Source organism: Dendrobates tinctorius, unplaced genomic scaffold (assembly GCF_039654945.1).
Source record: "Dendrobates tinctorius isolate UK_male_01 unplaced genomic scaffold, ASM3965494v1 ptg000070l, whole genome shotgun sequence".
NCBI lineage: Eukaryota > Metazoa > Chordata > Amphibia > Anura > Dendrobatidae > Dendrobates > Dendrobates tinctorius.
In genome coordinates, this window is record NW_027361738.1 from 15,028,955 (window position 1) to 15,173,133 (window position 144,179).

General features: G+C 45.7%; 1 protein-coding gene and 1 long non-coding RNA gene across 2 annotated transcripts; both read left to right on the forward strand.

The window, feature by feature from the left end:
- The first annotated feature begins 14,982 nt into the window (after nt 1–14,982).
- NUP42 (nucleoporin 42) lies at nt 14,983–66,341 on the forward strand. Its single transcript, XM_073581412.1, has 7 exons — nt 14,983–15,206; nt 43,823–44,039; nt 44,972–45,066; nt 45,203–45,279; nt 54,495–54,581; nt 60,778–60,859; nt 65,481–66,341. The coding sequence occupies exons 1-7, from the start codon at nt 15,089–15,091 to the stop codon at nt 66,131–66,133; spliced, it is 1,329 nt and encodes a 442-aa protein (XP_073437513.1). The 5' UTR covers nt 14,983–15,088; the 3' UTR covers nt 66,134–66,341.
- Nucleotides 66,342–80,066: 13,725 nt separating this feature from the next.
- Nucleotides 80,067–80,702, forward strand: LOC141095908 (uncharacterized). The gene is made up of 2 exons (XR_012233493.1): nt 80,067–80,316; nt 80,456–80,702. It is a non-coding gene; the product is annotated as an uncharacterized lncRNA (long non-coding RNA).
- Nucleotides 80,703–144,179: the final 63,477 nt, after the last annotated feature.

Here is a 144,179-nt window from a genome sequence, read left to right on the forward strand (position 1 = left end):
AAAACGTGTCTGAGCCATGACCATTCGGAACACTGGAGTGTTATATAAAATATCAACACTCCAATATTGCCAAAGTTCTGGCTTCTTCAGGAACCCCATGTGAAGGACCAGGCGACAAAACTGCATCGTTTTAACTGCGTCTACAGGAGACTAGTTAGAAAGTGATGAACCGGAGTTTTGTGCCAAAAATTGAGAAGCATATAAATTAATTTGGCCCACCATGAGGTTAACCAAATCCTCAGAGAAAAAGACTGAAAAAGTCTAGTTCTGTAAGGCCGGTTGTGTCTAACTTGATTCCTGATTCTGCCACAAAATCAGGAATCGGTGGCTAGTAATTTTTGGGAGGGGTCCGTAATGGGGTGCGCTGGTTCATCTTCTGGAACGGTGGGTGCTGCTTCCTCTGTTCTGGAATGCCTGTGTGGCCGTTCAACAGGACCTGAGGAGGGAGACGAGGAAGAGGAATCTGAGAAATAAAGAAATGTGGATCCTCTCCTTCGCTATCAGTGTCGGAGGCAAGGAAAGCATATGCCTCGTCCACTGAGTAGCGTTGTTGGGACGGGCGGGACGGCATTTTAGGAATACGGTGATTGTGTCAACACTTTATTTTTAACTGTGTGGGGGGGGGATTAGTGCTTGATGCAAACTTTGTCTAAAAAAATAAAAGCTGGGAGAAAAAAAACTTCTGTGAAAAGAAAAGTGTAAAACAGCAGGCACGTGCTCTAATGAGTGAACTGTGTCACTTATCAAAGTTCGGCGGCTGCTGGATGTGCGCATGTGGGTGGCGCAAGGGGGAGTGAGAAAAAAATGGAAAACAGCAGGCATGAGCTCTGATGGGTGAGCTGCGTCATTTATAAAAGCTCAGCGGCTGCTGGATGTGTGCACGGGGTGGCGCAAGGAGGGGTGAGATAAAAACGGAAAACAGCAGACACGAGCTCTGATGAGTGAATTGTGTCACCTATCAAAGGTCAGCGGCTGCTGGATGTGCACACGGGGGTGGCGCAAAGGCGGGTGAAAAAGAAAAACTGAAAATAGCAGGCACAAGCTCTGATGAGTGAACTGCATCACTTAAAGTTCAGCAGATGCTGGATGTGTGCATGGGGTGGCGCAAAAGTAGAGTAAAAAAATGGAAAACAGCAAGCACGAGTGTTTATCGGTGAACTGCATCATCAATCAACGCTTGGCGACTGCTAAATGTGCGCACGGATGCGCAAAGGGGGGTAAAATGAGGATGAAGGGGGAAGAGAGGGATTGGGGTGGATGAAGAGAGATCGGGCAGGGATCACAAGACACTTACAGTTGTAGTCTCTCTTCTTCTGTCTTCTCTGTTCTTTGCTCACAGCTCCGATCCAAGGCAGGGCACACCGCGGTAACACCGTGGTTGTGCCCTACGATTGGCGCAATCGATGTGATCAGCGATCGTGCCAATCCGGGCCCTTTCTGGCCATGTCTGGCGTTGCAAGGCACCAGCCTAGGATCGGTGCTCGATCCTAGGCTGGGACATCATTGTTTCAGCCAATCTGATTGTCTGAAACAATGAGAAACGCTGCGATTGGCTGTTCAGAATTACCATGAGGTAAGATGGCGCCGTCATTTTAATGTGATCACCACGACATCAGTCGTGGTGGTCGCATTAAAGATATGACGTAATATTCCAGCCAATGGTCTAAGTGTGTCAGGGCATGTGGACGGAATATTACATCCACTGTCAGAAAGCTGTTAAAGGGGGCTTGTCAGTTTATTCACGCTGACCAAACCACGTACCGCAAAGAATCAGAGACCGGCTCCTTCATTCTAAATCTTTTTTTTACTCTGAAGTATTACTTTTGTTTTAGATAAACAAATTGAAAGCATGGCCGAGGTGACTAGTCCCAGAGACGTCCATGTCAGATTTTCACCAGCTGCTCATCTAGACTGACAGATTCCTCCCAATATACCCATATAGGGAGAGAAGTGTCATAGCTCAGTGGGAGAGGAGAAACTAGTGGTGACGCACCTCCTGGACTAGTCACCTCGCTCCCGCTTTCAGTGTGTTTTTCTTTTACCCTGAAATGCTGCGTAGTTTTAAACAGATGTTTAAAAAGCAGGAGCATGGTGATGATAAAGCCGACAGGCACTGTGTGACTTCAGGAAAAGGAGCCGTCACTGTGGGAAGGTCTGTATATATTGGTTTAATTCTTCATTGGGCCCTGAATTAATTTACCCCTTAGTGAGCAGGCCATTTTTCTCAAATCTGAAGTGTCACTTTTTGTGGCAATAACTCTGGAATGTTTCAACATATCCCAGTGATTTTGAGATTGTTTTTGTGACACATTCTACTTTTATGTTAATGGTAAATTGAGGTTGATATACTGTATTTTGGATTTAATTTTAAAAATATCAGAAATTTGACAAATGTAAAAAAAAAATGTCACTGTTTAAACTTTTGACTATCCCTTTAATCCAGATTTTCATACCACAAAAAATAGTTAATAAATAACAATTACCTCATGTCTGCTTTACATCAGCACCATCTGTGAAACGTTCTTTTATTTTGTTAGGCTGTTGGAAAGTTTAAGAATGTAGCAGCAATTTTTCAATGAAATTTACAAAACTTTTTTTTTTGGTATTGATTCAGTTTTGAAGTGACATTGGGGGATCAATATATATATCATAGGCCCCCCAAAAGTGATACCAGTTTAAAAACAGATCCCCTGAACGTATTCAAAACTGCCTTCAGGTAGTTTATTAACCCTTCGGATGCTTTTCAGCAATTAATGCAAGTTGGCATGACAAATTGTATTTTTACCATCTAAATGTTGCTTATCTTTGAAGAGGTCACTATAACCGGCAGACTCGAAGGCCTTTATTTTATTATGACTTGCCATAGCAAACTTCAGGCCCACATAATCATGATATCAGGGTGCTGATGGATAGAGATGAGTGAATTTGTTCGGATTTAGTTCCGAATACGATCGGAATCAAATTTTGTTTTTGCATATTCTCGAAAGCTTGCAATTTACCATCTTTTAAGAGCCATTAAAAGGTATCAACCACTGAGGACTCTCAATTCTGAATATTTTTAAATGTCATATGGTCAGTGTAGACAGGGTGCCATCATGTGGACCTTTCTGGTATTGTATGGTTTACAGGAAAGGTTTTTATAAGCTAAATAAATATAATGGTGAAGAAAAATATAAATGTTAAATATATGGACAAATCAATCAGGATTGAATCTCACTTGAGATAAATATGTTATACAGATGCATCTCACAAAATTAGAATATTATCAAAAAGTTGACTTCAGTTCTTCGATGCAAAAAGTGAAACTCATTACATAGAGTCATTACACAGTGATCTATTTCAAGCTTCATTGAATAACATTGGTCCGAGAGCAATCCGATTTTTTTTTAATCAAATTGCACTTATCCGAGCTATATGCCATTGTGTGTGCGCAGCCTTTCAGAGAGAAGTGTGCCCCATTCTGCCAGCCAGTGCAGGTCCCAGCTGATGGACAGCGATCACCTTGGGTAGGTGAGAAAGGGGTCATCTGATGAAAACAAGTTCTCTGTTCATACAAGGAAGCATTACTATAAGATCCAGCTTCCCCTCATAGTGAGATTGTAGTATTCGGTATACCAGCGGTGGCTGATTTATTTTCCCGAGGGGCCACATGAGAGTTTGTGACTGTTGTGGAGGCCAAACCAATAGGCTGAAATTCTGCTCAATATTAATATAATTATTACTATGTTATATTATTTGTATCACTTAACACTGAGCAGAATTAATTCCGCTGACTCGATGCTACGTGTTACGATGGGGATTATTGTCACTAGTGTCCTTACTTGTAGCAGAGAATCAGCTCCAGATAATTCATTGCTTTTTATAAAATCTATAAATCATTTGCTCCTGTTATTCAGCCCTTCTGCCTTGAAAAGTTGCACACAGTAAGATGTCTCCACAGCCCTCCCGCAGAGTACAATGTCCCTACAACGTACGATGCTCTACAGCCCCAGCCACACACAGTATGATGCCCCCACACAGTACAATGCCACAACAAACTATGCACCTACAGCCCCTGCCACAAACAATATGATGCCCCCCACAATGTACGATGACCCCACAGCTCCCCAACATAATTTGATAGCCCCACGCAGTGTGATGGCCTCACAGTATGATGGAACTCACAGCATCCCCATACAGCCCCCCACACATACATAGCTCCCGTCTGGTGGGACAGTCCCGTTTTTGACTGCCTGTCCCGCTGTTCTGGGTGGGAGCTTATTTTTCCGGCACTGCACTGATAAGCCGCATGCCCACCCGTGCACCAACCCCATCCTCCCCCCCCCCCCCCCCCCCCCCCCCAGAGATCCACCGCAGCCCCTCAAAGCCTGCAATGACGTCTCTAGGCTGTTCTCTTCTGTGCGCACAGGACCTGCGATGAGGTCAAAGGAGGGGAGGAGTCGGGGTCACATGATCAGAAGCCTCAGCGTATGCAGGACTCTGCTGTGCTGGTCGTCATGGTGCTGGATGAGGGGAAGTTTATGTGTGGGGTAGGAGGGGTTTACAGGGTGGATGTAGCAGAGCCGCCCGTGTTCAAGGTGTATGCAGCGGAAATGTGTGTGTACGGAGTGGAGCCGTGTGTACGGGGTGTGCGGAGAGGAGCCGTGTGTGAATGGGTGTGCGGAGCCGTGTGTACACGAGCGGAGCCACGTGTGTATGAGGTGTATGGAGCGGAGCCGTGTGTGTGCACAAGGTGTACGGAGCGGAGCCGCGTGTGTACGAGGTGTACAGAGCAGAGCGGAGATGTGTGCGAGGTGTATGGAGCAAAGCCGCATGCCTACAAGGTTTACGGAGTGGAGCCATGTGTGAACAACGTGTACGGTGCAGAGCTGCATGTATACAAGATTTACGGAGTTGAGCCATGTGTGCGAGGTGTACGGAGCGGAACCAAGTGTACGAGGCATACAAAGCGGAACCGTGTGTGTATGAGGTGTGCGGAGCCGTGCATGTACAGGGTCTATGATGGGGAGCATTTATACCTCGCAACCGTCGCGGATCCAGCAGGACAGTCCCGATTTTGAGAGTCTGCCCCACTGTCCCGGCTGGAAGATTACGTTTTCATGGAGGCACTTCAGGGAATGCTTCAGATCCATCACCATGTCCTCCTCCGACAGCGCGATCGCCTTGGAATTAGTGATGCCGGCCATGTGAGCAGATCATGATATGTCTTGCACCGGGAGGCTCACGTGAGCATTACAATGGGAGCCGGGCTGCTATAGTATCTTTATAGAATCTTTCTTTCTCTGTTTCTTTCTCTCTCTAATCTTTTTTTCTCTCTCTGTTCTTTCTTTCTGCTCTCTCTCTCTGTTCTATGTTTCCCCTTTCTTTCACTCTCTAATCTTTCTTTCTTTCTGTAATTTCTTGCTGTTATTTCTGTGTTTTCTTTCCCCTTTTTCTTTATTTTTCTCTCTGTTCTTTATTTATTTCCCCTCTTTCTTTCTCTCTCCCTCTGTGTTCTTTCCCTTTTTCTCTGTAATTTTTTTCTGTCCACTCTCTCTGTTCTATTTCTCTCTCCCTCTGTTCTTTCCCCTTTCTTTTTTTCTCTCTGTTCTTTTTCTTTTCCCTCTGTTCGTTCTTTCTTATCTTTCTCTCTATCTCTGTTCTTTCCCCTCTCTTTCTCTGTTCTTTCCCCTCTCTTTCTGTTCTTTCTTTCCCCTCTTTCTCTCTCTCTGTTCGTTCTTTTTTCTCTTTCCCATCTTTCTTTCTATCTCTTTGTTCTTTCTTTCCCCTCTCTTTCTCTCTCTGTTCTTTTTTTCTGTCCACTTTTTCTGTTTCTTTCTCTGTTCTTTCTTTCCCCTCTTTCTTTCTCTCTCTCTCCAGAACACAGGGATGAGGGTTTTATCAGGCCATTTCAGGTCGGAAGCCAGTGTCCGGAAACGGAAGGCGTACTGGCTGACCGAGAGGGATCCCTGTGTTAATGCTAGTAACTGGAGAGAGGTGTCGTGAGTGACCCGTGGCCCCTAAAAGACCTGCTTTAGAGATGTTAGGAACTGAGCAGCGGTCCGAACCACAGGGTCACCACACTCCCACAGTGGCGTGGCCCACTCCAACTCCCTGCCCGACAGAAGGGAAACGATAACCCCCACCTTAGCCCGCTCTGTAGGGAATCGCGCGGCCAGTAACGCAAGCTGGAGAGCACTGGCTCACGAAACCCCTGCAGGAGGCGCCCTCTCCAGAAAATGTATCGGGCAACGGGAGGCGGGAAACTGTCGGCGCAGGCGTGGACACACGCGAGACAGCCTCTGCGACTGCCTGCACAGCAGCCTCAGTAACCTTCGCAGCTGAAGCGGAACTCTCGAGAGTCGTCAACCTGCCCTCCAGCTGCCGAATATACTGCAATAGCTGCTGCTGGTCCGCCGTTACTAGCCAGACCCTGGCGCTAGTATAATGTTAGGGACGGCAGAACGCACTAAATATAAAATAGCGTAAAGTGCGTTTGCCGCCCGGGGTCCACCGTGCAGAAGGTGTTAACACTGTTACTAGCTGATGGCGGACGTACAATATGGCGGTATAACGCACGCGGGTTGAACGTCACCCAGGTGCGCTGAGCGATCTGTTTTACTCACAGAGATGCCTTAAGTGCAAAACACAAAAGGGCTGAGCCTGTTAGCGTCACAGGTCTCAGAGGAGTGCACGCACGGTATATGGTCACAGGAGATGGGCCCTAGGCAGAGGGTCAGCGTCCGTCTAGACCTACCGTGCGTGCGGCGTCGCAACTGCGGACGCCAAAAGGAGCTGCAGACTGCAGCACAGCGACAGACACTGCCGCTAGTCGACAATGCCCAAGAGGGGGCGCACTGTCGGACGCTAGTACTGTGTAGATGCTTCTTGTGGCTATAGCTTGCCACTGACTCTAAACCTAAGTCCCTATACACACTCGTAATATCAGAGGGAGAGGATCTTAATGAGTCATTCGCAGGTTCATGCATCCATCATCATTCACACAGTAGCAACTAGAGACTATACTAGCGCATGGCCGAGCGGCCATGCTAACCTTTCATAGCCAGGACCTTCCGGAAGCTTCAAGATCCCTGAGGTGGACCAATCAGATCTGGAGAAGGACCTGGACATGTGGCTCCTGATCTCCAATGGGAGATTGTCTTGTGAGCATACTCAGTAGAGCTACGGAGGGACTTAGCCTCTGGAGTGATTTGCTGCTGAGCAGCCTGCATTGCCATTGCTGACCCAAAGGGGGCAGTAATAGCCAACCCCACAGAGCAAGTCTGGGAAGCCGGGATTGCTGAGCAATGTCCTCTGCGGTCGAAAGATAATGGGAGACCGCAGAATGTGAGGCTCTGGATTCCTGTTGAACCGCTGCAGGAACCCGACACCTAACAAGCTGACCCGCACAAAGCAGAGATAAACAAAACCAGATCAAATGCAAACAGAATAGCAAATGAACCACTTAGCAGAACATGCAGGGAAAGAGCAGGAGACATCAGACCTCAGGAGGCACAGGAAGAAAATCACCAGCAGGGATAGAGGGAGTCAGCTGTCTTAAATCCCAATCAGAAACCCCAGATCTCCAATCGTCTGCCTCGTCATCAGGTGGCAAGCCTCTGTCAATCAGATCAGCTCCACTACCTCTAGTAACCACCAGAGGGAGCCCAGAAAGAGAACTCTCAATCTGACCAACTCCACTATCTTCAGTAATCACCAGAGGGAAGCCAAAGAGAGAATTCACAACAGGGTTGCCTCCTCCACCATATATTGGGTCGCCAGTAGGGATATCTCCTCCATTGTATACAGTGGGTACGGAAAGTATTCCGACCCCTTTAAATTTTTCACTCTTTGTTTCATTGCAGCCATTTGGTAAATTCAAAAAAGTTCTTTTTTTTCTCATTAATGTACACTCTAATGTACACTGCACCCCATCTTGACTGAAAAAAACAAATGTAGAAATGTTTGCAAATTTATTAAAAAAGAAAAACTGAAATATGACATGGTCATAAGTATTCAGACCCTTTGCGCAGTATTGAGTAGAAGCACCCTTTTGAGCTAGTACAGCCATGACTCTTCTTGTGATTGATGCAACAAGTTTTTCCACTCCTGGATTCTTCCCACAGCCCCTCATCATCCCCCCCCCATTCCCCACACAGCCCCTCATCATCCCCCCCTCAAGCCCATTAAACCCATTCAAGTAACATCAACCCTTTCCAAAATGTATCCTCAGACCATTCACGCACGAGGCTGAAGTTGGTTTCTTATTCTGCAATTTTTTCTTTTCTGCTCTTTACAGGTTTAACAAAATATAAGCATCACAATAATAAAACACAATGCAGTGAGGTGCCCTGATGTTAATACACTATGGCCCCATAAGATGCTCCATAGTTTATGCCCCCATATGCTGCTCCATAGATTTTGCCCCTTATGATGCCGCTGCAAATAAAAAAATGACATACTCACCTCTTGTCGCTGGGGGCCCGGTGCCGGTGTCCTGAGCTGGCGGGGACAGGTGCCGGTGTCACCGCTGGCTCAGGACCCCAGCGCTGGCAGTATTTACTGATCCCCGCTCCATGGCTGCGCATTGCTGTCCTCTCCTCCGCGTCCCCTGTCAGTGAAGTTCAGGCAGAGGGCGCGGCGCACACTTACTACGTCACCGCGCCCTCTGACCTGAACATCAGGGACAGAGGATGCAGAGAGGATAGCGCAGCGATGGAGCGGGGACAGGTGAATATAACATATACTCACCCCCTCCTGGCGTGGTCTCTGCAGCCCCGCTTCTCCCAGTCTCAGGCTCCTTCCTTCAGCGGTCACGTGGTACCGCTCATTAAAGTCATAAATATGCGCATATTCATGACTTTAATGAGCGGTAACACGAGACCGCTGAAGGAACTTGAGCTTGAGACCGGGAGCAGGGGGGCTGCAGAGACCGCGCCAGGAGGGGCAAAGTATGACATGACACCCCCGCCGACCCCCTGGTACATGACCTGCGTATAAGCCGAGAGGGGGGGGGGTTTGTGACTTTCATCCCAAAAAAGATCTGAAAATCTCGTCTTATACGCGAGTATATACGGTAACTTCTGTTTTTAAGGTCCAAATGGGTTCTAGGCATCAGAATTGGCATCAAAGTGGTCAAACAGCCGATTTTCACAGATTTGAATAAGTAGCTGATGTTTTAAAGGGTTTGATGCAGGGTATCACTATCTGTGTATTCCTAGTGTGAGATCAGTGGTCCAAAGTCATTTAACACCTTAAAAAGTTGATGCCCAGAACCCATTTGGGCTAGGCTGGAGCGATCTGGGTTTGATGTGTGGCTCCCTGTTCTATATGTCTGCAGTGTGAGATCAATGGGCTAAAGTAATTTAAGGCGTCTTTCACACATCAGTTTTTTTGCCATCAGTCGCAATCAGTCAAATTTTTTTAAAAAAATGGATCCGACGACTGATGCCGCCAGATCCGTTTTTTCTCATAGACTTGTATTAGCGACGGATTCTGACTGATGGTGGCACGTTTCATCCGTCGTTCGCCGGATACGTCGGAAATTGTCCGGAGGCGACGGATAAAGTAACGTTTTTTGTCTCCGTTGATAAGTCAGAGACAGATCCAGCGCCATCTGTCATTTGCTAGAATGGAAGCCTATGGGTGCTGGATCCGTCGCTGTCAAATGACGGAATCCAGCGACAGATTCCGGTTTTTTAACTGAGTATGCCCCAACATCATTACCCCAAATGTATATAAATCTGTCAGGATCCTTCGCATCAGTTTTTCACAATCTGTGACGGCTCTGTCGAGCTGACGGATTGTGACTGCCATAAAAAAACTGAAGTTTGAAAGTAGCCTCCCTTTCTTCGGTGCTCACGTTGATGCCCATGTTTGTGCCAGTTTTATAGTTTTCGTAGCTGTTTTTAAGTGTATTCACATCAGGGCTCCTCGCTGCATTGTGTTTTATTATTAAGATGCTAATTTTAAACCTGTAAGGCTGAGTTCACACGTGGCTTTTTTTCGCGTTTCCGCGGCAGTTTTAACCGCGCGATTTTGCCGCGAAAAATAAGCATCCCATGCATTCCTATGGGATTCCACAATGCTGCGGTTTTTACCGCGGCGGAATCGCTTTGCGGTAAAAAACGCAGCATGCTCATTATTTTGCGGAATCGCGGCGATCCCGCACCCATAGGAATGCATTGTTCCGCTTCCTTCCCGCATGTGGCTGTGCACACCATGCGGAAAGTAAGCAGAACAATTGCGGATGGTACCCACGGTCCGGAGGAGAGGAGACTGTCCTCTGGGCTTTGGGTGCCATATCCCTGTAAAAAATAGAATTATAAAATAAAAAATATTGTTATTCTCACCCTCCGACGTCCCGCGCAGTCTTCCCGCCTCTCTCCACGCTCCCGTTCCCAGTAATACTTTGCGAAAATGCCCGCGATGGCGTCCGATCTCGCGGGATCGCGAAGTCTCGCGGTCATTCGCGCGACGTCATCGTGAATTACCGCGAGACGTCGCGATCCCGCGAGAACTGACGTCATCGCGGGCATTTTCGCAAAGGATTACTGGGAACGGGTGCGCGGGACGTCGGAAGGTAAGAATAACAGTATTTTTTTTTTTTTTTTACATTCTATCTTTTACTACTGATGCTGCATAGGCGGCCTCAGTAGTAAAAAGTTGGTCACACTCGTCAAACACTGTTTGACGAGTGTGACCAACCTGTCAATCAGTTCTCCAAGCGATGCTCCAGATCGCCTGGAGAACGCTAGCATTTTGCAAGCTAAATACGATTGCAAAATGCTAGTTTTTCCGTGGGAAAATCGCGGGAATTTAAAATGCGATTTTCCCGCGGACTGGAATTCCGGAATTCTCGCGGTAATTTCCGCGAGAGTTCCGGTACGTGTGAACTTAGCCTAAAGAACAGAAAAGAAAAAATTGCAGAATAACAAACCAAATTCAGCCTCGTCACTCAAGCTGAGTCATGTGTCCTCATTCCCATTTGTACACATGTCTATGGTGCAGCCCCTCACTCAGCTCCATGGTGCTCTGCAGCCCCTCAGTCCTCTCCTCACTCAGCTCCATGGTGCACTGCAGCCCCTCAGTCCTCTCCTCACTCAGCTCCATGGTGCACTGCAGCCCCTCAGTCCTCTCCTCACAAGGCTCCATGGTGCACTGCAGCCCCTCAGTCCTCTCCTCACAAGGCTCCATGGTGCACTGCAGCCCCTCAGTCCTCTCCTCACAAGGCTTCATGGTGCACTGCAGCCCCTCAGTCCTCTCCTCACAAGGCTCCATGGTGCACTGCAGCCCCTCAGTCCTCTCCTCACTCAGCTCCATGGTGCACTGCAGCCCCTCAGTCCTCTCCTCACAAGGCTCCATGGTGCACTGCAGCCCCTCAGTCCTCTCCTCACAAGGCTCCATGGTGCACTGCAGCCCCTCAGTCCTCTCCTCACAAGGCTCCATGGTGCACTGCAGCCCCTCAGTCCTCTCCTCACTCAGCTCCATGGTGCACTGCAGCCCCTCAGTCCTCTCCTCACAAGGCTCCATGGTGCACTGCAGCCCCTCAGTCCTCTCCTCACTCAGCTCCATGGTGCACTGCAGCCCCTCAGTCCTCTCCTCACTCAGCTCCATGGTGCACTGCAGCCCCTCAGTCCTCTCCTCACAAGGCTCCATGGTGCACTGCAGCCCCTCAGTCCTCTCCTCACAAGGCTCCATGGTGCACTGCAGCCCCTCAGTCCTCTCCTCACAAGGCTCCATGGTGCACTGCAGCCCCTCAGTCCTCTCCTCACAAGGCTCCATGGTGCACTGCAGCCCCTCAGTCCTCTCCTCACAAGGCTCCATGGTGCACTGCAGCCCCTCAGTCCTCTCCTCACAAGGCTTCATGGTGCACTGCAGCCCCTCAGTCCTCTCCTCACAAGGCTCCATGGTGCACTGCAGCCCCTCAGTCCTCTCCTCACTCAGCTCCATGGTGCACTGCAGCCCCTCAGTCCTCTCCTCACAAGGCTCCATGGTGCACTGCAGCCCCTCAGTCCTCTCCTCACAAGGCTCCATGGTGCACTGCAGCCCCTCAGTCCTCTCCTCACTCAGCTCCATGGTGCACTGCAGCCCCTCAGTCCTCTCCTCACAAGGCTCCATGGTGCACTGCAGCCCCTCAGTCCTCTCCTCACAAGGCTTCATGGTGCACTGCAGCCCCTCAGTCCTCTCCTCACAAGGCTCCATGGTGCACTGCAGCCCCTCAGTCCTCTCCTCACAAGGCTCCATGGTGCACTGCAGCCCCTCAGTCCTCTCCTCACTCAGCTCCATGGTGCACTGCAGCCCCTCAGTCCTCTCCTCACAAGGCTCCATGGTGCACTGCAGCCCCTCAGTCCTCTCCTCACAAGGCTTCATGGTGCACTGCAGCCCCTCAGTCCTCTCCTCACAAGGCTCCATGGTGCACTGCAGCCCCTCAGTCCTCTCCTCACAAGGCTCCATGGTGCACTGCAGCCCCTCAGTCCTCTCCTCACAAGGCTCCATGGTGCACTGCAGCCCCTCAGTCCTCTCCTCACTCAGCTCCATGGTGCACTGCAGCCCCTCAGTCCTCTCCTCACAAGGCTCCATGGTGCACTGCAGCCCCTCAGTCCTCTCCTCACAAGGCTCCATGGTGCACTGCAGCCCCTCAGTCCTCTCCTCACAAGGCTCCATGGTGCACTGCAGCCCCTCAGTCCTCTCCTCACTCAGCTCCATGGTGCACTGCAGCCCCTCAGTCCTCTCCTCACAAGGCTCCATGGTGCACTGCAGCCCCTCAGTCCTCTCCTCACAAGGCTCCATGGTGCACTGCAGCCCCTCAGTCCTCTCCTCACTCAGCTCCATGGTGCACTGCAGCCCCTCAGTCCTCTCCTCACAAGGCTCCATGGTGCACTGCAGCCCCTCAGTCCTCTCCTCACAAGGCTCCATGGTGCACTGCAGCCCCTCAGTCCTCTCCTCACAAGGCTCCATGGTGCACTGCAGCCCCTCAGTCCTCTCCTCACTCAGCTCCATGGTGCACTGCAGCCCCTCAGTCCTCTCCTCACTCAGCTCCATGGTGCACTGCAGCCCCTCAGTCCTCTCCTCACTCAGCTCCATGGTGCACTGCAACCCCTCAGTCCTCTCCTCACAAGGCTCCATGGTGCACTGCAGCCCCTCAGTCCTCTCCTCACAAGGCTCCATGGTGCACTGCAGCCCCTCAGTCCTCTCCTCACAAGGCTTCATGGTGCACTGCAGCCCCTCAGTCCTCTCCTCACAAGGCTCCATGGTGCACTGCAGCCCCTCAGTCCTCTCCTCACTCAGCTCCATGGTGCACTGCAGCCCCTCAGTCCTCTCCTCACTCAGCTCCATGGTGCACTGCAGCCCCTCAGTCCTCTCCTCACAAGGCTCCATGGTGCACTGCAGCCCCTCAGTCCTCTCCTCACTCAGCTCCATGGTGCACTGCAGCCCCTCAGTCCTCTCCTCACAAGGCTCCATGGTGCACTGCAGCCCCTCAGTCCTCTCCTCACAAGGCTCCATGGTGCACTGCAGCCCCTCAGTCCTCTCCTCACAAGGCTCCATGGTGCACTGCAGCCCCTCAGTCCTCTCCTCACTCAGCTCCATGGTGCACTGCAGCCCCTCAGTCCTCTCCTCACAAGGCTCCATGGTGCACTGCAGCCCCTCAGTCCTCTCCTCACAAGGCTCCATGGTGCACTGCAGCCCCTCAGTCCTCTCCTCACAAGGCTCCATGGTGCACTGCAGCCCCTCAGTCCTCTCCTCACTCAGCTCCATGGTGCACTGCAGCCCCTCAGTCCTCTCCTCACAAGGCTCCATGGTGCACTGCAGCCCCTCAGTCCTCTCCTCACAAGGCTCCATGGTGCACTGCAGCCCCTCAGTCCTCTCCTCACTCAGCTCCATGGTGCACTGCAGCCCCTCAGTCCTCTCCTCACAAGGCTCCATGGTGCACTGCAGCCCCTCAGTCCTCTCCTCACAAGGCTCCATGGTGCACTGCAGCCCCTCAGTCCTCTCCTCACAAGGCTCCATGGTGCACTGCAGCCCCTCAGTCCTCTCCTCACTCAGCTCCATGGTGCACTGCAGCCCCTCAGTCCTCTCCTCACTCAGCTCCATGGTGCACTGCAGCCCCTCAGTCCTCTCCTCACTCAGCTCCATGGTGCACTGCAACCCCTCAGTCCTCTCCTCACAAGGCTCCATGGTGCACTGCAGCCCCTCAGTCCTCTCCTCACAAGGCTCCATGGTGCACTGCAGCCCCTCAGTCCTCTCCTCACAAGGCTTCATGGTGCACTGCAGCCCCTCAGTCCTCTCCTCACAAGGCTCCATGGTGCACTGCAGCCCCTCAGTCCTCTCCTCACTCAGCTCCATGGTGCACTGCAGCCCCTCAGTCCTCTCCTCACTCAGCTCCATGGTGCACTGCAGCCCCTCAGTCCTCTCCTCACAAGGCTCCATGGTGCACTGCAGCCCCTCAGTCCTCTCCTCACTCAGCTCCATGGTGCACTGCAGCCCCTCAGTCCTCTCCTCACAAGGCTCCATGGTGCACTGCAGCCCCTCAGTCCTCTCCTCACAAGGCTCCATGGTGCACTGCAGCCCCTCAGTCCTCTCCTCACAAGGCTCCATGGTGCACTGCAGCCCCTCAGTCCTCTCCTCACTCAGCTCCATGGTGCACTGCAGCCCCTCAGTCCTCTCCTCACAAGGCTCCATGGTGCACTGCAGCCCCTCAGTCCTCTCCTCACAAGGCTTCATGGTGCACTGCAGCCCCTCAGTCCTCTCCTCACAAGGCTCCATGGTGCACTGCAGCCCCTCAGTCCTCTCCTCACTCAGCTCCATGGTGCACTGCAGCCCCTCAGTCCTCTCCTCACAAGGCTCCATGGTGCACTGCAGCCCCTCAGTCCTCTCCTCACACAGCCCCATGGTGCACTGCAGCGCCTTAGTCCTCTCCTCACAAGTCTCCATGGTGAATTCACTCATTTCCCGCCTCTAGTCTCGTCTTCTCCTCCAGCACCTCAGCGCATGCGCAAGAATGCTTCCCGCTGTCAGGTCTTCAGAGTAAAGGAGGCCCTGCCCCTTCCAGTGACATCATTCTCTCAAAAAATCATCTCCGTTCTAGTCCCTACTCCCTTCCCTGAACATGGTGATCTGCAACTTCTTCCTGCAGGGCCGCTGCAGGTTTGGAGACAATTGTTGGAATGAGCATCCGAGAGAAGGACCACATGATGGACGTAACCGCTACAAAAGCCAGGCCTCCGGTATGGGCGTCACAGGCGAGCCGGAGCACACACCGGGGGAATACTGTGTGCAGACCACCGATACTGCGTGTGTGTCTCTGTCTCTGTGTGTGTCTCTATCTGTGTGTGTGTCTCTCTCAATCTGTGTCTCTTTCTGTGTCGCTCTCTGTGTGTGTCTCTCTGAGTGTCTGTGTGTGTCTCTCTCTCTCTCTGTGTGTCTGTGTGTGTGTGCCTCTCTCTGTGTGTGTCTCTCTCTCTCTGAGTGTCTGTGTGTGCCTCTCTCTGTGTGTGTCTCTCTCTCTCTCTGAGTGTGTGTGTGTGTCTCTCTGAGTGTCTGTGTGTGTGTCTCTCTCTCTCTGTGTCTGTGTGTGTGTGCCTCTCTCTGTGTGTGTCTCTCTCTCTCTGAGTGTCTGTGTGTGCCTCTCTCTGTGTGTGTCTCTCTCTCTCTGAGTGTCTGTGTGTGTCTCTGTGTCTGTGTGTGTCTCTCTCTCTCTGAGTGTCTGTGTGTGTCTCTGTGTCTGTGTGTGTGTCTCTCTCTCTGAGTGTCTGTGTGTGTCTCTCTGAGTGTCTGTGTGTGTGTTTCTCTCTCTGTGTGTCGTTCTGTGTCTCTCTCTCTCTGAGTGTCCTCTGTGTTTGTGTCTCAATTCAAATGAGCTTTATTGTCAGGACTAAGTACATGTTTGTATTGCCAAATAAATGGTAACAATAGGGGGATGGGGGGGAGGCTTGTAGAGGTCCAGGATATATCCGGCTCCTCTTAGAAGATAGGGGCATGACCAGGGTGGGGTATAGAGGGTCATGTCTCTCTCATGTACACAGGCCCACTTGTCGCCTGGTGACTGTGTAATATCTTTGTGCCCCTGTATGTCACAAGACATGAAGGGAGTGTAACACGACTATGTAACACATGATCACCGCTGCATCCAGTATCACAGCTCAGTCCTGCTTATTGCACTAATGCTGCAGTCACACTATAATATAACATGGCCAAGTGATATGCCATAACACAGCACTCAGCCCAGTGTTACACTATGGGGCAGCTCATATCTGCCGTTATTTTCTTTTACCGATTCAGCATGAGAGAACAATCCCAGCATGCTGCGATTGGCAGGGAGACTCGGCTCACTCACACCAATACAAGTCTGTGGATGCGAGTGAAACATCAGACTGCAGTGCGATATATGCAGAGACAGGCAATGGAGGAGATGAAGAAGTTACTTTCTCCGTCTCCTCCTCACCTGTGCTGCGATTCTCTCGTATATCAGAGCACTGTCACTCGGATCACACGCGTGCAGCAGAGCTGGAGCCCACTGTCATTACCATCTCACATCTGATGCTCTCAGATCAGATACCAAGAAAAGTTACACACAGAGCGTGGTCTCGTAAATAATGGAGAGGATGCTGCGCTCTGCATAGTGATGTGGCCTCTTCATATAGCTGATGGGAAGGGAGGCACATGTGAAAATGACTTGGGTATACTAATAGATCACAGACTGAATATGAGTCAACTGTGTGATGCAGCAGCAAAAAAGGCAAATGCAATTCTATGATGTATAAACAGAAGCATACAGTCTAGATCACGTGAAGTCATTATTGCCCTCTACTCCACTTTGGTCAGACCTCATCTGGAATATTGTGTCTAGTTTTGGGCACCACATTTTAAAAAAGACATCAACAAACTGGAGCAAGTTCAGAAAAGAGCGACCAGAATGGTGACCGGTCTGCAAACCCTGTCTTATGAGGAAAGGTTTCAGAATTTGGGAATGTTTAGCTTGCAGAAGAGAAGACTGAGAGGAGACTTAATAGCTGTCTACAAATATCTAAAGGGCTGTCACATTGTAGAAGGATCATCTTTATTCTCATTTGCACAAGGAAAGACTAGAAGCAATGGGATGAAACTGAATGGGAGGAGACACAGATTAGATATTAGAAAAAACTTTTTGACAGAGTGATCATTGAGTGGAACAGGCTGCCACGAGAGGTGGTGAGTTCTCCTTCAATAGAAGTCTTCAAACAGAGGCTGGACAGACATCTGTCTGGAATGATTTAGCGAATCCTGCTTTGAGCAGGGGGTTGGACCAGATGGCCCAGGAGGTCACTTCCAACTCTACGATTCTATGAGGCAAAGAGCCAGATACCCACCTAATATTGATGACCTATAGCTATAAGGTTGTGACTATAACGTTTATTTCTCTGATCACTTGTAATGCACGCGTACTGCAATGTGTTAGCGCTGTCAGTTTTGGGCTACGTTCTTGCAAAGCGCTTTTGACGAGTCTTTGACGCTGCAGTATTTCTGCACCTGTTATTTAAATTTGTTACTTGCGGTTTGTGTGTGTGTTTTTTGTGCATTTGTGTGTGTTGTTAAAATGTTTTTATTATGTTTTTGATGCTGCATTTTCCCTTGTTTTATTCCTTCAATAGTAGCTGTGAAGTTTAAAATCTAACTTTTATTATTGATGATGATAATAATAAAACTTATGATCCAAAACTGCAGGACACAAAAATCGTATACATGGTACTTGATTCCAACAGATCACCATTTGATATTTATAAGACGTACTACATTAATTTGAGTTGCTTCTCATAAGTACAGTCCACCATGGGCAAGCCAGGAAGAGCTGTCTGCTTTATACCATAGCACCAGCCTGAATGCACTTGGCTATATAGCATTAACCCCATAAACCGTAGGTCATTATGTGTTGTACGCCTGTACTAAGCCGTGGCGGCTTAGTATTTATAGCACAGACCGTGAACCATAGAGTACCTTAACCCCTTAATGACCATAGCTTTTTTCGTTTCTCACTCCCCTTCTTTCCAGACCCATAACTTTTTTTATTTTTCCGTCAATATGGCCATGTGAAGGCTTTTTTTTTTTTTTTTTTGCGGGACAAGTTGTCCTTTTGAACGACACCATTGGTTTTACCATGTCATGTACTCAAAAACGGGAAAAAAAATTGCAAGTCAGGTGAAATTGCAGAGAAAAAAAAAAAGTGCAATCCCACACTTGTTTTTTGTTTGGCTTTTCTTGCTAGATTCACTAAGGCTGGGTTCACATTTCGTTAGGCAGTCCGTTAAATGGACTGCGTTACACCGCGGTGTAACGCAGTCCATTAACGCTGCCATTGCCCTCCATTGTCAGGCGCATCGTGACACGCGTTCGCGATGTGCCATCATTCAGTGACGGAGCCTCGGACGCGGGCTGCAGCATCTGAGGCTCCGTCACCGCTAGCACAGATAAAGCATCTGCGCTAGCGGTACAGCATTAACGTGACCGTCAACGCTATGCGTTGAACGGTCTGCATAACTCAGTGTGAACCTGGCCTAAATGCTAAAACTGACCTGCCATTATGATTCTCCAGGTCATTATAGGTTCACAGACTCCAAACATGTCTAAGTTCTCTTTTATCTAAGTGGTGAAAAAAAAATTCCAAAGTTTGCTTAAAAAAAAAAAAAGTGCATATTTTCCGAGACCCGTAGCGTCTCTATTTTTCTTGATCTGGGGTCAGGTGGGGGCTTATTTTTTGCGGGCCGAGGTGCAATTTTTAATGATACCACTTTTGTGCAGATACGTTCTTTTGATCGCCCAGTATTGCATTTCAATGCAATGTCGCGGTGACCAAATAAACGTAATTCTGGCGTTTTTATTTTTTTTTCTCACTACGCCATTTAGTGATCGGGTTAAAACTTATTTTGAATTTACAGGGCGATTCTGAACCCAGCGATACCAAATATGTGTAGGTTTGTTTTTTTTTTGTTTTTTTTCCCCAAGTTTTATTTGGATTGGGGGCGAAAGGGGGGGTGTTTTTAAACTTTTAGTTTAAAAAAAAAATAAATTAACCCCTTCCCGACCAATGACACCTACGTTGGTGTCATGAAAACCTGTGCCATTATGACCAGTGACGCCAACGTAGGTGCCATGGTATAAATCACCCTCCTGCGAGTCTAGTGACCGGGGTCTCTGAAAGGTCACACGACCCGCAAATATAGGAAGAGTGATAGTAATATTTCATCAATGAAATTTGCTGAAATATTACAATCCAGCCATGGCCGATGCTGAAATAGCATCGGGCATGGCTGGAGACACCGATCCAACCCCCCGCCACCGACTGACTGCGCTGATCGGCCGCTGCCGTCATCATCTGCTTCCCCCCGCAGTCCGATCACCTCCCCCTGGTACCCTCCAAGTCTCGCTGTGGCTCCCGGTGTCTCGCCGTCCCAGATCATGGGCGCCGCCATCTTCCAAAATGGCAGGCGCATGCGCAGTGCGCCCGTCGAATCTGCCAGATTCCATTCATTCATTTTGATCACTGTGATGGGATCCGCTAACGATTGGAGCTAATTTTCCATTCAAAAAGTCAAATGGCGCTCCTTCCCTTCTGAGCCCTGCCGTGCGCCCAAATAGTGGTTCCCCACCACATATGGGTACAAGCGTACTCAGGACAAACTGGACAACAACTTTTGGGGTCCAATTTCTCCTGTTACCCTTGGGGAAAATAATAAATAGCGGGATAAAAAAATCATTTTTGAGGAAAAAAATGATTTTTTTTTTTTATTTTCATGGCTCTGCGTTTATAAACTTCTGTGAAGCACTTGGGGGTTCAAAGTGCTCACTACACATCTAGATAAGCTCCTTGGGGGTCTAGTTTCTAAAATGGGGTCACTTGTGGGGGGTTTCTCCTGTTTAGGCACATCAGGGGCTCTGAAAACGCAACATGACGCCAGCAGAACATTCCATCAAAGTCTGCATTCCAAAATGGCACGCCTTCCCTTCCGAGCTTTCCCATGCGCCCAAACAGTGGTTCCCACCCACATATGGGCTTTCTGTGTACTCAAAACAAATTGCACAACAACTTTTGTGGTCCAATTTCTCTGTTAGCCTTGTGAAAATAAAAAATAGCGGGCTAAACATTTTTGAGGAAAAAAATTTTTTTCACTGCTCTGTGTTATAAACCTCTGTGAAGCACTTGGGGGTTCAAAGTTCCTTAAGGGGTCCAGTTTCCAAAATAGTGTCCCTTGTGGGTTTTTTTTCACTGTTTAGGCACACAGGGGTTCTCCAAACATGACATGGTGTCCGCTAACGATTGGAGCTAATTTTCCATTCAAAAAGTCAAATGGCGCTCCTTCCCTTGCGGGCCCTGCCGTTCGCCCAAACAGTGGTTTATGACCACATATGAGGTATCCGTGCACTCAGGAGAAATTGCCCAACAAATGTTAGTATCCATTTTATCCTGTTGCCCATGTAAAAATGAAAAAACTGAGGCTAAAAGAAAATTTTTGTGAAAAAAAAAAAGTACTTTTTTTTTTTTTTTTTTTTTTAACGGATCAATTTGTGAAGCACCTGGGGGTTCAAAGTGCTCACTATGCATCTAGATAAGTTCCTTGGGGGGTCTAGTTTCCAAAATGGTGTCACTTGTGGGGGAGCGCCAATGTTTAGGCACACAGGGGCTCTCCAAACGCGACATGGCAACCGCTAAATATTCCAGCATATTTTCCATTCAAAAAGTCAAATGGCGCTCCTTCCCTTCCTTGCCCTGCTATGCACCCAAACAGTGGTTTATGACCACATATGAGGTATCAGTGTACTCAGGAGAAATTGCCCAACAAACTTTAGGATCCATTTTATCCTGTTGCCCATGTGAAAATGAAAAAAATTGATGCTAAAAGAAAATTTTTGTTGGAAAAATTAAAATGTACATTTTTTCCTTCCACGTTGCTTTAGTTCCTGTGAAGCACCTGAAGGGTTAATAATCTTCTTGAATGTAGTTTTGAGTAGCTTGAGGGGTGCAGTTTTTATAATTGTCACTTTTGGGTATTTTCTGCCATAGACCCCTCAGAGTAACTTCAAATGTGAGGTGGTCCCTAGAAAAAATGGTTTTGTAAATTTAGTTGTAAAAGTGAGAAATCGCTGGTCAACTTTTAACCCTTATTACTGCCTAACCAAAAAAAAATGTTGTTTCCAAAATTGTGCTGATGTAAAGAAGACATGTGGGAAATGTTATTTAGTAACTATTTTGTGTCACATAACTCTGGTTTAACACAATAAAAATTCAAATTTGAAAATTGCAAAATAATCGCCAAATTTCCTTTTTTTTTCTTTCACAAATAAACCCAAAAATTATCGACTTAAATTTACCACTAACATGAAGCCCAATATGTCACGAAAAAAACAATCTCAGAATCGCTAGGATCCGTTGAAGCGTTCCTGAGTTATTACCTCATAAAGGGACAGTGGTCAGAATTGCTAAAAATGGCCAGGTCATTAAGGCCAAAATAGACTTGGTCATGAAGGGGTTAATTTTTTTTTTTTTTTTTTTTTTTTTTTTTTTTTTTTTTTTACTTTTGACATGCCTCAAAAGCCTGCTACATATAGGCGATGCTCAGATTACCTATATGTAGCAGATTTACTGCATTGCTACAAGCGCCGACCACCGGGTGGCGCTAATAGCAATATGTCGGCAACAACCATAGAGGTCTCTATAAGACCTCTGGTTGTCACGGCAACACGTCGCTGACCCCCGATCATGTGATGGGGGGTCGGCGATGTGCTCATTTCCGGCCGGATGCCGGAAGTGCTAGTTAAATGCCCGCTGTCAGCGTTTGACAGCAGGATTTAACTAGTTAATAGGCGCAGACGGATCGCGATTCCACCCGCGCCTATTGCGGGCACATGTTAGCTGTTTATTACAGCTGACATGTCGCTACTTTGAGGTGGCCTCACCGCCGGAGCCCACCTCAAAGCAGGGGACTCCGACCGCTGATGTACTATCCCGTCAGCAGTCGGAAAGGGGTTAAAGCAAAGAGCTCCATATACATGTTATCACAATGATTAATGTAAACAGACATCCAACTCTATCATAATGTGATTGTGTGCAGCCTGGAGGTAACGAGACATGAACAATTCGGGCATTGCCCACCCAGTGACCCTACAATACACTAAACACAGATGACCATATTACTGGTCCCGCAGTGTGTCAGGTGTATTAGTGTCACCACTAGTGTCATTAGTGGTTAGCCACCGGTGTATCTTTTTTGTTTATGGTATCTCGTATGTGTTCCCGCACCCTCCTCGTTTTGTCTACATCGCCCATCGTGGACTGTACTTATGAGTGGCAACTCAGATTAATGTAACATGGCTTATAATCACCTTGATACAAATATCAATTGGCGATCTGTTGGAATCAAGTACCGTATATACGATTTTTTTGTGTCCGTTTGTCCTGCACTTCACACTTTTGGATCATAAGTTTTATTATCAATATTGAAAGTTATATTTTAAGCTTCACAGCTATTATTGATATATTCCCTGTTGAATTTACATACTTTGCTATGTGCATTGTTTGCCTTGTTGGTGTGTCATGTTTTAAATAAAGCTGATTTGTTCTTGATACTTTTTGATATTTGGCTTTGTCAGAACATTATTGACATACTTACCGTATTTTTTGGATTATAAGATGCACTTTTTTCCCCAATATTTTTTTGGGGGAATGGAGTGGCGTCTTATAATATAGATATACCTTACTGGCCGCAGTGGAGCAGGGTCCCAGGGTCGCTGCTGGAGGAGGTAAGAGTGGCACATTGCTGCAGGCTGGGATGAGGGGGTGTTCTGATGTGCGCCACTGCGGGTGAAAATGGCTGTGGTGTGAGGGGGCGCTCCGCCGGCATTTTGTGAACACCCGGAGCACCCGCATATCCATTACTGCGATGCCGTGGCCTTCAGGAAAATGGCTGCCGGGGACGGTACATGCTCAGATCGAGATCTGGGAGGTGGGATTTTTTTTTTCCTTCCCTATATACATATATTCATTATGCAAACTAGGGGGCAGGTCAGCGATGAAGCAGTGACCTGTCAGCAGTCTGCATTATGAATAGCTAACTCAAGCACCACATACATGAATTTATGGCGCAAGAATCTCATAAAAGGGAACCTGTCACCACCCCCACCCCCCCCAGGAGTTTTTAACTAAAAGAGCCACCTTGTGCAGCACTAATGCTGCATTCTGTCAAGGTGGCTGTTTTAGTTGGGGTCCCTTCCACCGCTGAAGGAATTGTTTTTATAGTTTGTCACTCATACCTCTAGTTTGTCCGGGGGGCATGTCTTTCCCCTGGACACAGACGCCTCTCGGCCATCAATCATTTCCTCCATTCTTCTGGGCGCTGCCTCCTCAGCGTTCAGTTATTTACCCGGCGCCTGCGCTGTAATCTTGTTTCTTGGGCATGCGCATTTAGCGCTGCCTGTCCACTGACATCACATGATGTCTTCCTTCTTGCGCCTGCGTGGACGCGCGGCCCGAGATCCCGCCCCGCAGTCTCTTCTGATTTATTCACACTGTGTATGTTTACAGTTCTGAGATGAGTGCAGGGCATCGGGCATTCCTTCCCAGTGCCTTTTTCCTCTGATCTGTAGAGAAGAAGTGTGACGTCCGTCAGTTGCGAGTCTGAGCCGCACGTAAAACTGCACCCGGAGAGACCCTTTACCCCTATACAGGGATCTGGAAATACAGTAGAGCCCAAGAGGTAGCTGCCTATGAGAGTAGCGGACCGGAGCAGGACGGTCACCAGGAAGGGACTAAAAACCGGGACCGAAAGCATAGTCAGGAGTCAAAAGTCAGAAACCGAGCGAGCAGCAGAGGTACAATATCGGCAGGCTGTAGCAGAGTCAAAATCCAGGCTAAGGTCAGAGTCAAAAGTAGCAATTAAACACTAGAACACTAGGGAAACCAAGACTATATCTGGCAGCCTGCAGGACAGGCTCCAAAGTATTTGAAGGATAAGGCTATCCCTCACAGCATGATGACCTCATCTGGACCGCCCCCAGAACCAGGCCAGATGGCGATGCACCAACCCCTTCACCTCTGACAGAAGAGCGAAGCCTGCACCCACCAGATGCCTGCGATCCTTCTCTGTCACCTCCATCACCCACAGGAGAAACACGGCGATGCCCCACGACAGAGGCAAGCGTCAAAGGAGTGGACCCACATAGGACAAGGCCCTCCTATCGCCTGCACCACCAGTCGAAGGAGTCCGGCGCTTCCCAGTGGCCGAGGCAGGAACAGCAGCCCCCGAGTCCTACGGTGACGTGACAGTCCGGCGCCTCCCAGTGGTCGAGGCAGGAACACCAGTCCCCGAGTCCGACGGGGACGTGACAGTCCGGCGGCTCCCAGTGGCCGAGACAGGAACACCAGCCCCCAAGTCCGACGGCGACGTGACAAGAAGCTTCACTATTCGGCAGGTACATAAAATGCAGCACCGCTTCATCTCAACTAAAAACCCAGATCCTTAGATCAGGAAAAGAACAGACATTTATAGGACATTTCATGACTTACCCAAATTATTATGAAAAAAATATTCAGCACTGTACCCAATTTATTATATATTTTCGTAGTCAGTTCATTTTATACCGACTTCAACTTCTTCAAAATTGACACCGATGTCACGGCCGTGGCGTCCGTGCAAAGCTGCTGATTGAATTCAGGCAGCGCTTGGTTGAGGACTATCAGACAAAATGTGTCATAACTGTTAACCCCAGGCAACACCAAGGGTGCACCAAAACCTCTCCATTTCTAACCCCTTAATGACCGTCAATACCTCTTTTAACTGACCTGAGATATAAGAGAATATCATCCTCCTACAGGTGACAATCCAGCAGCTGTCGGCTGTACACTATAGTAGACTACTTGCTGCATCAGCCACGATCAGTGTTGTCACCGTCCTTATCTGTTTAACCCCTTAGATGCTGCTGTCAATACGGACTATATCATATAAATGTTTAAAAGAGTGTGGCTTCTCCCTCTTTATCCCCATTGGCACGCTGAGATCATGATTGTGTGATCCTGATGTTTTCCATGGCAATTCATGAGTAAATATCGTCCTTAAGAGTCAGCCGGGTATTGCGGCCTGTTCAAAAGTCAGCGACATTTAGGTGGTAAAAATCAATCAACTCTATCATGCAATTTTATATGAAGTCCTGAAAAGCACCTGAAGGGTTAATAAACTACCTGACAGCAGTTTTCAGTATGTCAGGGAGTGCTGTTTTTAAAATGCTAGCGCTTTTGGGGTTTTTTCAACATATAGGACCCCCAAAGTCACTTCAAACCTGGATAGGTCCCTAAAGAAATAATTTTGTAAATTTCCATGAAAAAATTAAAAATTACTGCTACATGTTTCAACCTAAAATGCAAACAAAATAAAATAACATTTTACAAATGGTGCTGAAGTTATGCAGACATGTGGGAAATATTATTTATTAAGGTTTTGCTATGGTATGACTATCTGAATTAAAGGAATAATCATTCAAAGTTTGAAAATTGCTAATTTTTTTACATTTTTGTCAAATTTCTGATATTTTTATAAATAAACACAAAAATAGCGCACATAGGGTGTATCGTCTAATTAAAACCGCAGTAGTACGCCCAATTAGTTGGACTCACCTGCTAAAGTCACAACAAACTGGGAATCACTCAAGAATATCCGGTCGTCGCTGGTATCCCGCTAGTAATGAGGAAATCAAAAAAAGTAAAAAGAGGCGGGCTTTCCAAAAACCGTGCTGACCAGAAACACACCTTCCGTGGTAGATGTAGTAAAAAACTACTTTATTTAGCCTACGCATTTCGTGGCTTAACCCCTTAACGACCGCCGATACGCCTTTTAACGGCGGTAATTAAGGGTACTTAAACCACAGCGTCGTTAATTCACGGCGCTGTGATTTAAGTGAATAGCGCCTCCCAGTGTCGGATTTTCTCCGGGGTCTCGGCTGCCAGGGGTAGCCGAGACCCCAGAGAACATGAATCGGTCGGTTTTTACCGACCCCCGCTTTTGCGATCGCCGTTATTAACCCTATAACGGCGACCGCAAAAAAAAAAAAGCCGTGATTTTACATTTAATTTCTCTTTCCTCTGATGTGATCGCACATCAGAGGATAGAGAAATAGGGTCCCCGATCCCCCCGGTCCCCTCCCGGTACCTCTCCCTTGTCCTCCGTCCCCTCCCGGTGGTCCCGCGCCCGCCGGCGTCATCCGATGGGCGCCGCCATCTTGAAAATGGCGGGCGCATGCGCAGTGCGCCCGCCGGGAATCTGCTGGCTCCGGCTGGCAGATTCCATTCATTATTTTGATCACTATGATAATCCATCATAGTGATCAAAATAATAAAAATAGTACATAACCCCCCCGTTTATCACCCCCTTATATAGGCACACATAATGAAATAAAAAAAATATTTTTTTTTTCAGTTTTCCATAAGGGTTAGGGTTAGGCTAGGGTTAGGCTAGGGTTAGGGTTAGGCTAGGGTTAGGCTAGGGTTAGGCTAGGGTTAGGCTAGGGTAGGGTTAGGCTAGAGTTAGGCTAGGGTTAGGGTTAGGCTAGGGTTAGGGTTAGGCTAGGGTTAGGCTAGGGTTAGGTTAGGGCTAGGGTTAGGGTTGGGCTAGGGTTAAAGGCTAGGGTTAGGTTAGGGCTAGGGTTAGGGTTGGGCTAGGGTTAAGGGTTAGGGTTGGGCTAGGGTTAAGGGTTAGGGTTGGGCTAGGGTTAAGGGTTAGGGTTGGGCTAGGGTTAAGGGTTAGGGTTGGGCTAGGGTTAGGGCGAACTAGGGTTAGGATTAGGGATTAGGGTTGGGATTAGGGTTGGGATTAGGGTTAGGGGTGTGTTGGGGTTAGGGTTGGAGCAAGAATTGAGGGGTTTCCACTATATACCAACTTTGGGGGTCTAAAAATTGGGGTCTAAAAAATCACTTTTGTGGAAATAAAAAAGACTTTATTTTCACGGCTCTGCGTTTATAAACTTCTGTGACGCGCTTGGGGGTTCAAAGTGCTCACCACACATCTAGATAAGTTCCTTGGGGGTCTAATTTCCAAAATGGGGTCACTTGTGGGGGGTTTCCACTGTTTAGGCCCATCAGGGGCTCTGCAAACCAACATGATGCCCGCAGACCATTCCATCAAAGTCTGCATTCCAAAATGGCACTCCTTCCCTTCCGAGCTCTCCCATGCGCCCAAACAGTGGTTCCCCCCCACATATGGGGTATCGGCGTACTCAGGACAAATCGCACAACTACTGTGGGGGTATGATTTCTCCTGTTACCCTTGTACAAATAAAAATTTGGGGGCGAAAAGATCATTTTTGTGGAAAAAAAATGGATTTCTTATTTTCACGGCTCTACGTTATAAACTTCTGTGAAGCATTTGAAGGTTCAAAGTGCTCACCACACATCTAGATAAGTTCCTTAATGGGTCTAGTTTCCACAATGGGGTCACTTGTTGGAGTTTTCCACTGTTTAGGCACATTAAGGGCTCTCCGAGCGCAACATGGCGTCCGATCTCAATTCCAGCCAATTCTGCGTTGAAAAAGTCAAACGGTGCTCCATCCCTTGCGAGCTCTGCCGTGTGCTGAAAAAGGGGTTTACCCCCACATATGGGGTATCGGCATATTCAGGAGAAATTGTACAACAAATTTTGTGGTTGATTTTCTCTTTTAACACTTGTGAAAATAAAAAAAATTGGTTCTGAAGTAATTTTTTTCCCAAAAAAAGTTAAATGTTAATTTTTTCCATCCACATTGCTTTTGTTCCTGTGAAGCACTTAAAGGATTAATAAACTTCTTGAATGTGGTTTTGAGCACCTTGAGGGGTCTAGTTTTTAGAATGGTGCCACTTTTGGGTATTTTCTGTCATGTACACCCCTCAAAATGACTTTAAATATGATGTGGTCCCTAAAAAAAAATGGCTTTGTAAATTTTGTTGTAAAAATGAGAAATCGCTGGTCAACTTTTAACCCTTATAACTTCCTAACAAAAAAAATTTTGCATCCAAAATTGTGCTGATGTAAAGTAGACATGTGGGAAATGTTATTTATTAAGAAATGTATGTGACACATCTCTCTGATTTAAGGGCATAAAAATTTAAAGTTTTAAAATTGCAAAATTTTAAATTTTTTTGCCATATTTCTGTTTTTTTCATAAATAAACACAAGACTTATCGAAGAAATTTTACCACTAACATGAAGTACAATATGTCACAAAAAAACAATCTCAGAATCAGCAGGATCCATTAATGTGTTCCAGAGTTATAACCTCATAAAGGGACAGTGGTCAGAATTGTAAAAATTGGCCTGGTCATTAAGCTGCAAACTGGCTCTGTCGCTAAGGGGTTAAACCAGCCACTTCATCAGGGCTACAAGAATAATCACAAATTCCAGATATAAATACAAACACAAATCATTAACATACACCTTCCTTAACCCCTTAACGACCGCCGATACGGCTTTTAACGGTGGTAATTAAGGGTACTTAAACCACAGCGCCGTTAATTCACGGCGCTGTGGAGAAAGTACATAGCACCCCCCCAGTGTCGGATTTTCTCCGGGGTCTCGGCTGCCAGGGGTAGCCGAGACCCCAGAGAACATGAATCTGGCGTTTTTTACCGACCCCGTTTTTGCAATCGCCATTATTAACCCTATAACGGAGACCGCAAAAAAAAAAGGCCGCTATTATGCATTAAATTTCTCTTTCCTCTGATGTGATCGCACATCTTGAAAATGGCGGGCGCATGCGCAGTGCGCCCGCCGGGAATCTGCCGGCTCCGGCTGGCAGATTCCATTCATTATTTTGATCACTATGATAAACGATAGTACATAACCCCCCCCACCGTTTATCACCCCCTTTTATAGTCAAACATAATGAAATAAAGAAAATATTTTTTTTCGGTTAGGGTTGGGATAGGGTTAGGGTTGGGCCAGGGTTAGGGTTGGGCCAGTGTTAGGGTTGGGCCAGTGTTAGGGTTGGGCCAGGGTTAGGGTTGGGCTAGGGTTGGGCTAGGGTTAGGGTTGGGCTAGGGTTAGGGTTGGGCTAGGGTTAGGGTTGGGCTAGGGTTAGGGTTGGGCTAGGGTTAGAATCAGGGTTAGGGTTGGGATTAGGGTTAGGGGTGTGTTGGGGTTAGGATTGGAGCAAGAATTGAGGGGTTTTCACTATTTACCAACTTTGGGGGTCTAAAAATTGGGGTCTAAAAAATAACTTTTGTGGAAATAAAAAAGACTTTGTATTTTCACGGCTCTGCGTTTATAAACTTCTGTGAAGCGCTTGGGGGTTCAAAGTGCTCACCACACATCTAGATAAGTTCCTTGGGGGTCTAATTTCCAAAATGGGGTCACTTGTGGGGGGTTTCCACTGTTTAGGCCCATCAGGGGCTCTGCAAACCAACATGATGCCCACAGACCATTCCATCAAAGTCTGCATTCCAAAATGGCACTCCTTCCCTTCCGAGCTCTCCCATGCGCCCAAACAGTGGTTCCCCCCCACATATGGGGTATCGGCGTACTCAGGACAAATCGCACAACTACTGTGGGGGTATGATTTCTCCTGTTACCCTTGTACAAATAAAAATTTGGGGGCGAAAAGATCATTTTTGTGGAAAAAAAAATGGATTTCTTATTTTCACGGCTCTACGTTATAAACTTCTGTGAAGCATTTGAAGGTTCAAAGTGCTCACCACACATCTAGATAAGTTCCTTAATGGGTCTAGTTTCCACAATGGGGTCACTTGTTGGAGTTTTCCACTGTTTAGGCACATTAAGGGCTCTCCGAGCGCAACATGGCGTCCGATCTCAATTCCAGCCAATTCTGCGTTGGAAAAGTCAAACGGCGCTCCATCCCTTGCGAGCTCTGCCGCGTGCTGAAAAAGTGGTTTACCCCCACATTTGGGGTATCGGCGTATTCAGGAGAATTTGTACAACAAATTTTGTGGTTGATTTTCTCTTTTAACACTTGTGAAAAAAAAAAATTGGTTCTGAAGTCAATTTTTTGCAAAAAAAAGTTAAATGTTAATTTTTTCCTTCCACATTGCTTTAGTTCCTGTGAACCACTTAAAGGGTTAATAAACTTCTTGAATGTGGTTTTGAGCACCTTGAGGGGTCTAGTTTTTAGAATGGTGCTACTTTTTGTAAATTTTGTGTTAAAAATGAGAAATCGCTGGTCAACTTTTAACCCTTATAACTTCCTAACAAAAAAAAACTTTGCTTCCAAAATTGTGCTGATGTAAAGTAGACATGTGGGAAATGTTATTTATTAAGAAATTTGTGTGACACATCTCTCTGATTTAAGGGCATAAAAAATTAAAGTTTTAAAATTGCAAATTTTTGCCATATTTCCGTTTTTTCATAAATAAACACAAGACTTATCGAAGAAATTTTACCACTAACATGAAGTACAATATGTCACGAAAAAACGATCTCAGAATCAGTGGGATCCATTAAAGCGTTCCAGAGTTATAACCTCATAAAGGGACAGTGGTCAGAATTGTAAAAATTGGCCCGGTCATTAAGCTGCAAACTGGCTCTGTCGCTAAGGGGTTAAACATCATTTCTTCATATGCGTTTTTAATGATTTAGGGGCGTTTTCACAAGAAATGATGTTTAACCCCTTAGCAACAGAGCCAGGGGTTATATATATATATATATATATCACTACTTAAAACATGTTGTTATACTCTAAAATCCAATAAGCATTCACATCAAAATCATCACGATATAATATACCAAAAAATAAAATATATAAAATGTAGAAGCTTCTGAATTTGAAGCGGCAAATTTAGACAGGCTCAAAAGTATAATTCACATGCATTAAACCACTATACCACATGAAAATACAGAAATGTTTCAGAGTCAATATCCCATAAGATCCCTACTGATAAATTACTACATCAATCAAAAACTTTTTTATAAAATATCACAAATTCTATAATTCCTCAAAATATATCTAAAAAAGGTCACTAATATCATTTAAACCCATCGGTTGCAGTGTATTTAATTTATAAATCCAATAAGTTTCCTTTCTTTTCAAATTATTTATTCTAATTAGAGTATGTTCAGATACATGATCTATAGGAAGTACCGTAAAAGATACTGAACCTTGATGGTTAACTGTGCAATGACGAGACAAACCATGCTTCATATACCCCCTCCGAATATTAAATCAATGGGAATTAATCCTCTTATGTAAAGGTTGAGAAGTCCTACCTACATATTGTTTCCCACATTTACATTGAATCAAATAGATGACAAAACTAGTCTAAAGGCCCCGTCTCACTAAGCGATCTCGGTAGCGAGATCGCTGCTGAGTCACAAGTTTTGTGACGTAACAGCGATCTCACCAGCGAGATTGCTGTGTGTGACAGCGATCAGCGAGCGGCCCCCCTGCCGGTATCACTGATCGCTGGAAGAAACCTCTGGACATTTCTTTGGTCGCTGGTCTCCCGCTGGCCAGCACGCATCGCTGTGTGTGACAGCGGGAGACCAGGTCAGGTGTAAAAAATAATAAAAAAAATAAAAAATATAGTTATTCTCACCTTCAGACGTCGCGTTCAGCCATCCTGCCTCTCTCCACGTTCCGGTCCCAGTGATCCTTTGCACGAATGACTGCGAGACTTTGTTATCCCTCGAGACCGTGACATCTCGCGGTCATTCGTGCAAAGGATCACTGGGACCGGAGCGTGGAGAGAGGCAGGATGGCTGAACAGGACGTCGGAAGGTGAGAATAACTATATTTTTTATTTTGATTCTATTTTTTACAGCGATGGCCAGCGATGCCGGGCGCTCGGCATCGCTGTGCTGATCGCTGGTGAAGCTGTCTGTGTGACAGCTCACCAGCGATCACATAGCGACTTACTAGCGATCCTGACACCTGGATATCGGTGTCGGGATCGCTGGTAAGTCGCTTAGTGTGATGGGGCCTATACAAGTCATCCTATATCTAATCTTGAATTCCCCACTGGGATAACTGGAGGACTGAAATTTATCAGTGGAATTGATTATAGATCTACAACAATAACAGCCTTTCCTTTTGCATTGAAAGGCACCTCTTTTTTCATACAATACACTACTATTACCTGAAGTCTCCCTTGGGGAGATAACACTAGGGGCTAGAATATTCTTAATAGTTGGGGCCCTCCTAAAAATCACCCCCGGCTTCTGATCTACTATCTTACTTAGAACTGGATCATTTAATATAATTTTCCAATGTTTTTCCAATATATTACAAATCTGATAATTTTGTACAAAAAAAGTGGTGATAAAATTCACATTATAATCATCCACATTATTCTGTCCCTTACAAGAATTAATCAAGTCTTTTTGAGTCAGATTTTTGACTGACTTATATGCTCTTTTTATCAGTCTAGACGGATAATTTCTTTCACGAAATCGATTTTGTAAGACCTTGCTCCCCTCTTCAAAGGTTATATCCGAGAAACAATTTTTCCTAATCCTGGAATATTGGTTAAGAGAAATGTTTCCTAATCCAAGGTCTATAATGACCACTCTCATAATGAACATAGCCATTGGCATCAACTTTACACTACGTCTATCAATCTGTGGAATTAATTCTATAACCCAACAATTACTAATCACACCATCCAAAAATTTATAAACATCATTTCCTTCATTATTATAAATGACAATGATGTCATCTATAAAACGTTTATACAACACTATTTTAGCCCTAAAATCACTGTGGAGGATATGCCAGGACTCGAAAACAGCCATAAACAAATTTGCATAAGTAGGTGCTGCCCTCAAGCCCATGGCAGTCCCCCGCTTCTGATGGTATTTCCAAAACGGAAATAATTATTCTGTAATATAAAAGCCATACTCCTAACCAAAACATTTTTTTTTTAGTTGTAGATAGTCAACTCCCTATTAACATACATTTCAAAGCAAGACAGACCAATACTGTGTTCAATATTAGAATATAGCCCTGTAACATCCATAGTAATCTATAATAATAAATGCGCTAAGCAGCTTCCGTCCGGTTGTAACGCAGCTTCTGTCCGGTTGTAACTTGGTGACGTCACATCCAGACAGAAGCTGCCTTAGGCGGTAGCACTGTGCCTCTTCTGCCCCCCGCACACTCCCCGACACCATATACCTTCCTAACACACACCTTCCTCACCATGCCAGCCGTCACCACGCACCTCTTGCCATGTTAACCCTCAACACACACTCCTCCTCAACACACACTCCTCTCACCTTCTCCACTCACGTCCCCCTTTCACTCCACATACGACCCTTTCTCTCACTCTCACTCCCGTCTCTCATACTCACGCCGTCATCGCCGCTGCGCCACGATCGCCGTCGGCATCGGCACGATCCCCGACATCATCTTCCGCTGGCGCCATCCTGGATCCCGGCGTCGTCCACGCTGGCGACATGTTCTTGCGGCAACGCCATCTTGGATCGGCGAAATCTCGCGAGACTACGCCTACGCCATCTTGAGGATCATGGGATTTCGCCGATCCAAGATGGCGTCGCCGCAAGAACATGTCGCCGGCGTGGACGACGTCGGGATCCAAGATGGCGTCGGCGAAATCTCGCGAGGTGTGCTGCTCACAGTGCCGCACAACACATGGTCAATGCTACATCACTATCCTCCCGATGCAATAGCATCGGGCCTTAATCTAGTGAACACATATTCATCTTTCCACTCAATATCTTGAAGAACTTGTATAAGATGAGTAGAATCTCTAAGATAACTCCCCAACCCTTTTACAGAGTTATTCATAAAAGAATCAACATAGGCAGCCAAATTAGAAGTTAATGCATTAATCCCTGCAATAATAGGATGCCCGGGGGGGGTTAGTAAATTCTTATGTAATTTTGGGAGATGGTAGTATATGGCCATAGAAGGATTCTTTATATCAAGATAATCTTTGTCATTGTTATTTAAAATCCCAGCTTTATCAGCATATCTAATCAATTCCCTATAATTCTTAACTGCATTACCATACTCAACTATACTAGAGATGGCATATATGTTACCATCCGACAAGATTCGATTGGCTTCTATTAAATACACATTTAAATCCTGTATGACAACACCACCCCCCTTATCAGCAGATCTAATCACTATATTGGGATCATTTCTCAATGATATCTCAATGATATTACGAACATTGGTGTGAGGCGTACTTTCGAACAGGGTGTTGTGAGAATTGGTAATATTTTTAATTCTTCTAAGCATATCCTCACAGAGGGAGAAATTTTGATTCTTAACAAGGGATTATCTTTTTGCCCTGAGAACACTTCTAGAGATATCGATTTATTTATGGATTTACAACATTTTGTAAGAAAATTAACTCTTTAGCGTCATTACTATGGATGTTACAGGGCTATATTCTAATATTGAACACAGTATTGGTCTGTCTTGCTTTGAAATGTATGTTAATAGGGAGTTGACTTTATCTACAACTCAAAAAAAAATTTTGGTTAGGAGTATGGCTTTTATATTACATAATAATAATTTCCATTTTGGAAATACCATATACCATCAGAAGCGGGGGACTGCCATGGGCTTGAGGGCAGCACCTACTTATGCAAATTTGTTTATGGCTGTCTTCGACAGGGCTGTGGAGTCGGTAAGCCAAACCTGCAACTCCGACTCCTCAATTTCCCCTACACCGACTCCAACTCCGACTCCGACTCCCACATATATTGCTTATATTTAAGTGAAAAATTTATTGTAGTACAATGTGAACATCAGACATTTAATCATTTCTATGATCCAATAATCCAGATATTTAGAACATAATATCTATTTATTGGAATACTACTTTAGAACACAAAAACCTGTAATAAATTTTAAATATGTAGTACACTTTATAATATCGATTACATACACACAGTATAGACCAAAAGTTTGGACACACGTTCTCATTCAAAGAGTTTTCTTTATTTTCATGACTATGAAAATTGTAGATTCACTCTGAAGGCATCAAAACAATGAATTAACACATGTGGAATTATATAATTAATAAAAAAAATGTGAAACAACTGAAAATAGGTCTTGTATTCTAGGTTCTTCAAAGTAGCCACCTTTTGCTTTGATTACAGCTTTGCACACTCTTGTCATTCTCTTGATGAGCTTCAAGAGGTAGTCACTGGAAATGGTCTTCCAACAGTCTTGAAGGAGTTCCCAGAGATGCTTAGCACTTGTTGGCCTTTTGCCTTCACTCTGCGGTCCAGCTCACCCCAAACCATCTCGACTGGGTTCAGGTCTGGTGACTGTGGAGGCCAGGTCATCTGGCGTAGCACCCCATCACTCTCCTTCTTGGTCAGATAGCCCTTACACAGCCTGGAGGTGTGTTTGAGGTCATTGTCCTGTTGAAAAATAAATGATGGTCCAACTAAACACAAACTGGATGGAATAGCATGCTGCTGCAAGATGCTGTGGTAGCCATGCTGGTCCAGTATGCCTTCAATTTTGAATAAATCCCTAACAGTGTCACCAGCAAAGCACACCCACTCCATCACACCTCCTCCATGCTTCACGGTGGGAGCTAGGCATGTAGAGTCCATCCGTTCACCTTTTCTTCGTCGCACAAAGACACGGTGGTTGGAACCAAAGATCTCAAATTTGGACTCATCAGACCAAAGCACAGATTTCCACTGGTCTAATGTCCATTCCTTGTGTTTAGCCCAAACAAGTCTCTTCTGCTTGTTGCCTGTCCTTAGCAGTGTTTTCATAGCAGCTATTTTACCATGAAGGCCTGCTGCACAAAGTCTCCCCTTAACAGTTGTTGTAGAGATGTGTCTGCTACTAGAACTCTGTGTGGCATTGACCTGGTCTCTAATCTCAGCTGCTGTTAACCTGCAATTTCTGAGGCTGGTGACTCGGATGAACTTATCCTCCACAGCAGAGGTGACTCTTGGTCTTCATTTCCTGGGGCGGTCCTCATGTGAGCCAGTTTCTTTGTAGCGCTTGATGTTTTTTGCCACTGCACTTGGGGACACTTTCAAAGTTTTCCCAATATTTCGGACTGACTGACCTTCATTTCTTAAAGTAATGATGGCCACTCGTTTTTCTTTACTTAGCTGCTTTTTTCTTGCCATAATACAAATTCTAACAGTATTCAGTAGGACTATCAGCTGTGTATCCACCAGACTTCTGCACAACACAACTGATGGTCCCAACCCCATTTATAAGGCAAGAAATCCCACTTATTAAACCTGACAGGGCACACCTGTGAAATGAAAACCATTTCCGGTGACTACCTCTTGAAGCTCATCAAGAGAATGCCAAGAGTGTGCAAAGCAGAAATCAAAGCAATAGGTGGCTACTTTGAAGAACCTAGAATATAAGACATGCAGTATTTTCAGCTGTTTCACACTTTTTTGTTTTTATATAATTCCACATGTGTTAATTCATAGTTTTGATGCCTCCAGAGTGAATCTACAATTTTCATAGTCATGAAAATAAAGAAAACACTTTGATTGAGAAGGTGTGTCCAAACTTCTGGTCTGTACTGTGTGTATGTATGTGTGTGTGTGTGTGTGTGTATATATATATATTAATGTATGCACACACACACTATGACTTATCTCGGCTAAGATAAAGCCTAGATCCTCAGGCTACATTCACACTATGGACGAAACCAGGATCAAACCTGGGGGGGGGGGGGCAGAACCTAATACTGTTCCGCAGAATTTCACACACCACACCTCAGCTGCTGCAGAACCTCATACTTTACACCCCTACACTTGAAAATAAAGCCTGCACCTTAAGAAGATGTGGTGAATGCAGTCTATTTATTCCAACTATCAATTGATGTTGATGTGTTACTGAAGACGAGCGATGCCTGTCCTGGGCGTCCTTTTGGGCAGCTATGAGGTGTACCTGACTGTTGCTAAAAAAAAAGGAGTGTTAGTCTGTGTGCTATCCGGCTTTCATTCTTTTTGGTACAGATATGATATGGATAGACAGATATGGATAAATGGATATATAGATAGAGCAGATTTCTAATCTGCTTTTGCTGTTGAAAACATTATCTATGAGCTCAAAAACCTTTCAGGTGATGCGGTTTTTTAAAAAGCTGATCTGCTTTTGCAACTGAAAAACGTATCCTCAAAAAACGCTGTGTGTGAATGTAGCCTTAGATCAGGAATAGAGCAGTCATTTATAGGACAGTTCATAACTTTCCCAAATTCCTATGAAAAAATATTCAGCACATTCTGCATTGAACTACTGTACCCAATTTATTATATATTTTAGGAGTCGGAGCCCTGGTTCGAGTCCTGGCATATCCTCCATAGTGATTTTAGGGCTAAAATAGTGTTGTATAAACGTTTTATAGATGACATCATTGTCATTTATAATAATGAAGGAAATGATGTTTATAAATTTTTGGATGGTGTGATTAGTAATTGTTGGGGTATAGAATTAATTCCACAGATTGATAGACGTAGTGTAATTTTTCTGGATTTACAGTTGTGGCCTAAAGTATTGACACCCCTGCAATTCTGTCAGATAATACTCAGTTTCTTCCTGAAAATGACTGCGCAAACAAATTCTTTGGTATTATTATCTTCATTTAATTTCTTAAATGAAAAAACACAAAAAGAATTGTCCTAAAGCCAAATTGGATATAATTCCACACCAAACATAAAGAGGGTGGACAAAAGTATTGGCACTGTTCAAAAAATCATGTGATGCTTCTCTAAGTTGTGTAATTAACAGCACCTGTAACTTACCTGTGGCACCTAACAGGTGTTGGCAATAACTAAATCACACTTGCAGCCAGTTGACATGGATTAAAGTTGACTCAACCTCTGTCCTGTGTCCTTGTGTGTACCACATTGAGCATGGAGAAAAGAAAGAAGACCAAAGAACTGTCTGAGGACTTGAGAAACCAAATTGTGAGGAAGCATGAGCAATCTCAAGGCTACAAGTCCATCTCCAAAGACCTGAATGTTCCTGTGTCTACCGTGCGCAGTGTCATCAAGAAGTTTAAAGCCCATGGCACTGTGGCTAACCTCCCTAGGTGTGGACGGAAAAGAAAAATTGACAAGAGATTTCAACGCAAGATTGTGCGGATGTTGGATAAAGAACCTCGACTAACATCCAAACAAGTTCAAGCTGCCCTGCAGTCCGAGGGTACAACAGTGTCAACCCGTACTATCCGTTGGCGTCTGAATGAAAAGGGACTGTATGGTAGGAGACCCAGGAAGACCCCACTTCTTACCCCGAGACATAAAAAAGCCAGGCTGGAGTTTGCCAAAACTTACCTGAAAAAGCCTAAAATGTTTTGGAAGAATGTTCTCTGCCCAAAAAGCTCTACTTTTGTCTCATCTGACCAAAGGCATCAACATAGAGTTTACAGGAGAAAAAAAGAGGCATTCAAAGAAAAGAACACTGTCCCTACAGTCAAACAGGAAGTTCCCTGATGTTTTTGGGTTGCTTTGCTGCCTCTGGCACTAGACTGCTTGACCGTGTGCATGGCATTATGAAGTCAGAAGACTACCAACAAATTTTGCAGCATAATGTAGGGTCCAGTGTGAGAAAGCTGGGTCTTCCTCAGAGGTCATGGGTCTTCCAGCAGGACAATGACCCAAAACACACTTCAAAAAGCACTAGAAAATGGTTTGAGAGAAAGCACTGGCATCTTCTAAGGTGGCCAGCAATGAGTCCAGACCTGAATCCCATAGAACACCTGTGGAGAGATCTAAAAATGGCAGTTTGGAGAAGGCACCCTTCAAATATCAGGGACCTGGAGCAGTTTGCCAAAGAAGAATGGTCTAAAATTCCAGCAGAGCATTGTAAGAAACTCATTGATGGTTACCGGAAGCGGTTGGTCGCAGTTATTTTGGCTAAAGGTTGTGCAACCAAGTATTAGGCTGAGGGTGCCAATACGTTTGTCTGGCCCATTTTTGGAGTTTTGTGTGAAATGATCAATGTTTTGCTTTTTGCTTCATTCTCTTTTGTGGTTTTTTTTCATTTAAGACAAATTAAATGAAGATAATAATACCAAAGTATTTGTGTTTGCAATCATTTTCAGGAAGAAACTGAGTATTATCTGACAGAATTGCAGGGGTGTCAATACTTTTGGCCATAACTGTAATTATATAGATGATTCTGGGAGGATTCTTACCAGTAATCATTTTAAGAAGGTTGATGCTAATGGCTATGTTCATTATGAGAGTGGTCATTATAGACCTTGGCTTAGAAACATTCCTCTTAACCAATATTCCAGGATTAGGAAAAATTGTTCCTCGGATATAACTTTTGAAGAGGGGAGCAAGGTCTTACAAAATCTATTTCGGGAAAGAAATTATCCGTCTAGACTGATAAAAAGAGCATATACCGTATTTTTCGCTTTGTAACACGCACTTTTTTCCTCCAAATTTGGGGGGAAAATAGGGGTGCGTCTTACATTGCAAATGTACCTTTTATTGTGCCACCGTGCTGGGTCCCTCGGGTGCTGCCGCCGCGCTGTGTCCACCGGTGCCTGCCGCCGCCACCGGGCTCCGTTCCCGTGCTGTGTCGGGGGGCTCTGCCGTTCCATCCATGCCTGTGCGGTGGATTGCTTCCTGGAAAATGGCCGCCGCGCAGGCGCAAATGGAGATCTCAGCATTGAAATCTCGGGAGATGAGATTTCAGCGCTGAAATCTCATCTCCCGAGATTACAGTGCCGAGACCTCCATCTGTGCTTGTGCGGCGGCCATTTTCCAGGAAGCAATCCACCGCACAGGCATGGATGGAACGGCAGAGCCCCCCACGCAGCACGGGACAGAGCCCGGCGGCGGCAGGCATCGGGGGACCCAGCGCGGTGGCAGCACCCGGGGGACCCAGCGTGGGGGCGACAGCACCCCGGGGACAGAGTGGGCGACAGTACCAGGGGACAGAGCGGTAAGCAATAAGATGCCTGGATTATAAGAAGCACCACCATTTTATTAAAAAAAATGGTTTTTCCTATTTTTCTCCTCAAAATTTGGGGTGCGTGTTATAATCCGGAGCGTCTTATAAAGCGAAAAATACGGTAAGTCAGTCAAAAACCTGACTCAAAAAGACTTTATTCTGTCCCTTACAAGAATTAATTATGTGGATGATTATAATGTGAATTTTGTCACCACTTTTTTTGTACAAAATTTATCAGATTCGTAATATATTGGAAAAACATTGGAAAATTATATTAAATGATCCAGTCCTAAGTAAGATAGTAGATCAGAAGCCGGGGGTGATTTTTAGGAGGGCCCCCACTATTAAGAATATTCTAGCCCCTAGTGTTATCTTCCCAAGGGAGACTTCAGGTAATAGTAGTGTATTGTATGAAAAAAGAGGTGCCTTTCAATGTAAAAGGAAAGGCTGTTATTGTTGTAGATCTATAATCAATTCCACTGATAAATTTCAGTCCTCCAGTTATCCCAGTGGGGAATTCAAGATTAGATATAGGATGACTTGTATGACTAGTTTTGTCATCTATTTGATTCAATGTAAATGTGGGAAACAATACATAGGTAGGACTTCTCAACCTTTACATAAGAGGATTAATTCCCATTGATTTAATATTCGGAGGGGGTATATGAAGCATGGTTTGTCTCGTCATTGCACAGTTAACCATCAAGGTTCAGTATCTTTTACGGTACTTCCTATAGATCATGTATCTGAACATACTCTAATTAGAATAAATAATTTGAAAAGAAAGGAAACTTATTGGATTTATAAATTAAATACACTGCAACCGATGGGTTTAAATGATATTAGTGACCTTTTTTAGATATATTTTGAGGAATTATAGAATTTGTGATATTTTATATAAAAGTTTTTGATTGATGTAAGGATCTTATGGGATATTGACTCTGAAACATTTCTGTATTTTCATGTGGTATAGTGGTTTAATGCATGTGAATTATACTTTTGAGCCTGTCTAAATTTGCCGGTTCAAATTCAGAAGCTTCTACATTTTATATATTTTAATTTTTGACATAATTTTTGGTATATTATATCGTGATGATTTTGATGTGAATGTTTATTGGATTTTTGAGTGTAACAACATGTTTTAAGTAGTGTGTGTGTGTGTGTGTGTGTGTGTGTGTGTGTGTGTGTGTGTGTGTGTGTGTTTTTAATGACTTATGGGCGTTTTCACAGGAAATGATGTTTAAGGAAGGTGTATGTTAATGATTTGTGTTTGTATTTATATCTGGAATTTGATTATTCTTGATGCCCTGATGAAGTGGCTGGTTTAAGCCACGAAACGCGTAAGCTAAATAAGGCTGTGTGCACACGCTCCGGATTTTGCTGCGGTTCCGCAGCGGTTTTGGCCGCTGCGGACCCGCAGCAGTTTTTGCTGCGGTGTACAGTACCATGATTCCCTATGGGAATCAAAAACCGCAGTGCAGACGGTGCGGAATTTTCCGCGCGGATTATCTGCGGTTTTCAATCCGCAGAAAGAATTGACATGTCAATTCTTTCTGCGGATTCTCCTGCGGTTTGCCATCTCCTCTATTGAGGAGATGAAAAACCGCAGGGCAAAACCGCAGAGCAATCCGCAGGTAAAACCGCAGGTCTTTTGACCTGCGGTTTCACCTGCGGATTTTACAAAATCCGCGCGGATGAATCCGCACCTAATCCGCAGCGTGTGCACACAGCCTAAAGTAGTTTATTACTACATCTACCACGGAAGGTGTGTTTCTGGTCAGCGCAGTTTTTGGAAAGCCCGCCTCTTTTTACTTTTTTGTATTTCCTATAAATAAACACAAAACATATGAACCTAAATTTACCATGAAAGGGGCCAAACAAAATAAGTTGTTTTTTTTTTTTTTAATTTTTTTTATTCCAACTAAACCACTATAACTTGTACTCCATGTATGATTCATATAGAAGCCAAGGCCCTTACACAACTGTCTCAGGGGTTTACGGTAGTTAGCTTTTAGGTGTAAAGGGCCTGTCACACTAAGCGATATCGCTAGCAATATCGCTATAACATCACTGTTTTTTGTGACGTTATCGCGATATTGCTAGGGATATCGCTATGTCTGATACTTACTTCCGACCGCTCCCCCGCTGGTTATCGCTGATCGCGCGAGAACGTCCTGGACCGTTTCTCGTCATCAGCTTCCTACTGTGGAGACGAGCGTCGCGTGGACGCGGGCGGGAGGATGTCAGGATCGCCTCATCTGACAGGTAAGTAGCGACCCCCGACCCCTGCTATGTCGCTGGTGAGATTTGCCTGTGTGGCAGCTCACAAGCGACCACTTAGCGATGTACCAGCGATCCTGACTGGGTCATATCGCTGGTCGGGATCGCTGGTGCATCGCTAAGTGTGACAGTACCTTTACAGACTCCCTGTTAGGTTGAGATCCACTAGGATGTCGTTCATATTCAGGCTTCAGTGTTAGTGCCAAGCTCATGTCCTTCTTTCTTTTGACTTTTGGCACTGTGACAGATCCTCTAAATGATGAATTTATAGCTAGCGACATTTTTGTTTTTTAAATGTAGGCTTTTCTAAATGGGATAAAGGGCGTACTGGGGTGATCAGCTGCTGCTCCTGCGGGGAGAGATCTGGTCAGACCATTTCCCTGCAGTGTCATCATTTTTCCGCAATTCCTTTAAGGCTAAGTTCACACGTTGCGGAACTCCCGCAGAAGTTACCTCAAGAATTCCGGAATTCCATTCCTCGGGAAAATCGCTTTTTAAATTCCCACGATTTTGCAGCGGAAAAACTAGCGATTTGCAAGCATAACTAGCTTGCAGAATGCTAGCGTTTTCCAAGCGATCTGTAGCATCACTTGGAGAACTGATTGACAGGTTGGTCACACTCGTCAAACATAGTGTTTGACGAATGTGACCAACTTTTTACTATTGAGGCCGCCTATGCAGCATCAGTAGTAAAAAGTTCTAATGTTAAAAATAATAAAAAAATAAAAATCGTCATATTGTCACCTTCCGACGTCCCGCGCAGCGTCCCCAGGCCGCCGCGATGCTCCGACAGGTCCCGTTCCCAGTGATGCGTTGCAGCAATGACCTTTGATGAGGTTGCGGTCTCGCGAGACCGCTACAGCATCGTGAGACGCGATGTCAGCAAAGGTCATAGCAATGCATTACTGGGAACGGGAGCTGCCGCGTGTATCGCTGAAGCCTGGGGGCGCTGCGCGGGACGTCGGAATGTGAGAATAACCTGAATATTTATTATTTTTTTTTTTATAATTATTTTAATTCTATTTTTTACAGGGATATGGTGCCCAGAGGGCAGTCTCCTGTCCTCCGGGCCGTGGGTACCCATCCGTAAATGTTCTGCTTACTTTTCGCATGGTGGGCACAGCCACATGCGGAAAGTAAGCTGAACAATGCATTCCTATGTGGGCGGAATCACCGCGATTCCGCAAATTAATGAGCATGCTGCGGATTTTTCCACGATGCGATTCCGCCACGGGAAAATCCGCAGCATTAGTAGAGCATTGCCGAATCCCATAGGATTGCATGGGATGCTGTTTTTTACTCTTTTTTGTGGTAAAAACCGCCGCGAAAACGCGAAAAAACCTGAACGTGTGAATGCAGCCTAAATGTCAGTGGACAACACTTAGAATTAGCAAGCTTGGGTCGCTAAAACGCCGTTGTAAACATCTGGTGCAGCTGCAGCTCCTTCCTCGGGGGCCCTCAAGTGTTTTGGGATTAGGGGTCCGACGGCTGCAATCTCCAGAGCTTTCCCATAGACTTCAATAAAGTCCAGTAGAGGTGGGATCCACCACTATTAGCCATTTGCAGAGTGTCATCTATTTCCCATAGTTAGAGTTGATATTGATGATCATTGCTTGTACTACTGTTTTCCGTCATGGAGACCTAACATTAGAATCATGAATTTGCCTTTAAGCTGCGTCTTCTTCATCAGGTCAGCGATATGAACAGCCTTCTACGTTTTACAAAAATTTAACATGGACTAACAGGGACAATGACAGAGGTTCCTTTGGGTCTGGATCTGGCGATAATAGAAACAGAAGCTCGAAATCAAATGACTCTTCAGGATTCTACACGCCACAAAACAGGTTCAGCGCCCTGGCTAACCAGGATCATGGCAGAGACGGCGGCCAAGACGAAGATAGCCCACTGTAAGTAGGTCGTGCGTTTCTTTTTAGGGGACCTGTGTGACTACAGTTTTTAATCAACTGGTGCCAATCTACACAGTGGTGTGTGCATGGTCAGACAAAAAAAAATAAATATTGGAAAGAAGGCTGACATCTGTATTTCTGCTGCATGTTTCCTTTTGGCACGGCCGCTAATCCATACGCTAATTAGCCCCAGTTAACAGATTATTCCAAAACCTCAACAAGTTGCTGAGAGTCTGACCAATGGTATCCCCAGTGATCGGAGTTTGGGGCTTTGGAACCTCGAATTCCCCTGTCCTGAATGGATTCTATTACATCAGCTCCATTCATTGTCTGTGGGTCTGCCGGGAAAAGCAGAGTGCTGTATTTGGCTGTGCCATAGACAATGAGGAGAGTGGATGCTGCCCATATGTAAATCTGTATCGTTCAAGACGGGGCTGCAGAGCTTTGATTGCTGGGATGCAAGCGGTCAGACTCCGAGCAATCCGCAAGTTATTCCCTGTATTATAGCATCTTATTCTCTAGAATGCAAGAATCTCTGGTGTCACCGGCGAATAGAATTCAAGGACTTCTCTACTTGGATTAAGGACACTACTAATACATTAGATTAGCGGTGGCCATCCTAACCTTTTATGGGTGCCATTTATGTGGCTCCTGACGCCACCAAGGGACCACACATCACATTTGGGCAGGGTCAATAGGTTGGCCAAGACAAACAGCTTGCAGGAATGAGAAAGATGCCACAGTGCCTCCATGACAGGAGAGCAAGGAGTGGCTCTTTAAGTTCAGGCAGATCACTCGGCATGCCCTATCTGCACTGGTCGGGTACATTAGGGCTGCAGTTGGACATAGCTGCACACCATGAATGCTTATGACTTTCTGAACATATACCTATTGACAAGAACGTTTGGGTTTTTTTTCTAATTTATGTCTAGAGCGGATATTATACATGACATGAAGACGTGGGAAGTGTCTGGGCAATGGCCGCTCTCTGTGTATTGTGTCCTGAAGGAGCAGCAGCATTTATCAGGTACTCATTATACGTTACTAGTACACTTTTGCATTGAGAATTTTTTTTTTTTTCCTTTGTGGGTGTTTATGAAATGGCCTGCCTGATTATCCAAGTGGCCAAATGTTAATTAATTTTCTTATTTATTTTCCCACAGGTTTCACTGACCTCTCTCCTGAAGAGTTACGCTTGGAGTGTTACACATCTCACAAAGAAGGCAATTTTCAAAACTATGTAATCAATTTTGGTGTTTTTTTTCATTGTCACTATGTACAGTTGTCCCTGCCAAAGGACCCCCATTTACACCGTCTTGATACTCGTATGAAGACCAACCAGAGACTGGGCTTCATAGGAGACTGTGATTTTTAATATTAACTGCTGTAATTAACCTTTAAAGGCAAGGTGCCATCAAAAAAATATATATATTTTTCAGCAATTGAAAAAATGTGAGGAAACAATATCATCCTTTCTTTATAATTTAGTGAAATATGAAAAATAATTAAAAAAAAGTTTGGTATTTCCACTTTTAAACACTAGAGGGAGCAGCTACTGAAATTTGACACTAAAACCTAATGTACAACTAGCTCATATTATGACTGTAGTAAATATGGGCTTAATCTGCTCACTTGTGTGATGTCACTCATCCCCTCTCCCCTTCTGGGTGTTTGCTAAGGGATAAGAGAAGATAAGATTTAGGAGCACAGTGAGCAGCCATTTTGTTGGTGACTGCAAAGTTATACTGACAAGTAGACAGTCACCAAGGATGGCAGGCAGCAACGATTCTGTTAGTTGGTGCTGCTTACTGTATCATAAACTGGAAAATACACTTGTATTCACATACACGCTCACACACAGGAAAATGCACATGCACGCTCACACACAGGAAAATGCTAATGCACGCTCAAACACACATGCATGCTCACACGCAGGTTAATACTCATGCATGCTGCTCCTGTCATCGCATGCACTGAGCAGTGTGCAATGACAACTGAAAATAAAGCCCACAGCATACGCTGCAGGCTACAACAAAATGGCCGCAATCTCCTCCCACAGCTGCGACCTGGACAGCCAAGGAGTCATGTCCATGTCACAGCTAAGAGACAAGAGGAGCGGCCTCAATGCAAGAGATGCAGTCAGTGTCCGACTGCAGTCTCGCATGCCCATGGCTGCCATAAGTGAGGTGTGCAAGTGTCGTGCCCAGACACTTACTCCCCCACTAATGAAAATGGAGCTCCCCCAGTGGCAAAAGTAAAAGTTAATAAATAAAAAAACTATTAAAGTAGTTCATTTAATTTTGTATTAAAAATACTTGATTATATAATCCTATAATTATTAATACAAAAATTAAAATCACTGCACCTTTACTTTAGTCAGCTCAAGGGATGGGGCTCGAAAGCTTCAGCAGGGTCCAGGCATTGGATAAGAGTGACGGCTGATCTGAGTTTGGTTATTCATGGTGCAGACTGTCTTCTGATGCTTTGGAGTTCAGTCCCTTCAGATGACAAGCCCTGTGATATGCTTTCTAATGATCATAAGCGCTTGCCAGCTGAAGGAACGTCACTCCAAAGCATCGGCAGGATCCAGGCAGAGTAGGAGAATGAAGCCTGGTCTGAGCATGCATGCTCAGATTGTTGTCACTCATAGATAGCCACGCACCCAACAATGACGTGTGCTGCTCGGTTTGTCAGATTCCGGTCCCCAGATCAGGAGTGGCAGTGGCTACATCACAACGGAGGACTATTACCCAAACAGTGATGAGCATACAGAAGCAGGGCAGGTAATAGAAGTATATAAGAAAACTGATTATTAGGAAGATTTAGGACATATGAAAGGGGGTTAAATCGGTAATGGAAACCCTCTTTAATGGAGTTTATCATTTATGTATGGCCACTACTTTCTTCGGTCTACTTTAAGACTCCTGTTTTTCAGTGTTGCAGGACGACATAAATGTGTTCATATCCCCTTTAAAGGACAACATACTGTCTTTGTTCAGCAACTGCTAGAGAGCATAGATGCTTACAGAAATTAAAAGGACTCTGTCAGCACAGAATGGCTGTTGAAACAAGGCACTACTGCTTGGTGCATCATGGCGGAGGCGATCATTTAAAGCAGTGTTTCTCAACTCCAGGCCTCAAGACCCACCAACAGGTCAAGTTTTCAGGATTTCCTTAGTATTGCACAGGTGATAATTTCATCACCTGCTCAAGCATTAACAGCATCACCTGTGCAATACCAAGGAAATCCTGAAAACATGACCTGTTGGTGGGTCTTGAGGACTGGAGTTGAGAAACACTGATTTAAAGGGAATCTGTCACCATGAAAATGCAGTCTAATCTGCAGGCACCATGTTATAGAATAGAGGGAGCTGAGAAGATTTTTAGAAAAGATTCTGTATAACCTGTGGTTTAATCATGTTACGCCTCTGCTCTATGGGACTTTTAGTCCAGTGGGCGGTCCTATCAGTGACTGACAGCTTTCTTTTGCATAAGTGTGCATATATTGATGACTGTCAGTCGCTGATAGGACCGCCCAATTGTCACGCCGCTCCCACCTGGGGGCGGGAACCCGGGTTCGTCGTCACCACTTCCGGTGCCGCAGCCGCTCCGAGGGTCCCGTCGGGTGCGCACACGCACCTCTCGCTCCTAGCTCCGTGGTTGTGCTATGTTCTAGTGCGCATGCACGCTCTGCCCAGCTCTGTCTTTGGTCTTGTCCTCTCTATGGTACTGGAGGACTTGACCCAGAAGTTCTAGGACTCAGGTGCTATATCAGGCTACCTCTTCCTATGGGAGGTGCCTGATTATTGTTGTACTTCCTGGCTTGGTCTGCCGTGTCCCTGCCTGGCTGTGCGCTGTATTTGGGTCCTCTGCCTTGTACTCTATTGTATAAAAGTCAGTGATAAGCGGTCATAGAGGAGTGCTTAGGAAGCAACCCAGGGGCAGACAAAAATGTCAGGTCTCCACCGCAGCTCCAGTCGAAAACCTCCAATGGAGGATAGGAGCAATGAGAAAATGGAAATGGTCTTAGGAGCGCAGGAAAGAGACTCAGACAAGAGATGGGGTTAAACCACAACGCGTTTCGACGGAGGATCAGTCTTCATCAGCTGGAAGTTCCACCTGATGAAGACGGATCCTCCGTCGAAACGCGTTGTGGTTTAACCCCATCTCTTGTCTGAGTCTCTTTCCTGCGCTCCTAAGACCGTTTCCATTTTCTTATTGTACTCTGTTGTGGCTCTTGGCACACGCTCTGAACCTGCACACTGCCTTGTACTCTGCTGTGCCTCCTGGCACACTCTCTGAACCTGCACTCTGCCTTGTACTCTGTTGTGCCTCCTGGCACACGCTCTGATCCAGCACTCTGCCTTGCATTCCATTGTGCCTCCGGGCACACGCTCTGATCCTGCATTCTGCCTGGTACTCTGTTGTGCCTCCTGGCACCAGCTCTATCCTGTACTCTGTTCCACTCCTCTGTTGTGCCTCCTGGCACACCTGCTGTCTAGCTCTGTATTCTGGCGTGCTCCTTTGCACGCATCCTGCTTTGCTCGCACCCGGGCGTGCTAGTCAGTGCGCACCATACGTACTCCCGTATACACACCTTGTGTTCTCCAGTACACTACGTGCCTCCATACACTCGTGTCTCCTGTGAGCCGGCCGCCTGGTGCCAGCAGTCGTGGTACCTTACCCCCTGGGGCTTGCCCCTGACACTCCCTGTATAGGAGGTGGTCCTCACTAGGTCAGCTCGCCCTGGGAGGGTTGGTGCCACGACCCAGGGGGTCCACTCCAGGAGTCGTCACAGTATAATCAGGCCATGGACTCCGCTGGTACCGCGGCTCCCGTCCAAAAGGAGCTGGTGTTCCTGCGGGAAAACCAGACTAGGGTTGTCATTTCTCAAATCTATGGAGTCCCGTTTGTCGGCCATTCAGTCCTCTAATCAAACTAGGATTATGGCCTTTTTGAAATCTATGGAGTCCCGTTTGTCGGCCATTCAGTCCTCTGACCCTGGTAATGCTTCCCAGTTGGCCAGCCTCCAGCAAGAACTCGCGCAGCAACGCGACACCCAGGCCCATATCCTCAACTATATGGCGTCGGTAGATAATCGGCTCCTCGCCATACAATCCGTTTCTGCACAGTCCTCGGCCCCGCACCCGCTGCTGCGCTTTTGCAAGCCACCCCGATATAGTGGTGACCCTAAGTTTTGTCGTAGATTTTTGAACCAATGCCGGTTACATTTTGAGCTTTTCCCGCAGCACTATACCACCGAGCGCGCTAAGATAGCCTTTATTGTTTCCCACTTAGAGGGGGAGGCGTTGGCATGGGTGAATCCCCTCTGGGAGCGTAATGATCCACTCGTCTCTCATCTTTCCACCTTTTTGGACACCTTTCGCAAGGTGTTCGACGAGCTAGGTTGTCTGGCTTCCGCCACCGAGTCCCTCTTTAACCTCCACCAGAGTGCTCTATCGGTAGGACAATATGCCATCCGGTTTCGCACCTTGTCCTCCGAACTCAGTTGGAACAATGAGGCCCTTGTGGGGGCCTTCTGGCGTGGTCTGTCCGGTCGGATTAAAGACGAACTGGCGAGCCAGGATACCCCTACCTCTTTGGAGGAGTTGATCTCTCTTGCCACACGCATTGACCTGCATTTTCAAGAGCGTACCCATGAGGCAGCCAGAGAGTGAGGTTATCCTCGTCTCCCTCTCTCTACTTGCATTCCTCACCGCTCACGACCCGTGCCTTCTTCTGCGGTCTCCGCCTCTGAGCCCATGTAGGTGGACCGTTTCAAGATGGTCGAGCAGCGCCGCAATTAGAGGCTCACACAAGGACTCTGTCTTTACTGTGGGAGTCCTTCTCATCTTCTTCGCTCCTGTTTCAAGAAGCCGGGAAACTTCTCCGCCTAGGAGTGGTAGGAGAGGCCTCCCTGGGTGTACGTGACTCCTCTCCCCCCTTGATCGTGTCTGTTCTGTTGCATGTGGACTCTAAGCGCTATTCTGAAGAGGCTTTCTTAGATTCAGGAGCGAATCTAACTTTATTAGGCTCGAGGCGGTTAAATACCGGATTCCTGTCAGATCCCTGGAGACTCCTCGGGTAATTGCTGCGGTCGATGGTAAACTCTTGCAGGAGACCGTTACCCATATCACCGAGGAGATTGAGATGTGGATTGGAGCTCTGCATCGGGAGAAGATTTCCTTTCATGTCTTGTCGACTATGTCCCACGGACTGCTTCTTGGTCTTCCCTGGTTACGGACTCATGAGCCAACCCTGGACTGGCGGTCGGGTGACATACTCCGCTGGGGGCCATCTTGTCAGGAGAGGTGCTTGTCGTCCGTCCATCCCATGAACTTTACCTGTCCGTCCTCGGCACCTGCAGGTCTGCCGTCGGCTTATTGGTCTTTCACGGATGTCTTTGACAAAAAGGAGGCTGAGACTCTGCCTCCTCATCGTCCATACGACTGCCCGATTGACCTCGTTCCTGGCGGTACCCCACCCAGGGGCAGAACTTACCCGCTTTCGCCTGCTGAAACCCAAGCTATGTCAGATTATATCCAAGAGACTCTTGCCAGGGGTTTCATCCGCAAGTCCTCTTCACCCGCAGGAGCAGGATTCTTTTTTGTTAAAAAGGACTGCTCCCTCCATCCCTGCATAGACTATCGAGGGCTGAACGATATCACTGTCAAGAATAAGTACCCACTACCACTGATCCCGGAGCTCTTCGACCGACTAAGAGGAGCACAAATTTTTACCAAGTTGGATCTTCGTGGGGCCTACAACTTAGTCCGCATTCGCTCCGGTAACGAGTGGAAGACCGCCTTTAACACCCGAGACGGTCACTATGAGTACTTGGTCATGCCCTTCGGCCTTTGCAACGCCCCAGCGGTATTCCAAGAGTTCGTGAATGACGTCTTCCGGGATTTGCTGTACTCCTGCGTGGTAGTCTACTTGGACGATATTCTCGTGTTTTCCTCTGATCTGTCTGCTCACAGAAAAAACGTGCGCAAGGTCCATTCCTGGGGTACATTATTTCAGACTCTGGTCTACGAATGGATCCGGCGAAAGTGTCTGCCGTTCTCGATTGGCCACGGCCCCATGGAGTGAAGGCAATCCAACGTTTCCTCGGCTTTGCGAACTACTATCGGAAGTTCGTCCCCCATCTTTCCTCGTTGGTTCGCCCTATCTCTTCCCTAATCCGCAAAGGGGCTAACCCGAATGCTTGGTCCCCAGAGGCAGAAGAAGCTTTCCAGGCCTTGAAACGAGCCTTTGCCTCGGTTCCAGCGCTTCATCGTCCTGTGTTTAATAGACCTTTCACCCTCGAGGTGGACGCATCTTCTGCCGGGGTCGGCGTAGTCCTTCTGCAGAGGTCATCTTCCGGACACCTAGTCACCTGTGGCTTGTTTTCTAAAAATTTTTCCCCGTCTGAGCGAAACTACTCCATCGGCGACAAAGAGCTGTTGGCCATTAAATTGGCTCTGTAAGAATGGAGATACTTACTGGAAGTTCAAGATATATATGGACCATAAGATCCTGGCGTACATCCAGTCTGCGCAGAGACTCAACCCTCGGCAAGCTAGCTGGTCCCTGTTCTTTGCCCGCTTTGACTTTGAGCTTAATTTTCGGCCCGGCGATGAAAACGTTAAAGCGGATGTGTTGTCTAGGTCTTTCCAGTCGACTGAGGCTGAAGAAGAGCCTTCCCGTATCATCGACTCCTCTAAGGTGCTTACCGTGGCTCCTATCAGGTTGACCACGTTACCTCTGGGAGGTACCTTTGTGGCTGAGAACAAAAGGAGACGAGTGTTGAACTGGGGACATTCGTCCAAGATTGCCGGCCACGTTGGTGTCAAGAAGACTCTTTTCTTGATTTCCCGTTACTATTGGTGGCCATCCCTTTCCCAGGATGTCAAAGACTTTGTGGCTTCTTGTCCTTCCTGCGCTCAGAACAAAGTACCCAGACAGCCACCCTTCTGTCTTCTGCTTCCACTTCCTGTACCTTCGGTTCCATGGCAGCACATAGCCATGGATTTTATTACCGATTTGCCTCGCTCCTCCGGTTGCACCGTGGTTCTGGTGTTGTAGACCGATTCTCGAAAATGGCTCATTTCTTTCCTCTTCCTGGCCTACCCTCGGCTCCTTTTAATTGGCGAAGATCTTCATTTCCCACGTCTTCAGAATCCACGGTTTCCCGCTGCACATTGTATCTGACAGAGGGGTTCAATTCACGTCCCGGTTTTGGAGAGCTCTTTGTGGACTCATGAAGGTGACACTAGACTTCTCTTCCGCTTATCACCCCCAAACCAATGGGCAGGTGGAACGCACAAACCAGATCCTTACATCCTATCTCCGGCACTTTACTAATGCTCATCAAAACGACTGGGTCGGTCTACTTCCTTGGGCCAAATTTGCCTACAATAACCACTCCAGTGAATAGTCCACCAAGTCTCTCTTCATCATCGTGTACGGACAGCATCCCAGTGTGCCTCTTCCGGTACTTCCTGTCTCGGGGGTACCTGCGGCCGACTATCCATGGAGTTTTCCAGGGTATGGCAGGAGACCAAAACCGCTCTCGAGAAAGCCCGTGACAGGATGAAACAACACGCTGACAAAGGGCGCCTGGACGTTCCCCCATATCTTCCTGGTGACAAGGTCTGGCTTTCCTCCGGATTCATTCGCCTTAAGGTACCATCTTACAAACTGGGTCCCCGTTACATTGGTCCTTTTGAGGTTATCAGGCGTATTAATGATGTTTCGTACAAACTGAAATTACTCCCTTCGCTCCGTATTCCCAATTCCTTCCATGTGTCACTCCTCAAACCTGTGGTACTGAACCGGTTCCATCCTTCTACTGGCCACACACCCCAGCCTGTTGGCTTGGGGGATGAGTTTGAGGTAAACGACATTCTGGCCATGAAGAAGGTAAGAGGGGAAAACTTTTCTTAATTGATTGGAAGGGTTTTGGCCCTGAAGAAAGGTCATGGGAACCCAGAGAGAATATCCATGCTCCTCTGATTTTGGCTAAGTTTCTTTCCAGCCTTAGAAAGAGGGGGCGTAAAGGGGGGGTACTGTCACGCCGCTCCCACTTGGGGGCGGGACCCCGGGTTCGTCGTCACCACTTCCGGTGCCGCGGCCGCTCCGAGGGTCCCGTCGGGTGCACACGCGCACCTCTCGCTCCTAGCTCCGTGGTTGTGCTATGTTCCAGTGCGCACACACGCTCTGCCCAGCTCTGTCTTTGGTCTTGTCCTCTCTATGATACTAGAGGACTTGACCCGGAAGTTCTAGGACTCAGGTGCTATATCAGGCTACCTCTTCCTATGGGAGGTGCCTGATTATTGTTTTACTTCCTGGCTTGGTCTGCCGTGTCCCTGCCTGGCTGTGCGCTGTATTCGGGTCCTCTACCTTGTACTCTATTGTGCCTCTTGGCACACACTCTGAAACTGCACTCCGCCTTGTACTGTTGTGCCTCCTGGCACACGCTCTGATCCAGCACTCTGTCTTGCGTTGTATTCCGTTGTGCCTCCGGGCACATGTTCTGATCCTGCACTCTGCCTGGTACTCTGTAGTGCCTCCTGGCACCCGCTCTATCCTGTACTCTGTTCCAGTCCTCTGTTGTGCCTCTTGGCACACCTGCTGTCTAGCTCTGTATTCTGGTGTGCTCCTTAGCACGCATCCTGCTTTGCTCGCACCCGGGCGTGCTAGTCAGTGCGCACCATACGTACTCCCGTATACACACCTTGTGTTCTCCAGTACACTACATGCCTCCGTACACTCATGTCTCCTGTGAGACGGCCGCCTGGTGCCAGCAGTCGTGGTACCTTACCCCCTGGGGCTTTCCCCTGACACTCCCTGTATAGGGGGTGGTCCTGACAAGGTCAGCTCGCCCTGGGAGGTTTGGTGCCACGACCCAGAGGGTCCACTCCAGGAATCGTCATACCAATGGACCAAAAATCTCAGAGAGCAGAGTATTAAGTGATTAAACCACAGGTTATACTGAATCTTTTCTCACTAAATGTAATATTAATCTTCTCAGCTCCCCCCTGCTAAATAACACGGTGCCTGCAGATTAAACTGCATTTTCTTGGTGACAGGTTCCCTTTAAATACTCCTTCCCACCTGCTTCTTTTCCCTCAGTCGTCACCTCCTCCTTCTTTGATTAACAGCTCTGGCTTCAGAGAGCCAGAGAAGAGAGGGGGTAGGTGGGAAGGTGTATATAAATGATCGGCCGTGCCGTGAGGCACCAAGCGGCACTTCTTGGTTTGAAGTCATTCTTCCTTTAAAGAAAGGGCATAAGGAGGTGTCAGACACACCAATACTAGTGATCATTTTGATCTTTGCAGGATGAGGGCAGTGCACCATAACAGGACAACTTACAAATATTAGCGATACGCTGTTTTTTCGACATGTAAGGCTAATAATAAAATGCTCTTTTATGTTTTAAACCTAATTGTTGTCTTTGCCTCTGCCTGTCAGGTGAGTTCGGCACAGCAGCTTGTTAATCAGTGGAAACAAAGGGTACATGAAATTAAGAACTGGAATCCATCTTCTATCTCTGCACTGGTAAAGTAACATCTTATTCTTATTAGGTAGTGTTGTAAAGGCTAAAGGGACTTTTGAGACTTAAAATATGTATATAATCAGGATATGGATGAGGGGACAGTGCCAAGATATTCACAGGACAATTCAATAAGTCTGGCCGGGAGCATGTTGTTCGCCAAACAGCATCGTCCCCCAATTAACTATGATTACACGTGTTACACGAAGAAAAGAAGTATATCCTATTTCATAGCACAAAACTGGAGCACTGACTTCAAAGTGTATAGCAAAAATGTATTAATTTTATTAGTAAAAAAAAATGATGAAATATACAAAAAATTGCAGGCAATGAAAAAGACAGAAAAGACAGAATCCCCAGGATTAACAGGCAAGAGTTATACCGAACTAATAGTAATGCAATGTACCATATAGCAAGGCAGACATCAATTGAACAGTACTAATAGTAATGCAGAATAGTTCATTTACATAGACTTTTCATAAGATGAAAGAGATGGGAGATGTCGAACACACGTTTGAGAAAGCGAACACATGTCGGGGCTCTCCTCGGGATTCAGCACAAGGCACTTTATATTGTGTCAGCGCTTTATTTCACACGTTCATGTATTTTGTCTATAGCAAAGATACTACGCTGCTAGGCATAGATAATCTGGGTATAATGAACTATTCTGCATTACTATTCGTCTCATTCAATTGCAACATCTGTCTTGCTCTCTCTGTATGGCACATTACATTACTATTAGTTCTGTATATGTATTACCTCTGAATCCTGGGGATTCTGTATCGTCTTTTGTCCACCTCTTCTTTATATCTAAAAATTTATACCGTTTTTTTGTTACATACTTTGAAGCCAGTGCTCCACTTTTGTGTTGAAAAGTAAGCTATGCTAAGATTATCACCAACATAAACTCCCGATTTAATTAAAAAACAGAGAACTTAGAGTTTTTAATGCTAAGAATATAAATATTTATTAAACATGATTAAAACATAAATCAGAGCATAAATACTAAGAGAACACAGTATAGCACAAAATAGCATAAAAATTATAAATCTTACAAAATAATGTGTACACAAATATAGATTATAAAGTGCATGAGTGCTTATAACAGAAGTACCAATTAAAGAGTTAATCCATATGTGATACAATCGTTTCCACCATGCAGAAAAAACACCAGGCTGTATGCCTATTTAAAAGCTGGAATGGTATTCCAATGCTCATGTTTTTTTTGTTTTTTGTTTTAAATCAGATAAATTTTTATTAATGATAACAATTATAACATATATGACATCAAGCAATTGTTCACATATAATCATATGTTTTTATGAACAAAACTCCCCCCCCCCCCCCCCCCCCTCCTTTTTTTCCCCCCTATCCCACCCCCTCCGAGACCCCTTCAGTGTCTTCCTCATTTCTGTTCCGGTACTCTTTCCCACATCCATATATAATTGTTTATTATGAACATCATCTATATCATAATACATCCTCCCCACAAATCTAACTCCATTCTATCCATGGCTGCCATATCTTTTGAAATACATCGTGTTTATTTCTCTTAGTATAAATACTTTTTTCCGATGAAATTGTATGCTCCGCCTGCGTAAGAAAGACTCGTCTAGTCGGAGGCTCTTCTCTGATCCAGAATCGAGCAATCAACTTCCTTGCTATGAACAACAGTCTAGCAATCGCCAGTTTGACCATAGATACCGCTACAAATTCTTCCACATAACCTAATATACAGACCAAAGGGTCAATGGGGATTACACACCTATATATCAATTCAATCCGATTCAATACAACTGTCCAGTAGGTAGACAATCTAGGGCAATGCCACAGCATGTGCAGCATGTCTGCCCGTTCCTGCGAACATCGTGAACACTCGGAATCGGACCTCAAACCCATCTTGAACAGTCTATCTGGAGTTCTGTAAGCTCTATGAATTACGTATAGCTGAGACACCCTCCCAGGTTCGCTCATAGAGATCTTAGGCACATATTCTAAAATAGATTCCCATCTATCGTCATTTATCTCTCCCAATTCAGCTTCCCATTTCACTCCAGACTTGATGGGATGTTTGACTAGAAAGGTGAATAATAAATCCCTATACACTTCTGAGATTGCCCCCCCTTGTCACGCTGTTCTCCAAAATGGAGGCCAGGGTGATATCAATCTGGATCTCAATAAGTTTTCTCCGACATTGCGACCGATACGCATGCTGAATTCTTTTATAATGATATAAATTTGAATGTGATAGCTGGAATTCTGATTGTAGCTCCACAAATGGCTTGTCTCCCCTGACCCATTAGCTGACCCATCCTTCTGATTCCTGCCTCTCTCCAGGGCCCAAATCCTTCCATTTGCTTGGATTCTTGCAAAAATATATATATCTACACAGGAGAGTATTTGGTAAGGCCCGTGACACCTCTTAATCTGTTTAACTTTTTCCCATACCTTATGAATTAGGAGAACAGTTGGAAACCGAGAGCCTAATTTTAAAAACTACCCCCCTTCCCAACTCTCTCCCAGAGGCCATTTTCCAAACACATATCTCAAACTACTGGGCGATTGTCCCTGTCCCGTCTCCACCCCCCCATCCTCCAATATGCTGGCATTGTCAAAATATACCCAGGGGTTAGGAAGCGCCAAACCTCCTTCCTCCTTTGGCCTCTGCAAAGTTTCTTGTTTAAACCGTGGGCTCCCCCCCCCCCCCCCCATTTTGGTTCTCCAAACAGCGATTTAATTTTGCGGAACCTACTCTGCGAGATCCAAATTGGAGAATTATGCAGTACATATAACAGCTGTGGCATCACAATAATTTTTAAAAGGTTCACCCTTCCAATAACCGAAAGATGTAATTTATTCCATGCCGAAATTTTGGAACGAATTTTTTGTAACAAAGGGCTTAGATTAAGTTCTTCAAACCTAGTCAAAGGAAGGGCGATTTGTATCCCCAAATATTTAAATCTCGAAACTACCTTCAATTTTGCTGACCTTTCCACCTCCTCCATATTCCTATCTACCTCATCAATGGGCATAATGCACAATTTGTCCCAGTTGATTTTGAGTCCGGAAAATTCCCTGAATTCCTCAATTAATGCCACCACGTTATCCAAATTCTCCTCTGAGTCCTCCAAAAATAACAAAATATCGTCGGCATACAAAGACACTTTCTCCTCCTTCACTCCATAGACAAATCCTTTTATCTCTTGTGCATCCCTTATTTTAGTGGCCAGGGGCTCCACGGCAAGGGCAAACGGCAACGGAGACAATGGGCATCCCTGCCTCGTACCCCTATGTAATGAGAAACTATCAGATAATGCATTATTTACTCTAATTTTTGCCATTGGAGAGGAGTATAGCAACCCCACCCAAGATATAAACTTAGGCCCGAACCCAAGGCAAAACAAAACCGACCACAAGTACTTCCATTCTACACAATCAAAGGCCTTATGGGCATCCGAAGACACTACTACTCTCTTTCCAGCATTTTCGGCTGGAATTTGCATATTTAATTATAGCCTCCTTAAATTGATTGCTATAGATTTATTGGGCATAAATCCAGATTGATCTGGGTGGATTACTTTATCAATCACGTGGGTCAGTCTGTTGGCCAAGGCCTTCGCCAAAATCTTTACATCTGCCGTAAAGAGTGAAATTGGTCTGTAGGACTCCGGATTCAATGGGTCCTTATCAGCTTTAGGAATGACCACCACAATGGCCTCTCTCATAGATGTAGGTAACATTCCCCTCTCCAACGACTCATTAAATACCTTCTCCAATTTAGTTATTGCTTCTTCATTAAAAATTTTATACACCTCTGCCGGAATGCCATCCGCCCTCGGGGCCTTACTACCCGCCATGTCCTCCAGTGCCACCCTCAACTCCTCCGCTGCAAGCGGCCTATCCATCCATTCTCTGTCTTCATCCCCTAGTCTAGGAAGCTTAGTCGCAATCATATACCTGTCCATCTCCTCTTGACCTTTATGTATCTTTGAGGAGTATAGCTCACTATAAAATTGTTTAAATACATCCAAAATTTGATCCCCCTGTGTAACCACATTACCTTCCTTAGTTTTAATTGCATACACATGTGAGGATTCCCGTTGTGCCGAAGCTATCACTGAGAGCAGGTGCCCCACTTTTTCACCCTCCGCATAGAATGCCTCGTTCTGAAATGCCCGCCGTCTCTCTGCCTTACGGATGTGAAGTTTATTAACTTCCGACTGGGCCACTCTCATGCGGGTCTGCGTAGCTTTAGTACACTGCGCACCCAATGCTTCCTCAGCCGCCCTTAATTCCTCCATCACTGCTTTGTCTAGATTTTGAGACCTAGTCTTATATCGAGGCACTTCTCTGAATAAAATCCCTCTCAAAAACGCCTTCATAGTATCCCAAACTATATGACCCTCTGCACTACCTTCGTTTGTCCTAAAGAATTCTCCCAGTTCCTCTCCTATCTTTCCCATATCCAGCAACCGTAACCAAAAGGGGTGAATTTTCCATCCCAAACCTGTCAACCTCCCCCGTTCTCCCAATTGTAGAGATACCACCAGTGGACAATGATCCGATATGACTCTGGGCAAATATTCCACTTCCTGTACCAAGTTATCCATCCCCTCATTTCCCAAAGCCACATCAATGCGAGACAAGGAACCATACATCGCCGAGTAGCACGAGTAAGTGTAATTCTCCATATTCTGAACTCTCCACAAGTCAATCCAACCAATTTCCCTCCCTTCCTCTCTGTTCCCTGTATGTTTACCCTTATCCCAATGATCATTTGCAATATTATTCACATCACCTATTACAAGCAACGGGACCCCAGTCCATTTCCCGGATAAGTCCAGAATTTCCTGTATCTTTTTTCCAGAAAATGGTGGAGGGATATACAAAGACACAATACATAATAATCTATTCAATATCCTACATACAATAAACACGTATTGCCCATCCTTGTCTATTATAGCCTCCACTTCTTCATATGGAGTAGAAGTGTGGATTAACACCGACACTCCCCTAGCGTAGGCTGAGTACGTCGAGTGATATGCCTTCCTCACCCACCTTTTTTGTAACATAGCTACTTTGTCTTTTACCAGATGTGTTTCTTGGAGGCAAATCACTGAGGGCCTCAGCTTCAGCAGATATTGTAAAATTGCAGCCCGTTTTTAGACGTTAGCGAGACCCCTAACGTTCCAGCTTAGAATTTTAATTCTACCCCCCATGATATGTTGCAATACCAAACATTTGACACGTTATAACTGAAATCTCAACTTTGCGCACTGCAGCATTAATCGCAGCCATCTCGCCCTTTAAATCATCCACACGACTGTTCAGAGCCGCAAGGGCTGACTTCTTGTAGATTACCACAGAAAATATATCTTTGAGCGTCGGCTCTGCTATATCTAATGTGTCCAGCTGTTCAAGCTGGCCAGCACGTGCAGCCACATCAGGAGATCTCTGTTCCTCCCCACCACTCTGTGGCTGGCCCCCTCCTTCCTGTTGTTTCCCAGGGACCTGCGTTGTGTCAGGTCTCTCACCTTCAGCCGCTGACCTCTCATTAGCAGCCTCCTCTGACCTCGCAAAGCGTTCCAGCCGAGCGATCACCTCCATCCTTCTTTGATATGCTGCGCTCGCCCTTGCCGCCTCCTCTGCAGCCTCGGCGCCATCTTGGGCCTGAGCGCTTCCCAACGCTGCTAGCTCCTTCTGTCTCCTGCGCGTCATCCTCGTGCGGGACTCCTCTCCACCAGACGGCCCTCCACTCACTGCTACTCCCCGGATCTCTGCACACTCCTTGGAGCGATTTCAGCGTTCGGCGGCGCCTCAGGTATCCTTAGTAAGGGAGATTGTGGCAGGAGAGCTCCACTGCACGTCTTCTCACATCATGCGCTAGGCCACGCCCTAATGCTCAGGTGTTTAATCCCCCGTGGTGCTCTGATTTATGTTTTAATCATGTTTAATAAATATTGATATTCTTAGCATTAAAAACTCTAAGTTCTCTCTTTTTTTAATTAAATCGGGAGTTTATGTTGGTGATATTGTATTTGAGTTGTGCTATCCGGTTGTTGGGAATTTGTGAACTTATGCTAAGATTGTGTAGATCTAGCAGTACTCGGCTCCTGCAGACTAAAAAGCGTTTGCTTAAAATATTGTCACCTTTTTCTGTTGATTTTTATTTACTTTTTTTTTTTTTTTTTTTTTTTAAAGCATAATCAGCTCACCAAGCCACCTGTTGTCACAGCACAACCAACATTTGGAGGTCTACAGCAGTCTGGTTTCGGCACCTCAAGTAAGCAATCAGAGTGGATGTGCAAATAGTCCGGCCGAGAGGCTTCACTTCATTTATACGTAGCAGAGCCTTGTTCCCTTCGTGTATTTTACAGTTTTGCAGAGTTTGTCACATAACACCACTGTTAATGATATTTGCAGTACACAAGGATAGGGTGCACAACTAAATCCGAGAAAATTAATATATCATTATAAAAGGGTGCAGCATAATGCAAGGAAGAAGCAATAATTCAAAAGAGAAAGACCAAAGCATATAAAATGCGCACACCTGGATATGAAAATACGACGTACAATTTTATTGACACCAAAAAGAGCAAAAACACTTAAAAACATTTAAAAATTAAGACGCAACGCCCCTGTAAACTAACAGTGGTATGACCGTCCACAGATACAAAATACATATATACCCCACAATAAGGAGTTATACATGATACCACAAAAATATATACAAATAACATGGCATGTAGGAGACACAAGGGTTAACAACAGAGCATAAAACAACGCCCGATGGTACGGATACGGATGTGCATAATATCAGTGTGTACAACAATGCATGATCAATAGTGGGCGTCCCCACATAAGATGATGTTACCCAAGCAAGACAAAACCTGAATACCCCAGTATGCATCAAATAAGGTGGCAAAGGATGAAGTGCATAATTTTAAGCACCAAAATTATTGTCCAAGTGTAGTAAATACATGCATATGTAGGGATAGTATGCCTACAAACACCTGCAAGAAAGAACGGGGTATTTAGGCACTTAAACAGAGAAGTCTCCATGGGATGGAAGGAACCTTGTGGAAATCCCTACCATAGTAATTATGCCAGTAGAAGGGTATCAAAAAAGCCAGGAGCATGTGGGAAGATATTTATCTAATTGAAAACTTTCAGAGCAGAAACCACCTGGGGGAAAAAAATGTCCTGTGCACATACCCTACCCTAATACTCGCCATCCTAATCCCTGCCAAATTCCAGGTTATCGTCAGTCTGTGTTCTGGTCTCCAGTGATGATGATTTGATATTGACGTGTGACCACAGCTGCCAATCAGTGTTGTGCGCCTCTGCCATAACATCTTCATATCAAAAGGGAGCAGGGAGTGCAGACGGGGCATCTGGGAAGCCGTAGGCATCAGAAAGCTATTACTCAGTTTGCCCGGTCCACAGGCAGCATGTATCTGACCGTGCCTGTATGATTTTATTTCAGCCATATGTGTTTTAACTTTTGAAATGCTGCAGAGTTTTAGAGAAAAACATAGTTTGAAAGCCCCCAGGGACTGAGCTACCCCAGGCTTCTCCCCTCTGTTGCCTTGGATTGACTGGTGTCTCCTTGCATGTGTGTATAGGGAAGGACCTGTTACTGACGGGCAGGGAGAAGCCACTGTGGACCCACCTGTCCTACGAGTCTTTTGTCCTGACGCCTTTTAAACTGTTTTTCTCTAATATGCTGCAGCATTTCAGAATTACGCTATATGCACACGTTTAGTAAATTGATGCGGAAATTTCTGCACCATTTCTACATCTCTTGGCAGGGAAAAAGCAGCTGCAAAAAACACATGTTTTTGCCCTGTGTTTTTTGACTGATTTGAGTGAGGTCAGTGGGGAAAAATGGCCAAAACGCACAGAGAATTGCAGATTATTTTATGCACCAAATCTGCAAGTCAAAAATGCTCAACGCGACACCTCAGGTTTCTCATTAACTTTGCTGGCATCAGGATTGCTTAAAGTTTTGCTAGCAAATCTGCATGGTAAAATGCACCAAATCTGCGACGTGTGCGCAAGCCCTTAAACATATATAGCTGAAATCAAATCCTAAACCTACTGTCTGATACATGCTGCCCGTGGATCTAGCAGTATGAATCAGCTGTCAGGTTCCCTTTAAATGAATACATTTAGTTTTGCTACAGTTTTGAAGTTATCCACATTTATTGTCCTGTCGTGTTAGTGTATGTTTGTACTACATGGCATGGTAAAGGCACAGTCTAATATGTGCATCCAGAGGGACAGAGCAGGAGTTTTGCCGGCCAGATTCTACAGTAGTGATGTGACTGGTCCTTCAGGCTGTGATTATATTGTGCAAGTCAGGTTACAATAGCTGGAGATAACAGGTCTCCTATCTCACAGGTTATGCAACCACCTCATAACATGAGGCCTTTTCCTTTGTGGTGCTGTGTGATGATTTGTGCCTGCTTGGCTTCTCTTAGGGTACTGTTACACTTAGCGATGCACCAGTGATCCCGACAACGATATGGATTGCTGGTGCATCGCTAAGTGGTCGCTAGTGAGCTGCCACACAGGCAGATCTCACCAGTGACATCGCAGGGGTCGGGGGTCGCTCCTTACCTGTCAGACGCGGCGATCCTGACGTCCTTCCGCCCGCGTCGCTCGTCGGCGCCACGGGAAGCCCAGCAGGTAGCGCCCGACAAGAAATGATCCAGGACGTTCTCGCGTGACCAGCGATGAGCAGCGGGGGAGCCGGTCGGAGTTAAGTATCAGACATAGAATCATAGAATCGTAGAGTTGGAAGGGACCTCCTGGGCCATCTGGTCCAACCCCCTGCTCAAAGCAGGATTCGCTAAATCATCCCAGTTAGATGTCTGTCCAGCCTCTGTTTGAAGACTTCCATTGAAGGAGAACTCACCACTTCTCGTGGCAGCCTGTTCCACAAAATCGGTGACGTTACAGCGATATTTCTAGCGATATCGCTATGTGTAACGGGGGCTTTAGGCTTTTTTGGCTTCCAATAAAGACACTAGAGCTCATGAAAATGGCTGAGCAAGTGCATTAACATGCAGTTACATCACAAGCGTTACTGCAGTAAATGATATCCATTTGTAGCTGGCGCCACTGGCATCAAGATATTAAGAGTATATCTTAAGGCCAATGCTCAAAGTACTGCATGGAAGCCAACTCTAAGTTGGCTCTACTTGCCTTTTTTCAGTGGTTACCTGACTGGCCTGTTGGAGACGGTGGCCGACAATGTGCTGTCTAAAAAGCAAAGAACCCCTGAAGACTGATGGCACAACTGATGGCCAGTTTGTTCCTGCAAATGGTGGGAGGTGCAGCAGGTGGACTTTGCACCATAGAACATTAGCATATCCCACCATTGTGCTGTCAATGCCCTCAGTGCAAGCAAAACCCCTTAGGTTTTGATTTAAAAAAAATAAATAAAAATGTATTATGCCAATCACAATGTCCCAGCAATACATATTACATTCTTTTACAAATCACTGTAAATCCATCCGTTTTTTAGACCCTGTCATAATCATAAATGTATTGTATCATGGTATAACCTTAAAATTTTATTGTAAACCAATTAACAAACAACCCCCCCCCCCCCAAGAAAAGAAACAAAGACCCCACTCCCCTTGTCTAGTACGTCGTCTTTTCCTATGTGTTTGTTTATGCAATATTCACTAATGCTTTCATTCTTCAGACTGTAAAATTCCTGTGCCCTTCTATATCCTACTCTAACATAAATGTATTAAATATCACATCTCCAGGAAGAGCCTCTGAAACAAACCATGTACATTTGATCCATTTTCTCCTTTGTTCCCCAAATTTCTGAACATCACCTCTCTTAATATATATCTTGTTCTCCATTAGAATGGTGTTATTCAAGTCTCTAATTATCTGTTCAATCCCAGGCGGACAGCATGAGAGCCATTGCCTGGCAATACACTTTTGTGTATGATACAAAATTTTACCTATTCCCAATTGAGTGGATGCATTAATACTACAATCCCTCAGATATCCCAGGATACACGTTTTTGGTTTCATGTCCAAATGTACATTAAACACCTCTCCGACCAATTTATCCACCATCCTCCCATAGCTTTCCGAGCTTGGGGCATGACCACAACATATGTAATAGGTCAGCTTCTTCCCTACTACATCTCGGGCATTAATCTTCACTTCTCCACTTCATTTTTTCATCATCTTTGGTGTCCTATAAGCCCTATGAATAAGGAACAACTGGGATCTTCTCTGCGTTGTGTTTATTGTTACCTGTAGCTTCCAATATGCCCTCCCACTCTTCAGAAGATAAAACAAAACCCCTTTAATGGTGACATAGAGATTAATAGGTACAAAAATCTCTGACCAACACAAAAGTGGCTCTGTGCATTAAAATGTTCAGTCTTTGTTCTAAGCCCCAGCTCACAGACCCCCTACCAGAATTTAACTTCTGGCACGTTACAGATTTTGACCAGAGTTGGTGCGAATTGATTTAAAGGACTTGGTCTGTTGGCCATGGTAATCTTTGGCCGCTGGACGGGAGCCCTGAGAACCGCCTCCTACCTCCCTGGCATCTGCGGCTCTCCTTTTGATTAGCCGTCCTAGTGTGATATAATTGTTGCACATGGATCATTGTGCCAGGCAAGCTCATCAAAGCAAGAGCCTTCAGGTAAGAGGTAGTTCTTGGGGCTCCCGTCTTGCAGCCAGAGATTACTGACATGGTCAATGGACCAAGGCCTTGCGAATCGATAATTTGGCAAATGTAAAAATGCCTGTCAGAAGCTCTTACTTCTATCATCCACGTTGCTAATTACATTTCACAACATTTTGGGTTGTTTGCTAGTTCTTAATATCTATATTGAAACTTAGTTTTATTTATTTTTTTCCAGGCACTTCAGCTGACAAGACTGTATCCGCAGTCACCTTCAGTTTTAAACCAGACTCCCAGTCTGCTGCTCCAAATGTCGGGGCCGGCTCTAGTTTTCCTAGTGCTCCAACATTTGGTAGTAAGCCTTCGGTGGGATTTGGTACAGCTGGAAGTGGATCCGCTTCTTCGTTTTCTTTCACTCCGACAACTTCTGGTGGATCCGCATCATCTTTCTCAGGCTTTAGTTCAGCTTCATCTGCTCCTATTGTTGCTGCACCTGGATTTGGTTCATCCGTGTCCTCTGGTTTTGGAGGAACTACAGTGACTAATAGCTTTGGAAGCAGTGCCAATGCAGGAGCAAGTTCTGGAGGCAACACTACTACTTCTGGCTTTGGAGGACTTTCAAGTTCAACAGGGACATCTGGCTTTGGGGCAGTGCCTACAGGAGCCAGCAGTGCTTTTACTCCAGGGACATCATTATTTGGACAAGTTGCCACAGTAAGCAATGCATCAAATATGGATGGGTCCCCTGCAATTAAGGCCTTGTGGTCCAGTGCACTGTATACACCTCGAAATGAGCTCTCACAAGAAGACCTCCTGCAGTTCGAGTCTAAGACATTTATATTGGGAAAAGTTCCTTTGGTGCCTCCACCAAAAGACCTCCTATATATATAAAGTAATTTAATATTTTTGTGATAAATTATATATACTTTTACATAGATTTCCAGGGAGTCTCCTGTCCTTTCAGTAATTGTGTCTATTAAACTTATATTGTTATGAAAGCCTTTTTATAAAAAATATATAACAACGTTGTATGTATGACAATAGCACTAATAGAAATATAATTTACATATTGATGAAGATGGGACCAGGAGCAACGATAGCTGTCGTAACCTCATTCAGACGTCGTTTTTTTTCCCACGTCCATGAAAAATGATCCCAGTTTCATCAGTGTTTTTTGTTCGGTTTCATCTTAATTTCATAAATTTTTCTCAGATGAGAAAAAGTTTCTCTTCCTTCCCCTATCTCATACATGCATACAGCCCCGTACATTATATAAAGTAAAAGGTCTGTGTGGGAAAAACCTGAATGGAACTTGTATGCAAAAATAGGAGGTCTGAATGAGCCCTAAAAGGGGTTTACACATTTTGTGGAGAAAAGACATTTTTTTTTTTTTATAGCACTACAGTACTCTGGCCCACAGGCTGTGTATGATACTTCAATATGACATGTTTGAGAAAAAAAATCAGAAATTTGGCAAAAATTTTGAACATTTCTCAATTTTAATTTTCTTTCTTTTTATGCCCTTAAATTAGAGTATTGCCACACAAAATAGTTAATAAATAACATTTCCCCTAGTTTACATCAGCACAATTTTGGAAACATTTTTTTTTTTTCTTAGGAAATTATAAGGGTTAAAATTTGACCAGCGATTTCTCATTTTTCCAGCAAAATTTACAAAACCATTTTTTTAGGGACCACCTCACATTTGAAGTGACTTGTATGATAGAAAATACCCAAAAGTGACACCATTCTAAAAACTGCACCCCTCAAGGTGCTCAAAACCACATTCAAGAAATGTATTAACCCTTCAGGTGCTTTACAGGAATTAATGGAAAGTGGAAGAAGAAATGAACATTTCACTTTTTTCACAAAAAGATTACTTTAGAACCAATTCTTTTCACAAGAGTAACAGGAGAAAATGGACCCCAAAATGTGTTTCTCCTGAGTACGTTAATATCCAATATGTGGAGGAAAACTACTGTTTGGGCATACGGCAGGGTTCGGAAGGGAAGGAGCGTCATTTGACTTTTTGAATGCAAATTTGCTGAAATTATTACGCGACACCATAGGTTAGGGACGGCAGAACACTCTAATAAATAAATAATAAGTGCGTTCGCCGCCCGGGGTCCACCGTGCAGTAGGTGTTACACCGCTGCTAGATAATGGCAGACGCACAATATGGCGGTATATCGCACACGGGTTGAACGTCACCCGGTGTGCATTGAGCGTACTCTGTTATCACCACAGAGACGCTTAGAACTTAAATGTAAATGCTGAGCCTGTTGACCTCACAGGTCTCAGCGGTGTGCACACAAGGTATACGGTCACAGGACTAGGCCCAAGACTCAGGGTCAATGTCCGTGTAGACCTACGGTGCGTGCGGTGTCGCTACCGCGAACGCCAAGTGCTACTGACTGCAGCGCGGCGACCGACCCAGCCGCCACACGACAATGCCCAAGAGGAGGCGCACTGTCGGACGCTAGTGCTGTAAGGTGTGAACTGTGGCCTGTAGCGTGCCACTGACTGGCGCTGACTATGACTAAGTCCCTATACACACACGTAATATCAGAGGGAGTGGATCTTAATGAGTCATTCGCAGACACATGCATTCATCATCATTCACACAGATGGCAATAAGAGTCTATACTAGCGCATGGCCGAGCAGCCATGCGGGCCTTTCATAGCCGTGCGCTTCCGGGACCTCCCAGATCTCTGAGATGGACCAATTAGATCAGGAGAAGGACCTGAGCATGTGACTCCCGTTCTCCACTGGGAGATAGTCTCGTGAGCATGCCCAGTAGCGTGGCGAGAGGACTTAGCCTCTGGAGGGGCTTGCTGCAGAGCAGGCTGCGCTACTATTGCTGGTCCAGAGGTGGCAGCAACAACCAGACCCAGAGAACTGGTCTGAGCAGGGCGTCTGGATCGCCAAGATTGCTGTGCAGGTCCCTGAGAGGTCGGAGGGGAATGGGAGACCGCTGGCTGCGTGGCTCTAGATTCCTGCGGTGCAGCTGCGGGAACCTGACGCCTAACACCATGTCTTGTTAGGAGATCCCTTGATGTGCCTAAACAGTGGAAACCTCCAACAAGTGACCCCATTTTGGAAATTAGACCCCCCAAGGAATGTATCTAAATGAGTGGTGAACTCCCCGGTGCTTCACACAAGTTTATAACGTAGAGCTATGAAAATGGAAATAAAAAAAACACCAAAAAATGTTATAACCCCAAGTTTTTTATTTTCATAAGGGCAACAGGAGAAAATGGATCCCTGCACGGCAGGGCTTAGAATGGAAGGAGTGACATTTTGGAACACAGACTTTAATGGAAGGTCTGTGGATGTCCCATTGTGTTGGAGAGCTCCTGATGTGCCTAAACAATGGAAACCACCCACCGTCCCTGGCTCTGAGTGCCCCGTGTTAGCTGTCATATCAGCTGTACACCCGGCGGCGATCCTCACCCACAGCATCCTGTGCACGGGTGATCGCTGTGACGTACAGGTGCATCTCACAAAATTAGAATATCATCAAAAAGTTAATTTATTTCAGTTCTTCAATACAAAAAGTGAAACTCGTATATAGTCATTACAGAGTGATCTATTTCAAGTGTTTATTTCTGTTAATGTTGATGATTATGGCTTACAGCCAATGAAAACCCAAAAGTCATTATCTCAGTAAATTAGAATACTTTATAACACCAGCTTGAAAAACCTTCATACACTGCGTGCAGAATTATTAGGCAAGTTGTATTTGAGAGGATTCTTTTTATTATTGAACAACAACTATGTTCTCAATCAACCCAAAAGACTCATAAATATCAAAGCTTTAATATTTTTGGAAGTTGGAGTGGGTTTTTTTTAGATTTGGCTATCTTACGAGGATATCTGTTTTTTTCAGGTAACTATTACTGTGTAGAATTATTAGGCAACTTAATAAAAACCAAATATATACCCATCTCACTTGTTTATTTTAACCAGGTAAACCAATATAACAACACAAAATTTAGAAATAAACATTTCTGACATTCAAAAACAAAAAAAAATCAGTGACCAATATAGCCACTTTTCTTTATGATGACACTCACCTTCCTTCCATCCATAGATTCTGTCAGTTGCTTGATCTGTTTACGATCAACATTGCGTGCCGCAGCCACCACCGCCTCCCTGACACTGTTCCGAGAGGCGTAATGTTTTCACTCCCTGTAGATCTCACATTTTATGATGGTCCACAGGTTCTCTATGGGGTTCAGATCAGGTGAAGAAGGGGGCCATGTCATTTTTTTTCTTCTTTTAGACCTTTACTGGCCAGCCACGCTGTGGAGTATTTGGATGCATGCGATGGAGCATTGTCCTGCATGAAAACCATGTTTTTCTTGAACGATACCGACTTCTTCCTGTACCACTGCTTGAAGAAGGTGTCTTCCAGAAACTGGCAGTAGGTCTGGGAGTTGAGCTTCACTCCATCCTCAACCCGAAAAGGTCCCACAAGTTCATCTTTGATGATACCAGTACCCCACCTCCACCTTGCTGGCGTCTGAGTCGGAGTGGAGCTCTCTGCCCTTTACTGATCCAGCCTCGGGCCCATCTATCTGGCCCATCAAGAGTCACTCTCATTTCATCAATCCATAAAACCTTGGAAAAATCAGTCTTAAGATATTTCTTGGCCCAGTCTTGACGTTTTATCTTATGTTTCTTGTTGAAAGGTGGTCATTATCCAGCCTTCCTTACCTTGGCCATGTCCCTGAGTGTGGCACACCTTGTGCTTTTTGATAATCCAGTAACGTTGCAGCTCTGAAATATGGCAAAACTGGTGGCAAATGGCATCTTGGCAGCTTCACGCTTGATTTTCCTCAATTCATGGGCAGTTATTTTGCACCTTTTTTTTATCAATACGCTTCTTGCGACCCTGTTGGCTATTTGCCATTAAACGCTTGATTGTTCGGTGATCGTGCTTCAAAAGTTTGGCAATTTCAAGACTGCTGCATCCATCTGCAAGACATCTCACATTTTTTGACTTTTCAGAGTCCGTCAAATCTTTCTTCTGACCCATTTTGCCAAAGGAAAGGAAGTTGCCTAATTATTAAGCACGCCTTATATAGGATGTTGATGTCATTAGACCACACCCCTCCTCATTACAGAGATGCAAATCACCTGATTTACATAATTGGCAGCTGGCTTTCAAGCCTATACAGCTTGTGCAGTAGGACAACATGTATGAAAAGGATGATGTGATCAAAATACTCATTTGTCTAATAATTCTGCACACAGTGTATATACTTCCTAACCAAGACGTATATATGCTGCAAGAGGTTAAATTGTTTCAGAAAACGAAGTATAGTATTTTCATATCTGTATGATGCACCCCAAATTTTGAGGAGGGAAATAGGAAAACATTTTTTATTTATAAAATGGGGATTAATCTTTTGGTCCACTCTTACTGTAGCTTACCGAGAGGGGGGGAATATGCTAGCAGCGGCAGGAGTGAGGTGATGCTGCAGACCCAGGGCTGGCTTCCAAGTTTGCATTCTGCGCATGCGCCACCAGAGGCAGCCATTTTCCTGAAGTCCACCATGGTGAAAAGAATGGGGAGTTTGACATTTTCTAACAGCCCATAGCCTGCCGCAGTCTTGCACCGGCCGAACACCCGCTCCTCCCAACCCGAGCCCACAGCATTGCCCTACTCCTGCCTACTCCACCACAGCCATCCCCCCCTCTGTAAGCTACATTCGGATTATAAGACGCACCCCCATTTTCCCTCCCAGAAAATTATTGCAGTTACACATGTTTTGTTATTCACATGTTTATTTCCTTTGTATGTATTGGAACAACTCAAAAAAGGAGAAAAAAAAGGCAAATTGGAAAAAATTTCACACTAAACCCCAAAAATGGAAAGGACAAAATTGTTGGCACATTGAACTTAATATTTAGTTGCACATCCTCTGGAATAAATAACTGCAATCAATAGCTTTCTATAACCATCAACAAGCTTCTAACACCTCTCAACTGGAAAAAAAAATTGTGACAATGGTTGGCATTGTGTTCTGTGTGAAAGGATGTCCAATTTGATTTTCTTCCTCTGTTTTTTGTGTTGTTCCAATGCACACAAAGGAAATAAACGTGTATAGTAGTGATGAGCGTGCATGCTTGGATGTGCTCGAGTAATATGTTTGAGTCTCCACGGCTGCATGATTCATGGCTGTTAGCCCTTTGCCTGTTAGACAGCCGCAACACTTGCGGGGATTGCCTAACGGCCATGAGTCATGCAGCCGCGGGGACTTGAACATACAACCCCTAGCAAAAATTATGGAATCACTGGCCTTGGAGGATGTTCATTCAGTTGTTTAATTTTGTAGAAAAAAAGCAGATCACAGACATGGCACAAAACTAAAGTTATTTCAAATGGCAACTTTCTGGCTTTAAGAAACACTAAAAGAAATCAAGAAGAAAAAATGTGGCAGTCAGTAATGGTTACTTTTTTAAACCAATCATAGGGAAAAAATTATGGAATCACTCAATCCTGAGGGGAAAAAATTATGGAATCACTGGCCTTGGAGGATGTTCATTCAGTTGTTTAATTTTGTAGAAAAAAAGCAGATCACAGACATGGCACAAAACTAAAGTTATTTCAAATGGCAACTTTCTGGCTTTAAGAAACACTAAAAGAAATCAAGAAGAAAAAATGTGGCAGTCAGTAATGGTTACTTTTTTAAACCAAGCATAGGGAAAAAATTATGGAATCACTCAATCCTGAGGGGAAAAAATTATGGAATCATGAAAAACAAACCAACAAAAAACACTCCAACACATCACTAGTATTTTGTTGCACCACCTCTGGCTTTTATAACAGCTTGCAGTCTCTGAGGCATGGACTTAATGAGTGTCAAACAGGACTCTTCATCAATCTGGCTCCAACTTTCTCTGATGGCTGTTGCCAGATCAGCTTTGCCGGTTGGAGCCTGGTCATGGACCATTTGCTTCAACTTCCACCAAAAATTTTCAATTGGATTGAGATCTGGACTATTTGCAGGCCATGACTTTGACCTATTGTGTCTTTTTTAAAGGAATGTTTTCACAGTTTTTGCTCTATGGCAGGATGCATTATCATCTTGAAAAATGATTTCATCATCCCCAAACATCCTTTCAATTGATGGGATAAGAAAAGTGTCCAAAATATCAACATAAACTTGTGCATTTATTGAAGATGTAATGACAGCCATCTCCCCAGTGCCTTTACCTGACATGCAGCCCCATATCATCAAAGACTGTGAAAATTTGCATGTTCTCTTCAGGCAGTCATCTTTATAAATCTCATTGGAACGGCACCAAACAAAAGTTCCAGCATCATCACCTTGCACAACATAGAAAAAGATTTTCCAGCGTCTCCAGGAGATAAAATAACAATTGCTTTATTGAAAATATAAAATCTTCTTACCATCAAGTAAAAACAACAAAAAGAAGCATATGGAGGGGAGCACTTTCCTACGCGTTTCACCCTGAAAGGGCTTAATCATGGAATGCGTAAAGGAGGTCTCCAAACAGATATTTAAGTGCAAAACATGTCAAGGAAACAGGTGATTCAATTAGGTGAAAAACACACCCATTACATTTAACATAGACAAAACCAAATTTGAAAAAAGTGTACAATGCATGGAAACCAACACATACGAAGGGTATAATAATAAACAGATCAAGGAAAAAAATAAAAAATGTTTTACAAAGAAATTTTTTTTACTTGATATATCACATATAAAGCAGTTAAAAAACCATATAGGTATTTAAAGGAAGCCATAATGTACTCTGATAGCGTTATAACAAGGATCTTATAATTTGCGAACAATTTGTACGTAGTATGTTATCAAATGGTGGGAATTGATTGCATTACAACAAACGGAAAGAAAGAGAAAAATACTACAGCAAAAAAAAACAAAAACACCATTGTTTCATTCATTTACAATTTTCTTTCAAAGATATATATGTACAAATATATACCCTGTGTTAACTACCCCTCGTATATTCAACTGTGAAAATGTCTAAGTTATTTACTGGAGAGGAAAAATGTGTTGGTTTCCATGCATTGTACACTTTTTTCAAATTTGGTTTTGTCTATGTTAAATGTAATGGGTGTGTTTTTCACCTAATTGAATCACCTGTTTCCTTGACATGTTTTGCACTTAAACATCTGTTTGGAGACCTCCTTTACGCATTCCATGATTAAGCCCTTTCAGGGTGAAACGCGTAGGAAAGCGCTCCCCTCCATATGCCTCTTTATGTTGTTTTTACTTGATGGTAAGAAGATTTTATATTTTCAATAAAGCAATTGTTATTTTATCTCCTGGAGACGCTGGAAAATCTTTTTCTATGTTGTGCATGCACTATACACCCGGGTCAGGGTGTTTCCGTGCGTCGGAGGTGTGATTAGGAGTGAAGAGGGGTGAGCAGAAAATTTCCTTTTGAGCATCATCACCTTGCCCAATGCGAATTTGCGATTCCCCACTTAATATGACTTTCATCCAGTCATCTACAGTCCACGATTGCTTTTCCTTAGCCCACTGTAACCTTGTTTTTTTTCTGTTTAGTTGTTCAGCTAAACAAAAGCCATCATTTTCTGTATGTAAATCCCATTTCCTTTAGGCAGTTTCACACAGTTCAGTCACAGACGTGGACTCCAGTTTCCTCCCATTCGTTTTGTTGTGCGTTTCCTGTTTTGGAGACATTTTGTTAGGCGTCGGGTTCCTGCATCTGCACAGCAGGAATCCCTGGCCTTGCCTTCTGCGGTCTCCTATTCCTCTCCAGCCGCAGAGGAGCCTGCTCAGCAAAGACGTCGTTCCCAGCGTCTTGCTCAGTCTACTTCTGTTGGCTTGGTTACTGCTGCCAAACAGGGTTCAGCTATGGTAACCTGCAATAGCCAACAGCGAGCAGCTCTTGGGACTTAGTCCTTCTTTCAGCCCACTGAGCATGCCCGTGGGAAGTTCTCTCATTGGAGGTCTGAGGTCACGTGTTCAGGTCCTATTGCTGCTCCCATTGGACCACTAGGAAGGTCCCGGAAGGACGCTGCTATGAAAGGTTTGCATGGCCGCTCGGCCATGCGCTAGTATAGACTCAAATACTTATGGAGTGTATGATGATGGATGCATGTATCTGGTGATTAACTCCTTATGAAACCCCTACCCTTGGCTGTGTCTGTTGTTAGGGTTTAGCGGTTAGAAACAGCGCCTGTCAGTGGCTAGTGTATACGCCACAGTGCATTCCAGCCTTCTGCACACTAGCGTCCGATGGTGTCGCCCACTGCAGGGCACTATCGAACTGCGGCAAGTGACAGCCACGCCTGTGCAATGCCTTGCGCAACCTGTGCGCTTATCTGGCCCAAACCTGGGCGATTAGTGGCGTCTGCCTGAGCAGCACTGTGCACACTTGCACGCGTTATCTACTATAGTAACTCTTTCTGGCACCGCAGTCGCGGCGCCGAGCGCTAACGGTCTAGAGGGACTCCAGTCCCGGGGTCTAAGGGACGAGTCCTGTGACCTTACGCTATGCGCTTCTTCAGCTAAGTCCTGTGCTGTTAACAGGCTCCGGCGTTTAAGCGGCTCTGTGAAGTAACAGAGTTCGCCCTTGTGCACACCGGGTCATTGGTTAACCCGCCGGTGTTCACTTAGTACTCCGCCATTACTAAGCAGCAGTTTTCAGTCTGTAGCAGTAGGAATCCCCGCCATGTACCCGGGCCGGAACCAAGGGGACTGTGACCAAGGTTCCTAGGGGGACTGATTCCGGGGGACATAATTAGGGGACAGAGTTCTAGAAAGGCTGGGGGTGAAGCCAGTATAAAAGGGGCTGAGGACGCCAGGAGCAGGAGAGAAGGAGCAAGGAAGCTAGAGGGCGCCAGAGAGCCAGAGCAAGGAGAGGACAGCAGCGACTGGAGAGACTGAAGGGAGACTCACCGCAGACAGAAGGGAGATGGCACCGAGTCGTCCAGTGGAGAGACACCGACCGCACTCCTAGCGGCTGCCACTGCTTCACTCCAGCCCGCGGCTGCGGCCTGTCCACTGCCGCCCGCGGCCGCTGCCGTTTCATTTCAGCCCGTGGGCCCCGCAGCTTGGCTCCAGCCCGTGGCTGCGGCCTGTTCGCCGCCACTCCCCGTCTCCAGATTGTGGCTGCGGTCTACACCATCTGGTCCCCAGGCAATGCTGTCCTGCCTCCGCCGGGAGGTGCAACGCAGAGGAACTCTTCAGGGGCCTGCTGTGCCCCCACTTCGCCTGGGCGTAGGAATACCCAAAGTCTCCGCCAGATCCTCGTCGGCTGGGCCCAGTGGTTGAAACGCCGAAGCAGCACCGACCATCACTCTGCCGGCCATCAGAGCGGATAAGTGACACGTTGTAGTTAATACTCAGGACCCGTAGTCGGCCATACTGCGGCCCTATAGTGACCGGTCTTTGCCGGGTTAGTCGTGTTTGTGTTACCAGTGTATTCTTGTTTTGATCCCTGCGAGGATAGCTGTTGTTAGCTTGTTCGGTTGCTCGAGATAGCCTTATAGGCATATATACATAATAGTTACATCTTAAGTTCATTCCGTCTCCCGGCTCGTCACTGCATCCCGCGTACCTGCGATGACTACATTTGCACGGTGGACCCCGGGTTGCCATCGCACTTCCTTATATTTTATATTTAGTGCGATCCACAACCCTAACACATATTGCTTTAAGTTTCCGGTCTTGACGCTTTGATGTCTTCCTTGGTCTACCAGTATGTTTGCCTTTAACAACCTTCCCATGTTGTTTGTATTTGGTCCAGATTTTAGACACAGCTGACTGAACAACCAACATCTTTTGCAACATTGCGTGATGATTTACCCTCTTTTAAGAGTTTGATCATCCTCTCCTTTGTTTCAATTGACATCTCTCATGTTGGAGCCATGATTCATGTCAGTCCACTTGGTGCAACACGTCTCCAAGGTGTGCTCTCTCCTTTTTAGATGCAGATGCAGACTAAGGAGCAGATCTAATTTGATGCAGGTGTTAGTTTTGGAAATGAAAATTTACAAAGTGATTCCATAATTTTTTTTCCTCAGAATTGAGTGATTCCATAATTTTTCCCCTATGCTTGGTTTAAAAAAGTAACCATTACTGACTACCACATTTTTTGTTCTTGATTTCTTTTAGTGTTTCTTAAAGCCAGAAAGTTGCCATTTGAAATGACTTTAGTTTTGTGCCATGTCTGTGACCTGCTTTTTTTCTGCAAAATTAAACAACTGAATGAACATCCTCCAAGGCCGGTGATTCCATAATTTTTGCCAGGGGTTGTATTACTTGAGCACGCCCAAGGTACTCTGATAACACCCGAGCATGCTCGCTCATCACTACTGTATAACAAAACGTGTAATTGCAGTAATTTTCTAGGGGAAATACTTCATTTTCTAAAAAAAATTTAAGGGTGCCAACACTTTTGGCCATTACTGCATATAATACAGCTTGCATATCCTCAGGCTCCCATTATTGCTCATATAAAAAAAGCCCCATAAATAGATAGCTCTGTAGTTTTCTGTGACCTATCAATTTATACAAAGGATAAAATCTACAGAAAACCCACAGTCAAATAAATCTATTTAGGGCCAGGCGGACTTTACTACTGCAGAAGAAAGATCTTGTGATTGGAGCATGCCACATGCTTTTTAATCCAGTTTGTTTTATATCATATGGGATTAGACTATTATAGCTACGCACAACTCAGAAGTACTAAAGTGTTTGCATAAGGGGTCGTTACATGTTTCAGCTACTTGGCTATCTATGATATGGTCTATTCTGCAAATCTCTAGACTATGGTTTATTAAATAGTTAATTTTCATGATGAACCGGCGTATGTCTGTAAGTTCAGTCATATGATAACACTGGCTGCCCTCTCTGTCATGTGCTTCTTAATATTATTGAGTTATCTGTAATTCCGCACAATATGCCTAGTTCTGAGCTGTGTGCGTGCCAGTTATCAAGTGGTGAATGCCTCTACACAAAGCAGGATCGCTCTGTATCCATCATCTTATGTAATACGGCCATGGCGAGGACATTCATGGATCTGTACTTCCAAGCACACAATATACTGTATATTCCAAAAAGAGAAACAAAAATTAAAATAAAAAAAAAACTTTGTCCAACAAAATCTGTCTCTTGTGTAAACGGGGAATCATTTTCCATTTTTTAATCTAATTTGTAATATCTGCTCACAAATTAATTGTGAGATTTCCATTTTTATGCAGGAGAAATAACGCTGGCCAATATTGTGGAGATTTCATTTGTTTAATTCAGGGAAATCTGACTTTTTAGGGGGTTGTATATTATTTTCAATCCATCAAATTCACAATTTTAGAACATTGTAGATCTAGATATCTTATCATTATGCAATCTCTTTATAGATCAGCAAATGGCTATTTAGCAGCTGTCTTCACAACCATGATGTTATTGCGGAAGTTCTTTATAGCCATAGCCCCGGCAGGAATAATTGAGAAAGTTTTCCTGAAAGTAGACTAAGGTTTTTCAGTTCCCTTTTTTCTAACTAAAGAAACCACGTGCAGAACCTATCTTGCAGCTGTCACACGATGTGGTTTCAGGATATACAGAGAAGTCCAACTAACAACATGCAAAAATTGGAGCCGAGTGCACAGAGCCTGTAAGTTGGCACGTAACGTCCCCACAGCTCTCCACCGCAGAGCCATAGGTACTGCCATAGGGCACCTCTTTCCAGCATTTTATTAGAGATGTGTAATGTTGGCCTACAAACAAAAAACACTCAACTTTGAGTTGAACAGTACACCATAAATCAGTCCATCACGTTAAGAGAGTGGTTAATTTGTCTTGAGGTTCAGGATGTTGACACCATGGGAGTCCTCAAGAAAGTGGCTGCACCTGAAGCAGTAAGACCAGTTCCTGGAGGCACCTCCATGTGCCTCAGTGGGGTACAAGTTATTCCTCCATCCAGTGACTGTTTTAGTCAGGAATGTAAACTTGGAATCTGAGAAATCAATCAGTAACGGCAGCAGCTAGATGATACTTTTCCTGGATCCTTCTACCTGCGAGTGGTGGCCACCTTGCAATTCAGGGCTCTCCTGAGGAACATAGCTAAGAAAGGGTCAAACCAATGATCTTACAAAGTCTCAAGGTCATCATTATGTCCCTTCCTCTTTAAGACTAATTCCCAGCCTGTTTTGTTAGCGTTGTTTCAAAATTCAACAAAACAAGTGATTAAATGGCACTTAAACTTTTTCACTTTTTTGCATTTCACTGTATTTCTGGGCCTAGTGGCAGATCAGCGTGGAAAGGGGTAGTGACAAGTTGCCATGATTCCTAGTAGACAATTTGTTCCTCAGCAGCAACAATTTCTGCAATGGAAGATTTTAGGAAAACATCAGTCTCTTCTACACTATTGCAGGTTCACCACTTGGTGCTTCCATATCGTCTTCTTTCTCTTTTCTTCTCCAAATGTTAAGCTCCAATTTTTGGGTCACAGACCTTCCCTTTCTTGTCGGGGTAAAGTGTTCCATATGCTGCTTCATGTGTAGAGCTATCGTCATGATGCCCAGCCCACCTCTCCGGTACCGTTGCCATGACACCTCTATGTTACAGAATGAATGTATTAACTTGTGGGCAGATACTAGCTTATGTCAGGGATGGAATAGCTTGTGGGAGGATACAAACTTACGGCAAGGGTGGACTGGCTTGTGGAGGGGTACTAACTGAAGGCAAGGGTGGGCTAGCTTTTGTGGGGACACCAGCTTACCGCAGGGGTTGGCTAATTCGTGGGGGAATACTAGCTTACTGCAGGTCCTCAGAATGTTGGGAACGGGCAGTCAGTCACCAATGTTAGATGGAGGTCCTGTGGCTGCCTGGGGGCCAACCATGGTTATACCCCTGCTAGATATAATGTGATAATGTGTGGGAGCAGAGAGGGCAGATGGGCCACAGCTAAGGGAATGTTATGTCGTGATTAAATCAGGTTCCTCTCTTATGTGGTGTAAAATGTTATTAGCTATTTCAATAAAAGGTGCCGGGATGTTTGTGGGGTTATTATAACAGGAATGTTATTTGGAGTTAGGGGTGAAGTAGAAGTAGCATGTGAACACCTTGTGGGCAGTGAGTCTAGGTGTCCCCCTCCCCCCTTTTTCCGAGGTATTTTCCCCTTGAAGTAATGGATTTTGTTTTCTGATGGATTCAATTCAGGTCCAATTGACAAAGAAATCTGTACAGTATACCTCCATATGGAATAATAGACAGAGGAACAGTACGGTCCCATAGTCTTCTATGGGTACTGTATTATGGCCATTACATTTACTTGTGGCCTTACCTTTATGACAGCTACTATGTTGTAGCATAAAGGAGGAAAAATTTGTCTCCATTCCGGTTAGATTTCATTTCTCAAGTCCCATACAACACTTTTAAGGGTTATTCCTATCTTCATGGATGTTGTCAGATACTGCTTTTACAAGTAAGCACTTTTGCAATACACGGCTTATTAAAATTTGCAGGCATTCTTGAGATATTAACACTTGTCTTTTGTTTAGTTTACAACTTGTTACCTAAGAAACCGACCACTGCTGCTGTTCAGTTGTAAACACTTTGCTGAAGCTGGCCAGGATTAGGAGACAACGGTGCGCTCCAGCGATCCTGACCAGCTTCCAAACAGTGCTTACAAGCTCAACAGAAAAGAGCTTTTAAGCACTGGGCTTGTTCTGCTGTCTAGTAGCGATGGCTAGTATAAAAGGCAATGATCCTTGGAGAAAAGCCCTTCTTTAGATAAGAAAAATAAATTTGTTCATATCTAAAGAAGGGCTGAAAACTTTATTAAGCAGAAAACTGTAAATCTATGAAAATAGGAATAACCATTTACTCTTTCCATTAGATCTAATTACTGGGAACAGACAGATGAGCTGCTATTTGGCCCAATTGCCAGGGAATTCACATATACTCTTGGGTAGGAAAAGATGAAGATCATTGTGGCTGATGGACACCAAAAGCAGAAGAAACATTTACTTTGCACTTTCCTTACAGATTCTAATATAACATCATTTAGCATCATGCAGCGAATAATCATATCAAGGAAAATAGTAAGTATTTGTGAAGTACAATACTCCCTTTGTTATTTCATAAGAGATAAAAAGGGGAAAATCCCATAATGGGAAAATTTAATCAAGACGGTGAACTTTACAGAAGAAATCAAGTCTTATTCAGCTTTTTTTTTTTAAGAACATGGCTGATGATTTTGGCATTGGGACAGTACCTGAGGGCCCATAACAGGACATGGACTACACCCTACTATTCTGCCAGATGTGGCATTTGTAGGTCTACTGCAACTCTGGGTGCTCTTTTACAGCTGACAACAACGTGTATTACTCCAGGCAGACGGTGTTACTAGCTGGATGAAGCTGCCATGGAGAGAATGTTTCTTTATTTTTTAATTACCGTATATTAAAAAGACACTGCAATTTTTATACATTGTTCTCACTGGCGCTTTCCTTCAACTCTTTCCTACATATGGATTTAAGTGTACGTCCTGTGGCTGTGATAACTTTTATTTTGTCTGTTAAACCCCTTAGATGCTGCTGACAATGTCAACTGTAGCATCTAGGTGGTTGAACAGGTGCAAACTAAGCCACTCCATATATAACTAGCAAAGTTTAACACAGTAGCCCTATAGCACTCAAACATGAAATATATGAAATAGGAATTGCATTACTGCTCTAGAAAATAGGTTCCAATTAAGATACTTAAGCACTTAAATTGGCCAAGTCATGTGTAACCAGCATCCAACCTCAAGGCGATCCTCTTTGCTCCACTCATCAGCCTGTGGCGGTTTTAACCCCCTAGTGACCTAGCCAATTTTGATTTAATGACCAGGCCAATTTTTACAATTCTGAACAGTGTCACTTTATGAGGTTATAGCTCTGGAACGCTTCAATGGATTCCACTGATTCTGAGATTGTTTGTTGTGACATATTGTACTTCATGATAGTGTTAAAATTTCTTCAACAAGACGTGCGTTTTTTTTATGGGGGGGGGAAACGGAAATTTGGCAAAAATGTTGAAAATTTTTCAATTTTCAAAATTGTAATTTTTGTGCCCGTAAATCAGAGAGTCATGTCACACAAAATAGTTAATACATAACATTTCCACATGTCTACTTTACATCAGCACAATATTGGAAACATAATTTTTTTGTTAGGAAGTTAAAAGGGTTAAAAGTTGACCAACGATTTCTCATTTTTGCAACAAAATTTACAAAACCATTTTTAGGGACCACATCACATTTGAAGTGACTTATATGACAGAAAATCCCCAAAAGTGACACCATTCTAAAAACTGCACCCCTCAAGGTGCTCAAAACCACATTCAAGAAGTTTATTTACCCTTCAGGTGCTTCACGAGAACTAAAGCAATGTGGAAGAAAAAAAACATTTAATTTTTTTTCACAAAAAATGTACTTTAGACCCAAACTTTTTTATTTTCACAAGAGTAACAGGAGAAAATGGACCACAACATTTGTTGTGCAATTTCTCCTGAGTATACCAATATCCCATATGAGGGGGAAATCCACTGTTTGGGCGCATGGAAGGGCTCAGAAGGGAAAAAGCACCACTTGACTTTTCAAACGCAAATTGGCTGGAATTGATGGCGGTCACCATGCCGCGTTTGGAGACCCCCTGATGTGCCTAAACAGCGGAAACCCCCCATTCTAACTTCAACCCTAAAACAGCCCTAAACCCAACCCTAACCCCAACACACCCTAACACTAATCACAACCCTAACTGCAACGTAACTCTAACCCCAACCTTAACCCTAACCCCAGATCTAACCCGAACAGGAAACAATGGAACAAGTTACAATTTTTTTTATTTTATTATTTTTTATCTAAGGAGGTGACAAAGGGGGTTTGTTTTAGTATTTTTTTTTATTTTGATCACTGTGATAGACCCTATCACAGTGATAAAAATGAACCAATGGGAAAAATCTCCTATTGTTGCCGGGTATCGGCCACCAGATCTCAGCGGGCGCACTGCGCATGCGCATGCCATTTTATTCCAGGAAGATGACGTGGAAGGCCAGAGGACGGAGCGGGAGGATCTGGGGATGGCGTAGGTACCGGGGGACGGGGGGACCCCATTTCTCTCTCCTCTGGTATGCTAGATCATTTCAGAGGAGAGAGAAATGAATGGAAAATTTGATTTTTTTTTCCCGTGATTTTCAGTGAATAACAGGGATCATGTGATGGTGTCACGATGACCCGTCCTGTGTGATGCGACCAGCAGGCCGATAACTAGAACAACAGGACACGGCACGTGATACTGTCCTGTGTGACATGGCTCGCAGGCCAGTAACTAAAACAACAAGACAAAGGGAAGGGAAACAGTTACAACGGTGGGCCCTACGATAGGGAAAGGGGACATGGAGACCTCCTGCAATCCCCTGAGTCAGTGTCCCTAACGCTCCTAACGTTCCCTACGCCGGTTCCGCACCGGGCGCCGATCGGGAACCTGTCGCCCTAGCACACCCTACACCTATCCCTTGCTAGGGAACTGGGTGGCACTAAGGAAAAACACAAACAGGGAAACACCACTTAGCTTTACTCTGTCGCACTTGCTCCTGGCAACAGAGTCCACCACTAGCATGCAGTTCTCCTCCTGAATCACTGCCACCAAGCTTTGTCAGAGCTACAAGGAAATCCCATATGACTCCTTTCACACCAGGCTAAGACAGTGCTGCAAGGAATGCTCTCCAGCTCCTTCCTCCACCAAGGATGGTTGAAATTAACACTCTCACCAAACTGATTGCAACACCTGTGACTCTTTTATAGCAGAGCCAGCAATCACACCTGCATAATAAACATGTGCACTTAACTAAAGAAACTAGAGTGCAATGACGCTCACCACCACCGGAGGCAAACTTAGAACAAATGACACCACAGTGCAATAATCCTAATGGCCACCAGGGGCAAAAAACAACCCCAAGCACAGCTTAGGAAAAAAAAAAGGTTACTTGTGCTTTTTATATGTCCTGATTCAGCATGGATCATGACAGTACCCTCCCCTTAATGAGGGGCCTCTGGACCCTCAAAACCACTCTCAATCCAGGAACCACCTACAGCGGGGATGCCCAGACCCAGAGTTCACCCCCGCAACTACCTGCATGTCAGGTTGATGAGAAACGAGCCCGCTGGTATTGGCAACGTATGTTCTGGAGGCAACACACATCTCCGAAGCTCTGACCTGGGGAACGGGTTGTGTATGTGTATGTTTGGTATGAGCTGGTAAGACTCCACAACACACTTCCACTGGATGTTCTTTGGTGGCCACCCATACATGCTCTTTCACACACAGGTCCGGACCTGAACGTTTACTGCCACTCGTTCGTTTGTCACTACTTGGAGAACTCTTTCTGGGATTGACAACAGAGGTGTCCCCCTGTGTCACCACTCTCACGCCCCCGCACCTCACCAAGGGGTACACCACCCTCTGACCCCTTCCACCATGAGGTCTGTGCCTCCCAGGGTTGGCCAATGGCGAGGGTTGAGACTTGCCCCCACTCTCCTGCAGCACATCTGCTGCCCTCACCGGAGAGGAAGGGGTCCATTGAAGAGAGACGGCAGAGACAGTAGTTCCTAGGCAGCAGTCCTGCCACGAGTGCCCCAAGCTGACTACTTCCCTCGCCTGCCAATCTATTACCGGGTTGTGTCTCTTCAGCCAAGGGAAGCCTAAAACAATAGGTACTGGCAATCCCTCCAAGACGTAGCATGGCAAGGACTCCTCATGATGTCCTATACGCAGATGGATATTATCTACGACCTTGGTCAAGCTCCCCTGGCTTAGTGGAACAGAGTTTATGGCCCGGACGCTTATAGGCTGAGCTAGCGTCCTACACCTCAGACCATGAGTCTGGACAAAGCGAGCATTCACCAGACTGACTCCTGCTCCGCTGTCCACAAACACCGGTATCACCTCCGGTACCCCGCCAGCCAAGACCTCTGCTGACATGGTACTTTGGGAGGGCAAAATGGAGGAAATGTATACTCCCTAGTCGCCTCCCTCCAAGCGACCAGGGGAATATGGCTTCTCAGATGGCACAGATAATTTGGTGCGCAATGGGCAAGCCTTCAGGACATGACCAGTCTGCCCACAGTACAAACATGCCGACACCACTCCCCGAACCGTAGGCAGCTCCGTACACAAACTAGCTCCTCCTACTTGCATAGGTTCGTCTGGAGACTTGGCATGAACTGGGCAGGCTCTCATAAAATGGCCCGGCTTGCCACAAGGAAAAGCATACCCCCCCACCACGACAAGCCGCAGACACCCCCTTTTTTGTATCAACAACACCGGGCTGTCTGGGTTCCGCCGTCCGCACTGGTGGGTCCTCCTCCCTAGCGAGGACATCAGGGGGCACTTTTTGTATATGTCTTTTCCTAAGGCATCTATCCACCCGGATAGCAAGGAACATGGCGGCCTCCAGCGACCTGGGAGCGGCGTACTGCACCAGAGTATCCTGCAACTTTGGAGACAAACCCTGCACAAATTGACTCCTAATTGCAGGGTCATTCCACTGAGTATTAGTGGCCCATCTCCTAAACTCTGAGCAGTACTCCTCAGTGACCCGGGCTCCCTGTTTACAACTACGGATTCGAGAATCCACCAGGGCGACGCCATCAGGATCGGCATACACAAGCGCCAAAGCCGCAAAGAGATGGAGAATCGTCCGGTAGGGAGAAGGCCCAGGATTGGGGATCCCCTTTAAAAAGGGACATAATGATTCCCACCCGTTGCTCTTCACTCCATGATGAACGAGGGCGCAGCCTGAAATACAGTTTACAGGCTTGTTGAAACACCAAGAATTGATCTCTCCCTCCAGAAAATCTGTCAGGGAGGGATATCTTGGGTTCTGGCTAAGCCTGTTCCTGTACCAAGCCCCCAGAGCCCACCAACAGCCACAGCTGCCGCACCAACCCTCCGCGCAGCCCCCTAATCTCATTAGTAAGGGTCTGCAGCAATTAGGCAAAGGGCTGAACTGGGTCCATGGCTCAGCAGAAAAAAAGTTGTGGTTGGTGATAATGGCACGTGGACCAGTCCTGTGTGATGAGACCAGCAGGCCGATAACTAGAACAACAAGACAAAGGGAAGGGAAATAGTTACAACGGTGGGCCCTGCGATAGGGAAAGGGGACGTGGAGACCTCCTGCACTCCCCTGAGTCAGTGTCCCTAACGCTCCTAACGTTCCCTACGCCGGTTCCACACCGGGCGCCAATCAGCACACCCTACACCTATCCCTTGCTAGGGAACTGGGTGGCGCAGGCACTGGCCCCACCGCTGTACTAATACACACTAAGGAAAAACACAAACAAGGAAACACCACTTAGCTTTACTCTGTTGCACTTGCTCCTGGCAACAGAGTCCACCACCAGCATGCAGCTCTCCTCCTGAATCGCTGCCACCAAGCTCTGTCAGAGATACAAAGAAATCCCATATGACTCCTTTCACACCAGGCTAAGACAGTGCTGCAAGGAACGCTCTCCAGCTCGTTCCTCTACCAAGGATGGTTGAAATGAACACTATCACCAAACTGATTGCAACACCTGTGACTCTTTTATAGCAGAGCCAGCAATCACACCTGCATAATAATATATGGACAGAGGAAAGAAGATGCGTCACTCACCCAATTTGCAGTGCAGTGTTTCTTTATTCAACCATTAAAGGTCACACAATAAAGGACGGGCAGATAACATGAGGCATGCGTTTATTCTCCCCGCATGCCTCATGTTATCTGCCCGTCCTTTATTGTGTGACCTTTAATGGTTGAATAAAGAAACACTGCACTGCAAATTGGGTGAGTGACGCATCTTCTTTCCTGTGTCCATATATCTTACGTTTTTTCTGATGCAGAGCACCGTTATCCCTAGCAGAGTGCTGCATACTGTGTGCCCTTGATTGATCCTGGACTAGTTGCTGGTGGATTAATGCCTTGGTGCCGTTCACCTGTGTTTTTTCTGAATTGAATCACACCTGCATAATAAACATGTGCACTTAACTAAAGAAACTAGAGTGCAATGACGCTCACCACCACCGGGGGGCAAACTTAGAACAAATGACACCACAGTGCAATAATCCTAATGGCCACCGGGGGCAAAAACCAACCCCAAGCACAGCTTAGGAAAAAAAAAAGGTTACCTGTGCTTTTTATATGTCCTGATCCAGCATGGATCATGACAGATAGAGGACAGCAAAAACCAACCTGTATCATGTTCTCCGGGGTCTCAGCTATCCCCGGAGCTTTTCTAACGCTGGGGGACACTGTACACTTATTTCTCAGCTCCGTTAAGAAGCGGAACTGAGGAATAAGGCCCTTTAACTGCCGCCATTAAAAATATCAGGGGTCGTTAAGGGGTTAATCACAGCAGGATTCTTCCTACCCATATAATTGTGGGCTAGCAACCCAGGAGAGGAATCACTTTAGGCTAGGTTTTCAAAGAGGATCGATTTGTCGTTGGCTGCTGGGCATACATGAAATGGCCAATTTAAGTATCTTCATTGTAACCTATTTTTTTCTTTTTTTTTCTTTTTCCAAAATCATATTTATTGAAATTTTACATAGTTAAACAGGAAAACACATCAATTCCGCAAACAGTGCAGAGTAGATTAATAATACATAAAGAAAACACATACAAACGTAGGAGGCAAGGAATAAGGGGGGAAAAGGGGGTGGTAGGTACACCTAAGTATACGACTGTAAATTACTTAGATCAAAGGTCTTAACAGAAACTGACCTGCTAAAGTGCAGGTTTCTGAATATCAAAGTGGCATATAAGCTAGACACATAGCAGGGTTCCTCGCGGGCAGGGAATATCAGACCCTGAATCGAAGTAGCACAAGCATCATCACGGTGGATTGAAGTAGAGACGGCTACCAAGCCATGGTTCCCAAATCTGGGACTTTTTCTTTTTAGATGACGCAGATAATACCAGAGCCCTTTCGTATTGGCAATGAAGGTTCATCCTGTCAATCACAAATTGTATGGTCGGAGCGCTGGCCACTCTCCATTTGGATGCCACTGCCAGTCTAGCGGCTATAAACAAATGTGAGAACACTCCTCTCCACACATGCGGGATCTCATCCAAACCGATATGCAATAAAACCATACTGGGTTGTAAGGCCATCCGTATCCCAGTTACCTCAGCTATCACGTCCTCTAGGCTAGCCCAAAAATTTAGTAATTTCGGGCACGACCACCACATGTGGCTAAGTGTCCCCAACATACCACAGCCTCTCCAACACAATGGGGAGCACTGAGGGCCAAAGTGAGCAACTTTAACTGGGTAATAGTACCAGCGTAAGTGGACTTTTTTCAATTGTTCCAGATGGTTTAAGCATGAGGAAACTCTCCGAACCTCTAACACCGCCTCCCGCCACCCATCAGGCGCTAGGGTGACCTGCAGGTCATCCTCCCATTGTCTCATGAATTGCAGTTTAACCTCTGGGTCAGGATCATTCAGGGCTCTATACAAGATAGATACATTGTGAGTACTAGGTCCGGGCATCAGGAAGACGCCATTTACTGTACGGTCTAGGTTAGAATTAAAGAAGTACAACGGTTGTGTAGTGTGTATAAGATGTCTTAGTTGCAAAAACTGATAAAATCTATGTCGAATATCTGGGTGTTTTGCAACTAGGCGGTCAAACGGCTTAATCGCTGTGCCATCACACAGCTGATGAAGTGATTTTACCCCAGCCAGTACACATGGCTGTAAATCTATATACGGGATATGCAATTCTAGCGCCTTCAATGACACTTCAGTTAACGGGATTTTAATAAGAGTCGGGACCGTCTGTCTCCAAAAATGCAGTACAGTAGACATGGTTGGTAGAGGGAGATTACAAGGCCACGGCCCAAAGGCTTCAACCTCTAACATAAATCGGGTGGAGCCTCTAGTCGCATAGAAATTTTCAGTTTGCAACCATCTATGATCCTTATCTAGCTGCCACCAATCCCGCAGCCCCGCTACCACTGAGGCCTTATAATACGCCATCAAATTTGGCAATCCCATTCCCCCTAGATCATAAGGGTAATACAAAAGGGACTTGGCCACTCGAGGAGTTTTGTGGGCCCATATGTATTTGTTTGTTAAGCGCTGAAGGTTTGTTATAATTTTGCTTGGGACCCTCAAAGGGAGACATCTGAAATAATATAATATCTTGGGGAGAATTTTCATCTTGAAAATATTCTAGCCACCCAGGCGGTCATAAACAGATGTAAGGTGTCCAGCTCGGTCTTTATCTGTCTGAATAAAGCAGTATAGTTCGCCTCTATGATATGTTGAGAGTGTAGCTTTATACCAAGGTAAGGGATACCCTGATCTGTCCAACGAAAGGGAAACTTATTCTCTAATTCAGCTTTGGTGACCAAAGGGACCGCGACAGGGAATACCAGTGATTTGGATGCATTCAATTTGTAATAGGATACTGACGCAAACTCCTCTAGTTCAACCATGACGGCCGAAAACGACCGCTCCAGGTCCACACATGCTATGATAACGTCGTCCGCGTAAAGACCGATCTTGTGAGCAGCTGGCCCACCATCAGATCTGAGATATCAGAGTTAAGATGGATTTTCTCCGCCAGTGGCTCCATGCATAATGCAAATATAATGGGGGATAGTGGGCATCCCTGTCACATCCCGTTAGTGATCAAAAAGGGGGTAGATACTATAAGGTCAACCAGAACAAAACGGAAGCTCTGCCTCTTAATATTCCACAGGTGCGGGTTTCCTCATTACAGGAAAACTACAACTATAAATGGAAAAATATATCCTTGACATACCTGGGGATACAATTAACATCTAAGTATAAGCTATTATACCAGCAGAACTATCCTAGTTTATTTACTGAGATAAAAAAGCTCCTGCTCAATTGGAACAGGCTCCCGTTGTCTCTGTTTGGCAGAATCTCTGCAGTCAAAATGTCTGTTCTGCCAAAGCTACTTTACCTATTTGAGACCCTTCCGGTGTGTGTGCCATACAAAGAGTTGTGCAACATTCAGTCTAGTATACTTCAATTTGTTTGGGCCCACAAGAGACATAGAATCAAGAAAACCACTTTATTTGACAGTAAACTGAGAGGAGGCTTGGGGGTCCCAGATATTACTAGGTACTACTGGGCAGTACACTTACGTCACATCCCTGCATGGTCTAATCGCTGTGCCTTCTCTAGATGGATGGAAATAGAGAAGTTATGGCTTGCCCCAATACACCCCAACTCCTACCTCTGGGGCACCTCATCTAACAAGTTTGATCCACATACCCTGGGCCCTATAGCCTTCACTAAGAAGATATGGGACTGTTGTGTCAAAAAGTTTCCACTTAAATCCGAACGTTCTCCCTTGACTTCTTTTCTTTTTAATCCCAGAATGCCAGACGGTATGCAGGGTATAGCGACTAAAACATGGTTTGACAGGAAACTCTTTTGCTTTGCTGACATAGTAGACGCAAGTTCCAGAGTCATTCTCCCCTACGCCAACATATCTGCTAAATTCAATCTCCCTGGCAATTTCCAGTATCGGTATTTACAAGTAAGACACCTGATGCATTCCCTTTTTGCCTCCTTAGAAGTCTCTATCACTACACTATTTGAAAGATTATGCAGAGCTGGGGTTTCTACTAAAGGCCTCATCTCAGATATATATCGTATTTTAGTTGCCCCATGCCCAGAAGACAAGTCAAATCACACCTATATGAGGAAATGGGAAGATTTCCTTGGTGAGACCATTCCCTTGTGTACGTGGAAACGGATCTGGGATACTGCCTCAAAGACATCTTCGTGCTATGTTTATAAGGAAAATCAGTATAAATTAATTATGTATTGGTATCACACCCCATCACTACTACATAAACTAAACCCAACTATACCTGACAATTGTTGGAGGTGTGGAGCTACAGGAGGAGACATACCGCACATATTCTGGGTATGCCCCAATATCCAGGGTTTCTGGAGGCTGGTGCAATCTCTTATTTATAAAGTAACTAACCTTCGGGTTCCCCTGGATCCTAAATTCTACATATTAAATATACCACTTGTTCAGCTGGGGAAGAGAGTGAAGCGGTTACTGTTGCATATGACCAAAGCCGCCAGGTGTCTAATTGCCTGTAACTGGAGGTTAGCCCACCCACCCTCACTTGCCGATCTCCATTCTCGGATCCAAGATGTGAGAAGGATGGAGTATCTATCTGCCTTGTCAAATGACACGGTAGATCTTTTTGAAAGTGTTTGGTCACTCTGGGACACTTATTGGGCCAATAAAGAATAACAGTGAAGTTTGGCCTTGATGGAAGCCTGAAATATTCACCTTCCCCGCTCCTTCCCCCCCCCTCCTTATATTTCCCTGTCTAGTATTGTATTGTTCGTCTTGTCATATTCCCTGTTTTCATTGTATTAGTGGATATTAGGATATGTATACTGATTTCTGGTTTACAGTTATTGCTAACAAGCTTGTGAGACATATCTATACATTCATGTACTTTTTCTGTATTTGTTTAAAAATGTTAATAAAATACACAGTTAAATTAAAAAAAAAAAAGGGGGTAGATACAAACCCAGAGGCTAGGACTCTGGCTGATGGGGTGGAATATATGGCTAAAATCGCCGAAAGGATGGGGCCCTCCAAACCAAACTTCCTAAGAACACTTTCCAAATATCCCCAATGCACCCTATCAAAGTCCTTCTCAGCGTCCAAGGACAGGAATGCACTGGGAAGGCCCGACAGTTCTGCCACCCTAATGAGATTTAACATTCGGCGGGTACCATCCTTGGTTTCTCGGCCAGCCACAAAACCGACCTGGTCAGGAGAGACAAGAGAGGGGATTATCAAATGAAGGCGGGAGGCTAGCAATTTGGTATATATCTTTAAATCACAATTCAATAAAGCAATGGGTCTAAAATTCCCAGGACTATCAGGGGTCTTACCTGGCTTAGGGAGAGTGGTAATAGTAGCTTCCAAATTAGGGGCAGCAACTTTGCCTGAATCCCGCCAACTTGAAAACAACCTCAATAGATATGGGGCCAGAAGTTCCTGAAAAGTGCGATAATATTCATTTGAAAGTCCATCCGGACCAGGCGCGGTGTGTAGCTTACTGCTTTTAATAGTTTTTTTGATCTCCTCTTCTGTAAATGGGGCGTTTAACAATAATAATTGTTCTTGGGATACACGCGGTAAATTAACTGATTGCAGATATGAATCGATTGCTACCTGAGTAGGTTGACGGGTCTGCGGGTCAGAATGTAAGTTATATAAATGGGAGTAGTACTTTACAAATGTCTCCGCGATGTCAATCGGATTCCTAACCAAACACCCATTCTGATCTTGTAAACCATCTATTCTGGATTTAGCCTCTCGTTTACGTACCCTACGTGCCAGTATTGCTCCCGCCCTATCTCCAGTGGCGTAAAAGTGAGTTTTAAGCTTATGTAAATTACGGGCATAGGCAGAAAGCAAAACCTCCCGCAACTGAAAGCGAACCCGTATATCTCATCCGACACCGCCTGCGAGGGTGAGGTTTTATTCAGTGATTCCAACTGGTCAAGTCTAGCTAAGAGGTCATCCCGTATCCCTCTATTACGCTTCAGTATGGAGGCTTGTTGTATGAGATATCCCCGTATAACCACTTTATGCGCAGCCCATAGCGTTTCATCTGAAACTTCCCCATTATCGTTAACATGGAAGTAGTGTCAACTCAGTAGAGGTACCACACGTCACCTTCTCATTTAGTAAACGAGACGGGTTCAGACGCCACCGAAAAGCAGGGTTCGCATGATGTTTTAACGCTAACTGTAACACAATGGGAGCATGGTCAGACCAGGTAAATAGTCCTATGCTGGAGGAGACGCACCTAGGAAGAACCGAAGTATCCACCAGAATATGGTCTATCCGAGTATATGTACAGTGTCAGAAGTAATAAAAGGTATAATCTTTTTCACTCGCGTGGGAGTACCTCCAGAAATCGTGTAGATGATATTCTTTGGCTATGCCTTTCAACTCCCCCCTAGGCCGAATGCCACCTCGTGAGCAATCTAGATCCCTGTCCATGGGAAGATTAAAGTCTCCACAGTATATCTCTTCACCCTGCGCCAGACCATCCACTCTATGTAGTACTTTGCGGATAAATGTCTGTTGCAAATGATTTGGGGCGTAGATGACTGTGATAGTGTGCAACTCGCCATTCAATGTGCATATGAGGGACAGAAATCTGCCCGCAGGATCTGCTACCTTCCGAATACAATTGATGGCTAATGTATTTTTAAAGATGATGCACACCCCAGCCTTTTTAGTGTTATTATTAGCAAAGTAAATATTAGAGAACTGTGGGTGACGCAGCCTAAAATTATCAGCTTCTATCAGATGCGTCTCCTGCAGGCAGATAATCTCTGCACCTGATTTTTTCACCTCTTTCCATAGGATGGACCTCTTACAGGGGGAATTCAACCCCCTAACATTTAAAGACATAATGGTAATACTCATAATTATACATTATAAAACTTGCTATCACACATACATCTTCATGAACCCACATCATCCGCATTTGGGCTCGTGTGTTGGCAACATAGAGAACCACAGTAACCACATTACAAAGACCCATCTCGGCGGTGCACCTAAAAAACAGGAGACAAGGGAAACAAAACACAGAGAAAAGTAAAAAAAAATTCTAAGCACAAAGTCATGCAGCTACTAGGCCAAAGGCCAGGCTAGTCAGGCAGTGAAACGCCTGAGTGGTCAGCCTTAGACCGCAGGTAAATGCCAGCTCAGGGCAGTTCCAAGGTTCACTCCCAAAATGATGGAAAATAACCGAGAGTTATCTTGGACGGGGTGCTGGAGCAAAAAGAAAAAAAAAAACGGTGACAAAATCCGTAGCACCCTCACAGCAGAGTCCTGCATCCGGACAGCATCTCATCCTCCTCTTCAAGTTTAAATCCAGTCCTGAACTATTTTCTTTCCCATCGGGTTCTGGCGGGGAGCAAAGGAAATCTTCCAATCAGTAACCTATTTTTTAGAGCAGTAATACAATTCCAATTTCATATATTCCATGTTTACATGCTATAGCGTTACATAGTGCAACATTATTTGTTAGCACTTCCTTTTGATATTGCATCTCAGCCACATTCACGTCAAACAGATCTGATCTGCATTACCAGACACAACCTGTGGATAGGTGTGTCACTGTGTATAAAAAATGCCAGGTTTTCCTAATCCTATATAACCCCTTTAACAACAGAGCGTAGCCCCTGACACCACTGGAGCTTACCGCCCTGGCACCGGATGCAATTGCTGATTCATTGTTGTCTGCTCAAGCTAAAGTGACATTCAGATGCTGCGCCAGCATGACCTATACTTCCCATTTTGCTGTCATATGAAACTTGTCTTCATGGCATCAAGTGATTAGCAAATGAATACACTCTTCAAAACACATGATTACATGCACAAAATGGACTGTTCCTGGAGACAGTTTATGTACTGTGCAGGATCTCTAAAAGGAAGCAGTCTACTCAATATATCACCCATTGCTGATCAGCTATCCATGCTAAATTGCTACTTATGTATGAATTGTGCGTAATCTTTTCAGATAATGTATGCATTCATACATAATCCACAAAATAATGGTAAATTATTTTATACTTCACTTTGTGTCATCTCCACTGTCACCTACTGGTCTGTTACACCAGAGGACTCATACTACAGTATATAAGGGGGGACTGTATGGGGCTCATACTGTATACAGGGGACTGTAGGGGCTCATACTGTATATAGGGGGCTCTGTGTAGGCTCATGCTGCATAGAGGGGGACTTTGTGTGGGAGCATACTGTATATGGGGGTGTTTGAGGGTTTATACTCTATATAGGGAGGTTCTGTGGGGGCTCATAATATATATATATATAGTGGCGTAGTGACCACTGGGTCCGCTAGGGGGCTCTGTGTGGGTGTCCCAGGATGGACGGATAGCCTTGTCCAGAGTGGTAACAGGAGCAGGATGCTAAATGTATCTCAAGGTGGGTGGCCTTGAGATGAAGGCTTGCTTATGTGCTAATCAGCAGAGCTGATCTTTCGTTCCAATGTGTCAGGGAGAAGCCTTCAGATGATTGATGAGACGGGCGGGATCAATCATCTACAAATCCACCCAGGGGTGTGTGTTTAAAAACACCCATAGTAAAGTATATGTGTGTGAATGATTGAAGGACCTGTGATGAGGTCATAGCCATGTAACCCAGTGGGCGTGGCTACGGACCATATAAGGTGGCCAGGGTAGGTCACATGAGTGAATGCTGGGACCCGGTTGGTCCGTATGAAATGAAAGGTCTCGTCTGGACTGACGTGAGACCTACTGAAGGAAGATGGGTCTGCCTTCCCGTACACGTGAGACGTGTGTGTGAGAGTTCCCTGGAGGGAATGAATGTCTGCACTGAGAAGCAGCCATGAGGTAAACCCGGACAGGGGATATAACTCTGAGACTAGAGAGCCTGTGTACTGGATATTGCACAACCTGTGTGACCACAGGATAAGCAGAGTGAAGCTCTGTCATGGACGCAGTGCTATTTATATGAACTTTCTGTTGCTGTTCCTGGTTTATGATGCCTTAGAACTCCAACAGTCCATGCGGTTTATGTTAAGAAACCTGTGCCGGATGTGATTTTTTGGCTGCCAAGCGAGTATCCCCTACCCGAATGACACCGCTACCTTACAATTGGTGGAGAATGCTATAGGCAGTGTTGTAGCCTTGTTGCTAGGAGCAACGGAAGAGGACTGCAAAATTCGGTTGCTAAGGGTGACGGTTTCTAGGGGCACATGGTGCAGTGCTGGTAACGCTGAGCCAGGAGGGCTGACGGTCTTGAAAGCAGTGTGATATATTGACCGGGGTCAGTGGAAAAGACTTATAGGACATCTCTGCAGTAGAGGGGTCCAAGAACAGGCCCGGATTGGCAATATAACCAACCGGGCATTTTCCCGCTGGGCCGCTGTCACGTGGGCCGCGGGTGGCCGCTTGCCAGCTGCTGCGGCCACTGTGGCTCCTGCCGCTGGCCCTCTGCGGGCATGGCGGTGATAGTTTCCAAGTTCCTCCCGCACTGCAGGGAGATAAGTCGCCACGCCCCCCCCACACACCCCATCCTTGCCTTAGCATGAGACCCCCCTCCCCCCCGCAGCCACTCACAGCGTCGCTCTCGCTTGCCTGCTCGCTCTGTTCGCAGGACCTGTGATGAGGTCACAGGAGGGGAGGAGTCAGGGGGTCACATGATCAGGAGCCTTTGTCCAGACCCCCGATCATGTCACCCCCTGACTCCGCCCCTCCTGTGACCTCATCACAGGTCCTGTGCGCTCAGCCTTGCCTCTACAGTCTGCAAGACTCTGCTTTGCTGTTGTCATGGTGCTGGTTGAGGTAAGTATGTGTGGGGTCAGGATTTACAGTGTGGATGTAGCAGAGCTGTGTGTGTATGAGGTGTACGGAGCGGAGCCGCGTGTGTACGAGGTGTACGGAGCGGAGCCGCGTGTGTGCGAGGTGTACGGAGAGGAGCCGCGTGTGTGCGAGGTGTACGGAGAGGAGCCGCGTGTGTGCGAGGTGTACGGAGAGGAGCCGCGTGTGTGCGAGGTGTACGGAGCGGAGCCGCGTGTGTGCGAGGTGTACGGAGCGGAGCCGCGTGTGTACGAGGTGTACGGAGCGGAACCGCGGGTGTACGAGGTGTACGGAGCAGAGCCGCGGGTGTACGAGGTCTACGGAGCGGAGCCGCGTGTGTGTACGAGGTGTACGGAGCGGAGCCGCGTGTGTGCGAGGTGTACGGAGCGGAGCCGCGTGTGTACGAGGTGTACGGAGCGGAGCCGCGGGTGTACGAGGTGTACGGAGCGGAGCCGCGGGTGTACGAGGTGTACGGAGCGGAGCCGCGTGTGTGCGAGGTGTACGGAGAGGAGCCGCGTGTGTGCGAGGTGTACGGAGAGGAGCCGCGTGTGTGCGAGGTGTACGGAGAGGAGCCGCGTGTGTGCGAGGTGTACGGAGAGGAGCCGCGTGTGTGCGAGGTGTACGGAGAGGAGCCGCGTGTGTGCGAGGTGTACGGAGCGGAGCCGCGTGTGTGCGAGGTGTACGGAGAGGAGCCGCGTGTGTGCGAGGTGTACGGAGCGGAGCCGCGTGTGTGCGAGGTGTACGGAGCGGAGCCGCGTGTGTGCGAGGTGTACGGAGCGGAGCCGCGTGTGTACGAGGTGTACGGAGAGGAGCCGCGTGTGTACGAGGTGTACGGAGAGGAGCCGCGTGTGTGCGAGGTGTACGGAGAGGAGCCGCGTGTGTGCGAGGTGTACGGAGAGGAGCCGCGTGTGTGCGAGGTGTACGGAGAGGAGCCGCGTGTGTGCGAGGTGTACGGAGAGGAGCCGCGTGTGTGCGAGGTGTACGGAGAGGAGCCGCGTGTGTACGAGGTGTACGGAGCGGAGCCGCGTGTGTGCGAGGTGTACGGAGAAGAGCCGCGTGTGTGCGAGGTGTACGGAGCGGAGCCGCGGGTGTGCGAGGTGTACGGAGCGGAGCCGCGTGTGTGCGAGGTGTACGGAGAGGAGCCGTGTGTACGAGGTGTACGGAGCGGAGCTACACGTGTACGAGGTGGACAGAGCGGAGCCGTGTGTGTGTATGAGGTGTACGGAGCGGAGCCGTGTGTGTACGGAGTGGAGCCATATGTGTACGGGATGTACGGAGCGGAGCCAAGTGTGTACAAAGCATACAAAGCGTGCTTTTCCCACGGACACAGGAGTACATGGCGGAGCCCCGAGGAGCATTTTAAAACACACACATGACGTTCCACCTGAAGTGATGTGCTGGAAGCTGACCGGAAATGAGATAATTTCTTGAGGAGATTGTGACGGAACCAGGAATGCTTCAGATCCATCACCGTGTCCTCCTCCGACAGCGCGGACAGCAGGATCGCCTTGGAATCGGGGATGCCGGCCATGTGAGCGGATCTTGATAGGTCCTGCACCGGGAGGCTCAGGTGGGCACTACAATGGGAGCCGGGCTGCTATAGTATCTTTGTAGAATCTTTCTTTATTTCTTTCTCTCTTTTTCTTTCTCTCTCTGTTCTTTCTTTCTCTCTCTGTTCTTTCTTCCCCTCTTTCTTTCTTTTTCTTTCCTCTCTTTCTCTCTGTTCTTTCTTTCTTTTCTTTACTTCTTTCTTTCTCTCTCTGTTCTTTCTCTGTCTCTCTCTGTTCTTTCTTTCCCCTCTTTCTTTCTCTCTCTGTTCTTTCTCTGTCTCTCACTGTTCTTTCTTTCTTTCCCCTTTCTTTCTCTCTCTGTTCTTTCTCTGTCTCTCACTGTTCTTTCTCTCTCTCTCTGTTCTTTCTTTCCCCTCTTTCTTTCTCTCTCTGTTCTTTCTCTGTCTCTCACTGTTCTTTCTTTGTCTCTCACTGTTCTTTCTTTCTTTCCCCTTTCTTTCTCGCTCTCTTTGTTTTCTTTTTTCTCTCTCTCTCTGTTTTCTCTCTTCCTTAGTGCCAGTCAGTGTGCCCATAATGCCAGCCACTGTGCCCTCAGTACCAGTCAGTGTGATCAGCAGTGCTAAATGGGTGCGATTAGGTGTGGACATGGGTGTGACTAGTTGTGAAATGGGTGTGGCTGGGCGTGGCCAAAATTTGCAGCGGCGCGCTGCGCGCGCCGCAGTCTTTGTCCATCTTTCCCTTCTTCAAAAGTTGGGGGGTATGATAGGGGCAGCTATGACCAGGGGGTCTGGTTGCCCAATAGAGAGCAGTTCTGCCAGGAATTCTGTCACCGTGCATACAAAAGGGGACAGAGATTTGGGAGGAGTACTGTACCTAAAAGCAATAAATAGGACTGAGCTGAAATACTGGGCACAGCTGTGACTACATGTTATATAGTCGTGTTAATCTCCTCTCACTTCTTGTAGCCTACAAGTGTACAAAGATATTATATAGTCACCATGTGACTAGTGGGCCTGTGTAACTTCAAATGCCAGGGCTGAATTTTAGTCCCAGTCCGGCCCTGTCCGAGAACCTGCGCGGCCGGCAGGTGATGGTCGTGAAAGCCATGTGATGTGCTGACTGGGGTCAGAGAAAGACACTGTGGATTGTGATAGGGTGCCTCTGTGGATAAAGCAATTACTGGGACCGTGGTGAGAGGAGGGAAAGAGTCCGGGGGCCGTCGGAAGGTGAGTATATCACTATTTTTTATTTTAATTCTATTTTTCACAGATTTATGGTACCCAGGGTCTGGAGGAGAGTCTCCTCTCCTCCGGACCCTGGGTACCATCTGCACATTGAGCGCTGCGCTGGTCATCTCCCGGCTGCGTCACCGCTGACCTCCGTGCGGCAGGAGATGACCCGCGGCAACCGTTGGGAGATCAGCAGCTAGCGCTGCAGATCTCCCGACGGTATCGGGGGCATGCGTCATTTGAATTCCGCGCCAATTCGTGGTCGGACTGCACCTGTCGTTGATTGGTCGGGGCCCGGCCGGGCGCGACCAATCAGTTACGCTGGATTTCCGTTACAAACAGACAGAATTAGACGATTATATAGTAGATAATTGATATGTTAATATTAATATTGAGCAGAATTAATTTCAGAATATTGGTTCAGCCCTCCACAACCATCACAGTCTCTCATGTAGTTCCTCAGGAAAATTAATTACTCACCTCTGGACTATAGGAATCCCTTTTCTGTCGTTTGTAGAGGCTTTTTTTTTCCTGATGAGTTTTGTTGAAGACTTTCTTTTCTAAGAGTTTGTTTCCAGCTTTTTTGAATTCACAGTGTCAAGTTTGGAGCGAATTCCATGGGAAATTTGCAGTAAAGTTGTGGCATGTCAGTGTATTTTCATACGCAATTTTAGACAGAGATTTTGAAGAGGATTTGCTCCAAAATACACATCAAAAACAGCTTCAAATACCCTTTGAATTCTCTTCCTATTATTTCAATGGAAAATCCCTGACCAAGTTTTTGAGAATTATTTTTTCCAATGAAGATTTGAAAACGTCACCATGGAAAAAAAAAGCGATGCGTCACTTCTTTGATGAGGATTCTTTGAGGAATCCATTTCAAGTTTGACGCTGTCAAGTAAAAAGGATAGCAGAAAACGTGGGGAAAAAACACTTCAAAAACCTCTTGAAAAGCACTTTAAGGGTATGTGCACACGTAGTTTTTTGTGTGTGCGGATTTTGGAGATAAAACCGCAGGTAAATCCGCAGGTTTTGCCTGCGGTTTTACACCTCATAATGGATGAGGTGTAAAACTGCAGTGTTTCTGCACCAAACAATTGACATGCTGCGGATTGTAAACCGCAGCAAAACCGCGCGGAAAAATCTGCAGCATGTGCACAGCGTTTTTTTTTTTCCATTGAAAATAAAGGTACTGTACAACGCAGGAGAATCTGCTGCGTCTCCGCAGAGCCAAAACCGCTGCAGAAACGCAGCAGATTTCACTACGTGTGCACGTACCCTGATAAATGGTTCAGAAAAAAAGCTTTAAAGAAAAAAAAAGTTACTGGGGTAGATTCCGCTTGGAGACAAGATAGGAGGATACATACTCTCACTTCTTTTTTTCTTTACAAGGAGGCTTTCAAAACCTCATGTGAAAAATCATTCAGAAATCTTATGTCAACAAATTGCATTATGCTGTGAAAGTAATAGGATAAGTATTCAAAGGCTATTTGACGAAGATTTTGGAGTGGATTCGAGGATTCTATGCACACGTCTTTTAAACTCAAACTAACCCACCAAATTTTTTAAAGTCAAAATCACTTCAAGAAACTGAGTTTTTTGTAGCATTTTCAAAACATTACAAATGACATTGGGAATCTTATGTCGGCTTTTTGGACTCCCCTCAGACTTCTTCCTTTGGTTTGTGGTATCTCACAAGCGGAAGCCTCTTGAACAATGGTCCGCACTCACTTCATTTAACCGCTTCACGTATTTTGAAATTTGAAGCGGTATATAGATGATAAAAGTCTGAATATATTAATTTCTTGGGCGCTTTTTCTGGTGGGTTTTATTGCCGACCAACCTGAACAAAGAATTTATGTACACATTCCCTAAGGCTATTTTCACACGTTGCATTTTTGACACAGTCTGCCCGAGGAGAAAATCACAGCATACTCATTTAAATCTGATGTTCAGATCGCACTCGGCCATGCAGGTCAATAAGTCCATGGAAACCATGGACTGATAGAATGGAGAGGATAGAGAAATTAATTTCCAGTTTCTCATCTGAGTGAATCAGAGCACACCATGGTCACACTCTGATCAAACTCTGACCAGACTGTGATGAGAGTGTGATTAGCATAATCCGCCCCATTCTCTTGGATGAAAGGAAATATGGCGATGTGACTCTAGCCTAAGACTGGAGAGATGATAATTAAAATACGTATTATGGCCCTGATTCATTAGTGTATTTGCCCCTGATTCATTAGTGTAGGGGTAAGAGAAGGACCAGTGCAGAGCCTCTGACTGTGGAGCTCATATGTGCCAAGCTAATAAAATACTGTCAGTGTCCAGAATCCCCCCCCCCCTCGCACCACTCCCCTCGGTGTTGTACTAATTGGGATGCCATGTCGTCCAATGATCATTAAAGGGGAATGTATCTACAGCCACACGTACAGGGGTTAAATCCAGGTGCCCAGGTCAGTAACTTCCTTTTCCCTCCGGCGGACACTTGGAAGCTTTTGTGTGTAGCTCCTGTGGATCTCCGGTGTCCCCCTCCCTGGTAACCATGTAGGGCGATTTGATGAAGGCCCTGCAGATGAGAGTGGTGAGCACTGGATTCAAACTATTATTAACAGCATCAGCGCTCATCTGACTGTGCCCTCTCCTCACCCCCCGATAGTGCCTGCGTCTGTGCCTTCCACCCCCCCTGCACTCACCCAGGGCCCAGCAATCCAGACGTCCGTGGCTTGCCCCTCTCCGGCACCTACAGCCCCTTGCACCTCCCCCAATGGCCCACCTGGTCCTTGTCATGATGGCCGGGCTCCTACTCCTAGCTCTGGTCTGGACCCCATACACATGCCGCTCCGCCATCTGCAGCGCCCGCTCCTGATCCCGATGTTGTGCTTCCAGTGCGAGGGGGCCGTCGGTCCAGGCAATGCCCTCGCCATCTAGAGCGGCTCCAGGTGGGCGATCTGGCTGCGCTGCCCTCTTCTGCGTGGCGCGGCCCTCAGCAGCGGGCCGGGACGTGCCGGGCCCTCGATGTGGCCTTGTTCTCGGCTACAAGGTCCCGAGTCCCCCAGCGTCATGCTGGGATGCGCCAGGGCCGGGTTCCTGCTGTCCCCGCCTGGCTTCTGGCGCATCATGGCCAGGCTCCGCCCCTCCATCTCATCACTTCCTATCAGCCGCGACAATGCCAGGACAATTTAGGACAGGTCTCCACGCTGTCTCCTGCAGGTGCTGATACAATGCCTGCACAGGGATGCCTGGAGACCAGTTTGAGCCCCCATAACGCAACTGTAGAGCGTGCTGTTCGGTCAAACCAGACCGATCAGAGAACTCTGTTGCTGTATAATAACACAGTTTCCGCACCAAGCACAAACGGCACATTTTCAACAACCCCTATAACCCAAATAACAAATGAAGAATGTTTATTAACCCCCACCCTCTCATCCCGACAATATTAGTGATTTTGGTAACGCTATAACCACCCCCCGGCTAAACAGAGCTACCGGTGATGGCCAGTAACCCACCCCTGGCCGCAGACTCACATGCCCCTAGCACCCCCGTAGCCACAATGGATGCAAGCGTAGACACCACATGTCTTCCCGATCCTCCTCCTTTGATTCCCGCGACCATTCCCACTACCCCTCCAAAAGTCGTCCTTCCCGATATGACTGCAGACACAGTTCATATGCGAGCCGACGCAGATATCGGGCATCTCGATCCACATCCACATCAGGAGGGTCCGAGGTGGCGGAGAGTCCCGATAGGCAACATCGGGCACACAACGAATGCCAAAAGTTCATTGCCCAACATGGAGCTGGAGTTCCACCATCACTTGGCTTCACTCAGGCTCTAGTGCACGACATTCAGTCACGTGCTCCAACTGTTGCTCTCAGCCGGGAAGACGCTTCTCAATCCCCTGGGCCTTCCAGCCCTTGCAGGAGCTGGAGTTCCTCCATCCTGGGATTTCACCCCTCCTGCGCCAGTGGGAGCTGGGGTTCTGCCAGCATCAGTTGCCACTCCTCCTGCGTCACACAGCGGTGAGTGTTCCAATGTCAATGATGAATTAATGTTGAACGGGGTGATCACAAGGGAGAATGAACTAGCCTCAGCGATTAAGGAGCTAATTCAACACTTAACACAACCATGCAGTACAGCTGTAAACAATACAACACTTCAGTCAGCGAGTTTGCACAAGGACGCTTTTTTCTGCGGTATCAGCCCGCTAGGCGCACGCATAGACCAAGAAACGAGACAAAAAATATAGATTAACAACTATGTTGACATGTGGTCTCTAGTGTCAGTCGACCAACAGACCGTCGATAGAGAAAGGAGGACAAGCAAACGGGTATATGACAGAAATAGATCAAGAGTAGCACAAACCATGAATAATTGGCTACAAGTGTTCGCAGTACTGGGCTGTATTATGGGCCAGAAGCATCCGGAACGTTGTTCCAAATTATTTATATATCAAGATCTAATATATAATTCATATAAATCCCATGGCGGTTCCGCTTGGCGGCAATATGATGAGGAGTTCTGCAGGCAGCTGGCCCTACAGCCCGATCTAGGATGGGGGAGTGAAAGCAACAGATGTGTGGCTGTGACTGATGCTGTCGCAGAAGTAGCCCTTTTCTTCTGCGACCACTAATTACTCCGCAGGTCAACACTCAGTGATCGTACGAAAACCCGGGGCCTGCTGGCGATTTAACGAGGGAAACTGCTGTTTCCAAGCACTATGTAGGGTTAGACATGACTGCTCAGCTTGTGGGGGAGGTCACCCAGCCGCAAGGTGTACTCGTCAAGCAAACAGAGTGCCTACAAGGCAAAACTCCGGTGAGCGTAACCGCAATGGGCCCCTGGCTAGACCTCTACCCCAATAAGGAATCGGCCCAGCAACTACACCCTGGCTTTAAAGACGGTTTCTTTATCCTCTTCAAGCTCACTAGAACACCAACACTGACTAATAACCTAAAATCAGCCTGAGAATTCCCCGAAATTCTAAACCAAAAAATAGAAAAGGAGGTTGAGCTAGGTAGAATGGCGGGCCCCCTTTCAGTCGCTGCCCTCCAAGAATATCGAAATATCACTTCTAGGCAATATTCCGAAAAAGGAACCCGGTAAATATCGTCTAATCCATCATCTGTCTCACCCAAAGGGCGAATCGGTTAACGACGCTATCCCAACAGAGGAAACTTCTGTCACATATGCGTCTTTCGACAAGGCCATAGAATTAGTCCGCGCAGCCGGGCCCGGCGCCCTGCTAGCCAAATCAGATATAGAATCGGCATTCCGGCTTTTACCCGTGCATCCCGAATGTTTCCATCTATTAGGATGCAAGGTGGACTAGCGGAATAAGTAGAGGCCGCTCGTTGGCCAAATCGCCTGTCGATTGCGGACAGGATCTCAGCCATGAGCCACCCGTTACAAAATGTAATTGCCTTTCACTGGTTAGGTAATTAATAAACTGTGACCGACATGTTTCAACACATCAAGGCCTGGCTGTGTTTAAATTACGGGATTGGTGGAAAGATGGGGGGAAGGCACTGTTTCAGATACACAGGTCTCCACAGTCTATATAATGGTGCACAGCCCAGAGGCGGAGGGTTTAGCTCACCCCCAAAAGTACTGAGCACAAAAGACTGAAGAAAAAACAAAAACGAGGACCAGCACACCTTTTAGTATAAGTTTATTATTCAGGTGCACATTCAGTATATGCTATGGCAATCAATAAACAAAACCTAGAATGAAAACTAGGCACATTGCTGTAAGTAAATACGGTAAGTAGTAACACATGTAAAAAAAAACTGCACTTTTTAGTTAACATTTTTTTTCTGTAAAAAAGCATAAAAGCCATTTACCACAACAAGGAGTACCCAATCAGGGTGGTTCCTGACTCTAAGGCTATGTGCACAAGTTGCGGATTCCGCTGCGTTTTTTTCCGCGCGGAAACGCAGGTAAAACCACAGGTAAAGTGACCTGCGGTTTGGTCTGCGGTTTTGCCCTGCGGTTTCATACCTCTACCATAGTAGCGGAAACCGCACAAACAATTGACATGCTGCGGTTTGTAAACCGCAGCAAAACCGCGAGGAAAAATCCGCACCGTCAGCACAGCGTTTTTGAAACCCCATAGGGTTTCATTGTACTGTACTTGGTCAGCGGAACTGCTGCGTTTCCGCAGGGGCAAAACCGCTGTGGAAACGCAGCAGAAACCGCACCGTGTGCACACAGCCTGAGTGTATGTGCACACGCTGCGGATTGGGGTGCGGATATGGCCGCGCGGATTTTGTAAAATCCACAGGTAAATCTGCAGGTCAAAAGACCTAAGCAACAAAATTGACAGTGCATAGGGCTAGAAAATAGATATATATAATATAGATTCAATTTAATGAAAATCCAAATAATCATATTTTAAGGGGCCCAATACAATGCAAAAATAGGATACACTGACTATATACTATAAAGAAGCAGCCGAAAAAACAGTGCATAAGCATCCAGAATAGATAGAAATAACATTAGTCTTTATTGAGAACACAGATAAAAATTGGCATGACAGAAGTGACACAAGCAGAACGCACAGAGGTACAGAGATTGCCTAAGGTATGTCAATATGATAAAACATATCTCCATCAATAATGTATATAGGCCGACAAGTCATAGAAAAATAAAGGGTAAAATCCCCAGACCGCCAGACAACCCACAAAAAGCAGGGGGATTAAGAGAGATCATAGTGCAAACATAGTACTCATACCTAAGGGGACACTGGACCACTGGCGCAAGGAAAACAGCCCAACGTACGTTTCAGAAGCAACACCGCTTCCTTCCTCAGGGGGTGTGTCATAACCGGCCACCGGGTGTGATATATATAGGGGTCCAAATACAAAATAAGCGCCTATCAGGGGAGCGACCCAGCACCCACCCACCAGCACATCCGGGCTGGCGCCAACAGTACACGGGGCCCCGTGACGTCAGACGCCAGACCACGGGCGGATGGGGGTGGAGTTAGGTGCGCATCACCCGCGCATGCGCAGACAGCCACTAGATAGTCGCGGCCATCTTGGATGAGGGCATAATAGATGGCAAACAGAAAAATGAGATACCTAGCACGATATTTAACCAAGAAGAAGAGCGCCAGATGTTTTACCAGTATCCAATACATCACATAGTGACCATATTACTATGGTTTTTTTCTTTGTTTTTTTTCAGTGCATGTTTTAAAAGAAACCTGTCAGTAGGATCATAGAATCGTAGAGTTGGAAGGGACCTCCTGGGCCATCTGGTCCAACCCCCTGCTCAAAGCAGGATCGCTAAATCATCCCAGTCAGATGTCTGTCCAGCCTCTGTTTGAAGACTTCTATTGAAGGAGAACTCACCACCTCTCGTGGCAGCCTGTTCCACTCATTGATCACTCTAACTGTCAAAAAAGTTTTTTCTAATATCTAATCTGTGTCTTCTCCCATTCAGTTTCATCCCATTGCTTCTAGTCTTTCCTTGTGCAAATGAGAATAAAGTTGATCCTTCTACAATGTGACAGCCCTTGAGATATTTGTAGACAGCTATTAAGTCTTGTCTCAGGCTTCTCTTCTGCAAGCTAAACATTCCCAAATCCTGAAACCTTTCCTCATAAGACAGGGTTTGCAGACCGGTCACCATTCTGGTCGCTCTTTTCTGAACTTGCTCCAGTTTGTTGATGTCTTTTTTTAAAATGTGGCGCCCAAAACAGGACACAGTATTCCAGATGAGGTCTTACCAAAGAGGAGTAGAGGGCAATAATGACTTCACGTGATCTAGACTGTATGCTTCTGTTAATACATCCTAGAATTGCATTTGCCTTTTTTGCTGCTGCATCACACTGTTGACTCATATTCAGTCTGTGATCTATTAGTATACCCAAGTTTTTTTCACATGTGCTGTTGCTTAGCCCTATTCCTCCCATTCTGTATATGCTTTTTTCATTTTTATTGCCCAGATGTAGTACTTTGCATTTTCCCTGTTAAAAACCATTCTGTTATTTGCTGCCCACTGCTCCAGTTTATTTATATCTTTTTGAATGCTCTCTCTCATTTCTCTAGTATTAGCCATCCCTCCAAGCTTTGTGTCATGATCAAATATAATCAGTTTACCCTCAATTCCTTCATCTAAATCGTTGATAAAGATGTTGAACAATACAGGGCTCAGGACAGAGCCCTGTGGTACCCCACTTGAGACATTCTTCCAACTGGATGTGCAGCCATTTACGACCACTCTTTGGGTCCGATCACTAAGCCAGTTATGAATCCACCTAACAGTTGCCTTGTCCATTCCATACTTAGCCATTTTTTCAATAAGGATTGTGTGAGATACTTTGTCAAATGCTTTGCTGAAGTCAAGATATACTATATCTACAGCATTACCCTGATCCACCCAATCAGTGATTCTGTCATAGAAGGAAATTAAGTTATTCTGACATGACTTATTAGTTACAAACCCATGCTGACTCTGTTTAATCACTTCATTCTTATCCAGGTACTGACATACATGTTGTTTAATAATTTGTTCAAAGATCTTTCCTGGTATAGAAGTCAGACTCACCGGCCTATAGTTGCCTGGGTCCACCTTCTTCCCCTTTTTGAAGATAGGAACAACATTTGCTCTTCTCCAGTCTTCTGGGACTTCTCCTGTTCTCCAAGAATTTTCAAAGATGGAGAGGGGTTCAAAAATTTCTTCTGCTATCTCCTTCAGTACTCTGGGGTGTAATTCATCTGGACCTGGAGACTTGAATTCATTTAGGTTAGCTAAGTGTTTCCTCACTATCTTTCTGTTTATAGATATCCTGGATTCTTCTATTCCTTTAATAAGACAGTGAAGATCAGTTGATGTTACATTTCCTTTCTGAGAGAAAACAGATGCAAAATAGGAATTTAAAAGTTCGGTCTTCTCATCATCCTGTCTTACCATTTCATCATTTTCATCCTTTAAAAATCCTATAGCATCTTTAACTTTTCTTTTACTTTTGACATATCCCCAAAATCCTTTATTATTGCTTTTGACGTCTCTTGCAAGCCTCAATTCATTGTCAGCTTTAGATAATCTGATTTGTGCCCTGCAAGTTCTGCAGACAGCATTATATTCTTCTTTAGATATGTCTCCCTCTTTCCATTTTATAAACATTTCTTTCTTCCTTTTTAGCATGTGCTTAAGTTCTGTGTTCATCCATCCTGGTTTCCTTAAATGCTTCCTATTCTTCCCTCTTTTCGGAATTGTTACAATTGTGCTTTGAGAATTTCATTTTTCATGATATCCCATCCTTCCTGGACATTTTTGTCCTTAAGGATATCCAGCCATTGGATCCCTCCAGTTCTCTTTCTGAATCCCTTAAAATCTGCCTTTCTGAAATCTAACCTTGACGTCTGAGTCTTCACAGGTCTTCCTCCTCTAGTTATCCAAAATGCTAAAATAGCATGGTCGCTACCTCCTAGGGTCCCAGCCACTTTTACCTCCTCAACCATTTCCTCCCTGTTTATAAGGATTAGATCCAAGGTAGCAGTTCCCCTTGTTTTCTCCCCTACCTTTTGGAAGATAAAGTTGTCAGCAAGAGAGGATAAGAATTTCCTTGACCTGATAGTTTTACCTGAGAGAGATTCCCAACAAATGTCTGGATAGTTGAAATCTCCCATGACAACTATGTCACATTTTTTGGAGAACTTGGCCATTTGATGCATAAAGCGTTCATCCATATCTTCAGCTTGCACAGGCGGTCTGTAGTAAGTGCCTACAATGGTGTTCTTTCCATTGTTCTGTCATTGTATTCTTACTCAGTTTCCACAGAACTCCCAGTCTCTGAAGCTTCAATCTCTGTGCAGATATACGCGTTTCTAACATACAATGCGACACCTCCTCCTCGTTTATCAAGTCTGTATCTCGCAAATAAGTTGTATCCTTCCAGCCTTCTATTGCAATCATGTGTATTGTCCCACCAAGTTTCCCACCAAGTTGTCCCACCAAGTGATTCCAATGACATCATATTTCTTTTCCTGTGTTAGTAGTTCCAATTCTCCTTGTTTGTTGCCCATGCTTTGTGCATTAGTATAGAAACATTATAGTTTGTGATTGGTTTCTCTTTCTCCAATATTTGTATTATTAAGATTCTTTTGTCTTTGTTCTTCCTTTCCACGTCTAATAGCAGAGTTCTCAATAGCATGTGCCAGGTGTATGGCTTTTTCTGGCCTTTTGCTTCCCTTCCCACATTGTTCTAGTTTAAAGCTCTCCTGATGAGTGTAGCAAGGCGACTTCCAAATACATGTTTTCCAGTCTTCATAAGGTGCACCCCATCTCTAGCAAGTAGTCCATCGTATAGGTAATTCACTCCGTGATCCAGAAATCCAAAACCTTGCTGACAGCACCATTGACGTAACCAGTTGTTCACCTGCAGAATCTTATTCCACCTCCTTGTTCCATGGCCATCCACTGGGAGGATGGAAGAGAAGACCACCTGCGCTCCCAGTTCTTTCACTTTCTTGCCTAAGTCTTCAAAGTCTCTGCAGATGGTTTCCAGGTCGTTTCTTGCGGTGTCATTTGTCCCCACATGTAGTAGCAGGAATGGGTAGTCATCAGTAGGTCTGAAGAGTCCTGATATCCTGTCAGACACATCTTTAATTTTTGCACCTGGAAGACAGAACATTTCTCTTGAGGTTATATCCGGTCTGCAGATAGCGGCCTCTGTTCCTCTCAACAGGGAATCCCCCATGACCACCACTCTCCGTTTCTTCTTCACAACATTTTTCTTTCTCCATTCAGGAGGATTCTGAAGGTGTACAAGGTTGCTGTTTGTGGGCAAAGTCTTATCCTGATGTATTTCTTCATCGTTCTCCCGCGTAAGAGCCTGGTACTGGTTCCTGAGCAGTATAGGCGCTGACTGCCTCTTGCTTCTCTGGGTCACATGTTTCCATTTCTCTGTTTCTTCAGGTGCACTTTGAATTTCTTCTCTTTCTGTAACATGAAGAGATAATTCTGCTCTGTCTAAGAACTCCTCACCTTCCTTAATGATCTTCAACGTAGCTAACCTCTCTTCGAGATTTTGCAACTTTTCCTCCAACAGGGACACAAACTTGCATTTGTGGCATGTGAAGTTTGGCTTTTCCACTGGTAAGTCTGTGAACATGTAGCAAAAAATGCAGCTCACCAAATGGCTCCTGGCCTCTTCCATATTGTTATTTTCAAAGAGATTTCAAAGTGATGAAAAATGAGCCAAAATTCGGCGCGCGGTTTACCGATTTCCTCTTTTCAGCTGCAACGGCCAAAATCCAGTGATCATTGAGCTCGCGGAGACTCTTCACTTATCCCAGAAGGCACTGAGAATATGCAAATTCTCTCCTCAGGACTCTTCCCCTGGTTTTGGATCAACCCTCCTAAGCCGTCTATATGGGCATGTAGGTCATAGGAAGCTGAATAACATGATACCTTAATATCTGTGATCCGATGTCTTAATCCAGAGAAATCAACATTTTTCTTATATGTGAATGAGCTGTTCTGCGCTATGGGCCGGACACTAATCTGCATGAGAATCTGCTTCCAGAAATTAATTAAAAAAAAATAAATAAAAAATAAAGTATTACCATTGTAATGTTTAATGGCTGCTCCCAGCTCTCCTGATCTCACTGCAGAGCTGTGTGTGATTATACCGACACATCTGCAGGTTCCTCTCAGCTTCAGCTTCCATCTCACAGGCAGACAGGTTTGTAGAAGTGTCAGGCACAGTGTAGGACAGACTAAGTGCAACACAAAGGGATAAGGGTAGGGGAACCAAACACTAGGGAAGGGGGAAGTTGAGATGCCTAGACTGATCTGTCTGTCCTACCGTCCCTATATAGGTTCCGCACCTATCGCAGAGCTGGATACCTAGTCCCTGTGTGACCCTGGTGATAAACCCTGCGCCGGGAAGGACAGGATAAATGCTAGTCAATCCCACTAACATTAAAGACAGTAAGGATAAATGAAACCAGGGGGACACTTAGCTTGAGTAGACTCAGCAAGAAATGCCGACACCCTCCAAACTCCAAGAGGACGCTAGGCTAGCCGACTGCTGCAGCTCCAGGCCTCAACAGAGAAGTGCAAATAGAAAATAACACCTGCACCTCGCAACAGGAAGTTGGGAGCTATAAACACCCAGGTCCAGGTGTGGCCATTAGACCCGGGGAGGTGGCTACTAGTCTGCAAAGCAAACGACTGCCACCTTCTGCAGACAGATCCAGTGCAACGGTCTGCCGCCTCTGACCCATCCGTGACAGAGAGCTGCAGCAAATGTGTAATGAGACAAAGTTCAGTTCTACTGTTCTGTGTTATTCACATGTCTCACACTGGTAACCCCTCATGTCATTTACTAAAGCTCTGGAGTCAGATTCTCAGGGAGATCTATGTCTGGCCCATAGATCTTAACAGCTCATTTATATATTGAGAAAATGTGGATTTCTCTGGAATAAGACATGGTATCATGTTATCCAGTTTCCTATGACCTACCTGTCCATATCGATGACTTAGGAGGGTTGATCCTACTGATATATTCACTTAAAAAAAAACCAAACAAAGCAGATACACTAATGATATCTGATAGTCGTTATAAAACAGCTATAGTACAATAAAATCTAGTAACATATACCGTAATATACAGTATAATGAAGCCTTTATTGCAAAATGTTTGTTGTGATACTTTTGACTTGCTCTGCAGATTCGCAGTCACGGAACAGCGCCCTACAGCAAACAGAAATGAGAGAACAGTTCATCTTTTCACAAAACTGTCAAAGAAGCAATGTTGGGGGAACCAGAGGGGCATCTTCAGAAGTTCTGTAGCACATGAAAATGACGTGTTCATTAATGCAATCTAAACAATCTCATAACAACATCACATGGTAGCAAATATTGGAAAAAAGTTAGGGGAAAAAAAGTGTTTTGACCACATTAAAGCATGACTAAGAATCCTAAAAGAAATATGTCCCCTGAAGGGTCCAATATACTGAAATTCTGCAAAGACCTTCCTTTTGATGCAGTGAAAAAAAAAGTAGAATCTGGGTCCACAAAGAGTATAGTATGCTATTGTAAGGGGGTAAGATAAAATGTCTCTCATGCTTCCCTTCCCTCTGATTGTCTTCCGGTTCTTCATGTTTACAGTTGTGTTTTATGATTGCCTGCGGTACTGCTACATGTATAACTATGTATTACCGCTCATTGCTTATGGTATTGTCACTTGAATGTGTTACCATTATATAGAAAACTATAATTTATTGCTCTGTATTATAATACTGCATGTATATTATGTGTTCTTTGTATATGTACAGTCAGGGAAAGTTAGTGCATCCTTCTTGGGGCATTAGAGGAGGGCACTCTTAGTACATAGTTCCCCCAGACCGGGTAGTTGTAATTATGTTGTTGGCCACTAGATGGGGGCATGCTAATGGGGCCTGATAGGAGGTTCATAGAGGGTTAATTGTAGGAGGGGCTGCTGAGAGTTAAGGTTAGTGCTGAAGAGTGGTTTAGTCAGCTGGGGCCAGGGCGCCTACGTGTCCACATGGGCTATAGGCCCAGACAGCTTGGCAGTCACATAACGTTAAGTCATTATAGCCCACATTACTCACGGCCACTGCATGTCTTAGCAGGGGGACAGAACAGGAAAAGGAAGATGTGACATCTCACCGCCTGGGCCAATGTTTTTAGGGCAGAAGTTGGCTGGACTAAGGAGATGAAAGGCGTTGGAGCTTCGACGAGATTGTTACAGACGGGCCGGATGCTTCACCAGGGGTCGTCAAATGTAGTGATTGATGAATTCATGTCTGGGCTGAAACAGGCTGAAGGAAATGTCATTCTAGTGAGGTCAGACCTGTAAGGAACTGGGAAGTAGTCTAGTATGGTCCGGTCCGGGCACGTACTGCACAGAAGTGACAACAGGCAAGGGAAAGATGAGGAAGCAAGCAAATGTTATGATGTGGATGTAACGTGCAAAATCCTAAATAAAGAAAGTGTTAAAGTTGTCTCGGACTGTGTCTCCATTGATGGGGGTCGCCTAGAAGAGGGACCATTATAACCTGGGAAGCGCCCGGGTGAAGCTGAATCTGGAGATGCAGGTATGCCAAGGAGAAGAGTATTGTTTCATGTAGGGGAAGGACTGGACACAGCTGCCACCGGAATACAGGTCACAGCTACAGCCCTGGCCCTCCCTTACACTATCACAAAACTTAACATTTTCTAATAGGCTACCAATTTGCACAGGATTTAGTGTAATGTAGGGCAGCTATTGTACTATTGGGTAAGTTACCACAAACGGTCATTTACATATGCTCTGTTAGCTCGAATCGACATTGTAGGATTGAGCGGAGAGGCGCTGAAAAAGAATGACCATCACCTTGCTAGCATTAGCCTGTCCACTAGAGATGAGTGCATCTTTTGAACTTCAAATTCACTGACTTAGCTACATTTTCATCAAAATTTAAATTCGGCCAACTCTCAATACTGTGAAGCTTATAACTGCAAAATACACGTAGGGGAAAGTAGAGAGAGCAAGAGGACCTCACTGACCATAAAAGCTTACACTCTACAGGAAAGTGAGCACCCTGCTGACCATAAGAGCTTACACTCTACAGGAGAGAGGACCCCGCTGACCATAAAAGCTTACACTCTACAGGAGAGAGAGACCCTGCTGACCATAAAAGCTTACACTCTACAGGAGAGAGAGGGCCCTGCTGACCATAAGAGCTTACACTCTACAGGAGAGAGAGGGCCCTGCTGACCATAAGAGATTACACTATACAGGAGAGAGAGGGCCCTGCTGACCATAAGAGCTTACACTCTACAGAAGAGAGAGGACTCAGCTGACCATAAGAGCGTACACTCTACAGGAGATAGGACCATGCTGACCATAAGAGCTTACACTCTACAGGAGAGAGAGGACCCTGCTAATCATAAAAGCTTGCACTCTACAGGAGAGAGAGGGCCCTGCTGACCATAAGAGATTACACTATACAGGAGAGAGAGGGCCCTGCTGACCATAAGAGATTACACTATACAGGAGAGAGAGGGCCCCATTGACCATAAGAGCTTACACTCTACAGAAGAGAGAGGACTCAGCTGACCATAAGAGCGTACACTCTACAGGAGATAGGACCATGCTGACCATAAGAGCTTACACTCTACAGGAGAGAGAGGACCCTGCTAATCATAAAAGCTTGCACTCTACAGGAGAGAGAGAGAGGACCCTGCTGACCATAAGAGCTTACACTCTACATGAGAGAGAGGACCAAGCTAACAATAAGAGCGTACACTCTACAGGAGGGAGACGACACCACTGACCATAAGAGCTTACACTCTATAGGAGAGAGAGGACCATGCTGACCATAAGAGCTTACACTCTAGAGGAGGGAGGACCATGCTGATCGTAACACCTCACACTCTGCAGGAGGGAGAGAGCACCCTGTTGACAATACGAGCTTACACTCTACCGAAAAGAGAGAATTAACCATTGACTCTGGAGATTGAAAACACTGTTCAAACTGCACTCCACTGGGAACCCTAGATCTATGATGGCCCAGTTACTGACCACCCCTGTACACAGTATGATAATATGCTAGATGTCAACTGCAGAGCATTATGGGGAGGCCCGGCAGTAATGCAAAATAATGTTAGCCTGCTCTCTGATGCTTCAGCAGTGTAGGAAATGGTGTCAGGCGAGTTTTTTTTGTAAACCGCGATTCGAAATCGATATTCTGTGGATCAATGCACTCATCTCTACTAAGCATCTATTTCATGGTGTGCTGTGCATATAATTGTTCAGCATGTAATTATGCATTTTTTTTCTGAAGCAATTAGAAGCAATTATCTGACAGGCATGGCCAGCCATCTTTTACCATCACAAAATGGCTTATAGTTTAAAAGTATTTATGTTAAATTTTTTTATGTAATAATGTTTTAAAATGTTCCATATCTCCATCCATATTAAAAATAGTGAAATCTTGCCGTTTTCACTGCCCATAGCTCCATTATATGCTAAATATCACAGGATTCACAATAGGCGATGGTCACAGCTCAATTCCTCCTCTCAGCACAATGGCCTCTGCACACATATTAGAGCATGAGTAGAAAACTCTCCCATAGAAGTCAGATGCTGTCTATGATCTACACCAGGGGTGAGGAATCTTTTTTCTGCCAAGGGCCATTTGGATATTTATACCATCCTTTGGGGGCCGTACAAACTCCGCCCACAAAGTGCATCCTGACTCTGGCACTGGTTTCATGACTTAATCTTTCACTGCATGCCCTTCAATGTTCAGTAGTGAACACTGCATGTGTGTGCTAACAGAGCAAGAAGAAATTAATGAGATTGTGGCAATCAATATACAGGTCGTTGCCCAAGAATGCGGTCCCTGAGAATCTGCTCGGGGGCCTGATAGAAGGTCATCGAGGGCCGTAAATGGCCCTGGGGCCTGAGGTTCCCCACCCCTGATCTACACGGTTGCTATAATGCATATCTCTAAATTTGTTTAGCAGAAGGTCGGTTAGACATAGTTAGCTCTCAGAATTATGTAAAGAAATCAACAAAATAAAAACATTTCCAATAATAAATATAATATATAATTCACTATCTGGAAAATAATTATTAATAATAACATAAGTGAGATATCTCCTTTAATCCCTTCCTGATTGGGCAATTTTTCATTCTTGCAATTTAGATTTTTCCACCCCTTCTTCCAATAGTTAGTACTTTTTTTTAATTTTCTGTCAACAAAACTGTGAGAGAATTACATTTTTTTTTTACCATACAATGTACTGAAAAGCAGAAAAAAATTCTAAGTGCCATGAAAGTGTGAAAAACAAAACAAAAACTCCACAACTGTTTTGGAAACTATTTTAAAAATAAAATAAAAACTGAATCTAATATATAAAGCTCAATGTGGGTGTGTATGTATGTATCTATGTATGTACAGTATGTATGTATCTATGTATGCATGTATGTCCGGGATTGGCATCTGCACCGTCGCAGCTACAGCCACAAAATTTGGCACAGTCACACGTCTGGACCCCGAGAGCGTCATAGGCTATGTTTTGAGGCAAAATTTTAACCCCGCGCATTCCAATTCACCAAACAATTTTGCTCCTATCTACATAATGGGGAAAAAGTGAAAGGAAAAGTGTTGGAGGCAAATTGACAGCTGCCAGCTGTGAACAAGGGGGACTGAAAGAATAAGAGCGATGGCGCCAAAGAGTATATACCGTACAGCTGCTAAGGTGGGGCCCTGACATGGGATACTCGCCACACACGGGGATATGAACGCACACACACAATGCGCCACACACTACCACGTGCTTCAACACATATACCACCCTCAGCACACATTTCACCACACATACACCAACCTCGCCACATAAAAGTCGAAAAACAAAAGTCGCCACTCAAAACTCGCCACGCTGTCCCAGAGCTGTTTAAGGCTGTGTGCACACAATGCGTTTTTTTAAGCGTTTCCGCAGCGTTTGAGCCGGCTCAGACGCTGCAGAAACGCTTAAAAGATGCATCAAATTAATTAGCATGCGTTTTTGGCTTTCTGTGCCAATGCATGCGTTTTTAACCGCTCAGGAATCGCTTAGCGGCTAAAAACGCAGCATGCTCATTAATTTCCGCATTGCTGAGCGTTTTTAGCCATCCCCAATGATCTCAGAAATCGCGTGTCAAAAAACGCGTCAAAAACACGCGGAAAAAGACGCGCGATTTCTGGAAAGGGGATCCTTTTCCTGAGCGTTTAAAAACACTAGCGTGTGCACATAGCCTAAAAGATGAAAAATGAGCTGTGATTGGTTGCTATCAGCAACAGTTTTCTTTGCAGACAGTTGTGGTAACTGAGGCCTATTATTCTTATCATTTCTATGGTGTTATCGTCCTTCTGTAAAGCTGGAAATAACACAATTTATTACCGTGCCAACACAGACCACCCTCTGACACCGACTGCAGGGGGAGCTCAGTATCACACAGGATAGGATTAGATACACGGCTCAGCAGTCAGTATCACACAAGATAGGATTAGATATACAGCTCAGCAGTCAGTATCACACAGGATAGGATTAGATATACAGCTCAGCAGTCAGTATCACACAGGATAGGATTAGATACACAGCTCAGCAGTCAGTATCACACAGGAGAGGATTAGACACATGGCTCAGCAGGCAGTATCACACAGGATAGGATTAGATACACAGCTCAGTAGTCAGTATCACACAGGATAGGATTAGATACACAGCTCAGCAGTCAGTATCACACAGGATAGGAATAGATACACGGCTCAGCAGACAGTATCACACAGGATAGGATTAGATACGCAGCTCAGCACACAGTATCACACAGAATAATATTAGATACACGGCTCAGCAGACAGTATCACACAGAATAGGATTAGATACACGGCTCAGCAGTCAGTATCACACAGGATAGGATTAGATGCACGGTTTTTATGTGCAATATAATCATTATAATTTGTTATAACTAACCACAATTGGTTACTATGCCCAGGCAACGCCGGGCTCTTCAGCTAGTTAATAAATAAATTGAATCCACAAATGCGTAAATGACAAGTTAAACTTACACTCTGTGAGTAGCACCAAAGCAAAATCAAGCCTTCAATGTGTCTGGGTCAGTCTGCAGCTTCCACCCCGATCGCCCTGGATTCGGACACCATAGTCAAAGATCCAGTTGCAAGCTAAAGAAAGAGGAACTGACACCACTGATAGTTAAAGGGTCCCATTAACGTATAATGTTCTGATGATTATCTCTTTCGAGAGCATTGTATGTGATATGCTAATGACTTTCGGCCCCTCCTCTACTGCGAGCATGAGCCGAGTGTCAGGGCTCTGTGCTCCGAATCTCTTGCATTATAGGATTAGAGCACAAGTGCGTAGGAGACAGAGAAAGTAATTTCTCCATCTCCTCTGCTGCCAGTGTAAAGGAGTTAAGTAAAAATGTTCCTTGTTGTATTTATTACTCCTTGCTAACTGGTACTGCTACCCCTTCTGGGTATTACCATTGTCTTGTTGTCACGTTTTACTGTATTATTGCGTTTACCTGCTCATAGTTGTGATAATGTTTACTGCATTTCATGTTTGTCACTTATAGTATAGGGGAAGCGTAGTGCTCTTGGTTGGACACTAGAGGGGGGCACTCTAGTACATAGAACAGTTAGTGGGGATAGGGTTAAGAGTAGGAGGGGCTGCCTGGAGTTAAGGTTAAAGTAGAAGAGACGTTAGTTTAGACGGGGCCAGGGGGCCTGAAGCATCCACATGGGCTATAGGTCCAGGACGGATCGGCAGCCACGCAACGTTAAGCAGCGACAGCCCACGTTATTCACGGCCACTGGGCATCATTGCAGGGGGCCAGTACGTAGAAGTAAGATGTGGTGACTCATAGCCTGGGCAGGTGCCTTTAGTGAGGAGTCGGTTGGAATGAGGAACAGAAGGAAGTTGAAGCTTCGCAGGGAATGGCACAGAGGGGCCGGATGCTTTTCCAGAGGCAACCAAACCGGGTGGTGGATGATTTCAAGTCTGGGGTGAAACAGGCAGAAGGAATTGTCATCATGGCAAGGTTAGGCCAGGAAGAAACTGGGAAGCAGTCTAAGACTGTCCGGTCCGGACGTGTGCCATATAGAAGTGTCAGCAAAGTAGGGAGAGCTGAGGAAGCAAGTGAAGTTGAATGTGTATCCCATGATGTGCCAACTGTAGATATTAGGTGTGAAGTCATAAGTAAAGAAGACGTTCAAGTTACTCTGGACTGTGTCTCCATTACTGGGTGTCTCCTCGGAGAAGGGCCATCGCCGCTTGGGAAGTGCCCAGAGGGACCCGAACCTGGAGACGCAGGCATGCTGAGCAGTGGATTACAGTTTTCTGTGAGGGAAGGTCAGGACACAGATGCTTCAGTGTCTCTGGTCACGACTATAGTCCTGGCCTCCCCTTACACCGGTGGGAATCGCACTGGACTCTGGTAATAACCGAGTGCAGTCTGATGTTTCACATGCAGCCATAGACTTAAATGGATGCCTGTGATCCAATTCATGGGTGCAATCACAGCATGCTACGATTGTTTTTGCATGCTGAATCGTCATGAGAAAATAATCGCAGATGTGAGCTGCCCCATAGAGAAACATTGGATTGCACTTGTTCGATTGCATCGCAAGTTGGAATGAACCCATAGGGATAATCTAGACACAGATGGTGCAAATTTATACAATTATATCATAGTGGGAGCAGACTGCCTGTACTCCCCTAATTCTAGTGAGAATTTGTATTCCTGTAACCCCAGGGCAGTGTATAAATGATGGGCACAGGGATGTAGATATGGCAGATGGCTAGCACTCGACTAGTGTAATGAATAAACGGTGCTAGTGAAAGGGAGCCTCTGGTCCCGTAAATGTAAAGTCAATATAGAATCACTGCACACGTAAATTATGCTAAAGTGAGCTTTTTATTATTTAATTGACGGTGATGAAGCGACAGCTGATGTTTCGGCCTAACAACGGCCTTTATCACATAGTCGCCCTTTTGAAGTAGAGTTTTGGTAGTCACCGGTTGATAGTTTATCACTGCTAGGCAATATTTCAAAAAAATGCGGATTATCCAATATAGCCAATAGTCCAGGTGCTAGAGAAGCAGAGATCCTGTTGGTATGGCAAAAAAACATTGGTGGCGCAGTGAGGGATGCAGGCACCGCCTTGCCTCAGCAGTGAATGGCGGTGCCTGCATCCCCCACTGCGCCACCAATGTTTTTTTGCCATACCAACAGGATCTCTGCGCCTCTAGCACCTGGACTATTGGCTATATTGGATAATCCGCATTTTTTTAAATATTGCCTAGCAGTGATAAACTATCAACCGGTGACTACCAAAACTCTACTTCAAAAGGGTGACTATGTGATAAAGGCCGTTGTTAGGCCAAAACGTCAGCTGTCGCTTCATCACCGTCAATTAAATAATAAAAAGCTCACTTTAGCATAATTTACGTGTGCAGGGCACAGGGATGTAGCAGTGCCGACAGGTTAGGAAGCAGACACAACACAGCGGGGTGCAATTTCTGTACCTTTACTTGGTAACTGCAGTCCAGGGTCTTGATCACAGATGGTATTGGAGCAGGCTAAGCTGGAAGCAACTAAGGGATTCTCCCTCTCAGACGGGCTGTGCAGTCTCCCCAATAGCGCTGTGTGTGTGAAGCACTCCAGTCCTTAGTTACTCTGAAGTTCCTCCTGTCAAATGTTCCTAGACTTCCACTTGCACGGCAGACAGCTGTAGCCTCTCTCTCTGGGACTCCTCTCACTCTCCGAATCCCCGACTCTCTATCCGTTTTGCTGTTGTGCCTCAAGTCTTCTAGGGGAGCAGGGCATCTACAGCCTCCTACTCCTCGGGTATCTGTGGCAGGGCCGTTAGAACCCGTACCACCGTGGAGACCCAACTCCACTTCTGTGCGCTCTCAAGCTGAGGGAGCTCGCCTGCTGCAGCTCAACCTCCAGCTTTGCATTCCCCGTTTGCACACTTCACCTCCGCAGACTAACTGAGCTAACTTCCTCCTGGCCCTCAGGGATCACTCCTCCCCTCAATCCCAGGTCAGAGCTCCCCCTGCTGGTCAGGAGTGGAACTGTGTTGTATGCATGGATTGACTGTGAGAGAGTCCCATCATTGCCTCCAAGTCTGGCATTACCCTCCCCTGGAGGAAGGCAAAGCCAGTGTGGCGACCATACTCCTGGGGGCGCCACAGTTGCATTTTCCACGGGACCGCAATGGTGAAAGACCCGACTCGTGGAATATAAATTCACCAGGATTAGGGGTGTACAGGTGGTCTGCTCCATCTGTGATGTATGGGTATTAGTTTACACCATCTGTATCTAGATTATTCACATCAGTGATGTTGGCTGGCGCTCCTCTTTTTTTCGTTTGTAGGTGAACAGTTATTTTGGTGGTTTTGCTATTAAGAAATTATCTGTCACGGGGCAGTAGGGAAAAAAACAGGAGATGTGGAACCTGGGCCCCTGAACTGCCCCTCAGGCTAAGGGGGTGCCTGGACTCTCCTTAACTTGGGGGTACACTTGAAGGTAGTGAGGCCCAAGTCCCTGACCTGTCCCTATCTCCTGTTTAGCCCTGAGCTAAACCACCAACCCCCTCCCCAGGAGGTGAGACAGGGAATAAAGTGAACTGCACCCAATAACACACAAAGGAAAATAAAACAGACAACACGGGGTTAAAGCAACTAAAACCCAAAACTTAGCTTTGCTCTGCTGCAAAAGCTCCAAGCAACAGAGAAAGGATCCGAACAGCATCCAGCAGCAACTCCACTGCTCCAGACAAGCTGAACCCCCTCTCCACCAGGCAGGTCCAGTCTTCATTAAGGTTGGATAACAAATGAACAATATTACCCACAGTGATTACTGCACATGACGACCTTTTATAGGAAGGAGGGGGGGAGTAGTCATTATCTGTTGGTTAATTCACACGTGTAGTAATCCCAGCTGCCACCGGGGGCAAAACCAGCACCAAAAACAACTACAGTTGTAGTAAACCCCAGCTGCCACCGGGGGATAAAGGAAAAAGGTTTCTATAAGAATCCACATTCTGCCACGGCTCCAAAAATGGATCGTAACAGTACGCCTCCTTCAATGAGGGGCCTCTGGACCCTCAACACTGCACCTCACCCAAAAAACACCTACGGTGCGGACGCCTAGGTCCACCAGAGTTCACCTCAGCGACCACCTGACTCGCAGGTTTATGGAAAACGTGGGCAGATGGAAATGGCAATGTATGCTCCGGAGGCACCACAACTCTCCAGAGCGCCGACCTGGGGAATGAGTTGTGTATGGGCATTATTGGGGGTAGCTCCAGCAGGTAAGTCCCTGGGCTGAGGATGGCCAACACCCAATACGGCCCGATCACTCGAGAACTCCAGACCCCTGCAGCACACTTCCACCGGATGATTTTGGTGGCCACCCATACATACTCGTTCACACACAGGGCCGGACTTGAACGTTTATTACCATTCATGCGTTTGCCACAAAATGGTGAACTCTTCAAAGGACTGACAACAGAGACGTCCCCCTGTGTCGTCACACTCACACCCCCACAATGCTCAGAAGGAGTCACCACTCTCCTCCGACCCCTCCTCCTAAGAGGACTCTGACCCCCAGGGTTAGCATGTGGTGAGGGTAGAGACTTGCCCCTACTCCCTGGCAGCACCTCTGCTGCCCCCACTGGAGAAGAAGGGGATGGTTGTAGAAAGACGGCAGAGACAGTAGCCCCTGGGTAGCAGCCCTCACACGACTGATCCCAGCTGACTACTTCCCTAGACTGCCAATCTATGACCGGGTTGTGTTTTTCTAACCAAGGGAGGCCTAAAACGATAGGTGATGGCATTCCCCCCAAGACGTAGCATGACAGGGACTCTTCATGCTGAGTCCCTATGCGCAGATGTATATTTTCTACGACTTGGGTCAACCTCCACTGGCTCAGTGGGACAGAGTCAATGGTCTGGACACTTAGAGGTTTGGCCAGCGTCCTACACTTCAGGCCATGTGTCTGGACAAAGTGAGCGTCCACCAGATTGACTCCCGCTCCACTGTCCACAAACACCGGTATGCCCTCAGGTACCCCGCTAACCACCACCTCTGCTGACATAGTACACTGAGAGGGCAAAATGGAGGAAATATACACTCCCTGGTCGCCTCCCTCCACACGACCAGGGGGGCGTGGCTCCTTAGATGGTACAGAAAATTTGGCGTGCGCTGGGCAGACCCTGAAAACATGACCAGTCTGCCCATAGCTAAAACATGCCCCCACATCACGACGATCCGCAGGCAACAGCGCTGGGGAACCAACTCCTCCCACCTGCCTGGGCTCATTCACCTGCACCTGTGAGTCCTCCTCCTCAGCAAGGACCCCAGGGGGCATATTCGCCAAAGCCGCAAAAACCTCGTCCACCGACCGTAGAGATGGTGAATCGGCCGGCAGGGAGAAGGCCCAGGATAGGAGATCACCTTCAAGGAGGGCTATAATGAATCCCACCCGCTGTACCTCATTCTCTAATGAACGAGGGCAGAGCCTGAAGTGTAGCTTGCAGGCCACCTGAAAAAAAAATTTCTCTCCCTCCAGAAAACCTGTCTGGGAGAGATAATTTGGGCTCTGGTTGAGCCTGCTTCTGAGCTGAGGCCCGTACCCCTCCCACTGCTGCAGCTGCTGTGCCACCACACCATGCAGCACCCCACGCTCCTCAGTGAAGGTCTGCAGCAATTGGAGACAGGTCTGCATTAGGGCCATGGCTTACCAGGAAAAAATGGGTGGTTGGTAATAATGTCTCGGGCAGTAGGGAAAAAAGCAGGAGACGTAGAACCTGGGCCCCTGAACTGCCCCTCAGGCTAAGGGGGTGCCTGGACTCTCCTTAACTTGGGGGTACACTTGAAGGTAGTGAGGCCCAAGTCCCCGACCTGTCCCTATCTCCTGTTTAGCCCTGAGCTAAACCACCAACCCCCTCCCCAGGAGGTGAGACAGGGAATAAAGTGAACTGCACCCAATAACACACAAAGGAAAAAAAACAGACAACACGGGGTTAAAGCAACTAAAACCCAAAACTTAACTTTGCTCTGCTGCAAAAGCTCCAAGCAACAGAGAAAGGATCCGAACAGCATCCAGCAGCAACTCCACTGCTCCAGAGAAGCTGAACCCCCTCTCCACCAGGCAGGTCCAGTCTTCACCAAGGTTGGATAACAAATTAACAATATTACCCACAGTGATTACTGCACATGACGACCTTTTATAGGAAGGAGGGGGGAGTAGTCATCACCTGTTGGTTAATTCACACGTGTAGTAATCCCAGCGGCCACTGAAACCAGCACCAAAAACAACTACAGTTGTAGTAAACCCCAGCTGCCACCGGGGGAAAAAGGAAAAAGGTTTCTATAAGAATCCACATTCTGCCACGGCTCCAAAAATGGACCGTGACATTATCTGGTAACATCAGGTCAATACGATTATGGCCACACCAAACTTGTATAATTTTTTATTGAAGTGGTGAAAAAAAGGGAACTTGAACTGTGATCGTCTGATCACTTAATTTATATATAGCCATGTTACTGTATGGCGGTATAAAGTAAAAATTACATTCTCCTTAAAAAAACATAAAAGTAATACATCCCCAAAGCAACCTGTGTTTAGAGACACCGGTGTGACGTGAATCTGTCCTAATACACACAGATACAGTCAACTACAGACAGTCAGGGTTGGGCACTTGAAGTAATCATCATGCAGTGGAAGTACTGCTACAATACAGCCGAGAACTGGCGGTGACAACCGCTGTCAAATAAAATTATCGGAAAAATGAATTCAAGTTGATTATTTATTGCTAAAATCTATTACCAGTCAGTACTGTAATCATTTTCCTATAATTTCTGTAACAACAGCTGAGAATGTGAGTTCACCGCCTAGATCAAGTACTGACCTCTTTGTGTAACCCTCAGGCAATAAAGGGATTGTTGATTTCCTCTTTATTTTGTGCAGGGAACTTGATTTTGTGGCACTTACTAAAAGTATTACAGGTCCTACAATTGAAAAAGAAAAAAGTGACAACTGTTTTTCAATTGGAGGAACCTGATGGACAGGGCCGGTCACATGCACCTCCACCAGCAGCCATTCTGTGGAAAGGAGAGCTGTTTGGAAATCTCCACTATCAAGTACAGATGAGAACCTGCAATACTAATATATAAAAGGGGCTGTTTCAAGTTTGTAAGTTAGAGGATTACTTTCCATCCGCTGGGATCCCCACTGCTCCAGACAACAACAGGTCTCTAGAGCCACGTGTAAATGGAGCTGTCAAGACTCTGTTGTCGGGTGACACAGGACCAGGGGATCCTTCACTGTCCCTAACGCCTTCTCGTCCTGTTCCACAGGTTACTTATAAAGGTGAAGATGCCAGGGCCATGTACCTTGCCTTATCTCTTGATTCCGCCCTCAGTCTGTACCCTTCCCCCACCCAGAGAAGAGGGGAGTAGTTGTGCACCGTAGTACACCAACCAGACAAACAAGTTAACATGAACAGGGAAAACAGAAAATACCAGGCATGTAAATATTCACTCACATATAACAAAGGAATGCACTGGGGAGTCGAGGATGGGGTAAAACCAAAGTAGAAGAAGGAAAGGGAATTATCACACTTACTAAACCAAGCAACAGTAATGCTTATTGCAGTTCTATTTATTCTTAAAGGGGATATCCGGAACTTACAAAAAAAGGCAAGTAGTTGCTAACAGAGGCAACTACCTGTCTGTAGTACCTGGCTTCCCCCAATTAGGCAGCAGAGAACAGGCTGTCAATCAGCATGACACCAGTAGTCCCACCCTGTCAACAGGAAGAGAAACTGCTGCTCTGTTGACAGGAAGTAGCTGAATCTCTAGCAGGAGTGGTCAATAAGTGACACCTGGAACAACAGACAAGTAGTTGCCTCTGTTAACAACTACATGCCTTTTTTTATAGTACCGGATATCCCCTTTAACGGAACCACTAGTGATAGCTGAGCGTACCAATCGTCTGGCCTTTGGCACTCTCAATAAGAATGAATAGAGCAGCAGTGCACATAATCAATCATCAATCTATTCCCCCAGGGTTCTTCAAAGCTACAGTTCTTGGGATTGATGGAAGCAAGAGCACTCAGGCCCCCAGTAATTCCAGAAGTTATCCCCTATCCATAATTTATAAACTTGGTACAACCCCTTTAAGTAGGTGAAAAAAAATTATAATGTGACTAATCTATTTAATCCAAAGATTTGCTTACACTTGTATCAATTGTTTCTGAAAGGGACTCTGTCAGCTTAGAATGACTGTTCAACCTAAATACTGCTGCTCAGTGCTTGACCGCATATGGCGACTTCAGTTTTACCTTCTCCTCGATACCTCACCGCCTCCTATCATCCCCCTCTTTCCTTTCTCCTGAGAATAAGACACGGTACAATTTAAATCCTTTGGATAATTTTGGCCACAGCGGCCAATTTTATTAACAAACATTAACAATAAACATTAAATAATTCAAAATTATGAGGGGAGGGTTCTTGGAGCTAGAAAGATCTGGCTATAAACTTATTTCCACCATGTTACCCCCAGCCGTCCAGCCCAGCTCGAGGGCACCGTAACTCCCCTTCTGGGAGACCAACCACCATAGCTCCCGAGGTAAAACCCCGTCCAGAGCCCATACCCAAAAGCCAGATCCCCCATACCATTTTAAACTGTCGGGAATGTTACTTCCGAATCCTTCCCCGACCAATCACCGTCAACTCCAAGAACCCCACCCCCCGCCCCACAGCCACTGTGACAACAGCAACAACGACGCCTCGTATAGACCCTGACAAGAATCTATATACCGATCACCTTTTTTTTTTTTTTTTTTATAAAACGTACATCCCCTAGCAGCCCCCAACATGCTACCCAAAACAGGGAGGGTGGGTGGGACTTCTCTCCTCTGCTCCTGGCTGGTGAGTGCGGTTTTTCCCGCACTTTTCCCCTAATACAGGCTGCCCCCACCTTAAACCCCTCCCCCGGCCCCCGTCCCGGCCAACCATTTCAAACTGGCACAACACTAGTTCAAACTTCCCGCCCATAGCAGTCATGGGGGGCTTCCCCTAGGCTGTGCCCTTCCCCAGCCCCCTTCTTGACCGCATATGGCGACTTCAGTTTTACCTTCTCCTCGATACCTCACCGCCTCCTATCATCCCCCTCTTTCCTTTCTCCTGAGAATAAGACACGGTACAATTTAAATCCTTTGGATAATTTTGGCCACAGCGGCCAATTTTATTAACAAACATTAACAATAAACATTAAATAATTCAAAATTATGAGGGGAGGGTTCTTGGAGCTAGAAAGATCTGGCTATAAACTTATTTCCACCATGTTACCCCCAGCCGTCCAGCCCAGCTCGAGGGCACCGTAACTCCCCTTCTGGGAGACCAACCACCATAGCTCCCGAGGTAAAACCCCGTCCAGAGCCCATACCCAAAAGCCAGATCCCCCATACCATTTTAAACTGTCGGGAATGTTACTTCCGAATCCTTCCCCGACCAATCACCGTCAACTCCAAGAACCCCACCCCCCGCCAACCACGAACAGCCCTGACCACCTCAGGCTCGTGAGTGCCCCAAAACCACCAAGGCCCTCTCAATCCCCTCCTGTATTGACAGTGCCCATAAATCAATACCAATAGAATTTAAATGAACCCCATCGGCCAACCAAAAATTACCGGCACCTGTCTCCAATTCAAAGTGACGAACACTAATGCCCCCGTTCCTGGACACAAACGCCGACACCGCGCGATTCAATTTCACTCTTGCCCTGTTAATCCCTTTCAACGATCTCGCTTGCCTCCACCTCTGTCTGGGTACCACATCTGACCATACCGTCACCACGTTCGGGAACGATGTCCACAACCTCAAAAAATCGGAACGTATGTCCCTAATTAATTCTCTCACCGGTCTGACCCCTAAATCATTGCCCCCCACATGGAAAACAATAATGTCGGGGGTTCTATCCAAGCGAGCGGACTTGGTTAACTCCAGGAGCACCCTGCTCCATACCATTCCTCGGAAACCCAACCAACGGACCAGCACCTGCTCCCTCCCAAAGCCCAATTGCCTACCATCTGGCCTCGCGTCGGCTCGTAGCGCACCCCAATAAACGTAAGAGTGTCCGAATATCCAGGCAAGAAAGGGGTCGCCACCTGGAAAAAACACAACAGAATATAGGAAAAAACACATCGAGGACATGCAAACCACGCAGCTAACGCCGAACATACAGTAAATACCGATCCGACTGCCACCTGCCAATTCTCCTAATCGCATCAGCCCCCAACCCAAGGCTGTCCGCTTCGGTCGCAGCACCAATTCTAAATGAATGAGACCCATACATGTCCTGGGGAAGGCCCAACTCTACCAATCCCTTCTTCAAAACCGCAATTAACTGGAACCGAGACAAATAAGTGCCGTCCGCATGGCACAAGAGAGGACCCGTCCTACCCGCCCATACGCTCCAATATGCTTCCAAACAGCCACTAGGGCACATTAATGCCCCATCAACTCGCCCCAAAACTACCCGTCTGCCCCTACCCTGTTGATCAGTTTTTGAACGCCGAATCCAAAAAACAATGCCCCCCGCCCAAAATTCCACATCTTCTGCCAACACCCCTCCCGCCGAAACCCTGCTGCCTGACACCACCTCGCCAATGCGCATTGCCCCAAAAAAGGCCAAAGAAAAAGCCAGCCGAAACAGGGCCAACTCAAAAACTGACGTGCAAATACCCCCAAGGACTCTGCCTAAGCCTTCCAACGTACTAAACGAAATAGGCCTTCGTTTGTCCCTGGCCTTGTTACCCCTCCGAAACCCTTTTAACGCCTGACTCACTAAGAAGCTCTTCGTAACGTCCCCCACCCCTTGCAACTTGAAACCGAAAGCTAAACCCGCTACAAACTTGTTTACCTTAGCAGCAGACCAACCGCTGTCAGCTGCCTTCCCAATTAAAAACAATACCGCCAACATCCTATCCTCATCACTTTCGACCCCACCCCACTCTGCCAACCAGCTCTGCCATACTCGCCACGAAGAATCGTAGGCCGACCATGTCTGCTGCGATAAGGATTCCCGAATCAGTCTTCCTGCTCTTCCGTAATCACCTTCCACAGAAAGGAAGGGCATTCCACGCCCGTGGCATCCGCTCCTGGCGCCAATTCTCGAAAACGGCCCCACTGAAAACGAGACAAAGAGTCTGCTATTGAATTCGTAACCCCGGGCACATGCACTGCAGAAATACCTGCGTTCAAATCCAGACAGCGAAGAACCAAAACCCTAACCAAGTCCAATAGTGCCAAGTTTTTGGTAAGGCCCAACAACTTCCACTCCTGAGGCCACCGCCCCACACTCCACCTACCCTTACAGTAGGCGCCGTAACCAAAGCCGCCTGCTGCATCCGTAAATATTTCAAAATCAAAATTGCTCAATGTCTCCTCCTGCATCAGCGACCGCCCATTGTAATTCCGCAAAAACCGCTGCCAAACCATCAAATCGTCCCTATGCTCCTTCGTCAAGCGAACGTAATGGTGCGGAGCCTTCACTCCCGCCGTCGCGCTAGCCAAACGACGAGAAAAAATTCGACCCATAGGCATGATCCTGCAGGCAAAGTTCAATCTCCCCAATAGGGATTGTAATTCCTTGAGGGTCACTTTGCGCAACTTCGAAATCCTGTCTACCTCCTGTTTCAACAATGCCAACTTGTCCTCTGGTAACCGACACTCCATCCTCTCCGAATCGACAACTATGCCCAAAAAACTTATAACAGCCTTAGGGCCTTCCGTCTTCTCACCCCAAAATGCTCCGCCACCCAAACCATGCCTGCCAGCGCGTTCCTACACAACGGCGAATCCGGGGGGCCAATAAAAAGAAAATCATCCAGATAATGAATGATCGACTGCATTCCTGTAACATCCCTCACCACCCACTCCAGAAAAGTGCTAAACGTCTCAAACAAGGAACAAGAAATTGCGCAACCCATCGGCAAACACCTATCGAGGTAGAAATTCCCCCTCCAAAAACATCCCAGCAGCGGGATACTATCTGCATGAACCGGTAGTAACCGAAAAGCGGACTCAATGTCTGTCTTTGCCAACAAAGCCCCTGACCCATAACGTCGCACCCACTTAACCGCCGTATCAAAAGAGGTATACTCCACAGAACACAACTCCCTATCGATACCGTCATTAACTGACAAGCCTTTTGGGTAAGACAAATGCTGAATCAAACGAAACTTATTCGGCTCCCTCTTAGGCACAACCCCCAACGGGGAAACAATCACGCCCGCAACAGGAGCCGTGGGGAACGGACCGGCCATCCTGCCCAAATCCACTTCCTTTTTTAACTTCTCATCTACTACCTCCGCATGCATTATTGCCGACCGCAAATTTTTAACAGAAAAAGGAACCACATGGCCAGGAGGTGGAATCCTGAAACCGTCAACAAAACCATTCAAAAGCACGCTGGCCTCTGCCCGAGCCGGGTACCTACTTAGAAAGGGGGCCATCTCTTGAACCCTCACCGGGCTCTCCCCCTTGACCGGCACCCACATTTGGCTTTCCTTTTCCTTTCTTAAAACATTTGGAAGCGCCGTGTGAGCTACCGTTGCAGTGGGAGCACACGTGCTTGAACTTGCAGCCTGCCCCATACTTGCACTGCCCGTCATTAAATTGCCAGCACGCTCCCGACTTCTCTCTTCCTCCCTGGGTTGCCTGAGCACTGCTACCCTGACCTGCTTGCTGACTGCTGCTGCCCCCGCTCCCGTGAAAGGACTGCCCATACCTCACTGGGGCCATCACCTTCAGCCACAGCCCGATATCCTTTTGATCCCACTTTATCTCCGGCCGTACCGCCTTCCTCTGCCTAAACTGCTCGTCGTATCGCAGCCACGCCTGGCCCCCATAAATACGATGCGCCTCCCCGATAGCATCTAAATAACAAAAAAGGCCAGAACAATTATCCGGAGACTTCTCCCCTACGACACTAGCCAAAATAGCGAATGCCTGCATCCAATTCACAAAAGTCTGCGGGATCAGACGCCACCTCCTCTTTTCTTCCTCCTCTTTTTTACTATCGTCCTTCTTCCCCTTATCCAGGTTAAACTTTTCCAACGGCAGCAATGAAAATATCTCCACATACTCGTCCCGCCAAATCTTCTCCTTCACTTCTTTCTTTAAATGGGCCCCCAGCGGCCCCTCAAAGCACACATAAACCTCTCCCTTAGCCCTATCGTCCAGTTTTATCCTATCCCCCTTATCCGTTTCCGTCTGCACTGAAACAGATACTCCTGCCGCAGCTCCTTCATCGCATTCTACCGCGCGTAACACGTCACCACCCGACTCTGTGCCCGAACCGCGACTCACTATCCATGCCCCCGCTGGGGACGGAGCTGCCTCCCCCATTACCCCCCCTCCAGTCTCCTCTATATTTGCGACATGTTCGCCAAAATGTCCCTTAGCCCCGGCACCTCAGCCCCGCTAGGCCCACTACGCCCCATCCGCTCCCTACCATCTCCCCGCCTGCCCCCATCATCCTGCAATACAGCCCCTGCGGGCGACAAACACGACATGGAGCCATACTCACATAGCTGCGCGGGTGCTGTGTCCCCGCCAGCTGGAAATCCGGAATCCTGACGTCCTCGAAGATCCTGATGCAGGCACCGCTGCTCCAGGCCCGCGCCCCTGGCCTCCTCGTCACCAGGGGGGACCCGAGCATGCGATACCCGCCGCTCCCGAGAACTCCCCCTTGAGCGGGACCCGTGACAGTCCCTGGACCCATGCCCGACTGGCTGGTCCGTAGCACCCTCCGGGCGACTCCCGGATAAATGCCCCCAGGTGCCTGATGCCTCGTCTGCTGGATAGGGGCCAGGCAGGGCGACCACGCTAAGCCGCCTCCCGCCCGTCGACCGGTCCGGGCTCCACGTGCTGCTGGGACCAGGCAGGGCGTCCCCGCTGAGCCCCCTCCTGTCCGCCGATCGGTCGGGGCTCCACATGCTGCTGGGACCGGGCAGGGCGTCCTCGTGCTGCCCCCTCCCGACCGCTGCTCTCACGCTGTGGACTGCAGTGGGGGAAGGCAGGGCGGCAGCATCCGGCACCCTCCCGCCCGCCTCACCACCGGACCTTCTGCTGACGGTGGGGCCAGGCAGGGCGCTGCCGCAACGCCCCCTCCTGCCCGCCTCGCCACGTCTGGCGCCCTGGCTGGCAGACGCCCCCGAGCGGTCCTCATCCCCGGGGGCGCCCTCGATCCTGCCTCCCGCCGCTGTGTTGCCCGGCGCCGGCCGGCGCCGGCCTCGCCGCTGTGAGGGCCTGCCGCGGCCTTCACTCTCCTCCCTGCTGCGCGACTCTTCGGCTCCTGCCCGCGACGTCACTTCCGGTCCGGCCTGCTGTTCCTGTCCTGCTCCCCCACGCTTGCCGCCCGTGTTGACCGGCCGGCTGGGCGGATTCCTGCCGGGACGGGCGCAGGGAGGGGATGCAGCCCCATCTGTTGCGCCGCCCGCAGGGTCCCTGGAGGGGCTCCGCAGCCTTTCGGGGGGACGGGTCCTCCTTCCACGCCGGCTGGTTCCCTGCTCCGCAGCGCTGAGGAGGGAGGAAAGCTGGGTCTGTAGCCATCCTCCCCTCCTGGACCTGGCCACATCCTGCAGCCTGGCGAAAAGTTGCCGCTCGTCGTCCATCGATTCAGGTGGGACTTCTCTCCTCTGCTCCTGGCTGGTGAGTGAGGTTTTTCCCGCACTTTTCCCCTAATACAGGCTGCCCCCACCTTAAACCCCTCCCCCGGCCCCCGTCCCGGCCAACCATTTCAAACTGGCACAACACTAGTTCAAACTTCCCACCCATAGCAGTCATGGGGGGCTTCCCCTAGGCTGTGCCCTTCCCCAGCCCCCTTCTTTATGGTGGTGCCAATCATTTAAATACACCTTTCCATGTGCTTGCTTTAGCTCTCTCCCCACCCCTTCTTTGGTGAACTGCTTTGGCTTCATAGAGCTAAAGAAGGGTGGAGATAGACCAGGGATACTCAACATTTTTTCAAGCACCACATTGCCATACTGAAGCAATCTCAAGGACCACAAAAAAATATAAAGGGGTTCTGACATGAATACATCACCAGAACCACCATCAGTACAATTAATACTTCATCAGAACCAAGTTTCGAGTATTTGAGTAGGATTGAGTGTTTTGCTGAGATTCTGCTCCAAAAAAAATCAGTATCAACACACACTAACTAAAATTGAGTTTTTGGAGCCGAAACTCACCAAATCCTTTTCATAATCTCAAATCTTTAAATGTTGAGGATTTTTAATTTATACATAGCCATGAAGCACGTTATGGATTGCTACATGTGTACAAGATGAGAACCAACATCAGTACATGAATGAATCATCAGAACCAACAACAGTACATGAAGGCAGCACCAGAACCACCATCAATACATGAATACAGTACCAGAAACATCATCAGTAAATGTATACAGCACTAGAACCACCGTCAGTACAGGAATGCAGCACAATATATTATGTGCAGGCCCAAGAAAAATTGAAAAACAAGCACTTAAATTTTTGCCGTGCCATGATGCACCAAGCACCTGTACTTGGTTTGAACAGTCATTCTGTGCTGACAGACTTCCTTTCATGTTTGTTACAGTTCTTCAACTGACCAACAACTTGGAAAAAATTGGAGCAAAAATGCACCCATGGGATAGGTTGTGAGAAGCAGATGTTTGACATTATGATTTTGTAAAGATGATTAATCCTGAATCCAAAGAAAAAAAATAAACACACAAAATATTCTAATTAGGATTTTTTTTGGCTTTGCAGCTGCTGGCATAGACATCGGGGGCTTATCTACAGCATTCTGTAATGCTGTAGCTAAGCCTCCGATGTAACCTGAAAGAGAAGAAAAACACGTTATATTATGCTCACCGAGGTGGGTGGTCCGATCCGATGGGTGTTGCCGTCCCATCCGGTGCCTCCCTTCTTCATGCGATGACGTCCTCTTCTCCCATCCTGTAATGGCTCCGGCACAGGCGCACTGCTCTGCCCTGTTGAGGGCAGAGCAGAGGCCTGCAGTGCGCAGGAGTCGGGAGAGGTCTGGCGCCTGCGCACTGCAGAATTCTGCTCTGCCCTTAACAGGGCAGAGCAATGAGCCTACGCCGGAGCCTTTTCAGGATGGGAGAAGAGGATGTCATCGCATGAAGAAGGGAGGCGCAGGACCGGACCGCAACACACATCGGACCGGACCGCCCACCTCGGTGAGTATAATATAACTTGTTTTTCTTCTCTTTCAGGTTACATTGGGGGGGGGGCTTATCTACAGCATTACAGAATGCTGTAGATAAGCCCCCGATGTCTATGCCGGCAGCTAATAGGGGATAAAAAGGGTGACAGATTCCCTTTAAATAATCACAGGACAAATAGCAAATCCCTGACTCATGAAGTTATCTTTCAGCACTCAGGAGAAGAGAAACCCATTGTGGAGGAAATCTTCAGGGGATTATCACCCTCCTCCAGTGCCTTGCCATCCGTTTCTGTCCAGCAGCTTCAGTATCCATAGTTAGCATGATGTGGAGGTTGTGTAGATGAGACCAAAACCTAGCCACACATTCTTGTCAGGCACTTTTTCTCACTATACTGCACTCAATATTGTCCTGATCTTTTCTTCTTCATGCTCTGCTTTCTCTGATTTCTACCCCACTATTGATTGATTCCTATTCCTGGGAATCAAGTCAGGAGGAGTGTGGAAAAAAATACAAACCATAATAACATACAGTAGGAGAACTGACATGATCCATGGGATGTGGCACTGTCAATATACACAGAATTTTTGGGCGATGGTACAGAGGCTCACCGAGGAAATTTGTGGGGTTATGGTGAAACTTGAACCCATATGTTGGATACTGCACCATACGGGAAATGGAGGGAGGGAAGAGAGTGTTCCTAAATTATTTCATGTTATAGCATTACTGGCCAAACGATTAATCCTGAGGAACTGGCTAACGCAGACACTCCCAGACGGAAAAGATATGATACTGGGCCTTAAAAAAGCATTGGACATTGATAAAAGAGAGGCGATGAGAAACAAAGACAGGGAAACAGCTAAATTCATGGGGAAATGGAGGAGGTTTATTGAGAACAAAATGACAAAAGACGAAAGGATAGAGGTAATGAACCCATTTATACGCTCGAACTGGTATTTACTCGAGAGCATAGAGGGAACGTTGGAGAATCTGAAGGTCTGAAACTATGTGAATGAATACATGCCTGAAATGAGGAGGGGGGACCTGGGTTGCGCGCAAACATGATTTTAATTTCTTCATTATTTTGGGGGTTTTGTTATTATGGGGATTCGATCACATACTGCCTTTATCTGTGAGATAATATGTAAGTTTACAGAAATGTTCAACTGTATGAAAAACTTGAAAATTTAATTAAAATGATTTTGGAAAAAAACATACAGTAGGTTGAAAAAAGACCTAGGTTCATCAAGTTCAACCTTTCTCCACCAATTAATACATGCTACCATACACATTATCAGTCACATACTCTAAGTAAAAATTTGGGATAGGCAGCAATCCCTATATCAGACCCCAAAATGAGCCAGAGACTAAAATTGTATACATCTCAGAAAATAAAATTTATTCAAACCCCAGCAATAATTTATTTATTAAATTAATTAATTAACCCCTTTCTGACATACTTTCCCGTCCACGGTACCCGGGACCCTATGACCGGGGACAGGATAGTACGCCATCGCGATCAGCGGCGCCCCCTGGCTGGGAGCGCCTTTGATCGCGGCCGGGTGTCAGTTGATTATCACAGCTGACACCCGGCACTATGTGTCAGGGGCGGTCACAGACTGCCCCCGGCACGTTAGCCCCTGGCACACTGCGATCAAACATGATCGCAGTGTACAGGGAGATTAGGGAAGCATCGTCAGGGAGGGGGCTCCCTGCCTGCTTCCCTGAGTCAATCGGAGCAGCGCGATGTGCTGCGCTGCTCCGACGGTCTCCTTCCCTGCAGGGAGGGAAGGCTTCCTCAGTACCTGCTGCAGCGCCTGTCAGATCGCTGATCTGACACAGCGCTGGGTGAAGTGTCAGATCAGCGATCTGACTCTTCACAGTAATGTCCCCCACTGGGACAAAGTAATGAAGTTAAAGAAAAAAAGGGTAAAAATAATTTATAAAACAGCATTAAATAAATTAAGACAAAAAATAATCCCTAATAAATTCATTATTTGGAAATAAAAAAAACCAAAACAATAAAAGTACACATATTTAGTATCGCTGCGTCCATAATAACCTGCCCTATAAAACTGACCCACTAGTTAACCCCTTTAGTGAACCCCTTAAAAATAAAAATAAAAAAACAAAGCAAAAAAGAATGCTTTATCATCATACCGGCGAACAAAAAGTGCAATAATGCGCAATAAAAAAGACATATATAAATAACCATGGTACCGCTGAAAACGTCATCTTGTCCCGCAAAAAATGAGCCACCACACAGCATCATCAGCGAAAAAATAAAAAAGTTATAGCTCACAGAATAAAGCGATGCAAAAATAATTATTTTTTATATAAAATTGTTTTCATTGCATAAAAGCGCCAAAACATTAAAAAATGACATAAATGAGGTATCGCTATAATCATACTGACCCGAAGAATAAAACCGCTTTATAAATTTTACCACACGCAGAACGGTGTAAACGCACCCCCCCAAAAGAAATTCATGAAATGCTAGTTTTTGTTCATTCTCCATCCCTAAAATCGGAATAAAAAGTGATTAAAAAATGTCACGTGCCCGAAAATGGTACCAATAAAAATGTCAACTCGTCCCGCAAAAAATAAGACCTGACATGACTCGGTGGGTCAAAATATGGAAAAATTATAGCTCTCAAAATGTGGTGATGCAAAAACTATTTTTACAATAAAATGTGTCTTTTAGCGTGTGACAGCTGCCAAACATAAAAACCTGCCATAAATAGTACATCAAACCCCCCCGTTATCACCCCCTTAGTTAGGGAAAATTAATAAAATTAAAAAAATGTATTTATTTCCATTTTCCCATTAGGGTTGGGTTAGGGTTAGGGCTAGGGCTTGGGTTAGAGTTAGGGCTAGGATTAGGGCTGAGATTAGGGTTAGGGGTGTGTTGGGGTTAGGGTTGGAGTTAGAATTGGGAGTTTTCCACAGTTTAAGCACATCAGGTGCTCTCCAAACGCAGCATGGCATTTGATCTCAATTCCAGCCAATTCTGCATTGAAAAAGACAAACGGTGCTCCTTCCCTTCCAAGCTCTGCCATGCGCCCAAATAGTGGTTTACCCCCACATATGGGGTATCAGCCTACTCAGGACAAATTGCACAACAACTTTTGGGGTCTGATTTCTCCTCTTACCCTTGGGAAAATAAAAAAATTGGGGACTAAAAGATCATGTTTGTTGAAAAAATATGATTTTTTTATTTTCACGCCCGGGCGTTATAAAATTCTGTGAAGCACTTGGGGGTTAAAAGTGCTCACCACACATCTAGATAAGTTCCAAGGAGTGTCTAGTTTCCAAAATGGGGTCACTTGTGGGGGGTTTCCACAGTTTAGGCACATCAGGGGCTCTCCAAAGGCAACATGACACCCGCAGACTATTCCGTCAAAGTCTGCATTCCAAAATGTCACTACTTCTCGTCCGAGCCCCGACGTGTGCCCGTACAGTAGTTTTCTCCCACATATGGGATATCAGCGTACTCAGGACATATTGGACAACAACTTTTGTGGTCAAATTTCTCCTCTTACCCTTGGGAAAATAAAAAAATTGGGGATCATGTTTGTGGAAAAAATATGATTTTTTTATTTTCACGCCCAGGCGTTATAAACTTCTATGAAGCACTTGGGAGTTCAAAGTGCTCACCACACATCTAGATAAGTTCCTTGTGGGTCTAGTTTCCAAAATTGTGTCATTTGTGGGGCGTTTTCACTGTTTTGGCACATCAGGGGCTTTCCAAACGTGACATGGTGTCCGATCTCAATTCCAGCCAAAAAAGTCAAATGGCGCTGCTTCACTTTCGAGCTCTGCCATGCACCCAAATAGTGGTTTACCCCACATGTGGGGTATCAGTGTACTCAGGACAAATTGCACAATAACTTTTGGGGTCCTATTACCCTTGGGAATATAAAAATTGGGGGTGAAAAGATCATTTTTGTGGAAAAAATATGATTTTTTAATTGTACCGCTGTACGATATAAACTTCTGTGAAGCCCTTGGGGGTTTCAAAGTTCTCACCACGTATCTAGATATGTTCCTTAGGGGGTCTAGCTTCCAAAATGGTGTCATTTGTGGGGGGTTTCCACTGTTTTGGCACATCAGGGGCTCTCCAAACGTGACATGGCGTCCGATCTGAATTCCAGCCAACTTTGCAGTGAAAAAGTCAAACGGCGCTCCTTCCCTTCTGAGCTCTGCAATGCGCCGAAACAGTGGTTCCCCCCACATATCAGGTATCAGCGTACTCAGGACAAATTGCACAATAACTTTTGCAGTCCAATTTCTCCTGTTACCCTTGGTAAAATAAAAAAAATTGGACCTGAAGTATTTTTTTTTTGTGAAAAAAAGTTAAATGTTCATTTTTTTAAAACTTTCAAAAAATTCCTGTGAAGTACCTGAAGGGTTAATAAACTTCTTGAATGTGGTTTTGAGCACCTTGAGGGGTGCAGTTTTTAGAATGGTGTCAGTTTTGGGTATTTTCTATCATATAGACCCCTCAAAGTGACTTCAAATGTGATGTGGTCCCTAAAAATAAAATGGTGTTGTAAAAATGAGAAATCGCTGGTCAACTTTTAACCCTTATAACTCCCTAGCGAAAAAAAATGTTGGTTCCCAAATTGTGCTGACGTAAAGTAAACATGTGGGAAATGTTACTTATTAAGTTTTTTTGCGTGCCATATCTCTGTGATTTAAGGGCATAAAAATTCAAAGTTGGAAAATTGCGAAATTTACAAAATTTTTAACAAATTTCTGTTTTTTTTCACAAATAAACGCAAGTTATATCAATGAAATTTTACCACTAACATGAAGTACAATATGTCACGAGAAAACAATGTCAGAATCACTGGGATCCATGGAAGCATTCCAGAGTTATTACCTCATAAATGGACAGTGGTCAGAATTGTAAAAATTGACCCGGGCATTAACGTGCAAACCACCCTTAGGGGTTAACTAAACCCCAATTCAAATACCTTAATACCAACCCCAAACCTTGAAAACCAACCTCAAACTAGCACCAAAATAATACAGATCTCAGACCAAAACCCAAAGTGTATTTAGACCCTAGACCAGACTTCAAAATTAATTTAGATGCCAAATAAAATCCATAAATAAATACAGAACCAAGACTATAAACTCTATAAACTAATATATATGGGGGGCCATTTACTGTATATGGATACACCTAAATAAAATGGGAATGGTTGGTGATATCTATTTCCTGTTTGTGGCACATTAGTACTGTATATGGGAGGGGGAAAACTTTTCAAGATGGGTGGTAACCATGGCAGCCATTTTGAAGTCGGCCATTTTGGATCCAACTTTATTTTTTTCAATGGGAAGAGGGTCATGTGACACATCAAATTTATTGAGAATTTCACAAGAAAAACAATGGTGTGCTTGGTTTTAACATAACTTTATTCTTTCATTAGTTATTTACAGTTTTCTCTTGGTTTACAGCCATTGACATGTCACAGAGGTTACAAGTGAGGAGAGGATAGAAATTGTGTTGATGTCTGGGCCTACCCTGTAGACATCAAAAGAACTAATACAGACCCTAGATCAGGGTTCCCCAACTCCAGTCCTCAAGGCCCACCAACAGATCATGTTTTCAGGATTTTCTTAGTACTGCTCAGGTGATAATTGCTTGTGGGCCTCGAGGACTGGAGTTGGGGAACCCTGATCTAGATCACATGGCCCCAAACTAATACAGACTTCAGAGGACACAAAAGTATATATTTAGATCAGACCTCATCAAGCAGCAAACCTCATGCGCAATGGTCTCAGGCGACTACATTTGGGTATTGTTGTGACAATTCTCAGAACATTCTGGCTGCAGTACGTTTGGACACAGCAGAAATGCTCTCTGTATGGCATACCTTCAAAATTTGATTATGCAAAATTTTAAATAAAGCAATACAATGGAATTCATATGCATACTATGGAGAATCTGTACAAGCAGCATACAGCGGTGATTGATTACAATATGTAGCAGGCAATATGAAGCATGGGTTACTTTGAAAGCTGCTATAGTCAACTGTTGAGGGTTTGAACGAGACATAACGAAGCCCTTAAAGGAGACTACTTAAAGAAACACTTCTATTATTTTTTTCTCATTAAACGTGTGTATACGTCCATGTAGTGTAGTGTGAGCGCATTAATATACTCACCGACCGCTGCTCTCTCCGGGATTCAGTGCTCTGCAGACTCTCCAGGTCACAATGTACTCTGCTTAATCTGGAAGTAGCTTTTACAATGTAAGTCTATGGAGCGTCAGGACAAGGCTCCATAGACTTACATCACAAAAGAGACTTCTGGCTCACGTAGAGCATAGAGTAAGCTGGCTAGTCACAACTGCGGTGCCGTCATTGAGAAGCAGAGCAGAACGTAGTTGGATTCTGGAGAGAGCAGCGGTAGGTGAGTATATTTATACAGTCACAATACACTGGATACACATATACAGGGTGGGCCATTTATATGGATACATTTAAATAAAATGGGAATGGTTGGTGATATCAACTTCCTGTTTGTGGCACATTAGTATATGGGAGGGGGAAAACTTTTCAAGATGGGTGGTGACCATGGTGGCCATTTTGAAGTCGGCCCACCCAGGTGTATACATATAAATGGCCCACCCTGTACACACATTTAATGGAAAAAAATGTTAATAGGAGTGCTTATTTAATTTGTTAATATTCAAAATTGTTGGTACCCCTCGTTTAATGACAGAAAAATCCACAATGGTCCCAGAAATAACTTGAATCTGACAAAAGTAATAATAAATAAAAAATCTATGAAAATGAACAAATGAAAGTCAGACATTGCTTTTCAACCATGCTTCCACAGAAATTAAAAAAAATGAAACTCATGAAATAGGCCTGGACAGAAATGATGGTACCCTTAACTTAATATTTTGTTGCACAACCTTTTGAGGCAATCACTGCAATCAAACTAACTGTCAATGAGCATCTTTGGAAAATTTTGACCACGTGTGTGTGTCATCCTCAACAAATAAAAAAAAAACAAAAATAAAAACACAAAGATGCAGCAAGAGACGAAGGGAGAACAGCAACTTCTACATGTTCATTGCTACCCAGAGCCGTTGGGGACTCTCGAGGACAAGGTCACATGCAGCAGAATTTTTAGGAGGAAGAGGAGCACTAAGCAGCAGGTAGATGTGGACAAGGACATTGAGTTTTCCCGGACTCAGGAAGATGACGAGGCTGACAAACTGTGAATCTGATGATGATGACTATGATGAGCAACCGTCACAGTTGCGTTGGAAAGTGAAACCAAGGGAACTTGGTTGTGCTATGATCATGGCACGCTACATCTTTGATTGCTTATGGGCTGACAGCCATTTTGACAGCATCAAGCAAATGCATGACTGTTAGATGACTATGCTTTTTAATTCTTGCAATAAAAGTAAATTGGGGATGTTTTTTCAGCTTCTGAAAGGGAGTCAAATTTGTCATATCACCACAATAAGCTGTGCTTTGCTGAGAAGACACCTGCTGACTAGAGATGAGTGAATTTGTTCGGATTTTGTCCCCGAATCTGATTGTGACATATTCGAGCCATATTCAAACAATATTCATGTCAAATTTATGTCTTATGATCGGTAATTTCTACTCCCATTTACTCTAATGACGTTCCGCTATGTTTGAGGAATATTACAAAAACAATATTCGATTCCGATCGTATTCGGAACCGAATCTGAACAAATTCGTTCATCTTTACTGCTGACCACATGTGTGACCAGGAGAAGCCATCTGCATGGACATCTATGGTTTGATTTCTTTGCCTGTGTGGATTGGATTGGATGGGTTGTTATCGACATCTAGTGAGAATTTCACGTCAATAGCATCTTTAGAAATATATTTCCTTATAAAATTGGTGACGTGTTCAATACTTATTTTACACGCTGTATATGTTCACAAGCATGCAAGGGTGGAGGTGGCGCTATAGAGGTGGGCTTGCCATTTTATTGACATCTCACAAAGAACACATACGCATTTAAACAACAGTTAGAAGATGAACACTCGTTGAGTCCCTCTGCTTTCTATACTAATTTGTGGAAATGTATAACATGATGCGCTGTCCTCTTTCTGTTATTTTATTGTACATTGTAAATTATAAGGGGAATTTATAAAGGCATTTCATACAAAATCTAAACAAAAAAGCTAATTGGAATAGGATGTCAGAAATTCATTAGGCTGGCACACACACCTTACAAAATCTGACATACATCACTTGGGCTGTCTGTGAAGCAGAAATAAAATCTGATTTCTAATATAATTTGCACCAGACACTTAGACCTGCCGGAGTCACACTAGCGAGAAATACAGACAAGTGCTATGCGCAAAAAAATTGCATCGCAATCGTCCCAATGTTAGCCGATTTCTTCTCGGCCGTATTATACGTGCTGAGAAAATCGCAGCATGCTGCGATTTGCACCGTATTATGCCCGAAAAATGCCAATGCAAGTCTACATATACCAGACGTGTGACTTGCGAGAAATACGCACCGGTGTCCTTTAGCAAAGCTGGCAATTCAGTGCACTGTACAGTAAAATCACACTGACATGCTTAATAAAGAATCAAAGGAACAGATTTATACACATAGAATATATATATATACATGTCATTGAGACACACATATATATATATATACAATATATATATATATATATTTATAGTTCCTAGAGTTCTACATAGCATAATAGCCGCTAAATCAATTGCCAGCTTCTGTAAAATCATTTCAGAACCCAGCATGATATGACACATGGTTTACATACAGTATAGTAATCCATGTCATATCAAAATGATTTATATATGTCAGAGTTTAATAAATTTATTATTTTGTGTTAGGAAAAATTTGGAACTCTAGGGATTAAATTTAAGGCTATAATCGCGGAAAAAAATTGCGTGGGCTCACGCGCAATTTTCTCCGCCAGAGAGGGAAAGCCAGTGAGTGAGGGCAGATATTAATAGCCTAGGAAGGAACCATGGTTATTGCCCCCCACCCCAGCTACAAACATCTGTCCCCAGCCACCCCAGAAAAGGCTCATCTATAAGATGCGCATTTTCTGGCACTTAGCCTCTCTATTCCCATTGCCTTTAGCGGTGGCTCATGGGTTAATAAGGGGTTAATGTCACCTTGCTATTGAAAGGTGACATAAAGCCGGGTTAATAATGGAGTGGTTTCAATAAGACACCTATCTATTATTAATTCTATAGTAGTAAAGGTTAAAAAAGACAGACACATTAATATCCATACCTCTACGCAGTTCAGTCAGGTCCCCCCTGCAATCCATCACAAGGGGTTAACTAGTTTACAGCCAGGACCGGTGCTAATGCTACCGGCACAGCTGTAAACCACTGCAGAATGAATGAAATCATGTGTGCACAGGCTCCCCGGCTGACCAGGGATTAACTGACTAGCATGGGAAAGTTTCAGAACTTTTTCCCACGCTCCTGAGTTCACCTCAGGTCAGCCAGGGACTCCGCGCAGCCTCACTGACTACTGCTGACGTCATTGAGGCTGCGTGGAGTCCCCGGCTGACCTGAGGTGAACTGACAGCGTGGAAAAATGCTCTCAAATTTTCCCATGCTAAACAGTTCATCTCCGGTCAATTACTTTCTGTAATTATTTCATTAAAATAATTTTTTAATTAATGTGTGTGTGTGTGTGTGTGTGTGTCTTTTTTAACCCTTTACTACTATAGGATTAATAATGGATAGGTATCTTAACGACACCTCTCCATTATTAACCCGGTTTAATGTCACCTTTCAATAGCAAGGTGACTTTAACCCCTTATTAACCCATGAGCCACCGCTAAAGGCAATGGGAATAGAAAGGCTAAGTGCCAGAAAAGGTGCTTCTTATAGATGCGCCTTTTCTAGGGTGGCTGGAGGCAGATGTTTGCAGCCAGGGGGGCCAATAACAATGGTTCCTCTCTAAGCTATTATTATCTGCCCTTACTCATTGGCTTTCCCTTTCAGGCGGAGAAAATTGCGCGGCAGCCCACGCAATTTTTTTCCCGTGATTATAGCCTTAATTTTAACCCCTAGAGTTCCAAATGTTTCCTAACACAAACTAATAAATTTATTAAACACTGACATACTGTATATAAATCGTTTTGATATGACATGGTTTACTATATGTAAACCATGTGTCGTATCATTTCGGATTCTGTAATGATTTTACAGAAGCCGGCAATTGATTTAGCGGTTATTATGCTATGTAGAACTCTATGAACTCTTTCGTTTGTGTTTTAACCAGTCATTGGAATCCATTATATGTCCATTTCGCAAGCCGGCGAGAAAATCTCGCCATATGGATGCCATACAGATGTCACACAGATGCTTAGATGCGAGAAAATCGCATCCTCGCATTACAATCGGATGACATACGGATCACTGTTCATGAAACATTTGTGCGATTCTGGTCCGTGAAAAGCGGAGCCTATTTTTATATGTTGTGTGACTCCAGCCTAAGCATACTCCTGGCCAGAACCTGTCTAGTGGGCGTTGCCTCACTTCATACACTTGTATTGAGCAAGGCCGCGCTCGCTAGATGGGTTCAGGTAGGGAGTATGGTTAACACACTCATAAATCCATGTGCATCCGCTGGAGTGATTAAGGGTTTGTGCACATGTTTCGGAATCTGCTGTGGAATTTGCTGCGCGGATTTGCCTGAATCCGCAGGTCAAAAGACCTGCGGTTTATCTGTGGATTTTCTGCGGATTAGCCCGCCGTTTTCCCCTGCGGTTTGACAGGTGCCAAACCGCTGCGGAATCCGCACAAATAAGTGACATGCTGCGGATTTAAAACTGCGCAGAAAATTCTGCACCGTGGGCACTGCGGTTTTCATTTTACATAGATTAAAAGGGTACTGTACAACGCAGCAGAAACTGCTGCGGATCCGCAGGGCCAATTCTGCTGCGGATCTGCAGCAGAATCCGCAACG

Coding starts and splice junctions, on each gene's coding strand:
- NUP42 (XM_073581412.1), top strand. CDS start 15,089: ATGGTGATCTGCAACTTCTTCCTGCAGGGCCGCTGCAGGTTTGGAGAC. Junction 15,207..43,822: donor CTACAAAAGCCAGGCCTCCG/GTATGGGCGTCA, acceptor CTTCTTCATCAG/GTCAGCGATATGAACAGCCT. Junction 45,067..45,202: donor GGAGCAGCAGCATTTATCAG/GTACTCATTATA, acceptor ATTTTCCCACAG/GTTTCACTGACCTCTCTCCT.